General features: G+C 39.1%; 7 protein-coding genes, 1 long non-coding RNA gene and 2 pseudogenes across 17 annotated transcripts; 5 read left to right on the forward strand and 5 right to left on the reverse strand.

Annotated features, from left to right (window-relative positions):
* The first annotated feature begins 6,551 nt into the window (after positions 1-6,551).
* On the forward strand, positions 6,552-15,823 carry LOC103723435 (hydroxyproline-rich glycoprotein family protein). Its single transcript, XM_008814344.6, has 4 exons — positions 6,552-7,599; positions 7,684-7,827; positions 13,128-13,313; positions 15,398-15,823. The coding sequence occupies exons 1-4, from the start codon at positions 6,613-6,615 to the stop codon at positions 15,476-15,478; spliced, it is 1,398 nt and encodes a 465-aa protein (XP_008812566.3). The 5' UTR covers positions 6,552-6,612; the 3' UTR covers positions 15,479-15,823.
* A 2,257-nt stretch (positions 15,824-18,080) lies between these two features.
* Positions 18,081-32,350, forward strand: PTAC14 (plastid transcriptionally active 14). Its single transcript, XM_008814346.6, has 13 exons — positions 18,081-18,268; positions 18,370-18,525; positions 18,640-18,777; positions 21,151-21,276; positions 22,976-23,104; positions 27,152-27,241; positions 27,322-27,472; positions 27,677-27,786; positions 28,572-28,643; positions 31,275-31,380; positions 31,501-31,701; positions 31,845-31,887; positions 32,005-32,350. The coding sequence occupies exons 1-13, from the start codon at positions 18,086-18,088 to the stop codon at positions 32,081-32,083; spliced, it is 1,584 nt and encodes a 527-aa protein (XP_008812568.5). The 5' UTR covers positions 18,081-18,085; the 3' UTR covers positions 32,084-32,350.
* A 1,715-nt stretch (positions 32,351-34,065) lies between these two features.
* LOC103723437 (uncharacterized) lies at positions 34,066-41,033 on the reverse strand (annotated as a pseudogene). The gene is made up of 7 exons (XR_015974804.2): positions 41,029-41,033; positions 40,227-40,357; positions 39,335-39,414; positions 38,545-38,706; positions 34,847-34,958; positions 34,608-34,674; positions 34,066-34,512 (listed from the first exon to the last, which is right to left on the reverse strand). The product of XR_015974804.2 is annotated as an uncharacterized LOC103723437 (transcript).
* A 2,084-nt stretch (positions 41,034-43,117) lies between these two features.
* LOC103723440 (nucleotide/nucleic acid binding protein) lies at positions 43,118-67,734 on the forward strand. The gene is made up of 15 exons (XM_039124877.3): positions 43,118-43,359; positions 43,463-43,570; positions 44,272-44,386; positions 46,846-47,675; positions 47,812-47,943; positions 50,603-50,695; positions 50,812-50,929; positions 56,756-57,079; positions 59,189-59,253; positions 62,132-62,303; positions 62,954-63,058; positions 63,143-63,244; positions 63,349-63,522; positions 67,165-67,296; positions 67,372-67,734. Coding segments are annotated over exons 1-15 (2,637 nt in total). The 5' UTR covers positions 43,118-43,357; the 3' UTR covers positions 67,537-67,734.
* A 2,522-nt stretch (positions 67,735-70,256) lies between these two features.
* On the reverse strand, positions 70,257-78,850 carry LOC103716205 (vacuolar-sorting receptor 6-like). Of its 2 annotated transcripts, none has more exons than XM_008804116.6 (13): positions 78,249-78,850; positions 76,663-77,355; positions 76,486-76,574; positions 76,290-76,359; positions 75,680-75,763; positions 75,508-75,584; positions 75,288-75,369; positions 71,853-71,935; positions 71,686-71,749; positions 71,446-71,574; positions 70,891-70,994; positions 70,658-70,763; positions 70,257-70,547 (listed from the first exon to the last, which is right to left on the reverse strand). In XM_008804116.6, the coding sequence occupies exons 1-12, from the start codon at positions 78,541-78,543 to the stop codon at positions 70,662-70,664; spliced, it is 1,872 nt and encodes a 623-aa protein (XP_008802338.4). In that variant the 5' UTR covers positions 78,544-78,850; the 3' UTR covers positions 70,257-70,547; positions 70,658-70,661. The 2 variants fall into 2 exon arrangements, with proteins under 2 accessions (XP_008802338.4, XP_008802339.4); XM_008804117.6 differs by having other exon boundaries at positions 70,257-70,577; positions 78,249-78,818.
* A 3,179-nt stretch (positions 78,851-82,029) lies between these two features.
* Positions 82,030-87,177, reverse strand: LOC103716204 (AAA-type ATPase family protein). 6 transcript variants are annotated; one of them, XR_015975768.1, is made up of 2 exons: positions 82,593-82,722; positions 82,030-82,219 (listed from the first exon to the last, which is right to left on the reverse strand). XR_015975768.1 is itself a non-coding variant. In XM_026808150.4 (2 exons), the coding sequence occupies exons 1-2, from the start codon at positions 87,160-87,162 to the stop codon at positions 82,201-82,203; spliced, it is 1,626 nt and encodes a 541-aa protein (XP_026663951.3). In that variant the 5' UTR covers positions 87,163-87,177; the 3' UTR covers positions 82,030-82,200. The 6 variants fall into 6 exon arrangements, 5 of the variants coding, with proteins under 5 accessions (XP_026663951.3, XP_038980815.2, XP_088572900.1 ...); XM_026808150.4 differs by lacking the exon at positions 82,593-82,722 and adding an exon at positions 85,556-87,177; XM_039124887.3 differs by lacking the exon at positions 82,593-82,722 and adding an exon at positions 85,546-87,177.
* Positions 87,178-93,700: 6,523 nt separating this feature from the next.
* Positions 93,701-96,381, forward strand: LOC149768385 (pentatricopeptide repeat-containing protein At5g66520 pseudogene; annotated as a pseudogene). Its single transcript, XR_015975769.2, has one exon. The product of XR_015975769.2 is annotated as a pentatricopeptide repeat-containing protein At5g66520 pseudogene (transcript).
* An 859-nt stretch (positions 96,382-97,240) lies between these two features.
* On the forward strand, positions 97,241-103,279 carry LOC103716203 (uncharacterized). Of its 2 annotated transcripts, none has more exons than XR_015975771.2 (3): positions 97,241-98,050; positions 101,408-101,503; positions 101,950-103,279. It is a non-coding gene; the product is annotated as an uncharacterized LOC103716203 (long non-coding RNA). The 2 variants fall into 2 exon arrangements; XR_015975772.2 differs by having other exon boundaries at positions 101,413-101,503.
* LOC103716202 (protein ECERIFERUM 26-like) lies at positions 101,653-108,065 on the reverse strand. The gene is made up of 2 exons (XM_008804112.6): positions 107,415-108,065; positions 101,653-102,848 (listed from the first exon to the last, which is right to left on the reverse strand). Exons 1-2 carry the CDS (start codon positions 107,844-107,846, stop codon positions 101,979-101,981), a joined length of 1,302 nt encoding a protein of 433 aa, XP_008802334.3. The 5' UTR covers positions 107,847-108,065; the 3' UTR covers positions 101,653-101,978.
* Positions 108,066-118,984: 10,919 nt separating this feature from the next.
* Positions 118,985-123,394, reverse strand: LOC149768386 (uncharacterized). Its single transcript, XM_089928358.1, has 2 exons — positions 120,441-123,394; positions 118,985-119,669 (listed from the first exon to the last, which is right to left on the reverse strand). Exons 1-2 carry the CDS (start codon positions 123,392-123,394, stop codon positions 118,985-118,987), a joined length of 3,639 nt encoding a protein of 1,212 aa, XP_089784484.1.
* Between the last annotated feature and the right edge of the window lie 17,997 nt (positions 123,395-141,391).

Genomic DNA, 141,391 nt, shown 5'->3' on the forward strand with positions numbered 1-141,391 from the left:
CTCAATGGCTACACAATCCCCACGTCGCAGGCGCCATCCATAATCGGGACCCCAAGATATCTCAAGGTATTGCCTTGCTCGCCTACCCCCAGAGTGCCCATGATGACTCTCTTCAGTCGCTTCTTAATCTTCGGGTTGAAACAGACTGCAGATTTAGACAGGTTCACCTTCTACCTAGAGGCCTCACAATACTTTTCCAGTATACTCCATACTGCAAGGGCAAAGTGTCTCGTCGCTCGAGCAAGCAATAGGCAGTCATCTGCAAATAGTAAATAAGAGATTCAAACAGACCCGACCCCCATGCTATAGGCCTCCAAACCCTAGAACTCGGCAGCATGCCGAAACCATCTAGACAAAACATCTGCACATATGATAAACAGTAGCAGTGAAAGTGGACACCCAAGCCTCAAACCAACCACCGACTCAGAATGGAGAAGGTGAACCATTCACTAGTATGGAGAAGGAAGGAGTACAGACACACCTCAGTATCTACCTAATCCACTGCTGATGGAAACCAAAACTCTCCAAAGAGTGAGCTAGGAAGCTCCAATTCATTCTGTCATAGGCTCGTTCCATATCCAGTTTAACAACCATCAAGCTCCTTTTGCACGGTGCTTATCGGAGATCAGCCAAAAACTTCTGTGCTATTAGTAGATTATCAGAGATGTTGCACCCCCCAACAAAAGCCCCCTACTTAGGACTGATGATCCTAGGCAGAATGCTGCTTACCCTTCTTACCACAATCTTTGCAACCACCTTGTATAGGGTGGTACACAGATTGATGAGTCAGTAGGGACTTAGCTCCAAGGCATTCTATCTCTTCGGGATCAAGACGATGTAAGTCCTTTTCCACTTACGAGCCATGATTGCCGAAGTGAAGCTGAACCACCTCGAATACATCCTGCCTCACAATATGCTAATATCTCCTAAAGAACATCAGGAAAAAGCCATCTGATCCCGGAGCCTTATTCTTAATAAGTGACCACAGAGCCTTCTGAATCTCCAGCACTGATACCGGCCTAATTAGCTCTGCATTCTTCTCCTCAGATACCTTCGCCCTCGATTCTGGCTCACTATGTAGGCCCCTTCCACCTGACACCTTCATCCATCTAACTCTAAAGAACTGCTCCAATACACTCCTGATAATGTCAGGATCCTCCATAACCTGCCCGCTGCTCTCCCTGATATTACTGATCATGCTCCTCTGTCGGTTGATAATAGTCGACTGATGGAAAAAACTGGTGTTCCTATCTCCCTTCATAACCCACTGTATCCTCGATTTCTGCTGCCGAAGGAGTAAGTGATGCACCGCCAGGTGTGCCCTAAGCTCCCCCTACTTCGACCCAGTCAGGCCCCACCTCCGCTCCTCTCTCTCTTGAAGGTCAACAATCACCGCTTCACTTTCCTCAATCCTCCTAAATATATTCTCCACATTTTTGCTGTTCCACTTCCTCAATCGATGCTTGGTTAGATCCAACTCTATGGTCACTCTAGATATGGCGCCCCCCCCCCACACTGCAGACTGTTAGGCCTCCCTTACCACCTCCCATGACCGGGGGTAGAAAAGCCAAAACTTCTCAAAGCGGAAAGGACTAACATAAGAGTAGACAGACGAGATACTAACTAGGAGAAGGCATTGATCTGATGCAATCTGAGGTAGATGGCTCACTCAGTAGTCCGACCAGTGTTGGATCCATCCTGCTATGGCGAACATCCGATCGATCCATTCCCAAACTCTCGCTTAGCCTAGCCTGTTGTTACACCAAGTAAATCTAGTCCCGGTGAACCCTAGGTTGACCAGGTCGGTCATCGCGATGAACTTCTGAAACTCTCTAACTTTGACCTTTTTGGTGAAGGCCTTACCCCCTCTCTTCTTCTGAGGCCCATCAATGCAGTTGAAATCTCACATCATAACAGTTGGAAAACCCTACTGCACTATGCTGGTTATCTCACCCTGAAACATCCTCCTTTTTCGGTAGTCAGTACTCGCATACACTGCTTAGAGGACCCATGGGCGCCCATTGCCTTCTGATATCACCATAATGACCTGCTGGTTACATTGATGGAAAATATTCATATTCCAATTTTCTTGTTTCCAAGTTACAATGATGCCACCAGATAGCCCTTGGGACTCTATGGTATAAAATTCCTAAGATCTTGGCAGCCCCTGCCTAGCTTGATACAAAGTTCTCCTAGAAAGTCTTGTTTCAAAAGCACATAAATCTGTAGATCATGCAGGTGCACAAGTCTTCGAAATGCCGGGCGAAAGGAAGGCATCCCCACCCTATAGCAGTTCCATAATAAAATCTTCATTGGTCTCCTTGGGAGGGCTGGCCCCCCTCCTTGGGCTCCTCCACTACCATTCTCTCAGTCTTCGCCATCCCCTGAAGGGCCCCTTTGAATTTTAATACTACTTGCCTATGAGTTCCCTATTCCTGGCACGCCACTTGTGTATCAGCCCCCACTTGTTTACGGGACTTGTTCCCTATATTAAAACCGGGCTTCGATTCCTCCCCCTCCACTGATACTAAACCCCCTTCCTTGCGGCCTCGCTCTAGCCTCCCCCACCTTCCCCATCGCGGCTGCGCTTGTGCCAACCACCCTGTCCGCCTGCACCCCCTTCGATCCGCCCCTCCCTTGCTTCCCAACCTTCATCTCGAGCTCCTCATACCACCGGCCATCGGCCCTCGAGATAGATGCACCATTCCGAGACATAGGAGGGCTCTGGCAGCCGTTGGTGCCTCCAAAGCTTTCCACCTTGCCGGAACCTCGAGAGGTAAGCCTCAAACCCTCCCCTCCCTCGTCCTGTCTCTACTGTTTCACCTTAGACTTAGGGCGTCCTTTGGATTCCCCCGGTCCGTCCCCTGCTCCAGCGAGCCTCGCGCCCTCCTTTCCTTCCTCGCCGCTCCCGGTGCCGTCCTCCACTGCCTTGGGGGTTGATAGCGACCTGAGGTTCTGCCCGTGGTCGTTGGCACCTCCTTCCTGTAGCACTCCTCCATTTTCGAGGGAAACGGGTCGTCGGCCCACTCTAGGGGGTCCCAGGTCACCCACCTACGGGCCTCCACCCACACAGTCTTCGCATGGGCCCTTAGAGCTAGGCTCACTAGTTACCTCCCCACACACAACCGACTCGGTTGGCTAGCTCGGTATTGACTCCTCTAGCCGACCGACCTTTTGAGCTTTGGCTAGGCTTCGCACCCGCTTCAAAGAACCTGACTTACAACCTGCCTCCACCATGGGCTCATCTCGCTGGGCCTCCTCAACCTGCTGCACTAGTTCTATTGCCTGAGTCCAGCCCGCCCCACAGCCTGGCTCGCTTCCGACTCAGAGCCATGGCTGTCCCTACCTATCTTCTCCCCTGAGGTTGACGAGTCACCAGCCGGCGTGCCTTTCACCGGCGACCTCCTCCGTGCCACCTTCAAGGGTTTCTGCCATCCATCCGAGTCGGGTGAGCTCGGTTGGGCCCTTGGAGAGCTCAGCCCAGACTGACTCGACGACAACCCCAAGTTAGACTCGGCAGTCACCACACCCATCCTCCTCGGCCTCAACCCCACCTCGCCCGCCCTCGGCTGCTTGATGCGGGTGCTTGTTAGCCAAGGCCCGAAAATCGGTCACCAACCCTGACCATGCTCCCTTCCCCCCATCTCCTTAGGGGTCTCCACAAACATCAGCATGGGCAAGCTCTCGTGCCTCTCCCCCCTATCACCTCTGGCGAAGGCGGAAGGAACCTACACTCTCCCTTCTGGTGACCAAACCTTGCACATTTGTAGCAGAAAATTGACAAGTTTTCATAAACGAAAGCATGCCAAAAGTTTTCCTCCCCCCTCCGATGAGAATACCCGGTTTGAGTGGCAGCCCAACATCCACCGCCGCCTTCACTCTAGCGTACCCGATCCTTCAGAGGTGGTCTGTGAACCCATCTAGGACCATCGACTGCCCAACCATCTTAGCTATCTTTTAGATCGACTCCTTATCACAGTATTCAAGTGGGAGAGAAGGGAGCCGAAGCCACACAACGACCCTGTTCACCACTTTGGCGCCTGGGGAGAAATTCGGCCGCCAATGATCCATCGCCAGTAGTTGACCGGCCATCATCCACGGGCCATTCTCCAGAGCTGCATCTCTGTCCCCTTGTTTCTGAAGCAGAGAGTCAGGTGCTCCTCCGCCATTGGGAAGCCTGATAAGTGCTAAATAATGAATAAATTTATCTATTTTACATAGCACTTATTATTATGTTTATGTACATATTTTAAATGTAAACATAAAAAATGTGTTTCTCTTCATCATTGCATTTTAATGAATTACTAGGAGTAATTCGAGTTTGATTTAATTATTTATTGGTCGAATCTAATGTATGCAGGTCAAGTTAAACTCAAATGGATGATGCCTAACCCACACTGCACCATTTCACAAGACCACAGCCAATCAGAGTTGACTCCAATAATTTTTCTCGAAGACCAACTGCATCCCATCAAATTCTTTCCTTCTCCTTATGTGTTCACCCATAAAGACTATTTCCTTCCACATGTCCACACTTTCCTTGTTTTAGCTTTAAAACAAAACCATCTCCCAACTAATTGGAGTCGGCCCACGTCCTCCCGAGTCGACCCCAATCTCCTTTCTCAGGGCGTGGAATAAGTCCCAGGCATCCTTCACAGAATCCAAACCTCCACGTCCACGAACAGAGCCGTCCCAGCCGGACTCCCAAGTCTCCCATACCTGGACAAGCCCAGATTGTGCTCCACATCGCTATCCGCATCCCCTGCACCCGCAACAATCCCACGCTCATCCCGAATCCAACCTTCCTCCTCTTCTGAATCCTTCCCAGATTTCCCCTCGCGCCTGTGTTCATCTTCCACGGGTCCAAGCTCCTCCTTCATTTCATTTCCTTCCACATCATCTGCATCATCCGATCTTTCTCCGAATCTCTTAGCTTCTTCCGTTAGATCTCAGCCAAGATAGAGCCAAATCCAAGCTTCCCAGCATCCGGATAGACTTCATCTCCCTTTGATTCAACCATTCCGTGATTCCTCCCAAACCAATCCGGCATCTCCACGGATTGCGTCCCAGCTCCCCTGTTCCCAGCCGAAGGAAGTCAAACATTCAAACCCAGCAACCGTGACTTCCTCCCAGCAAATCTCAGCTTCACGCTCGTCCTGGCCGATCGCGTATTCAGCGATTCACCTTCATCCCGTTGTGATCCATCCTCATCCTAGCTCATCCCTTGCATCCATATCAACAAGAATCTTGGCAATTTGGCTTCCCACGTCTTTTGAAGCCCCTGCCAAATCTTCTCCGCGTTCTCGCGAGCATGAAGTCCTGCACTTTCCACGGATTGCAACTCGATCATCCTCCCGAGCTTCATGGATCACGGATCATCACCTTCTTCTGCATCCTCCACGCGTCCGGATCAACTCCATCCAGCAGCATCGGATTTCTCTGCTTCGAAACAGATTTCTAGCGACTATTTGTAATCCATCTTCATCTCGTGGCTGGCCAAATCCCAAGCCTCACAACCTCCTCCCGCGTCTAGCTGCTCACCCGCATGCATGCTGAGCTTCACGGATCGTTCTCCCATCCGGATCAGAGCCAGCAGCGTGCCTTCCGCGTCCTTATCATTCCACTCTCACGTGAAGCAAAACAGGGGAGGTGGGCAGCTTATATAAAGAGAAGATTTCTGATGAAGAAGGGCATTCTCTTCTCACCCATTCTTTCTCACCGATCTTGGCTCATCCGAGTCATTTCAATTAGTATGGGAGTTGCCACGGGAAAGGAGAAAATCCAGAAGGGAGAAGGAAGATATGGGAGCCCGCTGCTGTGCTGCTGCTGCCATGAGAGCTCGCTACATGGAAGCCTAATATCTTCACCAGGGCTGGATGCAACCCTAGCAAAAAGACAAGGATTTTTGTATTTTTTATTTCTATTCTTGAAGTTTATACAACTGTTTTTCATTATCACTAAGTTAATATAAGATCATCCATGCTTAGGAAAAATGCAGTGTCCTGCCATATTAGTTTAGGGTAGACATTTCATGCTAACTGAAGATGGATGTTCATAAATTACTTTTGTGAAATTTTATTTGAATGCTTATAGGGCTTGTAGCAAATTTGTATATTAATCCAAGAATGAATTAAAATATAAATAATCCTTATTCCTCTATTAGTGGTGAATTTTTTGCCCTAGGTTCTCTCAACTGATATCATTTTAATTGCATTTCCTATTAAGTTATTTAGTTCAATAGTCTTCACAAATTCTCTTTTTCAAATATTTTTAAGAAAACAATTGTACCCCAATCTCCGTGGATCGATATCCGTAATCACTATCCTACCAGATATGTGCTATTGCGTGGTCTTTAAAATTGACTATCAAAGCCCCCTATATTCATTGTATCTTCTCATCAAATGATCCATCGGCCACGTGGATTATGTTTCAAGAACGATCCTGGGTGGCAACCAGGCTCCATATTGCAGCCCACTCAAACAGCCAAACCGAAACTTGGACCAAAGCCTATTTGGGTTGGGTTGGTTCTAAGGCCTGTTTTCCGTCTCCTCTTCTTGCAATCTAGCCCTAAGCGGCAGGTACTGCGGTCTGTCTCTCGCAACACCCGACCGGATGAGAGGCTTAAACAGGCTAGCCGCCGCCCCCGGCCGCCCCACCGCCTCCGCCGTCTCCGCCGCGTACTCCACCTTCTCCGGCGGCGGTGGAGGTGGCGGCGCAGGAGGGGGAAGGGGCCGCGGCTCCAGCCTTCCACCGAGACCCCCGCTCCATCCCCGTGCCCCCGGCCAAGCCGAACCCGACGCTGACGAGGACCCCTTCGCCCCTACGGGCCTCGGCCATGGACGAGGTCGCCCGGTCCTCCCCTCCTCCCCCGTCCTGCCTGCGTTCTCCTCCTGGATGTCCTCATTCAAGCCCTCCTCCTCCCCCGCCGCCGGCCGCGGACGCGCCCCGCCCCCGGAATCCGCCGGCCGCGGCCGTGGCCTCCCCCAGCCTCCGCCCGCCTCCGCCGACGATTCCCAGACCAAAAGACCTATCTTTTTCAAAAGGGAGGATTTCCCCGTTCCCCCGGAAGAAACCCAATTCACCGATCCCGAGGAAGTGACCCCTCTCCCTCGGAGCCTCTCCCCCCTCCTCTCCGGATCCGGCCGGGGAAAGCCCACCCGGCCGGAGGAACCGGATTCCCGGGCGAGCGAGGAGAATCGGCATCTCCGGCGTCGAGCGCCCATCGGGGCCCCGAGGGGCGGGCGGGAGCCAGCGGAGCCGAGAGCGGGCCAGCCGAGACTGGACCGTGAGGAGGCGGTGAGGAAGGCGGTGGAGGTTCTGTCTCGAGGGGGCCCTGGCGGCGGGAGGGGGAGAGGAGGGAGAGGGGCTGCAATGCGTGGGAGAGGGAGGGGCGGGAGGTTTAGGGGCCGCCGGGCTGATGAAGCTGCGGAGGAGTATGGTCTTTATCTTGGGGACAATGCTGATGGAGAGAGATTGGAGAAGAAGCTTGGAGAAGAGAATATGAAGAAGTTGGGTGAAGGATTCGAAGAGATGAGCTGGAGTGCGCTGCCTTCTCCATTGGAAGATGCCTACTGGGATGCTGTCCATACTAACAATATGGTGTGATTAATTGAACTGGTTGATTCTGTTCTTTATATTGTTTCTTTGATATTTTTTTTGATTGTAATGATGTTATTTGTGTAGATCGAATTTGAGCCAGAATATCTGGTGGATTTTGACAATCCTGATATCGACGAGAAGCCTCCGATGTCCCTCCGTGATTCACTGGAGAAGGCAAAGCCTTTCTTGATGGCATATGAGGGGATAAAAAGCCAAGAGGAGTGGGAGGTACTTGCATTTGCTTAATCTGTATGAGCTCCTTAAAATTTAACTTAAGTTTTATCTATTTATGTGGAGGTTCCATATATATTAACTTTATTTAATCTTTTCCCCCCTTTCATCAATTATTTTGAGTCCTCAACTATAGCCAGGGGTGCTACTTCCTACCTGCCGATGAATATTTACTAAGAACTAAGCATTATTTGCCTTTAGTCGCTTTGTCTCCTTATCTGCCGCTTTGTCTCCTTATCTGCCCACCAGTGCCAGGCTAGATGTTGGCACAAGTGGCAGTAGGGTTGATGTCAGTCTTGCAATTGGTTGCACAAATCTGCTTAATCCTTAAATAGAGCTTATATGGCTTGGTTTTGTGCTCAATGCCCATCACTAGATATGGAAGGGCTGGTTCTTGCTTATTGAATTCTTTCTTACTAAAGATTCTTTTGTTAAATATATGTTGTCGCAATTTTCTACCCAATGTTAGCATCTAAATTGGGAGTGGATGTGAGAGCAATGGCTGAAGATATTTAGAGTAATGAAGCATCTAGGAAGTGGCTGTGAAGTTAGAATCTATAGAGATTCTGAAGCAGACATGGCATGTTGATTGAAGATGCTGATTGCTGAGATCTAATGGGAGCTTAACATCATACTGAATCTTCAATTTTCTGCCCTATGAAACATCCAAGTCTTTTCATGCCTGCTTACGTTTTGACATTTAAAGCTTCTCTCATATTTTTAAATATAGCTGTTAATATAATCTTTCACTGTATGCATTCATATAGGAGAGCATTGGTATGGGAGTGTGTAGGTTGGGGAGCTCTCTCTCTCTCTCTCCCCCCCTCCCTCCCTCTCTTCCCCCTCCGACCATGGTTTATCATTTAGCTTATGTTATGGTATAAAAGTTGCTCAAGATCTATCTTGATAATTTTTTTGGTTATTCTTCAAATTTTTGTTTGGCTATTTTATGCTTATGGTATGGAATAAGCATCTTAAAGATCCAATCTTGTTAGTGTAATTTTGAATTCACATACACTCTACTGCCTTTTTCTCTTGTGGGTTATTTCATACCAAGGAATACTGAACCGGTCCATACCGAACCGGTACTGGCTTTGACCAGTCCGGTTCGGTGTTAAAAACCGATATCAGTCCGTACCGGCTCCAAATTTTTTTGGACTTTGGATACGTGAACCAAGCTAAATCAGTGGTACCGGTCCGAACCGATACCGGCGCCTACCGATACGTCGATACGGTCGGTACGGAGGACCTTGTTTCATACTACCTTAAAATATAACTTGACGAGCATGCAAAAAGGATTTTATGTTCTAATGGAAGTAATGCATAGTAGGATCAGCCACTCCAAGCCCACATAATGGCATAAGGCTAATTCTGATGCTTATGGTGTAAGTATCTTTTACATTAATTTTTATATTGCTTTCCTTCTTTCTTGATTGCTTATATGAGGGACAATGACTTTGGAAAAAAACTTTTGCTAGACAAAACTAACTGCTACAACTTTGTATGGTTCAGCAGAGTTTGAATAATAAAAAAAAAGGTGATAACAAAAAATGTGGGTGTTGCAGAAACAAAAATTTTGAGATGGATGTGTGGTAAGAAAATGGAGTTAGAAATGGGCATATGAGAGAATGTGGAGTGGCAACAATATAGTACAAAGTGATCAAGACTAGCTGCGATGGTATGGACACATGCAATAAAGGTTTGTGGAAGTTTCAATTAGGAAAGTTGCTCCAACATGTGGTCTAGGGTCTATAAAGAGAAGGGAGCAGCCTAGGCTAACACGGATGGAGGTTGTGAAAAAAGATCAAGAAATTCTTTAATAAGTCATTGGTCACTCCTAATAGAAATGATTGGCATAATGGATTCATAAAGCCTACTACAAATATTTTGGACAAGTCTTGATAGTTATGGTTATGATTTACTTAATGACCCAGGCTAATTCTAAATGGATCAACTAATATTCATTTTAAGAGTATTATGTTATTCTATTGCCAATATTGATATATGTTAGCCCCATACAAGGCATCATATGGTGCTTTAGTCACTTTTGACATGTTCATTTCCTTCATTATATTCTTTATTAGAACATGCGGTAAAATAATGGCTACTAAATCAAGTGGATTTTCTTTTTATGATTAGGAAGAAACAAATGGATATTAACCTTTCAAAGTACCTTCTTGAGAAATTTTTTATAGCAAAAACTTAAGATAGGAAGTGCTTGAAGCAATTTGGAATCACATTCAATTCCAATCCTTCATATCCTCTAATATTCTATGATGCCTTTGCAAATTTATGCTTAGCATGAGCTGTACCAGCTTGATATTTTTTCATGGATGACTTTCATTTCCAATTTTTTCGGCAGCCTCCTCATTGAATTCTGAATTTCTGTAAAAACATTGGAAAATACATGTTTCAACTATTCTTGGACAAGAAAGTTGATTTCCTCTTATCAATGATACATTCTATATTTTTTTGTCAATTGCATTAGCTCAAGTCTTGTTTTCCTTCCTCTTCCCATGATTTAAGTATTATTCCAATGAAAAAGTCTCAACATTCTTCTGACCTTTTTGAGGGACAGCATCTGTTTCAGACATTGGATGTGAAGCTTAATCTAGAGCAAATATTCTTAAACTGGTTGAAACCTGTTATAGTGATCTCCTTTTCACTTTAGAATGAAGGTACCTAGCACACTTTTTCACTAGCATTCTTTTACCTCTATCTTCTCATATGTCTTGGTATATGGCTACTTACACAATTTACCCTCATTGGCTAAATGACATACTTTATGTTCCCCAAATTTACTATTAGTCTAGACTGATAGGTGATTGGTATCTTGATAATCTATTTACCATATATAGGAACTTCAAATTTTGCATGCTATATGAACCCACAAGGCTATAAGATATGATAACAATTTGCATGACTTATTAATTTGATTTAAGTTGTTTAACAGATCTCATGGTGGGGTTCATATGTTGGGAGTGAAGATTGGTTGCTCGTGGCCTGCTCTTAACTTCTAAGCTAGGCTTGGTCATTTACTTGTATGCTTTGGTGGCTTTGCTTTGATTAGATAATTAGGTGAATCAAATTTCTTTGCGAATTGAAGGTTATGGTTTTGGGACCTTTTGCATATACACTCTTTTAGATGTGGCCATTGCATATTTACCCTCCAAACCCCTTGAGACATCCTATTTTTACAACAATACCCGTCCAATTAGATTTTCGAGTGGCAGTGTTAATAACATTATCTGTGACCATGAATAATGATATAATTCAATAAATGTAAAAGTTGGATATATGGTAAAACTGGGATTGATAAATTCATATATGAGCATGGGAGCATGAAAGTTAATATAACAACAATTTTATATAAAGTGAAGCATAGTCAATTTGGATAGATGTGTAATGTAGGATAGAAATGATAGAGATGATGTCACGCCCCCACCTCCGCAGGGCACGTGCGGCACCCAGTGCCCACGTGGGGGCCACATGAGGGGGGAACATGTAGCTCCCCTGCCAGATATTGTCCGGTTTTGGAGCCCGCACGCGCGCCGCACGCACTACTCAGACTCCTCTTCGGTTTTGTTTTCCACCCAAAACGCGTCTGCAGGATTTGGAGACATTCACTTCATATGCTCAGGCTCTGGAACGAGTCTTTCTGATGCGGGACTATTGGGCCTCACACCCTTCCCACCATCAGACAAGCGCCGTCCTCGACTCTGATACCAAATGTCACGCCCCCGTCTTCGCGGGGCACGTGCGACACCCAGTGCCCATGTAGGGCCCACATGAGGGAGGAACACGAGGTTCTCCTGCCAGATATTGTCCAGTTCCGGGGCCCGCACGCACCGCTCAGACCTCTCCCCGGTTTTGTTTTCCACCCAAAACGCGTCTGCAGGATTTGGAGACATCCGCCTCATATGCCCAGGCTCTGGAACGAGTCTTTCTGATGTAGGACTATTGGGCCTCACAGATGAGGAGCTGGTCGTTCAAAAGTTCGGTTATAACAAAGGAAACTTGGATGGAAAAAATAGGGAAGGACTTACTTTATGCTTCATATCGTAAGTCTTGACTTGGGTTTAGAACCAGTGTCAGAGGAGGACCTGCAAAATCGACTCTAAATTGTGAGATTAAGTTTGCCTCTGTGTATGGTGTATCTTTCATGGATACTTGCCCATGGTGGTGTCTGATGGAATGCTTTTGTATTTGGTTAAGTGTCTTTAGTGCCTACTAATGATCCCTTTTGATGATCGAAACCCTTTGATGATTGTTTCAATGATAGAAATGGTAAATGTTAGCTCTTGCTACTCTTCTGGTCAAAGGCAAATATTTTCTATCCTTGACTTTTGTTTGCTGAAATATGTCAATTTTGTTTTAGACATGATATCCCGCTGTGGTTCTGACATTACAATGCCGACAGCCACCCTCCCCTCTCTCTGGTCCTTTTGTTGTGCTATTTTATTTGTGACTTTCTGCAATTTGTTTATTATGTTCAAAAACCAATCTTCTTACGGACTGCATGACGTTAACAAGGGTGCTCGTGCTTTGTCTGTTACCAGTCATGCGCGAATGCCATGCATGTTTAGAATTTCATTTTTTCTTTTATATAGTAATATTGATCACTTATAATCATATGCAATTAACTCCATATACAATGTAATTGATAAGAACAAATCGTCAAAGGATAGCATCCAAAAGCAAATGGACCCAAACAAAGATTAGATATTGTTAAAAATAGTATTAATGATCATAATTTTTTAATAATGGCTATAAATTATAAATTAACTCCAAGCATCAGCAATCCATAATAGTTTCATGAAAAAGATGATATGCATGACAAATGCTATCAAATATCATAAAAATAGAATTTATAAAATTCTGTTGGTCTAGAATATTTTAGTCATTCAATGGGTATGACCAGAACCAGATTACCACCTTAACTCCCACTATTTGTTTTTAGGAGTACTATAGATTTGTGTTTAATCACCATTCTGGCAAGAGTTCTGTCATCTTGCTTTGTCAGTACAGAAATTTCTCTGGCTTAGGCTATTTTCTTCCTGTATTCGTCTTACTCCAAGCCTCTTTATTATTTGCCATCTGATTATTACTGAGTTTTGGTTTAAATTAGTCTGAACTAAAGGTTGATTTTTTAAAATTTTTACTAAATCAAAGGGGCTATTGTTATATTTGATTTCTTGACTCCCCATATCCATGATGTGTGAACAGTTGCAGAAAATATTGTACAGCAAAATTTTGTTTATTTTTTAGATCATCTGATGGTGGATTCTATCTTCCAGGAAGCTGTTCAAGAGACAATGGAAAAGGTACCATATCTGAATGAGCTTATAGAAATGTACGCTGGGCCTGATACAGTTACCGCAAAGCAACAACAACAAGAGTTGGAAAGAGTGGCAAAAACACTTCCAGAGAATACACCTTCTTCTGTAAAGAGATTTGCCAATAGTGCTGTTCTTACTCTCCAGGTTTGCCTTCTTGTTCATTTTCATGGTCTATATCGATCAAATTATGGTTTAAGTCGGTCAATAGTAGGATAAGCTAGTTCTGCATGGAAAGAAGAGAAGAAAATGTCTTATATGTAGGGGAAAATTGTAGAGGAATGTTGAAATATTTCCTCATGTTTCCTTTGGAAACAAATCAGTGTGCTTGTTTGGAGGATACCTCATAAATGAGTTTCTCCACTACTACCACAACTACCCGTGCAAATGGTTACAAGCAGAAACTTGACCTTAACTTTCAAGCTACTTTAATGTGAAGCTATATTAATGGATCAAAGCATGATCCCCTAAAGTTTGAGAGTTTGTCATGATGGAAGCTAGAAATTTGAATATATTCATAAAATTTGTCGATTGTAGCATTTAACTCTACCTGTAAACTCTAACTGCCGGGCTGTTCTTTTTTTTTTTTTGTTAAAACCCTGATTTATCAGCTACATTTAAGCTATTAGGCATATAGCCACATTCTCAAGAGTAAAAAGACATCTAAGAAGTTATTTTTGTTGAACTAGTTCGCTGTGGTGATTGATTTAAGCAGATTGCAATCCTTGTTCACTTCTAGAAGCATTATGTGCAAACTTAAACAATTAAAACATCCTTCACTCTTGTTTATTTGTACTAGTCAGTATATAGTACATTTGGGTCCTAGTAAAGAGGGGCTTGGGTTTGTATGTAAAGGTCAAAGAAGAGTAGGCATAAATATAAGAAACTACGGATAGGATATGCCGAATTATTTGGAATAAGTTTCTATTTATGGAAGTCTTTGCAAAGAAATTCCTGAACTTATGATAAGCGTTGTTATTTACTAGTGGTGTTTATTTATTCAACAAAAATATGACCTGTCCCTCATGTTTATGTTTTGATACATGGAATTTTGATATTTCCCTTATATTCATCTCAAATTCTTAGGCAAGCTTCTAACTTAAATAGCATTTTGCTATTTAAATATAAGGCTGAAAATGGATCAGATATGAATCAGACATTGGCATATCCATATTTGTTCTATACAAATATAGATGCAAGTCAGATATTAATCATATTCATATTTTTCTAGCTGAATATGGATATAAATCGGATATTATGTAAATATCAATCATTTTGAGGATAATTCAATAATGAAAGCTAATGTAAATGACATGATCATAGAGAATAGGAGTAGAATGCATTACACGCAATGCATAAAATACTAGGTAGGTGCCTAAAATATAGGGATTAAACCTGCATAGAGACCCACCCCAACCAAGGGTTCGGGTCACTGATCTGACCAGGTTTGTGTTAAAAATATAAAAAATTAAAATTATTTAAAATGCAGTATAATATAAAAATAATAACGAATTTTCTATATTAAATACCACCATTACTCTATAATTGCAGTGTAAATAAAATTTATTCATGAATTATCAATTCTTTAGAAAGCTTGTAAGAAAAAAATTGTATAAATTTTGGATTACATAAAAGTTGTTGATATTATTAAATATTTTAAACAGCAGAGTTTTGAAAAAATCATAAAGAGTAAAATGAAGAATATTTATATTTCATTTTTTATTCTAGGGAAAAGGATTGAAAAAATAATTATTAAAATATAAAATATCACAATGTACATCAAATGACGTATTTAATAACGTGAATAAATTTTGAATAAGCATAACAGGCCATTATTATAAAACAACACCAGGTTCTATCCTAGTGGTTGAGCAGTACATATCCAAGTTAAAGGGGGTTTGATTGTGGATTTAATATCTATTTGGATCTATTTTTCTTTTTACTGGATATCTAAATCTGGATCTGAATTCAGCAAAATTAATAAATATGTGTCCAGATCTCTTTCTAGATCTCGGATACAAGAATATCTGTTCGAATCTGATCCGAACCGGTTACGAAGATGGATCTAGTTGGATATTACCCAACCCATTTTCATCCCTTTATAAATTCCGACCTAGCACTCTATCTATACCACCTTCTGCTGTATGTTTTAAAGAATTTAATTTAAAGTGATTTGTATGTTGATAAAATGTGCATCCATAATCCTGATGTTCAAAAGTCATACTCTGCAGAGCAATCCAGGCTGGGGTTGGGACAAGAAGTGCCAATTCATGGACAAGCTTGTGTGGGAGGTTTCCCAGCATTATCAATAGAGCAGTATCGCCATCTTGGGTCCGGTTCTGATGAAATCTTTACATATTGGCCATCAATAATGGGATTTTGGTGAAGCTAAGAGCTGATGCAATGTGTTTGTTATCCTACCGACTGTATCTTATGTTTAGTTGTTGATACATCTACATTACTAGAATGGAAGGAATAAATTTTTCTATTTAAATACTCTACAGTTATCCAGGCAACGTTACTAATTCACTGAATATTTACAATGCTCTGCAGCAGAAGTTATAGATATAGATGGAACTGCAGTGGCAATTTGTTTCAAATTTTACCTGTGCTGTAGATTGAATTCATTATTTTAGTGAAGATTTGTTGCACTCCAATTGCTTTTCCATCAGCTTCTCCATGGTCTATTGTTTTTCTTTAGCCTTCATCCCTTGGAACCCCACCAAACAGGGTGCCCTGCTTGCATCTGGGCATCTATTGCATTATAAATGAATCTCTAAAAGGGAGATTCCAAGGAGGTCTTCGGTCATCCATTACAAACTAAATCCATTGTTCCAGATATTGTTGAGGTGAGCAGCTTCCAAATAAATGTATTGGATTTCATAAATTACAAGTTTGAATCCCCATTGTCATCCCTGATCTTATAATATAAATTCTTTTATGGACAGCTTGCTCTCAATGTACTCGCTGCCTTGTGGTTTTCAATTGCTGAGATCTTGGCAATCTTGGCGAATGCATGGTATCAAGATGGACTTGGATCTCTCTCTATTTTTATGGGGGTTGTCAAAGTAGGAAGCTCAGAGGAAAAAAAAAAAAAGGAGATGCGATAGGGGAAACCTAGACCAAAAAGAAAAGAGTTTGAGGCCATGGAAACCTTGGCGGATTTAATGGATTATATTGGTTTATATTAATTTATATTGGCTGCTACAATGACTGATGTATGGCTCATGTCAAATTGATATTTGGGGCAAGATATTAGCTAAGATACAAACCTTGCTTTGTTTACAATCTATTTCTGTCTTTACTCTGCTTAGGGGTGTATAGTCTCCATCCTTAATAAATAGAAACCACATCTTGCTCTCTTAAGGGATTAAAACTAGTGAACAGAGTGAGAGTACATTCATTAAGCTAGATAAAAGAGATGAAGAATTGCAGCCATTTATGTTGCTCTCATGCCACGTAACACATGCCTAATGCTACCTTATGGATTACTCTCAATGTTGTGGGAGTCTGATAAGAAGATGGCAAAAGAGACATGATCATGAGATCAAGGTGGCTGAACGATCTTACAATCCCAAGTATTTTGAGGTTCTGAATACTTCTATCAGGAGAATCATATATCGAAACCTTGAGATTGGGTGGTGCCCATAGGCCCTGTTGACCATGCCATTGGGGACTATGTTTAGATCCAGACTACCAGTACATGGGCTACTGGACAAATGCTTCATTGAAGCATGAATTTTATGTTAAAAAGGATTATCTTATAAAGAGATTGGCAAATCTTGAATTCTGCAGCCCAATCATGGTCTTCCACTGTTATTTGCTAAAAGTACAAACATAAAAGGAAAACATCAGCTAAACACTGAACCTAATTAATTAAGATTCTATTCATGATTATTTTTTAAATATTTGACTACAGTCAAATAATAAAATAAAATAAAAATGGAAAAGCAGACATTTGGCATTCAATAGCTCATTTGTTTCTGTGCTACATTTAGCATGTACAGAAGTTATCTAGACATGGATGCACAAGAGTTGTAGCAAATTAATATTAGTATTGTTATTCCATAATCCTAGATCCACAATAACTTAAGACAAAATTGAAAAAGTGATAGTTAAAAATGTTTTGCTTTATTTTAATAATATAAATATGGGTGATATTGGAGGAAATTGATGCTTAGCAAATTTTGTTATAACAATTACCATCCTCGTTGTAATGGATTACTACGACTAGATCTTCTAATATCAAATGCATTAATATGCTGCAATGGCGATACATAGTGGAGTTGGTGGATTGGGAATTGTAATTTTGGAATAGTTATAATAATAATTTTAATTAGAAATAAGTTAACATGGTACAAAAATTTTTTAGTAGAGGATTTTGTCATAGTTCTATTAACAAGATGCGCTATTGAAAGAGGAGTTGCCTATAGTGTTTTAGAATTTATTATTTTTTGATTTTATTTGATATATTCATGCTAAAATTGTATGAATTATTTGTTTGAGAAAAAAAAACTTTTGTAACAATTGTTCCAAACCACATAATATATATTTTTTTATTTTTTTTGGGGAACCAAAGCATTTTTCTTTTTTTTTTTTCCGTTATGGGGACACGGCCTAACCACATCAGATGCTTTCCGGTTTGCACCGGTCCATGAGTTCTTCAAAAGGATGGTTTCTTTTTTTTTTTTTTTTGCTGAAAAAAAGAGAAGGGGGTGGGAGGGACAAGTCCACTTCCGTGTAGCAACCTCCACTGGGCTTCCGCTCCGCTAGGAGAGTGTTCGATGCAGATAAAAATGACCGTATGTTGGGCACTTCGACCGATTTTATTTATATATTTTCCATCCGTGAGTTTGGTACGGTTACTTTTTTGAGCTCCGGCTCAAATCTCACGTGTGAATGCGCCGATGTCGAAGCGGATGGCTTCTCCATTCTCCGACTTTATTTTGAAGTCTTTCGCACGCTCTCTCCTGCGGGATAACGTTTTCCTGCGAAACACTCCCCATCAACCGCTTTCATCTGTCCCTTCCCTCGCAATCCCAATGGCTTCTTCCTCTCTCTCCCTCCGTCTCCCCACACCTTCCATCTTCTCCAACCAAACTGTAAGCCCCCCCTACTCTCTTTTTGCCCTCTTCTTTCTTCATACCCAGATGATCTCATTTCCCCGAGTTCTCCTCTTCTTCCTCATCAAATCTCTCAACAGGTCAAGAATCGCGAGAATGCTTTCCTTCTATCAGCCACCAGCAGCAGCAGCAACCCTTCCCTCAAAAGGCAGAGGACTCCTCCGGTTAGAGCGTCGACATCTCTGCCTCCATTCAAACTGTTCGAGCTGCCAAAAGTTGAGGAGTCGCCTTCCGAGGTGGTGTCTCATCTACTCTTCCTTGCTATTCTCAAGACCAGTTTATTATTATTATTATTATTATCTGTTTTAAGGCTTGCTGATATGATGTAATTTGAGTGTCTTTTTGGGCAGTTGGAGCCTGCCGATCCTGATTTCTATAGGATTGGGTACGTGCGGAGTGTTCGGGCGTATGGGATCGACTTCATGGAAGGGCCTGATGGGTTTGGAGTGTACGCATCTCGAGACGTGGAGCCGTTGCGCAGAGCCAGAGTGAGTCATTTTTATGTTTCAAAGGATTTATTTTCTTGGCTGGGTGACAATCTGATCTGTGACTTTTTGTCTGTATGAAATTTGGAAGTCATCCGGTTTGATTTGGTGGTCTTCATTGTTCATTTGTTTAGGGTTTCTTTGTTTCATGTTTTGTTTTCAAAAACTCAAGAAGAAAAATGAACAACACTGAACGAACATGTATGATGAAACCCTTTTGTTTTCTTAAAATATCTAGAATTTTTGGTAGCAAAGATTTATTGCTATCAGAAAAGAGTGAAAATAAAAGCATGGAATATCAGAAGTTTTGTTAAGATGCTATCTTCAACATCAATCTCCATGTCACATTTCACTAATTTGTAGTGAAACCCAAAAAAAAAAAAAAAAAAAAAAAGGAGCGATGGGGACCGGGCCTTTAGCGTTTTTGGTTTCTGTACTTGTGTTGTTTCTGTGGCAATGGGACCTGAGCTAACAATTCCAAAGCCTTTCCTTATTTTTGCGTTTGAGATGATGAATTTAATGCAGAGAGGTATGGCAAATTCCTGGGAGGAGGTTGGGAGGAAAATAATGGACTTACATCAATCATATCTAAGAAAACAAAAGGAAAATGTCAAGCATAGAGTTTTCTTAAGAATGATTTCTGCTTAAAGATCGCCGAGCAATAGCCAAGTGATGTCATATTGGAAGCTGGGGAACAGACAACAGAAATGGCCAAAAGCAAAAGCTACTTCTCCATGACAATAATCACTTAAACCCATGCTTCCATGTAGGTTAAGGACAATCCAGTTCCTCATGTCAGCTGGCAAACTGTCCATGTTAAGGTGTCACAAGACACTTTGTAACGGTTAGTAGCCATAATTAGAGAGCAAGAAAGTCACTGAAGGTTAAAAAAAGAGTACAAAAGTGCAAGAGTACTTGACATAGCAGAAGGACATCTGCAGAAAGATGTTTAGAATACTTTGGGGTCCAGAAAAAGAGGATGATTTAGCACTTTGGAGTACAGAAAAAGTATAACTTAATTAAAAAAAAGTGATATATTTAAAAGAAGGTGCATGGAGGATTTCCGTCATATACTACAGCCATATGATCCATATGCAGTGAAAAGCACCACCACTCAGGCACCTGGAAGATTCAGCAAGTTGGGAAAAAGGAAGCAAAATGTCAGGCCAAAAGCTCAAACCTCCAAGCAGAAAAGGAACCATATGCAACGAAAAGCAAACGAATTTATACAAGGAGATTTACAATTCAGAGTAGTCCTCCTAAGTGGCAATCATTGCTCCATAGTTTTATATAAGAAATTGTATATTCAAGAGGATGTAACCATTGTTTAGTTTCCTATGTTTTTCCTCAAAATGGAGGTATCGACTCTGTCAGTCTCCTCTTCCGGGTTTCATATTCCGTGTGTGGCAAATCCCATCCTTATACCTCTGGGATGTTCAGCCCAATCCCCTCTGGTTTATCCAAATTTTATTGAGGTTGGTTATGGTTGGGTGACAATCATTGGCTGGATTTGATCAATGTTTTTGTGCACTTGCATATCCACGGTAAAAACTCAGTCATGTAGACCTTGATGAGATGGTCATGCCCAAAAGAGAAGATTTGCTAAGAGCAAGCTAATAAAGGTTTGAAGTTTATAGACGATCCTAGAAAGACAATCATCATGACATAATTGTATAGCTTGGAGCTTTTCTAGCATTACAGAATATGCTATTTTCATGCAACAAACAAAAGGAAAAAAGTGGATACACACAAATAAATCAGTATAAATATCAACTTGTCAGTAACTAACTTGTCCTGAAGCATAAGATGGGGAACCTCCCTTAGCTGTTTTCTAGATCCTTCTTTGGTTTCTTGTCTTATCACCGATATCTCAGGTTTGCTGGAAATTAAATCAAAAGGTCTTGCTAAATGCTTTTGTTGGTAAAAACCAGTCAGAAGGATACTAATGTTCCCTGTAAACTATATTATGAGTCAAAGGGGAAAATCCACAGATTTTTTTACGTTTTAAGCTCCCTGCTCTCTCTCCTTTTTTTTTCATGCATTAGGAGCCTTAATTAATAAAGTACTCTCTTATTTGGTTGTTGGTTGCTCAGTTATGCAATAACCTTTAAGGACCTTTACTCCAAATCATAGTGGGAAGGAGACCTTTCTGATTGTATCACACTTCCAGAGAGAACCAGCCCACCAACACATGTTTGCATTACTTATAAGCATTTGCTCTCGTTTTTCTTCATTGCGTTTTGTTTGTTGATGGAGACCTTTCTGCTCATTGTGTCTTGCTGCTTATTTTACAATTTCCTTGCTTAATTCTTGGTTATTGCAAATTGTTATTTGAATGATGATGCTAGATTTCTCCAAACTTTTTTTTTTTTGCAGATGATCATGGAAATTCCATTGGAGTTGATGCTGACTATAAGTCAAAAACATCCTTGGATGTTTTTCCCTGATATCATACCGATAGGTCATCCTATATTCGATATTATCAATTCAACAAATCCAGAGGTAATTGAACTCTATGTTTTCTATAACTTTGTTTGAAAGAACAGCTCCCCTGCTTTTGGTTGTCAGATTTGTAGTAGTGGGAATCTTCCATCTAGGGTGGTGCATGCGCTTCTGAATCTCCTCAGAAACTTATCCTTGCACCTGCTTCCTAAGTGTTTTCTTATTAAAATATTTTTAAGAGATCCACTTCCTTGTATCTGCACCCACCAACACCTAGTAACTAATGTCGGATCCCAGAGCATCTGATTTTACCTGATATATTGATGACCTCTACATTGATATAGTTATGTAGCACATCACCAACTGCTTGGACATGGGTAATTATGGCATGGGTGGGGTCTCCCTCCCTTTCTTTCTTTCATTCTAGTGACAACTGGGATGAATCTGAAGCTTCATTTTAAGCCAATCACGAGAAAATTATATCTGGTTCAACATTGACCATTATTAGATATAAATGCTTTCATCTTAGATATTATTGTTTTAGCAACAATTTTCTTGTGACCTAACTTATTCTAAGAATTCCTCCTTGCATTTTAATATTTTAATCAGTTAGTGAGAACATGGACTTGTAATGCTTGATGTCGAGGATGTATCCTTTTGGTGATTTCACATTTTAATTGTCAAAGGTTATTTAAGATTTAAAAAATCATGTTTAGAGTGTAAACTCATTGGTGTAATGAGGATTGAGGAACTGCTTACAGAAAAAAAGAGAAGTCCCTCTAGTTGCTGGTTTGCACCTGAATTAAATCTTTCGAGTAGCCAAATTTCAAATGTGGCATTTCAGGCCCATATTCATGTTGTAGAGGAGTGTTTGGTTTGAAACTAATGCCCATGTGTCATCTGGAGGACGAAATCACTAGTTCTGGGTCTTACAGAAGTGGAGCTAATAAAATAATATTATGGGTCACTTTGGGAAGTCACTAAAGAAGGTTTAGGGATCAAACAGCTTCTGCATTAATAGGATATGTACCATTTTTGCTATATCATACCAACTGACAGCATAACATAACATTTTATGTCTACAATGGCAGACCTTGATTTGACTGGCATGGTGAATGATTTTTCGGTCCTTGAACTATATATTGATGCAATGATTGAGAACAAATTGAAGGACATTATTTTCTTAGGATAGAGTCAATGACAAATTAGGATTCTTAAGTGGATTTCGAATTTGGCATTTATGTCCTCATACCTGAGTCATAGTATTGTCTGCATATGTTGACTTATCTTGAAAAAGTAACTTTTCCTTGGGACCCATAAATCTTTATCTGGTAATTACTGCCAAAGTATTGTAAGTTCAATTATTTTTTTAGAATTAGGATGGATGGAACCTGGCCGGAAATTGGAGGGAGAACACTATCGAACCTGGGTCTCTTGTGTCAGCACAAAAGACTTTGCCAACTAGGCCAGTTGTCACTCTCCATTAGTGTAGGTTTATTTTCTTTCTTCAGAATCTTTCTGGAATACTTTATTCCATATGGTAGTTATCCTTTTTTATTTTCTCTGTTTTTAACTTCTAAATCCAGCATCTAAATTCCAGTTTTATTATAACCATTTCATTTCTTCATGCTTAGTCCTTTTAGGCATTTGAAAGAAGTTTTTTTACTAATATATTACTCAGCACGTATTTAAATATTTTAAAAATGATGTTAGATTTCCAACAAATTTGCATCTCTATAATTTTGTTGCTTGTTTGCAGACAGATTGGGATTTGAGACTGGCCTGCCTTCTTTTATATGCATTTGATGTGGAAGGCAACTTTTGGCAGCTGTATGGTGATTTTTTACCAAGTGCAGAAGAATGCACTAGCTTTCTTCAGGCCCAGAAGGTTAGTGTGAAAGCAACCTATAACACATTTAGTATTAAAGAAATAGGAATACATATTCTCATGCTAGAAAAGTTCTTATTCTAGTTTTTAAATATTTTTCTGTAATTTTTTTTCTTCTTTCTAAAGTATTTTCCAAAGATATGTGCCCCATAGGTCATGAATCTGAAAATTATGTTTTTTTTTTTAAATAAAGATTTATTGGAAAATCATGCACATTGGCTAAATCATCTACTAAATCTCTGGGAAGTTGTATTTTTTTTATTATTATTACTTTGGGGAGAATGTAGTTTTTTGAATTGTTGATGTTGTAACTTGTTATAAGGAGGAAAAACAAGACTTAGCTTTTCTACAGGAATTATAAAGATTATAATAGCTTCTCCTTGTGTTTAAGACCATTATGTAAAGGTTGCGTGCATAATTAAACAACTCTTTCACCAACTTAAAATTTTAAATTGATCATTTGCCTCTATAGGAAGTGATCACATGTTCTCCTTATTCTTTTTAGAGTTTATCATGACGAGGGAGCAATAGTAGGCTTTAGGGTAGGCCGAACCAGACCGAACCGTCCGGTTAGGCCCGTATCGAGCCGATCCGGTGGAAAATCGGATTGGTTCGCCTATTGAAATCGGTTCTGGCTCCGAACCAGTCGGAACAAGTTCCGAACCAACCAAAAAAGGCCGAATCGGACCGAACCGGCCGATTTTGTTCAAACTCTGTGCGAACCCGGTGGGACGATTCGCACTGAGTCGACCTGGTTTGGAACCGGCCCCCTCCCTCGTTGGTTTTTTTTTTTAAAAAACAAGCGAAGGCCTTCCCAACAGTTTGTTTTGGAAGTTCATGTAGCCGTAAGACGGCTAAACGACTCTTCTTTCTCCCCAATTTGCGAAATCATATCGATTTAGCGCGATTGAAGGAAAATCCAAGCCTAAATAAGGTGTGCTTCCTCGTCTCTATCTCATTCTCTTTATTTTTTTTGGCTTGAAAAAATAGCTCGAAATTTGCAAAATAAGTAGAGATCATGCTAAAATTTTCGAGCTAGCCTTAATTTTATTATATGTTGTAGATCCATAGATGATCTACACGATGACATAAAATTTTTAATTTTCGGATGATCTATTGGTATGTACATTGTACTTTAAATATATGTAATTGATTATATTATTTTATTTTTTTTGTCTCACTACTTCATTTGAGGATATTTCATGTTGCATCTTGTAGCATGCAGTATCTCACTAATCATTTTATATTTTGTATTATTTTAAAACAATAAGATGCATCATTTAGGTTAAACCGGGATCATAGAAACATAAAAAAAGTCAAAAAATTATTAAATTAGACTTAAAATCATTGAAAAAGTTCAAAAAGATTGATTACAAATTAAATCAATTTGAATTTTTTTTTAAAAAAATTGACCGTGCTGGTACAGAACCGGCATGCGTACCGGCATGCCCATGCATACTGTGTCGGTTCGGTAAGCACGCCCAAGCGTACTGTGTGTCGGTTCGGTAAGCACGCCCAAGCATATCGTGTGCCGTACCGACCCATCGCCGACCGGTACGGGTCCCCGTACCGGTTCGGCGGACCTTGGTGGGCTTTGTTGTTATTATCAAGTAAAGAGGAAAACAAGGGCCTATTGTTAATAAAGATCAACTGATCCAATGTGATTTATGTTATCTACTCTATGGACATGAGTCATGGCTTAAATCATCGAGAAAAACTGCTATTTTATCTAAATTATATTTGGACAAGTATTCCGCTGGTAAGTTTGTGTTTTGTGGGTTTTTTGGATGAGTTCTGTAGAGCTTTAACGTTTCTGGTAGCCCTTCATCTTTAGAGGTCTTTCAGACTTCAAATAGGTTGTTCTTTGTTGATACACTTGCATGGTTTTCTTGGCATCATCATTCTACTTCTAAATTTAGCTTTGATGCGCTATTCTCTCACTGCAATTGCTTTCCTTCATGTTACATCACTTATTCTCGTTCAAAAGTTAATAGATTTTCATTGGTTTGAATTCCGCATTGGTTCCTAGTGCATTAGTATCTTCCTCACATTTAAACCATCATTTCTTAGTTCATAGCTCCCCATAGTAGCAGCTTCGACCTCAAAGTTGCTGTTTTTTTATAAAATGTTATTGATTAGCCACCTGGTCGCCATGTTTGCATGCTGCCTTTGTCTCCTCTCTATGTGTCTCTACCACAGGTAAACCAGCTCCTGTTGATCCTTGACAGGGTATTTAATATTTCATTGATCTTCAAATATTTCTGTATTTCTCACTGGTTTTCTTTATCAAATGTGTGGGTAGATATCGCTCTTTAGTTTTTATAGATTTTGCTTCTGATTGCCTGTAATTTTTGTGGGCCTGATTTATAAAAATCTCTTACTAAAAACAAGGTCATTTCTCCATCAGTTCAGCTGACACATCTGGAGGCCTGAGAATCACACCATAGTGGATATGTTAAGATGTGAAACCAGTTCACCACATCTATAATGAACCATAAACATGGATTCAACATCGAGCTATAGATCCAAGCATCATCAAACCCCCAGTGTGTATAGTGTGTAAATATGAATATTTTTATTCGCATTTACAATTTTCCCAGATCTATCCTCTTTAATTAACTTTAAAAAATGCTTTCAATCTTCTGATTTCCATTACTTTTTATAGTCATTCTAGTTTCATCCTGTGCAATGCAACTTTATAGATCAAGATGTAGGAGAAGAACAAGTTTTCAACTACATCACTATTTGACAGTATACCCTAAAAGCTATCAAACATTATGACTGGGGAGTATTTTATTGTCAATTGGTTTCTCTGTAATTCTATAGGAGTATTTCTCACATATTGGCTAAGTTTAGCACATGGCCAACTACCAGCCTGGGGCTGAACAAAGAATTTTCTCGTTCTCAAGCATGAAACATATTTATTACTTTGTGGGGGTCTTGATTAGTGCAGTTACATGGCTGCCATAATGTATGGGTGGTTTTCATTGAGAATAACCCTTTTAAACAACAATGACAGTAGTGGATTTAGCTTCTATTTGGCATTTCAAGCAGTCTTTAGACTTACAGATACTATTATTAGTTATTTTCAAGTCCTAGTCTCTATGTAGTCAACCACACTAGGTTGATATATTGAAATTTGTTGGGGGATAGGCTATTTACAGAAAGCCATCAGTGACATTTGTGCAGTTCGAGATGGTGTCTTTCTCAGGCATAAAATCGAGCACTGATGCATAGGAAGGTTTGACAAGCTTTGCTGAATATCCACGAAAGTTTCCTTGGCATTCTGATCATGTCACCAATCTTTATGGCCATTATATGCATTCTTAATGGTTGAACAATGCTTTTTCTGCATTTTTGTGGATTGACCATGAATAAGAATTGGTGCAAAGTTTGAATGGCAGGAAAAACTTGGGAAAGATGGGGCTTTCAGTGAAACTGAGGCCAAGTTTTCTTTGTCATATTTGTTGACTATTGTATATACTTTCTCACGAAAACATCATTTGCCATTATACCTTGCTGAAGAGAGACGAAATTCCTTTTACACTTTTGGTAACCACACATAAAAATGAAAATGCAGAATCTGGTTAATATGGGAAGTTCTAAATTGTTATTCAACTGGCTTCTTGCCAGGATTTCCCTCACTAGCTTAGTCAGACTGAAGCAAGCTCATTTATGGACTCAACCATCTGGGAGGAAACATTGGTCAGAACACTGCATTGTTAATTTTTTCTACTTGATCTTTCCTCGTAGAGAAGGCAATTGCAGTAGCCTGAAGTCTAAAAATGATCAGGAATGATCATCTTAACTTTGTTTTTCTTATCTAGCATCTCTTATAGCTATCTATTTTTTTCTTTTACTTTTAATTATATTTATTCTTTATAACTTGATCTAGTTGGACTACACTGGTTTTCTTATTGAATCAGGATTGAAAGAGTCTTCCTGATCCCTTCTATTCATTCCTTTGATTCCCATGATGTAATATTGCTTTGTCGTTATAGCTCTGATATTGGATTTTAACTTTGATCTGGAAACACCTTGTTTTAGGAAGACCTTTTGGAGCTGCAAGACCCACTTTTGGCTTCAAAGATGGAAGGACAGCAGCAACGGGCATTAGAATTTTGGGAAAAAAACTGGGTTAGCTGATTTGTGCTTTTGCTGACTTTCATTGCTCTTGATATTTAGTTTAACATGAATTTATGTTTAACCATAAACAGCATTCTGCCGCCCCTCTAAAAATAAGGCGCCTTGCCCATGATCCTGAAAGATTTCTTTGGGCATTAAGTATTGCTCAGTCACGTGCTCTTCTCATGAAAATAAGGGTTGGAGCACTTGTACAAGATGCAAACATGCTGGTTCCTTATGCTGGTACGGCCACTGAATCTCTAAGGGATGATTTGTTATACCCAAAATAATATTTTTGTCAAATTTAATTACAACCTATCGAAGCAAGGGTATGTGTGCTGCCTTGCCAGCATAAATCCATGAATTCATGGAGAGACAATAAATGGTTCTAACTTCTAGGTTTTAACTTAAGTAAATTGGCTGAATTTTCTTATCTTCCTTATGCAGATATGTTGAATCATTCCTTTCAGCCAAACTGTTTCCTCCATTGGCGTTTCAGGGATCGCATGCTTGAAGTGATGATAAATGCTGGACAACGTGTCAAGAAAGGAGATGAGGTAATGTGTAATAACATAAATTATTTGAATCATCTGACAATGAAATGCATAAATCTTGCTTGTGCAAATCTAGAATTCAAGACATGTTTAACAAATGCATCAAAAGTGGACTTGTAGGCTGCCCACTGAAATATCTCCATTTGGTCTTTAGCATCTATTGTATATTCAAAGAGTCATAAAAAATGAGTACTGCTTGTCTTAAATGGACTAAATTAAATGCTTTTGCTTATATGATTTCCATATTGGTGGTCCTAGATGCAGCGAGTGTTTTTATTGGATTTTTTGGCATGAAATTTGAGTTTGCAATCTTAGTAGAAACATTAATACAATGACTTTAAAACATATGTGCTCCCTCAAACTCCAAAGATGATTATATAATGAACCACACCAAATCAGAAGTTTTCCTGATTTTTGGTACATTCATGCATAGTTAATTACTTTTGGATTTCTTTTTTTTTTCTCCTCAATTTGTTGAACCAATGGAGCTTTCTTCTGAAGATATGCCTAAAATATATCTAGAAAGTTAACATGTGAGCATATCTTTTTCTTTCTTGGTAATACTTGTATGCATTTTTTGAATTAATAATTTTGAGTAGTTTGAATTTGCATGGATTTATGCTTAATCTACTGTTTAGTGTGGGACAATAGATGTTCTATTAATTATTTTTTCTTGTTGAGTCATTAAGAAGTCTGCAACTTTCAATGGATTACTATCACTCATCTTTTACTAATTCAGTTGCTCTATGTTATTCTATCCTAATTTTAAATTTCCTCAAGTATGGCAGATGACAATTAATTATATGAGCGGGCAGAAGAATGACGTGTTCATGGAAAGATATGGTTTTTCATCGCCAACGGTAATTCTTAATGATTGTTTCAAAAAAGAACTTCAATTGTCATAGTATACATGTCTAGACACACACACACACACACACACACACGTGTACATACATAAGTAAAACTATTTTCTTTCATTTATGTGAAAGGTTTTAAACAGGTAAAGCTACTAATTATTCTGTATTAAAGTATGTGTTTCCAGCTGGTACCTACTGGTTATTTCTCGCCTAGTTCAGTTAATTTCTCTTCTTTGTTTATTGTAAAGATTTAGTATCTCTTAAATTTCTTGCTAAAATTTTTGATGATCTGCATTGAAGTGTAACAAATAAGGGGTTTTCATCCCATCTATCAATGTTTGAAGACACTAAGCCTAGACAAACAAACATTAATAGATTTAGCCTTGCAAAATATGTTAAAAATACTTATGCATAACAGCTCCATGTCATTGAAAGGTCTTTATGGTGACAGATAATTTCTTGTTTCGATCCCTGTAACTGACTTTCTGAAACTTATTAAACAAAATAAAAATGTTGCTAAGTTGAATAATTTGATGAATTTTTTGTGTGGACTAAACCCTTAAATTCAGTTTGAGTGTGCAGCTCAAATACCTTTTATATATTGAGACTTCGGAGTTCCCCATCATTCATTATCCACATTTTGGTTAGTATCTGGTCTTTAGTTCTTCAAATTTTGAATTTTAGCGTGCATGAAACTTATTGAAACATTATCTATATTCAATTGATCCTTAAACTCAAATTCTAATTAAAGTTTCAAGAACCCGGATTTGTTTTTGGTTCTGGTTGGTTCTGTTAAGTTTCATTTTGATGGTTTTGGCAGTATTAATTTGGAGTTCCACAACAAGCAATTAAAAAATGATAAAAAAATCAAGAAATATGTTACAACGTAAAAGAAGCCAAGGGGCTAGCCATATCACCTAACTTAATGGTATACTGTATTGTTTTGAATATTTTTATGCATTGAAATTGTGGCTTAAGGCGGAAAATAAGTTTAGACTCTTTTGATGGCACAAGTTGGTGAAGTCAACCAGTGGCAACATAAATTTTTTGGCAAAGTTGCCTGGTGATAACAATAATTAGCATGGAACAGTGGTGCAAGGCTGCTAGGAGATGCTCAACAGTGCTAATGGGAGATGACAAATTCAAGCCCCAACAAAAAGGGTGGCTAGGTTTGCAGAAGGGCACTGCAAAAGGGAGATGAGTTGTGGACAAATGCTAAGAAGGATAAAGGATGCAATTGAGTCTCGAGCATCGTGAAACTCCGATGCACCGGTAGAGGCTTAACTAAAAGATGTGAAAATATTACAGTAGTAGAGATGAAGGTTGCAGATGCAAGACAAAGATGCAGTGCATAGTTGTGGATAAGGTGAACCCAAGAAACAACGACAAGCAGGAAGACTAATGGTAACAACTCCATGATGGAAACAAAGGCTAAGGCAGGTATGTCCAAGCCTAAAATGCAAAGCCAACGACAAGATGAAACAGTAATTGATAATAATATCTCAAATGAAGGCGGACCGAATTAAGGACAGTGAGAGTTGAAGGTGAATGAAACCTAAAAAAAGGTGGTTTATTAGGCATAATACAGACATGACATGCAAATGTTGGATGCATAATGAAACATCAGCAGGAGTGTGATGAAAATTAACGAGATACTGTAAAAACCTTACAGGCAATGCTTCAAGTCTAGTAGGATTTGGTCAAGTACCAAAGACCAGATACTGTAGAAACATCAACGGCAATGGTTCATGTCTAGAAGGACTTGGTCAGGGGAGTATCAAAGACCAATCAAGAACAAATTAGCTGGGTCACCATTGCAGACCAGAGGAGATGGAGAAGACATAAAAAGTAGCAAAATGTGGTTGGTCTTGCATAATGATTGGAGGGCTGACAAGAGCATACGAACCAACCTGGTCAAGAGAGGTAAATCATTAACAAGAAGAGCATTTATAATGTGTTATGGCAATGGGAGCCATTTTCAATCTACTGATGGGATGTGAAGGTACAAGTAAGTAAATATTGATAAATTGCCTAGTCTGTATGTGAGAGTAATTGACACAGCAGTGCTGTACATAACACTTCCTTTTAGTTATCTAAATGAAAAGATTTAATTGAGTTAGTACTCTTTTCATCATTTATGAAAAAAGCGGCTGCATTGCTGCTTTATACTACAGGTTTACAGTAAGGTTTCAGTCTTGATATTGGACCCTACATGGGTGGCTTATCAGTGCAGGTTGGACCAATACGGTATACCCCTGTACCAAGACATGGTATGCTAATGGAGGCATACCTGGTAGCAGATAGCATTTGATACTGAAAACTTTGGATTACAGTTATGTGAAGCTTTTTTTGTTTTGGTTCATTTCCCATGATTAATATCTTGTAGAGGTTGTGTTAACTGATCCCTAGGCAACCGTACACCAAGACTTTAAGGTTCTTCTCTACCTGATATGTAAATGTAATCACCTGGACTGTTTTACTAAGCAGACCACAAGTATTTGGATGAGATTTGTTGGTTATAATTCTACAAAATGCTACCCTGGTAAAGAGTTTTGGTTCTGTATGGATAGAGACTCTTATCTACTTAGGGTCTATGAATGCCCCTAAGGATTTTCTCAATTCTTATATTTTCAGAATCCTTGGGATGTGATAAATTTCTCAAGCAGTTCAAAGATTCACTTGGATTCCTTCTTATCAGTCTTCAACATCTCTGGCTTGCCAGAAGAATTCTATCACAATGGTGAGGATGCAGCAATTCTCTTGGATGGTTTGTGATATCATGAAGATTTCAGTTCGCCTCCTTTTCTCCAAAAAGGCTGTTATTTTCTGTTTAATGTCGTCTGTTGTTTCATAATCTCAGGCCTCTTGTCCAGTGGAGAAGACAATAACTTTGTCAACGGAGCAGTCATAGCAGCGGCACGTACACTGCCCACTTGGTCTGATGGAGATATGCCCCCTATCCCAAGCTTAGAAAGGAAAGCTGCACGGGAGTTGCGAGAAGAATGCCATCACATGCTTGCAGAATTTCCAACCACGTCTCAGGAGGATCAGCAAATCCTAGGTACTATCATCCAAAACATTGAATAAATGAACTGTTGCAATATTAGGCCACACCTAATCTTCTTTTAATTAGTGGAAGAACATGATTCAGAATTCCTTTTTTTTTCTTGTATTTATTGGTTTTTTCCTCTTTTGGATTTCCAGATTCAAACCCAGAAGCCAGTAGAACACGTGAAGCTGCCATTAAGTATGTAGACTCCCACCCATTCTCTTAATTCTATTATTTCCTTGCAGATCTTGTTCTTCTTTTAACTAGAGTACTTCTTTATTCCTGACATTCCTCAATCCACTTTTATCAATGCAGATATCGGTTGCATCGGAAGTTATTCCTAGAAAAGGTTATCCGGGCATTAGAACTTTATCAGGACAGTATATTGTTTTAACTGTGTATACTTAGCTATTTATATCATATTCTTTGGTAGCTGGTAGCAGTAACCTGTAAGAATTGCCGATCCTATTTGTGCATTGCTGCCAACCAAGGGTCTCTGCGCAAGCTTTAGAGAGTGCACTAATTTCTATCTGCTTCTCTCCTTCCTGTAGGTCACCTCCATTTCAGTTGAATGGATTATTTGAATCAATAGGTTTCAACTTTGCATGGATATTCTCTGCCATCAAAAATATCAATAAAAAAAATATCGAGTCATGATAAACACTGTTTGGAATTTCTCTGTGGTAATGAAGTTGAGATCCAGAAAGTACACCAGCACTAGAACAGCACTGAAATTACATGAGTCGCTAAGTTGGGATCAACATTGATATTACTTTTAGTAGATACGTAGACAATTTCTGGCTACGTAGTTGTTTGAGATAATTCTCTGTAAACATAAACCACTACAAACCTAATGGAAGTGGGATCTGTAAAGAGTTTCTCATAAATCCATAGAGATTTTGCCAAGAGGGTAGGGGGGATGGAGCAATTGAAGGTGTGTGGTAGAAAGTAAATATTATATAGATTTAGATCTACTTGGCTGAACATGAAAAAGGGTAAAGTGTTGTGGACTGATCAACCAAGCAGGAGCAAGGTACTAAATACCTATGCTCTACTTTCTAATACTTCAGATTTCTTTGACGGTAAGCGGCGTTAGTAACAAGAAAATAAGTGAATATGACGGCATCCTAGACTTGCAAACAAAAGCATGGTGAAAGCTTTGAAGGTTCTAACTTGTGGCTTCCTTTCTGTGGAATCTCATAACACCGTTCTGAGCTAATTACGGGAACCTAAATCCTGTATTTAGTTCAAATTGTCTAAATATGTTTGACCCGATTACGAGATCTTAGATCCCATATTTAGTTCAAACTATCACCCTCACTAGTGTTAGTAATTAATTATAAATAGATTGGGAGCTCTATTAAAAAAAAAAACCCGTCAAGGGACTCCTAGAAATTGAAAAACTCATCATTCTCAAAATGAAAGAATGGAAAAGAAAAGAAATTCCACGAGCCACTAAGTTGGGAACTTGAGATAAACTTTGATACTACATCAGGTATGTCTGTAGGCAATTGCTGTTAAAAGAGTTGCATCCAATGAGTAGTTCTATATACTGAGTCTTGGTGGAGAGTTGAATGTTGAGACAAAATATAGGTCTGGCGAATCAAAGATACCTCTTATGGAAATGAAGAACAAAGATATCCTTTATGCACTAGGTTGATAATATTTTACAGCCGCAGTAATCTTTTTCATTTTCCCAACAGAAATTGTTGTGACTGTTAAATATGATCAACGAAGTCCACAGAAGATAGAACCTTTTTCATTGCTTCAAAAGCTGTTGAGGGCTTCTTTCTAAGCAAAATCATGCAGAAACTTGGAACAGTTTAGCCAGTAGAAGTAACAATGTTTTGGATAGTCTTTTGTTTGCCTTACAAACACAAGACTGATGTTTCAATTTTTATTCACCTCTAACGTTACAGATCAGGAATAATCTTCTGCAAATGGTTGAGACTTAAACTGTAGGCTCCCTTTATTTCTACCTTTCTTTAATGGATGATTACAAGCTTATCGGAAATTACCCCAAAAAACTTATTCACAAACAACAAATATATAAGAGATGCTAATTTCCGACATTCCCTAGGTTTCCTAGTATGTGTAATCGGTACTAAACTGCTCCAGGGTTTTTAGTAAAAGTTAGAGATCAAACTTTAACAATATCTTTGCAAATATTTATAGATAAATTGTATAATTAATGGAGAAAACCAGCAAATGCCACAACAATGATCAAGTGAGTTAATGGCATTAAGAGAACAGTGCAACAACATTGTCTCCAACACATGATGAGACATATAGTTACAGTGGAAACAATAAATTCATGGCATCCACTATAAAGATATTGAAGCCAAAATGTCATATAGTTTGACTTCAATCTATTCTGAATTAAAGAACTGGTAATGCAGAAAATTTGGTATGATAAGCACCACTAGTTTTTCACTGAATTCAAGTTGCTTGTACAAAGGTTTGCTGTTAACCTTTCAAAACTTCCAGTGGTCCCACCCAAACAGGTAATGCCTGCTGCTTTTCACAAGCAAACTAAAAGAAGTCAACACCATGGGTTGCTCAAGCTGTCATGGCCTCCTTCCCTTTCCGGCCCCACCTTGGCGTGGTCTCGATAAGCTGATGAGGAACAAGCTGCCTCTCCCGCCTCGTCAACTTCTTGAAGTTGCTGACCCTCAGCTTAGCGATCTTTGCCTCCTCTTCAGGAGTGATCTCCCTCACCACCACTGTTAGCCGGCATTTGGGTCTTTACCATGATCCCACTCCTCCCCTTGGCATGGTATGACAGCCTCTTCAGATAAACCCCTTTTCCAACAAAGGCTTCATCTGCAGGAGGAAAAGGAAATGAAAAAGAAAATTTTAATTGAAAGGCACATAACAATCCATTTTTGCCCCTTCAAAGGAATTAAACATTCACTTACCAACAAGGAGACGTTCAGGGTCCAACCCATGGTTATGCGCTGCATTGGCACGGGCTGAGTGGATTACCTGCAGTGGTTTAGATGGATAATGGTAAGACAGAGACTAAACTCCCAGTATCAGCTAAGATGTCATATGCTTTCCCAGTTCCTTGGTGGGAGAAACAAAGTACCAGCATAATTATTAAAGATATCCGAGTCAAAATTTTCACTAAATAAACTACTCTGCAAGTTCATAGCACCTGATAGACTGTCTTTGCAGCTCTTTTTACAGTTACTTGCAGCTGCAAAAGTGCATCTTCAACTTGCATTCCACAAAACCAGTTTGGCCACCAGATTGACCTTCTTGGGACTCTGACACCGCCATGCATAAAAATCTATTTAGAGATGGATATATAATAGAAAATCAATATCTGAGAGCAGAACAGGATAGGCATGTAAGCATATTCTCATCCTATAGAACTGTGACTGTCTCAGTATTGTCTATCATCTATACGTCAACTTCACCTTTTAATATTCTGTTCACATGAACATGCATAAAGAAAGAATCTGAAAGTGACAAATTTGCTGTACATGCAGGTTCCGAACAATATTGAATATCAAGCCTTATTCTAGCTATATGGGGTTAACCTAGTGGATCAAGCCTTGATCTATCGAAGTTAGAGAATGCTTTATGGCTGCCTCTTGACTTGATGGCAGCACTCTATGGTCGATGTCAAATTCCTGACCATGGTAACTCTTAGGAAAAGGGGTACCTAATACGAGGCAATTGGCAAGTATGAACGCCTACCCTTTGATTCTATAATTTAAGATCATGCAACCATGAAAGTGACTTTCCAAGTTTCCCCTAAACAGGAAATTGTCTAGATTTTCTTTTCCCCAAATCAATGTTTTATGTAGGATGGCATCCATATTTGCAGTACAAATCACAAGCTGAAGAGCCAACCAAAACACAACTCCCGGTGAGCCATTCCAACAACAAAAAGGATACATGATGACAAAACAATTGATGGCATCAAAACTGCAGCCAGGGAATGGGACTTGATATGGTGCAGATTCCGTGCAAAACTATGGCATAAAGTAGGACGTGATAGAGCATGCATCAAAAGTAAAAATTAAAAGGGTGTTATATAATGACCATTCTAAACAACTGGCTTCAGAAAGTAGTTATCCTTTATGCACTGGGGTCTTCTGATTTCAATTAGCAATCTATAAATGACTGAGTTAAAATTTGAATGCTATATAATATAGAGCAAGGATTTAAATACCATGGCACAGGGCCTCCTGGTTTTTCTGTGGATGTCTGATCTTGTCCCTGTCTATTTCCCAACTTGTCCCGACACCACAATCAGGGTGGTGCCCTGTCATGCCCCGTCATCCCACTGATATTTAAAACCATGATATACAGTTTATTCTTCAAGACGATTAGGTGTTTTTTGCCCCTTACACCAGAAAAACAGAATAAAAGGTGAAGATAAAGCAGAAGAAAGTGAAGGAGAATCATTATTTGATCTTATGTTTTAAAAAAATTAGGAACACAGATCTTTACATTACCAAAAAAATTGTCTCTAACCTACAACACTGAAACCACCCAAACTCTAACTGTGAAGCATTATATCTGCAAATATGAAGAAGGCAGGGAAGGAAGAAGGTGAAGGATATGATGACAGAGAAGGAAGAAATGAATGAATAAAAGGAGACCATGACAACAGTAAAGAATACTATTGATTTTGAGTTGGCCTTGTTTTTGATGACTTATTTTAGAACTATTTTAGGTTATGCAAGCTTTGACGGAAATTCTACTGATTGAGAATGCTCTCTAAGTCATATGAATAGAAGCTTGTTTTGAGGTGACTGGTAATTTTAGAAGCTGGAATCTAAAGAGTCATTTTCTAGTCTTTCCCTTCAACTAAGAGCTGGTTTTGCTGTGCTTCCTCCCATAAGACACTGCCACAATCCCTTCCATCTTAAACCCTAGTCCCTTGATACAATGACCCTTTTAAGTTTTAACCATCCCAAAGCCCCAAAATCCCAAGAAATGTGTACTCTTCCTCTCAAATTACAGCAAATCAAGGACTATCTAACATGCACGGCTAGTGTGCGTGCCTGTGCGTGTATGCATGTGCTTGTGCTTGCGTGTGTTTGTGTCCCAGAGAGAGAGAGATGCAGCCTCGCCATTCCAAGAGCCTAAAAATAAAGATGCATCCCAGGGATTACAACAGAAACCATCAAGAATGGTTTAAAACACAACCCTTGCTATTCAAAGAAATAATTCAAACTTTGGTGATTCTTATGAACATGATCACAAGAGGATCTCTAAGGGTGCAAGCCCTCATTCACCATGTGTTGTACAAGAGCGAGATTTCTGTTTAAATATTTCTGATGCAGTCCATCAAGATATTCTAAACAATAAGCAGTCAAGATGATGTACACTAAATCTGGAATTGATCCTTAATACAATAGGAAAATTGTTCCATCATGCCAAGGAGAGGAATAAAACATGCCAAAAGGTTAAAGACGTAAAGCAATTTGTCAACAATTAATGGATGTGCAGGTATTGTATTCTTAATATGCACATACTCCTAGTGGATCCTTGTCAATCTCACAGGCATTTAACTTTATCTGTTACACTCAAAGAAGTGAAAACATATATCTCAGGTTGCATAGTTGAAAAATCAACAACTGTGTAAATCATAGGACAAAGCTTTTAATAGTTTTAGATGCCCAAGCTTTTGCAGCACAAGGACAAAGGTGGTGTTTACTGCACATAAGTGATGTATTAAATTGGATCTTGCCCAAGTTTGAATCTGAAGATTGACTTATTCCTTGAAATCAAGGAACAATTTTCACCTCAAACTTTACTTTTGGCCATGAAAAGAAATGATCAGAGCACCATTAAGGCCCTCAAGAATCTAAAGAAACTTTTGCTGCACTTGTTCTCGATCAAACTTGTGAAAACCTCCCAGCCCGTTTTATTAATAATTTACGATGCTTGACACGCAATTATAAAACAATCCATAATGCATCAACCAGTGGTATTAGTTCTTCAACTGAAAGATATTGCATCATCTAACATCGAAAGGTGATAAAAAAGCAAAACACTTCCAGTACAAACAATAATTAGGTTAACAGGCACAAGTCACAAATTTCAAATGTCTCGTTCTTTATTCCAAATCAAATGGATGTAAAGTTGTTATAATAGCAACTAATTTTCATTTCTCTAGGCCAAAAAATTCTATTAAATTTAAATTTCAAAACTCTTTATAGGTAAATGCTAAAAATCCCTAAAATTCCTCCTGGGTGGTAAGAAAGTTAAGGCCTATCCCCTCTTAAGGACTACTTTGGTTCACGGGAAAAGAAGGGGAAGTATGGTCAACGGAAAAACAAAAAGCAAGTCTCTTGTTTGGTTGGAGTTGTCAAAAGAGAGAGATGGAAAAGTAACATTTTCATGGGAATAAGATTTCCATGTTTTATGGGAAAGAAAAATTCATGGAGGACAAGTAAAAGCTACTTTCCCATTGGTTAGATATTGGAGTCCTTTTTTTTTCCAAAAGTACTCTTGATCCATGGGTAAGGCCTTTCTCTATATTAAGGATATAATAGGTATTTCATAAAACTTTTTCAGAAAAGTAAATACTCAACCAAACAAAAGCCACTTTGGAATGTGCCAATTTTCCATGATCAATCAAACATGCCAAAACCATTTTCTTAAGCATCATATTTCCAGGAATCATCTTTCCAGAAAAAATATTCCAGTGAGAAAAAATTCTTCCTGCGTACCAAACGAGTCCTAAAGGTAAACACAATGCCAAATGCCACATATAGATAAGCCTCTCAGCAAAACAAGTTAAAGCTGCATACTCAAATTCGGCGTTTTAATTAATAAATGGCTAAGGGAACATGTTAAAAGTGGATAAGACAGTTTTGCACTGATTGGCACCTGTCTGATATCCTTCTTAACAGCTTGAACCCTCAAGGGTTTAGAGACTGCACTCTTTTTCTCTGTTTTCCCACCATCTCCCATGATTGGAGTCAGAGGGGAGGAAATTGGCACCATGCTCGCATCTTCTTCTGCCAACAAGTTCTTTGAACTGAATATTCCCTGCAATACCACAATATGAGGCCAAACTTCAGGATTAATAATTATACGCCAGACAAAAATGATATGTAGAAATAAATGAGGACACAATTACCCAGAGTACCTGACTAGGCAAGCATGTGTAAAATGAAATAATATTTATGTGATATGCAATACTCTGTGATAGACATGACCATAAGCCGACAAAAAGGAAAAAGACCAACACTGCCATTCCATATTAGGAAACATAAGGTATTACGGTGATCTGCTAATGCACCCAAAGAGATGATATACAAACTGAATAAAACCTCACATGGATCTTGACTCTAAGTGGAAGGGCCATAATCCATAAGTCACACTTGAAATCAAGAAACATGTGGTATAATTTATAATGCCTCTAAGTAGATGATCTGCAGACTAAAGGAAACCTATGTAGAAGTAGGAAAGCATATCTGCATATTAATTAAATACCAAATTGTCCAATGCCTGCCAAGCAAGTTTTTGATGTTCACTGGAAGTGAAGCAGATAAAAAACAACCAGGTGTGCTGTTTGCTAATTCCAATGTATATGCATCAATTTGGAAAATGAACACGGCATGTGAATTATAACATGATATCATGCACAGAGTAATTAAGGATGTAAGACGATTACCGAGTGTTGCAGATACTGATAGAAAGGCATGGTTCTTCTGGTAGAAAGATCAGATATGCTCCACAGATGTTTACATTGGCCTGCAGTGATTTTGTATGTCACTTTTGGTAGAATTAATTCTTATCAGCATGGAATGCATCAAAAAGAATGTAGCTGCACTGAGAAACTAACTTTGAAGGCAGATAAAAAAATAAAATAAAATAGGAAACTGAACAGCAATATGAAAAGCCTAAAAATTACATCAGGGTAAGTTGAAGAAGTGTAGAACTACGCATCCAAGTATCAGTGCATGACAGAAAGATGTAGACAGACAGGAAAATGCATAAGTCCAAGACTAACAACTAGAAACAGTTACTTGAATATGGAAAGCAAATGGGACATATATAGATGCTACTGAAAAAAAAGAATGAAACTCTGTTTTACGTTAAAAAATTGCTGCCCTCAATGCTCCAGACTTCAGAACTGAGAGGCAAATTAAATTAGCTGTCACAAACTCGCAATCTATCAAAAGGTTTGTATAGGTATTACTTTGCTCCAGATTCTACTTATAGGGCCACCTTTAGGATGGGTGATGGAAAAAAAAATTACTGTGATAGCATCATTTGTTATAGCTGGAAGCTTCAAAGAACTCCTTTGTTACTAAAATTTCTTCAAAAGATCAAAATTACAAATCAAAATTGTTCAGTAACATGAATTTTAGGAGTACAGCGTGATTTATCAGTCAAGATCAGATGTTAGATGCATTTGTTAGATATATAGCATAAATGGCATGTTTACAAGTTAGTTCAAATTATTATAATCATAACCATCAAACGTTGTCCAGTACCTATCATTGAAATATTAGAACTTTTAAAGAGGAGTAGAAAAATGTGTGCAGAATATTGAACATTACCCAGTAATGGAAAAGGCTTTGTACAGGTGCTATATGGAACCGAACATGGTCCACGATTTTGCTCCACTATGGTGGCAGCCTGGCGAAGGACAGAGCGCAGACACCTTTGCCATCCCACCACGACTACAAAACTTGAGCAGGTTTATCCAATTAATTTTCCATAAGATTCACTCATCAATTGTATCGGTACACAAGATACAAGAAAAGAACAAATTGAAGCAGCCTATTTTACATATGTGACTACCAAATATGCATTTGAAAACAATCACATCAGCCCCCAAAGATATCATAAGATTTTGTGAGGTCATAATAGATGTTAATATTTGAAACAAGATCCCAAGATCCAATATGACCATTCAAGCACTTATATGGAGACTATGTGATGCTAGAATATGACACTTAACATATTGCTTTTACTGCATATTTACCCAAACCACCGACATTAGCCATTGTATTTCATTATCTTAGAATTCTTTCTAAACAACATTACTGACACTAAGAAACTCATAGAAGGAAGTTAATCATATGGCAAGGAAATATTATGATTTAGTTAAGATATTATGTTAAGTTGAAAGAAGGCTAGCATCTTTTCTTTTTCTGATGGGCAGATGTATAATTGACACATTGATGTATCTAGAAACTTCAAAATGAACAACATTTCTCACTTTCATCATTTTTTCCACTTCCATGGAAACTGCATCTTGTTTTCAACATCAACTTGCAAGGTCTTCAACAGCATATTTGTCACAAGCTCCTGATATCTTAAGTTGCGATATAGTGATTCATAAAGCACACAACTTGCCCCATGCTTCACAGTGGAACAGCATATGAGCCTAAAATTCTCAAAGAGTACTACTAAATTTTCTAACCAAAAGTCAACTGTAGGATTTTTTAAGAAAGATTGAACTGAATAATCAATAAAATTGCATTTATATTGTGTAAGTCCGAGCTACTTTCGTTGTTGATTACCGCAACAAGTACTATGAACAATCCACTTTCTTTGACAAAGCTGTCATCTTCGATGCCCTCTTTGTTCAAAGAAAGTCCCCAAAATGCAACTTGTTATATCAATAACAAAAAACCATGCAAACAAGATAGTTATTGGTAACGATGGCACTAAATACTTCAAGTAATTCACAACATAACATTATGCCTCGAAAACATATTACCTGAACACATGGATGTTACTGAAAATGCAATTCGATTTGTGCAAAACCAAAGATTCTTTCTTAGTGGTAACAACAGATATGACCAGATATATTCACAAAAGACAACATTTAAGGGGGAAAAAATCAAAAATTCATCCCCAAACATGAAAAGATCACTAAAAATGCATTTAAGTTTGAATAGATAGAGATGCTCTGCACGAATTTATTCACAAGAGAAATTACATAGAAACTGTCACAAACTTAAGCAAGTGCGTCGATAGTAGCAGTCCTAAACACTTCGATATTTCAGAATTCACATTCTTCTAAAACGAAATTGAAAAAAAATCAAGGTCGTTCCTCCCTCTACATCATTATAAGCGCAAGAAAAAACGTACAGTGATTACTTTTATCAATCCCATATAACGGAACAGACAGTACTCCGATCTAGAAATCCCAGACGATAAACAAGGAGAAGAGAAAAGCTAAGGAAACAAGTTCGTGGACGAGAGAAAACCTCTAGGTGGCGGGCGACGACGGGCGGAGGCGCTCCGCGAGACGGTCGGCGGCAGGTCAAGAGGAGGCGGAGTTCGCTTCTCGGGAGTCGGGACTTTAGACCTTGGAGAGCCACGTGGGTCGGTTCGGGTCCAGGAGGGCAGGGTGGAGGGAACCGATCCGTGGTCGAGGTTTCTGACATCCCGCAACTTAGGCCGGGTTAACCCGAACACAAAAGCCGCCCGACCCGTAATTTTACTTGAGCTGGGCCTGGGCCTATCTTTTTCTTTTCTTGGCTAAGCCCACCCACACATGGGACTTTTTTTTTTTTTTTTTTTTTTTTTTTTTTTTTGATGAAACAAATGGAGGTAGGGGGGAAGGGACAAGCCCTACCCGCGTAGCAACCCCGAACCCGGGCCCCGCCCCCGCCAGGAATATGTTCGATGCGGGCAGAATGGCTGTTTGGAATAGGCCCAGCGCACCGGAACCCCAACCATATATTACTCATGCCCTCCCCACCCGTGACCCCGGCTCGGTTACCCCTCTGGGCTCCGGCTCGGAACCACGTGTGAGTACGTCACACATGGGACTTTGGCTGTGCAGAATAACATGCCATAATTAATTAAAAAAAGTTGCATTTTTTTACATAAATATTTTTCTAAAAATTTAGATTTATATAAATATTTTTTAAAAAAATTATATTTATTTTTATTCTCATAAAATAATGTATTTTTATAAATTTGACTCTTTTAATGATTAATAAAAGCCATATTTATTTTAATTAATAGTAAAATAAAATTTTCAAATTATTTTTTATCCTCTATCTCGATTGTTTTGTAAATATTTTTTTTTGCACATCGGTATTTTAGTCGTTTTAATTTAAAAGCGTTAATTTTTTAATAGTATTAGATGACGTAGGTATATATATGCAAAAGTAAAGATAAAACAAAAAAATAACAAAATAAATATTACGAAAATATACATGCAAATATTAATTTTATAAAAATATTTATATAAAATTAGATATTTAAAAAAATATTCATTGAAAAAAAAATCCAAAAAAGTTCTTCTCTTTTCCTACAATTTTTTTTTTCTTATCTTTCTTTTCTTTAGTTTCTTCTTTTGGGCACTAGATCTTTTTTTTTTTTTGTATTTCTTTTTTATACTATTTCGTTCTTTTAATAGGTCTTCTTTACACTCTTAATTGATGAGTGAGAATTTAAATTGATTAGTGGGTAGGGTTACGGGTTTATGAGGTCCTTGACCTGAACTTGGTTTGGTCCTTGATCCGACCTCAGCGCTATAACCAGACCTAAGCTTTTGTAGTTTCTTTCTCCCTGCTTGGCCGCCTTTCCCTCTCACTTCGCCGCATAGCCGCCGCTGCGGCTCGCCGGATTTCGCCTTCCATTCCTTTTTCGAGGCTCTTCTTTCCCTGCTTTCTCATAAACTGATCCTTCCCCACTTCTGAATTCCTCCCAAAAAGTTCCAAGGATGTGAGTACTCCTCTCTCTCTTCTCCTCTCCTCTCATCGTGCTATCTTTTGCTTGCTTTTTTTTTTTCCTGATGTTATTGGCTTGTTTTGTTATTCGATCACAGGTCTCGGATCTGCGTGAAGAATTTGCCCAACTACGTCAAAGAGGACCGTCTCCGGGAGTTTTTCTCCCAGAAGGGGGAGGTCACCGATGCCAAGCTCATGCGCACCAAGTAAAAAACTTAAAAATTTTCATTCTTTTCTCTATGAAACAATGGATTCTCTCATTCTTGCATTCTTTTATTTTTTTTAGTGTTATTCTTTTGTTACTTAGGTTTTATTGATCCTCCATGGCTCTGATTGGATAAGTGAAGAGTACGCCGTTTTTAGCCTGTAGAAAAATCCCATCTTTTGCTCTAAGAGACCATGAATTCGTTCTTTCGTTCATCCCCTTTTTTTGTTTTTGTATGGGTGTTTTTTCTTGAGTTTAATCAATATTCCTTGTATCTGATTAGATAGCTGAAGAGCAGGCAGTTTGCATCTTTTAGATAAAAATTCCATCTTTTGCTATAAGAGATTTTGAATCCTCTCTTTCGTATATTTTGGAATCGATTATTTAGGCCTGTTTGGCACCGTTGCTGGTTTTTTTTGTTTTTGTTTCTCTACAAAGTAGTGGAATTTCATGTGGAGATTGATGTATAAAAAACAGTTCGCTCTTCTGCTGTTCGCTTATTTCTGAAAGCAATATATCTTTGCTTCCCAAAACCGTGAAGATCGTCAGAAAATGATTGGAAAAAAGAAAGCAAAATAGTTTCACCATATGGGGCCTGTTCGAGTCCCCTTTTCTTCCTGGAATTTTGAAAATGAAAACGGAAAACAGTAGCCATATCAAATGGGCCCTTATTTGTTTATTTTTGGCTTTGGTTCTGGTCAGAGATGGGAAGAGTAGGCAGTTTGCTTTCATTGGGTTCCGAACTGAGAAGGAAGCTGAAGAGGCCCTCAAGTACTTCAACAACACCTACATGGATACTCGCAAGATCATGTGCGAGGTATTTCTTTGATTTTCATGGTCATTACATTCCATCTTTTGGTTAAGAGTATCTCTGTGCTAGTGGTCCATGAAACTGAATGAATATCATGAGCTTTAGGATGAGCTGGATTACTGCAATGAATATAGTGATATTAATTGGTTTGATTACTCTGGTTGTCTCCATGCATCTTGCTGATGTTTGTATTTCCCCCAAGATATGAATGTAATTCTCTAAATTAAACCTTGCCTTCTCTGTTCAATGACTTATCTCCAAGTTGAGAGAACTATTGGATGTTGCTCTTAGGCTTGTGGATTGTGTGAGTTTAACTAAGCAACCAAGAAGGCAGGTTTCTTGATTGCCGATTGGCTTTAGGTTTCACCCAGGCCCCTTTTTTGTTGGATGAAGATGCCTACCTAGGGATTTGGCACTAGTTTATAGGGCCAACAATCAAGTGGAAAACTCTAAGTGTTCTTAAACTTCGATGGATCATAACTTGATATTTATGTTTATCAAAAACACAGATGTGATCATGCTTGTGGTTAAGGTGAAGGTTAGGTACTTAGTTTAGCAATTCGTTGTGAATGGCTATAATGCTCTGTGGGTTATCAAGTCATTTGTTGGATTCAATTCTCTTTTGGTGCCTATGCAGGTAAGAACGATTCACCATATATTTTAACTGAAATATGATAAAACATAAATTGTATTAAATTTAATCAATATAGTTTACTTGGTGTAGAGTGTAGGCACAATTTTGTTTAGGGGTCTTTTCTCTTTCGGCTAGTTATTAAAAAACTCTGGTTACTTACAAAAGGATCACCGCAGCAGAATGAGAATCTTATTAGTTAGACATTAGTGTTTCACTATATAAATGATAACATTGATAAGTTATGACTATTTTTGATGGGAATATTTGTACTGTTAGCTAAACCCTGGGGCTAGTGAACGAGTACTGAAAAAAACATTTTAAATCCTAAGCAATGCAAAATAAATAACGTAAAATCATGAACAAGTTTGGAATGAAATATCTCCCGGTGCTGACTAAGTTCATTGTAATAGATTTGGGTTTGTCAAAGATTTGCTTAGTCTTGGACCTTGATAATAGGAGCATCATGACATGATGGGCAGGCCTGTGTGATAGGACAAGATTGGCCAAAGTGTTGACAAACTAAGCAAAAACATTGACACATTATTTGGTTCATTACATACCATTCTGTTTCTAAAAGTCAACTTCCTTGTCTATGAATGAGAAATTTTTGGGAAGACTATGGTGAGCGAGTCATTTTTTCATTCCTCATTCTATTGCTTCTATTTTTTAAAGAAAACTGATATTTTAGTTGGCTCCTACAGGGTTTGACGTGATTCAGGTTGGTTCAAATTAACGTCGACCCAGAATTGGACAGATCTTAATATGCTCTCCGTTGTTACGATTGTAACCAAATCAATCACCATTGAAATTCAAAACAAGAGCAACCAAACCAATCTATGCTCTTCATCGTTACAACTGCAACCAAACCAATCACCATCGAAATTCAAAACAAGACCAACCAACCAAGATTGTGTTGGTTCAGTTTGTTTCTTGGGTTACCTGAAAATAGGACAAAAGAAATTCAGTAAATTGATCTATTGATTCTATTCACGAATAACAAGCTACAACAAGTAATGAACAACATAACCCGGAAAGCCTAGTCTATTTAACATTATCTTACAACATCAAACCTGAACGATAAAGCATAGATACTACCTAACATATTACAACAACAATGCAACCTAATATACTATTCTATTCTATGATTTGATAAACCATGAGGTGGTTTATACTATGTCACAAATAGTATATGTGATAATGATCAGATTAGCTGAGTTTAGATTGGTTACCTGATCCTTGACTTGGAAACTAATTGATCTAGTTGGGTTTTTTCAAAATGAGAACTGGAACCAAATGAAGTATGCTTAAACTTGAATTGATCCAACCCAACCAGGCCTGTTCGATTTGGTTCTCAGGATGATCTAGGACCATGTACATCCCTAGTTAGAAAATTGACTTAGACAATTGCAATTTTAAGTTTTAATTGTTTTTTGTTATTTTTGAAAGAATTTTGATCAATCTCTTGCTAAGTTCATTGGTTCAAGTTATTCATCCATTTGTAGAAACTGTTTCATGGTAATAATTACATGATTAGAAATGTTTCCTTGACAATATTCCGTACATGATGCCTTAGCTCTCTAGTCCTGTCACCAGTTGCTCAAGTTTATGAGATTTTCCTTATTTTTTTTTTGAAGTTTTAAACAATCATTGCAGTCATTTTCTGGAATGAAATTTAAATAAATACTATTAGGAAAATTATGCTTGACATTGAGGGCATTTTTACCACTTTTAACCATGTACTGATTTCAAAGTAATTGCAAATACAGTGATATGTTTCAGATTGTTTGTACAAAAAAAGTCAGTTTTTCATGTAATATTTATTTGTTAACAGATTGCTCATAAAGTTGGTGATCCAAATATACCGAGCCCATGGAGTCGTTATTCTGCAAAGAAAGGTAGTGAAGGCAACAAAGATAGCATTGCTGTTGAAGCTAAAAGTTCAGTCATCAAAAATTCGAAAGGCCTAGGATCCTCAACTGATGTGTCCAAAAACTCCAAGGAGGGAGAAAATAATGATCCCAAACTTCAAGAGTTTCTTCAGATCATGCAGCCACGTGTTAAATCAAAGCTGTGGGCAAATGATACATTGGGTGGTATCCAACTTATTGAAAAAGATGAAAGAGGTGCCGAAAAAGAAGCTCAGCCACCCAAGAGTAAAAGAAATGAATCAGCTAAACTGAAGGTTCAGGTCATTGATGGGAGTAATGGGGAAAATGGGGTAGCCCATGGGACTTCATCAGTTCACATACAGAAAGGGGCTTCTGAAACATCAACTGAACAATCAAATGAAATTGCACAATATGATGTCATGACAGACATGGATTATTTTAAGAGTAGAATTAAGAAAAATTGGTCAGATTCAGAAACTGATAATGAGGATTCAAGAAGCGAGGAAGATTCCAAATGTGAATCAGAGTCTGAATCTGATGATGTGAAATCATTCGAACCGCGAGAGGTTGATGCAAAAGGTCGAACCGTCCAAACAGATGGTAGCACCCCTGCTGGACACAACCAAGTTGAAGTAGAAAATGAGACTTCTTTAGAAGATTCTGAGGGGGAAACTGATGACAATGAGAACCCAACATCATCACTTAGTGATGAAAAAAAACAGGCATTGGACACTGGCCGCCTGTTTATCCGCAACCTTCCATACACAACAACGTAAACTGATTTCTCTACCCCCTATAATAGCTTTATATTTAGTAAATGTTAATTCTGTAAGATTTCTTTTTGGACAACAAGGTTCAGATTATTATTTTTTCTGATAAATCTTAATTTATTTGCTGATGGAACCCAGCGAAGATGAGTTGATGGAGCTCTTTGGTCAGTTTGGTGATATTTCACAGGTCCATCTTGTGGTTGACAAAGATACAAAACAATCCAAAGGCATTGCCTATGTACTGTACACACTACCAGAATCTGCCGTCAGGTACTTTCTTATTTTGGTATTTTATTCTTTTCGTGTCTAGATAAAATCTTAGTATATTTTGAGTCTTATTCATGATAATATCAGGCACCATTTATATATGCATATCCATGGGTATTACTTGTTGTCTTCTTCTTGTTTACAAGTTGACCTATAACTTGATTTTCTTTCTGGCGCTGTCTTAGTTATGCAAGGAGAAATGTAAACATTTCTCTCAACCATGCTTATTAATGAGTGGCATTTTTATGGGTTGATGCATGAAAAATAGAATTTTAGTATACAAAATTATTGGCCTAGAGGAAAAGATTAAAGTTTTAGCATGTTGCATCTCATCTTTGGCATACCATGAATGTTCCTTAGAAGAATATGTTCTTTAGACAAGGAGCTGTTTGGAGCAAAAGGGAAGAGGAGGAAAATAGTGGAATGTGCAGTTGGCTGAAAGGTCTGGGATGTAGATTTAAGTGCATGACAAAAAAGTATTGGCAAGAAGTTGATAAGATGCTGATTGTACATATTGCATGCTTGTATTGTATCAGCCTGCGCTGTAATATCAGCATGACACAGTACTTGATGCGTAATGACATTAGTAACCAACTAAAAGCCAACATGACTAAGAAAATACCCAATCCATTCTGTGATGGTGAACCAGACTGCCCAAACTCAGACCTGAGCCAAGATCAAAATTTTCAACTCAAACCTAATCTGAATTGGTTGGGTTAGATCAGGTTGGTTGATTCAACCCATGTTTGACCTAGGTTGGAGGATGCATAATTGTTGAAATATAGGGCTAATTTGGTTTTGCATAAGCTGGGATTGCTATGAAGAATATTGGGTTGGACTCTGGGTGGGTCAGGTTAGCTGGAAGCCTGGAGCATAGGCTGGGATTGCTGCGAAGAATATTGGGTTAGACTCCGGGTGGCTCGGGTTAGCAGGAGTAACAAACAATTTGGGTTGGTCAGGTCATCAAAGTTTTCACTTGCACCTGATTTAATTTGAAATTAGGTTGACATCAACTCAAGCCCAGCACAAGTTTATATTAGCGCAACTCAACCTAGCTTACAGGCTGGCTCAGTTTGGGTTTGGGCTAACTTGGTTGTGCCCTAGTTTTGTAATTGCCATGCTTTCTGTCGTCTGCAATTGTTATATTGTTAATTCACATAGACTACTCTTTCATACCATGTGTTTGTTTAAGTGCTTCTATGGTTTGTTACAGTTTTGCATTGTCTTTTGAACTTTTTTTACTTTTGAACATTATTAATTTTTGTCTGTGTTAAACTGTTTAAGATGATGTTTGACTAAAAATCAAAATGTGTTTAATATGATTAAGGATTCTATATCAGTTTATGTGGGTTAAAAAATCCTATATGATTTTTGAACATAGGTAGCTAGGAAGGGGTGGGGTGGGGTGGGGGGGAAAATATGCTGTCACCAGCGTAGGGCCAGGCCACATATCTAGGCCATTGAGGCCTATTCAGGCACCTAATGTGCTGATATGTTTTCCAGCTGCATATGGGCGGTCTGATTAATGTTGATCTGATTCCTCTTTTGCATTCTGCTTTTATATTCTTGCAAGGAACAGATCACTACTTTTGGTTTGAAATCTATATAACCTCATAATATTATACATCACAAGTAGTTTAATAATTTTGTGAAATATTTTCTTAATTTTTTTTGAAAATCAATGCCTTGTACTGGTGTATGATATTTATACTTCTACCAGTATAAAGTTACATAGAAATTATAGATAAAGAACACTCTCAGTGCAGTCAGATCGTGATTTATGAGAGTAAGAATAATAATTATTTGGTCAATGATGATGAAGTTAAGCGGACATGGAAGTATATAACTGTAAGTTGTTAAGCTAGACTTTACTAGAGAATTTTTTATGTAAAACCATTTATTTAGGAGGATCACATTCATAGCTCCACGATACAAGGTTTTCTGAAGACAGAGTTGATGAGAAATTGATGAAATTTCTGGGCTTATTGATAGAGCCATAATTGCATGTATTATTATATTTGTGATGAACACTGCTGGCTGATTATTGTCATGGAAACTTGATGAATTCCCTCTTACATAGAGGACTAAGGGTTTATGCAAGTGAACTAGGGCAAAGTTTAAGGGGATCAGCTTGGTTTTGATGTCATGGATGAGTACTTGGGACTAGAAGATGATCTGAGAAGGTTGACACCTTTGTGGAAAGACTTGTGAGGGTAGAGTACTTATTTCTGGTGAAGAATTTAGCACCAACTTTCGCACCAACTTTCGGAGAGTTGGTGGCAGCTTGAAGTTTAGTCGTACTATGTTCTTAAACCTTGAAGATTTTTTTTTGATCCATTAACGACCACAGTGGAATGAAGCATGTTGGTTTAAGGTTTGGTTGGGATGGTGGTTGTTAAAGCTTTCTTAGTTTTCTTACTGTAACTGCAATTAGGTTGCTGGAATCATAAACTGCTTAATCATGAATTCATTTTTATCCCTAATGTTGTTCATAGTTACCAAATTCAGCTTGTCAGAGCTATGCTTCTCTTGATATTTATCCCTTTTCCTCATAGGTAGTGACTTCTATGCATGTATCAAATGATTGTTACTCCTTGTGCTTCAATTCCTTTAGACTGCATTTATTTTGTAACGTGATTATTTCTTGGGACTCCTAATGCAGGGCATTAGAAGAATTAGATAACTCTATCTTCCAAGGCAGATTGTTACATGTTTTGCCTGCAAAACCACAAAATCCATCTACTCAGAAGCTTGAGTAAGGATATAGCTACTATCTCATTTGTCTTACCGCACATTCTTTTAACATACGATCTTCGAACTCTCGTTTTTGTTGTTACAATAATGTATGTCTTAATTTTGCAAAACTTCAAGGTCGGATCATGCAACTATCAAAAAGACTTTCAAGCAGCAACGGGAGGAACAAAGGAAGGCGTCTGAAGCTGGTGGTGATACACGAGCATGGAATAGTTTGTTCATGCGCCCAGACACAGTATGACCATGCTTCAAAAGCAAACCTAAACTGTGAAGATATTCTTTTGTTTAACTTGATGTTTGTTTTCAACAACATATTGTTTGACATGCCCACATACTACTGCTGAGTCTCCACACTTTTTGGCATCTGCTGCTTTTTCTGTCTACTTAACTGTTGCATATTTCCATCATGAATGAAATGCTGTTAGATGATTCATCACCATATTTCATCTTGTTCTTTTTTGATTTGTTGTTTTGTCCCTCCTTTCTAACTTGCCCAAATAATCGAGACAAGGCTTGATGATTATGATCAAGGTCGGAGGAACTGGTACCGGGCACCGTACCGGTTCTCCGGTTGCATGAGTCCGTACGGGCCGTGACGAGCCTGTACCGACAGATGAGAAGGCACAGTACCGTGAGAGAGAAAAAGAGAGAGAGAGAATGGGGAGAGAGTGAGGGAGGCCGACGGAGGGTGGCAGAAGCCGGCGGACACCAACGAAGGCCGGTGGAGGGCCAACGGAGGTTGCGGAAGGTTCAAAACAGAGGATCCAGCTGCGGCCTCTGCGGTCCCTCCGCCGACTTCCCGACTTCTCCCTCTCCCTCCTCTGCTTACTCTCTTTTCTTCTCCTTCTCTAGCTCCGGTAACGGGTCTCATTTTCGTTGTCGGAACCGTACTGGTGAGCCACTGGTATGGCTCGAAACGGCCGGAACCGTCCGGTTCGAGACGGTTCCGCCGGCCCTGGTTAAGGTTATGACGATATTTTCATCTTGCTTACAAGAGCAAATTATGAGTGTTGTCAAATGTAAAGAAGCCAGCTTGAAGTATGAAAAGCATTTGCTAGATAAATCTCAACAGCTTAAATAATTTTTTTAATTATATCAGTTTAGCTACTAAAAATACTGAGAGAACCATCCCCTCTAGAGCACCATAAAATAAATTCTATGGTTCATGTAATCAACCATCTATTGGCTCATGCCAGTAGAGGACATGCTTTGGAGTTTAGATAATAAAACCCTTCAAACTGCGAATTCATTCTTGTCTTCAAACAATTATCCAAGATTTGGTAAAACATGTGTTCCAAACTAGTAATCAAAGTTCACCGTACTTTTGTGTATCGTCCCATACCAGACATACTAAACTGAGACTCAGTATAGAGGATGTATTGTGTCTTGAAATATTGAATAGACCCTATATCGGGCGTACGACATTGACCAATGTGGTACCGATATAGGATCCAGTATCGAGACAGTGGATCTTGCTAGCAGCGTTTGCCGAACCGACCTGAACTAGGCGATTCGGTTTGTATTGAATTGTACTGACACGAAATTAAGACAGTTTGGCCGTTTGGTTCAGTTTGGCTTATAAAATCCCCCGCTCGCTCTTGTTTGCTACTCTCTTGCTCTTGTTCGGCCTCTTGCTCCTCTCTCTCCCTCTGCAAACCTAGGGACCTCCACTCTTCTCCTCTCCGAGCTTTGGCCCTCCCATCCATTGTCGTCCCTCATCGAGATCGCTCTTTGATGACGTGTTGTCATCCCTTCTCGAGATCGCTCCCATCCTCCACCCAGCAACATCAATGAGGTAAGCCCCCCCTCTTCCTCCCTCTCCCACTCTCCCTCTCTCGCCCCTCCTCTCTCCCCCCCTCTCCTTTCCTCCTCTCTCTCTTGCTCTCTTCCTCCCTCTCCTTCTCCCTTTTCCTCCCCTTGGTTTGGTATGCCTCAGATTGGTACGGTATGTATCGGTACCATACCAATTTGGTTGCCGACCAGTACGACCCCCAGTACCAGTATGGCAATCTTACTAGTCAGATTTGTCAAGTAATATTCTCCAATATGTAAGAGGCTAGATATTAGAGGATTTTATTTACTCTTAATTACACTTTTGTTATGGTTTTAGTGTTTGTCTAGTTTGGGTGATTGATTCTGAGCTAATTAACATTCTGATGCTCTATAAAGTAACCTCTCTTAAGGAGTTTGGATTGCTATATCTGGAAGATGTATTGGTGGAAGAAAAAAGAGCTAGTTGAATTCTAGAAATACAGGCACAATGAGCTACAATAATACTTTCTATTTTTTTACTAAAAAGATGCATTTAAAATTAAAAAATAATGATAATGTTATAGGAGAAAAGTTGATGAGGTAAAGATTGAGTGGGGAACGACGTATGGTCAAATCACTTCTCGCAGGGGCATGTCATTGGAGTTGGCGATATACTCATATACAGCAAATTAGATTTATTAGTTGTTAGTAAGCATTTCTTCTCATCTTGCTCGCTTATATATATATATATATATATATTACCCTACAAAGTGATCACACATGCTTCATTTGGGTAAATACACTTCTTCTTGGATTGTTAAGTGTGTTTAACTGCTTTAAAAACTGAGCATATCATTGTAGATAATAATATTTCCTTTTATGAACCCTTTTAGATTCTTTATGCTAGGAGACATCCAACCTTCTTCAGGAAGAAGTGCTGAGTGATGTTCTTGCTGATTAAATTTTTCTTTATCTCATATTTCCAAGCTTATTGAACTAGAATTGTATTCATAGCTGGACATGCTTTTTATGATTGATCATCAGCCTAATGTCAATCTTCTAACTTTCTTGACCTATGTTTGTCACCAGAATCAATTGCGATATATTTCCAAGATCATCCTTCATTTTACTCATGCTTTGTCTATTTGCTCTCTCTTTCTTGAATTTGCTTCTCCAGAATTCTCTTATATTTTCTTGTCAGTGTCCTTTGTAAGTTGCCTCAGCCCCCTCTCTCCGTCACCTCTTTTGCCATATATTCATTCTTTTTTACTTGCTTTGCCCTGATGCACCTTGTGAGTCCTCTATTCCTGTGCTTTTCCTAGTGCTCTTTGATCCTTATAATTGCCTTCTTTTCCTTATCTTGATGAACCTGCCGATGATCCATGTTGGGTTCTTGTGCACATACACATCTTGCCCTTGATCTTCTATTTTCTTGTGGACTGCAATTCGTCACAATTTTTTGTGTTTTCAATCCATATATTCTTAAATCTTAATAGAAGCTCTAATATTTTTGAGGGTTGTTCAACATCTGCGGTCACATACCACTATGTCCAACAAGCTCCTCTCTTGGTAACTTGTCCACTTCTAGACTTTCGTTCCTTTCTTGGGAGGATAGCTTGTTTAGAAGGAGATACGTTGTAAACTAAGATAATTAGTTGAAATAGGAGCAAATGGTCTGAAGGCACTTCACTAATGGCATTGCTAATATTCGTCGAATCGGTATTGGAGGTTGTATTGGCTGGCAACCAGTTCGATATGATTTGGGTTTGTATTATGCCGTTTTGGGGCATATTGAAAATAGGGAGAGGGGGAGAGAGATAGCAAGAGGAAGAGAGAGAGGGAGGGGGAGAGGGAGGTAGGAAGGGGAGGCTGGGGGGTAAACCCTAACCCTAACTCTAGTGGAGGGGGAGAGAGAGAGAGAGGGAGGAAGGGGGAGGGCTGAGGGTTGAACCCTAACCTTAGCTTTATCGGAGGGAGAGGGAGAGGGAGGGTGAGAAACTTACCAGTGGTGGCCGAGAGGGAGCAAGTAGCACCGGATGCCATCAAAACCCTCGAATGCTTGGGAGGATGCACTTGTACCATCGCGAGTGAGGGCCGGGAGGTGAGAATGCTCTCATACCATCACGAGCGAGGGCCGGGGGGCGTCGTGAGCATGGGGGGGCTCGAACCATTGCCAGTAGGCAAGGTGGAGACTTGAACCGTCACAAGTGGGCGGAGAAGGTTTAATAAGCAAACCAGGGGTGGGGTAGGGGTTTAATAACTGGACTGACCTGACCCTCTAAACTGTTCCGACTTAGCATCGGTTTGGATTGGTTTGGCAATCACTAGGCATAGCTGTAAAATTGAAGAGATGATTACAAAGAAAGGGATGCCTATAAATATCTGTATTTCCCGTTAGAGAGAGAGAGAGAGTCCAGGTGAGAAAGTATTGGAAGATATTACAAAATGAGTGAGTAGTAACAATTTGTTGCATACTGATTATCTTGGGTACTAGTTTGTCTTTGATTTTGTTCTAGTTTTCTTTTCCTTGTATACAAATGACTTGAGCACTGTTAATTTGGGTGCCAAGGTGGATAATGAGTCAATAAGACAGGAACCTGAGGAACTCAATATTGTTCTGATGTTAGAAAGTGAACCTTAAGTTAGTATCATTTGAGGAAAAAATATATAATGCTCCAATAATTCATGTGGGCACTCAATATCTTCCCATGTATCAGCCTACAAGAAAGGGCTCTCGCTACTTGCAAAATTGTCAACTCAGTATCTTTATCACTTTTAGTTTCACTTCATGATTCTGGCTTATGACTGAACCTACATCTAGTGAAAACAACCACTATGAATGGTGGTACCATTGTGGTTGGTCCCATTGTTGGTGTCTGTTTCTTGGTTTGTGTGTTCAACGGGCTTAGATTGTGGCTGTCACGTGAACTTCGCTTACGCTGTTGTCAATATTGTCTTCATGGAGAGATGGTATTAGAATGCTCTATTAGCTTGAATACGCTAAAATGGTGTCTTTGTCTGGAAATGATGCTTCCAACTCTGATAACTTAAGGTAGCACATCTCATGTCAGTTTGAAATGAACTTAAGAATGTTTTCTAGGTCCTTGACTTGTGTTCTTGTAAAGGGTAATTTTAGTTTGTTTCTCTGAACCTAAAGTATGAGGTCTCACAGGCTCACACTGTTAATTGGCGGCTGGTCTTCTCTATAAAACTCACGTTGCTACATATGGTTTTCGTGGTGAGCCTGCAGGTCTTCCACATTCCTTGAAACTTTTGAGGGACTTCTTAGAGTCATCATTGTTATTGATTGATTTGATAATTTGGCTGATACTCAACTGCCTGTTTTGTTTTATTTGGAGGACTGAGAAAGTGACGATCGGTCCTAGTTAGTATCTTTTGTACAGCTAAGTATAAAAAGTTTATGATTTCTTCGACCATAATACCACACAATTTGAGTACTGTTGGTGATCAACAATGAATTCAAATGGGAATATACTAGAGATATTGCTGGACTTATATTGTTTTCCACATCTTTCTCTTGATGTTCATGACTTGTTAACTAGATTTTTGAACTTTGTGACCATTTTGATCAATGCATTGCATTATTTTTTTCAAGCACTTGCTTCTCAAGTCGTATGCATTTCAATTTATTTTTTTGAATCGTTCAAGTTTCAAGTTATTTGTTCTATTAAGCTTTTTGTGATGTCTTTTCTGAAAATAGCAGGACAGCAAGAAGCAGAATATACTTTTCTGTTAGAATATTTAAGAAAAAAGCAGTCATAAGAACATATCACTACTTTTGCCATCTCCTCTCTGACAACTAATTATGATATCCAAACAAATCTCGTTCAAGTTTCAAGTTATTTGTTCTATTAAGCTTTTTGTGATGTCTTTTCTGAAAATAGCAGGACAGCAAGAGGCAGAATATACTTTTCTGTTAGAATATTTAAGAAAAAAGCAGTCATAAGAACATATCACTACTTTTGCCATCTCCTCTCTGACAACTAATTATGATATCCAAACAAATCTCATTATGATGCGTGACATCTGCCATCCGCTTTTTTTCTCACATCAATCACTGGCCACCTGTGTAAAAGTAACCTTCATGCACATTTGGTGGTGGTTGACATTATAAAATAGTAGACGGTGGATCCCTTGCTTCCACATACCACTTGATTGGATGTGGTGATTACAATCTGATAATTTTTTTTTTCATAATCTTAAACTGCAAATTTATTGCTTAATGTGCCAAGTACTTTCTTCCATGCATATTGTGAAATTCAGCTTATGGTCTTCTGCATATCAATAGGTTGTTGAAAACATAGCTAGAAAACATGGCATCAGTAAAAGTGATCTCCTCGATCGAGAAGCAGATGATCTTGCTGTACGTATTGCACTTGGAGAAACACATGTGATAGCACAGACCAAGAATGCTCTATCTAATGCTGGAGTTAATATCATTGCATTGGAAGAATATGCTTCTAAGAAGACTGACAGTATCAAAAGAAGCAACCATGTAATATTGGTTAAGAATTTACCTTACAGTTCTTGTGAAGGGGATCTTGTTAATTTGTTTGGGAAATTTGGAAGTCTGGACAAAGTAATTCTCCCACCGACCAGAGTATTGGCCTTGGTATGTTAACATTGTTTCATTAGTCTTAATTTGACATATGAAGTTTTGTATAAGTATCTCTTCAATTTTTTAATATGCTATTCTTTGATTATATTGGGCAATCTTTTGACTTAGATCAGTCTCATGGAATCTCTTGAATGCTACATGTTCGTAATATGTTTTCTGTTATGTAACCCTGAATCCCTTTGTTCATATGCTTGGTTTTTAAGCCATGTCCTCGCTTCTTGGCATAAACCCCTTATCAGTAGTAATTTAGGAGTAAAACCCTCATACTCAAGTCATGATGATATTCTTATTAAATATCATACTCCAAGTTTTAGATAGGATCCTCGATTTTAATATTGAAATCAGATTTAACAATAACTTTTGATCTATAATAAATTTCAAAATGCACCTTTCTTCCACTTCTCTCTTCTCTTGTTGTGATACCTTGAGGTCATGGTGAGCTCACCCTTCACCCCCCCCCCCCCCCCGCGGGGCACACACACAACAACAACAACATCAGTGGGATATGGTGTATTAAGTCTGTTTTCATATTATGGTTTCTTTGTGCTTATAACTTTTGTGAGATTCCTTCTTACTAGTGTCAAAAACCAGGTTGAAATATTTTGCAATCTTTGCAGTACTCATTTGTATTGTTAAAGCCAAATTTGCTACCCTTGTTGTAAACACCCACCCCAACCCCCCCCCCCCCCCCGCGCGCGCGCCGCCGCCGACACACACACACAACAACAACAACATCAGTGGGATATGGTGTATTAAGTCTGTTTTCATATTATGGTTTCTTTGTGCTTATAACTTTTGTGAGATTCCTTCTTACTAGTGTCAACAACCAGGTTGAAATATTTTGCAATCTTTGCAGTACTCATTTGTATTGTTAAAGCCAAATTTGCTACCCTTTATGTCATCGTCGTTGTATGAAGCAGATGTTTTCATAGATCAGTAAGGTACATTTTATGTGATTATGCCAACATATTTATCCATCTATATATTGATATTCAGTGGGTGAGAATTTTTCTTATTAACTTGAGGATTTGTATCCTTAGCTTAATGTGCATGGTATATTGCTATATGTGCACACTTCAATTCCTTAATTTTGGTAAATCTTGGATTTCCCCACACCAGGATAACCCCCCTTTATTTCACCTCAGTATGGTCTATTACATTCACTAACTTTAAATTCTAAAAATTACTTTGTGAACTTTGCTGATGCTGGCTGCTCCTTTTTGTTCCAAAATGTCTTGCAGTTTATGGACTTGCTGCTTTTCTTTTCCGTTATAAGATAAGAGTTACACTGTAAGTCATTGCAGCAACTGTTAAAAGATCAACATTTTCTTCTTTTCCGTCAGTCTTTTATTTATGTTGATGATCTTGTCATCACTGAAATGATATGACATTTGTCAACAGTTTCAAGTTTAAGGCAATGTTATCCTCTGAAATGAAGTAATCGTTTGACTTTATGTTGCTCCTCCCAGCTCAAATACACTTAACCTGTATGGTGATATCCAATTTAACCATCAGTGATTCCCCAATGTTGGCCTCATATTTGATGAAATAATGCTTTGGTGGTTGGAATTGTTTTAGTTGACATACTAGAACTGGACCTGCTGAACAAACTTTCTAGCTGCTTCATATGAATATCTATTCAAAAGTCCTCCCCAGCTTCTTAGTTATCTGGTTTCATACAATGTGTAGTGAAGTTAGTTGAGCATCTTGAGGGGAATGGGAAATGTTTATGGGGTTAAATTTTTTGTTGTGATTAAACTATTTTTTGATTGTTTTTGCTTAACAAATCCAATAAGGAATAAATGGGTTTACAGTGGCCAGTTCACTTTTTATTGATGCCATTTTGCAATAAAAATCAATTTTGTTGTTTAATATTTTTCTGTTTAAGTTGATATGTTTGGTCGTTCCTTCATGGGCCTAGTAAATACTATCACCAGAATCTATGAAGAATGTTGAGTTCGCTTTAGACTACTATGATGTATGCAAATTAAATAAAATGCTTGTTATATGAAACTGTTTATGAAGTCAACTACTACCGCATCGAGATTTGTGGTAATAGATATAAGCCTGTTTTATCTTAGGATTTCTGGTCACATGTTTCAGGTTATTTTTCTTGAAGCAGCTGAAGCTCGTGCCGCATTCAAGGGTTTAGCATACAAACGATACAAGTATGGCTCTTTGTGTACATTTGTTTCTTATATTTGGTGGTTAGAAGGAAAAATTGCATAGTGCTTCTCTTATTCTTTATGGTGCATCCTGTTCATGTTTGATCAAACACTTACAGTTATGAAATTCTTATTCAATTTTGGTTATGAAATTCAATCTGTATGGGTTTTTGTTTTGTAAAATCATAATGGTTAGAACTTAGGAGTAAATAACGTGTGGTGCTTCTCGTATTCTTTATGTTGCATTATTGTTTGTGTTTGATCAAACACTTAATTATGGTTATGAAATTCTCTCTCTCTCTCTCTCTCTCTCTCTCTCTCTCTCCACAACAGTTTTGGTTATAACACTCAATCCACATGGGCTTTTATTTTGTAGTAACATAAATGGTTGAGCTCAATTCCTTGATTCTGAATGCAATTCGACTTAAGGAAATAACATGTGATTATAAGGCAATAATATGAAGTATAGGTCCAAATGCGGTCAATCATGCCCTTATTCTTTTTCTTTCTTGATCAAATAAGAACCAAAAATGCTGATGTCCATACAAAGAATGATTAGGACTAGATTTAATAAAATGCTTACTCAAGTATGTGTTGACTTACATAATTTTCTCTCGTTTGATATTGCTCACAAGCAAAATATGTGCTTTTTTAAGCAATTAATATTTATGTATAGAACATGTAGATCCTTATGCAGTGACAAGGGTGGAAAAGTATGTTATGGCTTCTTAATCTTGCACCTAATCTTTCTTTTTTTCAAATGATTCCCGTGCCAGTCTGTATACTGACATATATTGTTTTCTATTTTTAATGAACCCTTTATAATATATCACATCTCATGATTCAGATCAGATCAAAATTAAAATTTGATTTGCTTTCTGCATGCTATTACTTTATTTTTAAGACCTGTATTAGTCTTCCACCTAAAATAAACCTGAGGGAACTCTTTTACCTTTGTTCCATTCCCTTCTGTTCCACCTAAATATCTAAAATAATGTGCATGATCACAGAAGTTGGTGCATAGAACCCAAAAAATTATATCATCAATCCCTAAACTGCTAGAAAGCCCAATAAAATCCCATCTCTTTGTTCCCTAACCACAGCATTAACTCCTACCAGACCAGGTCATTTGAAACCCTAGAAAGTCCTTTGCTCTTTATTTTCCCATAAATCAATTCGGCCCAGATCTGTCATGTTTACTGTTTTAGGACAGCAAGCTGCGAAAACCATTTTAAACTCTGGAAACCCTATTTTGACCTAAATTTTACTTATATGCTGCCCTTGCTCTCCTAGGATCTTGCATCAAATGCCCACCCAAGGAATTGTGTCTTATCATGTTACTAAGTTATCAAAATTCAAAACCCTCATACATTTATCCTAAAATTTAAACTAAATGCTTTGCATAGTTTTCTTTATTTATATAAATTAGAAGGAAAAAAAATCCAAAAAAGAAAGCCACTGGAACAGAAAGACATAGAAGCACGGTTATGGACTGTTGATCAGCTAATCTGAGATCTTGATTTAAAGACTGAAGAAACATCTGTTTATGTGATACTGGAACAGATGTAAGATAAACATGTCCTTTGGAAAGAGAAAAGTGTAACATTATATGTCTCCATGTCTCTTTGAGTAGACATGGTCAGACAATGTACACCACCGGTGAGCAAAGAATGTGATTCTATACTTCTCAAAATCACCTATACAGTTTACCATCATGGCTACTGCTAGAGCTTGGTTCCAATCAAGAATCTGATTATTTCTGAACCTCCACTGATGATTGATGGGCTTTGGCAAATCACTGTTTGTTAGCTGGAAACATCATGGGAACATGGAGAAAACAGCATAAATCGATCTAATGAAAAACAAACTATGCTTGGCAGTTGGCACCAATACCAATGCTAGGATTTTCAACTGATAAAACCCAAAATGATGAGGCAAGGCACATTGCAGTAGCACCAGCATGTTCTAGCAAAAGAAGTTTCGCTAGATATATAGGTAAAATCACTTCCCTTGTTACCGTAGGATGAAATATAAATTTTCTTATCCTAAGTGCCCTTACTTGATGCAGTGCATGTATATAAAACATCTTCAGCAGGTGAGCATCCATTTACAGAAACCCAGCGAATTGACAACAGAATTTCTCAATGGATTTTCAGATGGTTTTCCCATCTTTCTCTTAAAAAAAATAAGAGAGAGAGAGAGAGAGATAGATTCTGACCTCCACTATATACAAGGTCTATAAGGGTTTTCTTTCCATTGTCGATTCTTTTTATTGAAGAACAGCTGCACTTTGATTAAAACTTGTTTCTTTTTCTAAGGGAAAGTAAGCCTTTTATATTATGAATCAATTCAAATGACATGATATTTGGAAGCAGCTAAATTACACTCAAGTGCCTTTACTTAAGATGATATCTGTATTAATGCACCAAAGTCTAGTTTGAATAACTATAAAAAGTTGTTTGTTTCCCACTTCTCTAGTAGAGATATGTAATGGAAGAAGTGAGCGTTGCATTGCAAATGTTAGTCCTTTTTGCAAAAGAAAAGGTGAAAGGAAAATGTAATGGTGTTTGCTTGAGTGCTGTGAGTTTGCTGTTTGAAGTTTCTAATGGAGTATTCTCTTAAATAATGAAATGCCGAGATTAAAACCTATATGAGAGTTAAGAAGAACCACATGTGATACCATCATAGTTTATTGACATAATTTCGCATACACTTTCTGATTTCTTTACACCATGATCTTTGCCATTCTAAGGTGCGAAGCTCTCTCTTTTTTTTATACTTTAGTTTTGTTCTTTGTTGTTTCTTTTATCTTTTAGCATGCTTTCTTATTATCCTTAAGCAGACTTTTCTGAGTCTGATTTAATAATGTTGCAAACTGTAGAGATGCTCCACTATATTTGGAATGGGCCCCTGCCGATATTTTATCTCCTAACCCTACATCAGAGAGTGAGGAACAAAAAAATGTAGTTGGTGAACAAAATGTTAAGAAGGTTTTACTGGAGCAAAGTGTGGAAGGTTTACCAGAAGAAGATATAGATCCTGACAGAGTGGAGGTTTGACATTTTTCTCACTTTTGTTTTGGCTATTAACATTCTCTCTAGATTTTTTTATTGTCAATTTACATTATATTTTAGATGATTTCTTGGAGAAACTAACATTTTTAGCCCACTAAGCAGTGGAGAAGATACTCAAGCTGAGCAAAGTTTTCTCATGTTGTTGGATTAACTATTTACATGCATCAGTCAAAGTTTTTGCTCGTGCCAGTTGTTGTAGCCACTGTGCATATTTTTAGTAGTTTTATTGATTTTTAGTAGAATTCGTTTGTATATAGGGAGGTTTTTTTATTGATAAAAGATGCAAAGATTTTCCTATCATATTTGTGAATGATAGGAGCATCCCTCAACATTAACCTATAAATGTGTTCATTATATTATTTTTTTTGGAGGGGGATCAGTAATTAGAAGTATTAGCTTGCCTCAAGATTAACCAAACTTTATGCAAACTTTGCTTGATCGATGTGCTATTTGTCTAAATTCAAGTATCTGACCTTAACGTACTATTTTTTTTTTGTACTTTTTCCCATCAGGTCTAACCTTTGCTGCTGTTAAATTAATAATCTAATTCGTTTATTTTATCAATAATGGATTGCATATTGCATGCGATTCCTCTGATGACTTGTAATTTTCGTTATTGGTTTATGCAGTCGCGATCATTGTTTGTGAAGAACCTGAATTTCCAGACATCCGATGAATCTTTGAAAAAACATTTTAGTGATAATATGAAGAGTGGATCTATAAGAAGTGTAAAGGTAAATTTACATGTTCCTCGGCTAGCCTTTTACTGCTTTCTCTGCTTTTATTATATCTTAATATCAATTTTTATTCTCTCTTAGGTGAAAAAGCACATTAAAAATGGGAAGAATGTCTCCATGGGTTTTGGTTTCATTGAATTTGATTCTGTGGAGACGGCAACCAATGTATGCAAGGATTTACAGGTACTATATTAAGAGAAGCACTTTGCCTGTGGCACAGACTCAGATGTTCATTTTTCAAGTTCTTATGCAAAAGAGCATAGTGAGTTCTGATATTTTCTTTACAGGGAACTGTTCTGGATGGGCATGCTCTTATCTCGCAACTATGTCATGCCAAGAAAGATGGTCAAGTTCTAAAGAAGGATGAGAAAGACAGGAGTTCCACTAAACTGCTTGTGAGAAATGTGGCATTTGAGGCAACAGAAAAAGATTTAAGGCAGTTGTTTAGTCCATTTGGCCAGGTAAAACTTTGTTCCCTTAACCAGAAAAGTCTCCTAATATCCAATGCTAACTACCATGTTTGAGTCGCTGAATAGTCTGCAACCCCAAAAGTCTTCTTGCATTAGATGCCCCTTCATAGGCCCCTCAGGCTCATTTTCTTTAGTAGATACTACTTTGATAGAGGTATATCCAGCTTAAGTTATCTTTTCTTGAGAATTCCAAACTTACCTTTATGCCCAGCACTATTTCTTGCTAATACATAATAAGAACTCCCTGCTTGAAAAACATGACTGACCATCTGGTGTTTTTGTGGGTGTTCATCTATAACACATGATCTCAGTGAGTTGGAAAGCTTCATGTTTAAAGAGGGAAAGGAAAAACACAATAAAAGTGGAAAAGAAAAGGAAGTATTAGAAGAATGGAATGCTGAAACCGGATGAAATAAAGAAAATAATAAAAAATAAAAAATGTCCAAGATCAAGACTTCAATCTGGATGGATATACAAGGGGGGGAGCAACAAGGTCCAAACAAAGCAGCATAAAAAACTAGAAATAAAAATAAAGACTCATGAATAAATAACAAAATTAGAAAAATATAAATATGCCAAGTCTCCAATATGAGTGAGTTTTTTTTTCCAAAAAAAATAAAGGCAACAGCTTGTCCATGTAGAGTTTCTTAATGGATTTCAAGCTGGGAGTCACTTCATTTTCAAGAAGGGATAAATAAGCCTAGTAAATAAGATAAAATAATAAAATATTGTGCCATTCCAACAGCATATTCAGGGATGCTTTTCTTTTTCCTTTTTTTCCCCTTCCAGATGATTTGTCTTACTGAAATCTCTATATTTTTGAGATGGAATATATGTTTTTATATGTACGTGTGTGTGTGTGTGTGTGTGTGTGTGTGTGTGTGTGTGTGTGTGTGTGTGTGTGTGTGTGTGTGTGTACGTATACGTATACGTATATATATGGGATTTCCAGGTTATCTGGGATTTTAGAGACTAGTAGGAACTTGTCTTTATCCCTACTTATTTCACTGAATTATATTTTTTTTTGAGATCTTGATTTTTTAACTTCTCATAGCAGATCCTTCCTCTTGAGTTAGCCCCATGCATTGCATGTATGTAGATCTAGTCAAAGCTATTATATATGCCAGTTCTTTAGTGTGGATATCCAACTGTTCGAGTACAGTTTTGAAGAGAGAGCTCTAGGCCCTGAATACCCAGTTAGTTGATGCGGATCCTTACCACTGTCTCTCTCTCTCTCTCTATAAGCAGGATACACTATCCAGTCCTTGAATAAATACAACCATTTGAGTCGGTGTGCAAAATATTTAAGAGATGGGTTGCAAGCACCTTTGAGTTTTATCATCTAACAATCCTACTTTCTAGGTCAATTATGCCAATCCACTGTCACCTGTACCAGGGGCGGCCCAATACATTTGGGGGCCTAAGGCAAATCCAATGAATGAGGCCTCTTTTTTTTAATAATAATTTTTTTTAATAAATATAAAATATTTAAAAAAATGATATAGAAATAGATAGCTATCAAGTATACTATTTCAATAAAGATATATAAATTTAATAAAAATAGGTAAAAAATTTTTTTAATTTAATATAATTTTTAAATGAAAGTAAATAAAAGTAATTGCTCGAAAAGAAGGGCCATGAAACTGATTAATTAACTAAGATAATGCTTGACAATAGTGTTTACCATGTCAAGCAAAAGCCGAATAGGAAATGGTTATCTCATGCCACTTCATTGTCAAGGTAATAAAAAAATTGCACCTCTCTATAAGAGAAAGTAGGGGCATTATAGGAAATTCACTCCATCCAATAAATAAAAGTCCCATCCCACCGTCTCCCCTTCAAGTGAGTACCCAAGCAGCAACTGCAACATCACAGCACAGCAGCCATTCAACTCCCTCTAGCTCCTTTTCTCTCTCTACCACCCAAGAGGGGAGAAGAAACCGAGAGGAGAAAATTAAAAGAATCTCCACCCTCCAAGAAGTCCATCTCCGATCCCCCTATCTTTCTTCCCGATGGCCCAGCTGGATCAGGAGTAATGTGAGGGAAGGAAAACCAAGACCAAAACCAAAAAAGAGAAGGGATGAAAGATAAGAGTGGAAGACGAAGGGGGGAAGACGAGAATGGAAGGAATGAGTGTTTGTATAGCTGCAGCATCTTCCGGTGGGGGCCTTCCCTGGGCCGGGGGCCTTAGGCGACCGCCTCAGTCGCCTAAGGCTCGAGCCGGCACTGACCTGTACTTTTGTCCTTTATATGTTTAAGAATGTTCCTGCCTTGAAGTTCTATCCTTTCTAAACTTTTTATTGCATAAATGCTTCAAGGCTGACTTGAAAAAACATGCAACATGGGATAAGGTAGATATATGCCTCCCCACATCTTCAGAAAAAATCAATTTTTCCCACCTGGAAAAATTCCATGTAAGCTTTGCATGGTACTGTTCCCAAGCTAGTTTCTGAACCAGGAATGGTTGTAGCAACCACTTCTACTTCTGACACCCATTATAAGGAGTTGCTATCCACCTTTAATTCATTGGGTAAAACAAAAAAATAAACAAGCCTTTGCTGTATTATTTATACAAAGTAACAAAAAAATACTTATTCTCTTTCTTTTTGGGGGGGGGGATGACATCATTATTATCTGCTAAAAGTTGGATCTTAGAGGGTGGATATGCAACTGAAGTGGATGCATCCTGCAACAGAATCTTCTTATGGGCAGGCTAATGCTGCTGCATTCCGATGTGCACCAGTGTCTCCTTGTATCTTGTTATTGGTCATCTACAAGATTTCATGGTCCATTTAATCCAAATGTTAACTTATTGGTCTTTCTTTCTATTTAACTTCATCCAGTTGCAAAATTCCAGATTGGCGTTGAGTAAATTGTGATTAAAAAAAATGTTATATTCCAATCAAACTATGTAAGCCTATCTGCTATTAAAGTAGCTCATCTGAATGGTGTGAATTTACCAAATTTACCGCTTACACTGTTTATAACTGAACAAATAATGATCTAAGTAAAAACTTTTCTTGCCAATAATAATTTAGGTATTTAGTGAATATTTGTATTTACAGGACATAGGTAGGAATGTCTTTTCGGTACCAGGTGACGTTTATCAGTTGTCCTAAATAAGACCTGTAGATAGCCAGGATTACAAAAAGAATAATATTTTAGGAGTCTTGGGCTTAATGGTCCTGACTGAAGGGATTTGCAAACCTTAATGCAGACTAAATTTTTTTGCAGTAAAATGGATGTTATGGATTCATTAAAAGAAATTACCACTAAAAGAAACTCTTTGCTCTTATTGTCTTTGATGATAATTGTATCCTGCATCACTTTCCCCAGTTGGTGAATGTAATACAGCTCTGCACCAAGCAGTCATCTCATTTAGAAGAGTGTTGGCCCAATAATCTGTTACCACACGAAGCTGTTGAGACAAGAAGTTGTGAACATATAACAAAATTAACCTACCTACTTCAAGAATTTTTCTGTTCTATTTAAGAGTCAAACAGGTCGCTCTTTTTTATTCCTCTCTCTCTATCTCTCTCTCTTTTAAGGGAATGATTATGCAAGCCTAACACAGTTACATTGAGAACATGAAAGTAAACCGTGCAATTACATGTTGTGTATTCTAATTTTCAGATCAGAAGATTGAGGTTGCCAATGAAGTTTGGTAGTCACAGAGGTTTTGCATTTGTGGAGTATGTTACAAAGCAGGAGGCACAGAATGCTTTAAAAGCTCTTTCAAGCACACATCTCTACGGCCGTCATCTGGTAATTCTCAGAGTTATTGCCACACTACGTGCATCTTCTCCTTCCATGCGGCTGTACTAAATAGTTTTCTTTCAGGTCCTGGAGCGAGCAAAAGAGGGAGAGAGCTTGGAAGAATTAAGAGCAAGAACTGCTGCCCAATTTGTGGATGAAAATAATGGATTTCAAAAGCTGTCAAAAAAAAGAAAACACATGACCGTTGTTGACGAAGGCAATGTCAAATTTGCAAGGATAATAGACTAACAGTGTTTATCTAGTTGCATCACTCCGAGGTTAATCACCTTAAAATTTTGTTGTATATCTCTAGTTTCTTTTTTCTGTACAGGAGGCACAGCAATCATATAGCATGGTGCCCCATAGTAGTTACTCCGGCAAAGTTTCTTGCTGTTAAGTTTTGACAGAAATCATGGCCCAAACATTCAGGTGAAGCTTTTGGCTCCATTTTGTTTCTTTCATTAAAAGTGATTGCTGTGCAATTGAGATCCCATATCGGTCTACTGGAGGGAGTGCTACCCAGTTTGTCTAGCACATTGGTGCCCTATGGGCCTGTCTAAGAACCATTTGAACAGGAAAAATGCAAAGCTATAGAGATGTTAATGGATATTTGATTGTACATGGAGAGGAGAGGCGTTTGGGAATGGTATTTACATGTAACAAGTTGCTTTATGGCTATTCTAACAAGCAAGCAGTCAACAACCTTGAAGAGTTGCATCGTTCATGCTGAAGTTGCAATTTTGTACAATCCACAAGACAATAGTTTTGTCCATTTTACCAGCTTGTTACGAGGTCCTTTGCAACAGATTTGTTCGCAGCCATACTGGGCATCATAAAAGTAGCTTACTGGTATGGTATAGGTCGGTATGGTAAGTGAGATATCATGTGTCGGCAAAGTGCCGAAGTTGAGCTGATGTACTATGTCAGTATTTTAGTGATATGGTATGACATGCATAGTGTTGAACAGTATAGCAACCCTTGAGATTGGCTATAGAGGAACTCTTTTACTTTCAGGACCTCCATGGCTATTCAAACTGGTTGTGCATCCTGGTCTCTCTATTCCCATGAAGAGCTTAACCATTATGCCCTAGTCATTATGGAAACAATAACACAGGCTCTCTCTGTCGCCTTTGTTGTTATTCTTCTCCGTTGGATTCCTTTGCTACCATACGTCTGAATCGTTCTCCAAGCCTCACCAAGAAAAAAAAAATTTCTGCATGCAGATGCAGGCAAAAGTTCAGCGAGCAGTATTGATTGTTCCTCTTTAACTGCTGATATCTTTTCGTTCCTCGAGAATTCCCTGGATGAGCTTTGATAACTAATTTTCGTTTTTATTCTTTTTTCCCTCCTTTTCGTGTACATCTGACTGTTATGGTGAGCAAGTGATTTTATATTTCTTTAGTTGTAATGTTGAAGCTCTATTTGGAGATTTATTAAGAACAGGTTTAAATTTTTGCCGACCAACTCGTACTACATAGTAAATTGCAGGACAATTCCATGCCGGGGGCTCCAAATCTTTCCTCACAAACACGTATGGATTGGTCCACATGAGCAAATCTTCTGGTAAGGAATTTGGCACTTCACAATGCTTCTGGCATTTCAGAATGGCACTCATCTAGATTGAGTGCTGCCATAATATAGTTCTAGCTGAATTAACCAAATTAAATGGGCTGCTTCAAACATGAATATGTGCAAAGAATGGACTCTTGGCAAATCAAAATTGGAGAATGTGTTTCAACTTTTCTGAAGGTTTTGGCATCTCTGGTCAGGAGAGCTCATGATCATCGGCTTTCCATAGGGATTTCAACATCTAAAGTCTATTCTAATCAATAGTGGAACGTTAAAAGATAAACCTTTACAACATCGGATAAGCTATCGAAAGCTCTACTTCTGGCCCAAATCGTGTAGCATCTTTCAGATATATGGCTGTTGTTGCTCCTACTGTTGCTGTTAAATACCAAAATTATGAAATTTCTAGCCAATTATTTATGCGTTAGGTATAAGATGAAGGTATTTCCTGACAAAATTTGAGAGAGTTTATGGTTGAACGCCAACTTGATTTCAACCCCTTCGTTATTTGTTATTCAACATTGAATGGATAAACTGTCTCTTATTTTCATAATGTTAATACATTGATTCAAAATAAACACTAGGTCACCTACTTCCAAAACTGAATAGCACAGTTTACAGGTATGGTCCTTGACATATCCACTTTGAACTCAATTCAAGGAATGATCGATTTTCCTCTTCCAAACTAAATAGCTAACAGATTTTAAGATGATTTTGTTTGACATCTTCCAAAATTTTCTTTCTTAGCCTTTGTTAGGTTTTGCTTTACTGGCCTCGTTACTCGAAAAATCAGCATGTTGTTGTTGCTAATACTTTTTTGCTTGTAGGGCAGTAAATGGTTTTTTTCTTATCGGATCAACGATTAACCCTAACAAGGAAAATGTTGACGGCTTTTAAAGGTCTTTTTTTATTGATAGCTTAACCTGTTTGTTAGGGTTTTATGCGGGCAAAGGGTCTATATGTAGTAGAGGTTATGTGCCAAATTTCTTTCTTTTATAGATTCAACGAAATTTGAACTATATGATACCTAGGACAATTCTTCGATCACATATTTCTGTAGGGGGGAGAAGAGATGAGATACTGAGCTTTCCTTTTTCTCAGCTGTCCAGTCATTAGTTTAATAGGGGAAGAAAAAGTTTTAAAAAATAAATTAAGTGAGGGTGATGTAAAAGTAGAGCATGTTTATCTTTCACCTCTCATCCCTACGTATATTAGATGTCTGTGGAGTTCACTCAGACACAATGATTTGTCAATTTAGAAGCCCAAAATCTAAGCAGAATCCCTTTTCTATTAAATAACTTTCTTGCTGAGATTCCTGCTTTATACTTGATTTGATGTATCCAAAGAAACCAATGTGAAGGTATAAATATGCACACAACTTTTACATGAGACAAACAACAAGCTGTAACTCTTTGTTTCTTATTATTACTGATTTACATTAATCATGTGTTATATGTGTACCTAAATTTACATCATAATTATAATAATCTACTCACAAAGGGAAATAGTGATTACCGGTAGAACCTTGATTCTCTCGCGTCGAATGCAAATGTTCCAACCATATTACATTTTACAAGAAAAACCATTCGTGTATGATGAAAGGGATCTTGAATACTTTGATTCTTAAAAACTTGGGGCCACAATCTAACCACTCTCAAGAGAACTTCAATGATTCACCTTTGAATTTGCATCTGAATATTTTACCCACAAAACAAATTTTCCTGTCAAAACCTAATATTTTTAAAATGTAAAAAAAAAAAAGAACGGATGAAAATTTTCTACAAAGAATTGAAGAAATTACCTCATTATGCTGTTGAATCCGATCGTAGGGGTTGGTTCTCATTGTGCTGGTTGTCTAATGGCATATATTGGGACATGATAGCCATGATCTCAGAATCCATGTAAGACTGCAAAAGGCAATCATCAGTAAGTCAAAGAACCATAAACACTGGCTATGAACATGAGGCCTCCTACTTTTTCCTTATAGAAATTTTATGACCAGTTTAATTCTCTATTTGAGATCAATGAACATACCCTGAGCCTGTATTTGTAGAATATGTAACCTACTACTCCAGCACCAACCACACATGCTAGAACCAAAATCGTCAAAAACCAACCAAACCTTGACATATTCTTGGCTGCATTAGAATACAATTATAATCAAGCTCATAATTGGACAATAATATTCTGTGAGGCATCAAAACAGAATTATGTAAACATGGCATGACATAAAAATAAAATAATTTCCATTTATAATTTGGTTACTGAAAATATGGTGAAGCTAGAAAATTTGGTATATGCATGCACATCCTCATTATACATTTGCCTCTGTGTGCAGATTGTAATGCAAAGCACCAATTATGTACCAAAACACCAAGTAAAGAATCCATATATATAAAAAACAAAAAATAATGTACTAGTTAATTCCTAAAATAAAAGCTGAACTCAACCATGTAATAATTGTTGTTAAACTATATTTTTTGTTTTAAATTATATAGGTGATTCATGCAACCTAGACTAGGAATTTAATGATACATCTTTCAATCTGAATATTGTATCATTTTCTTATTATTGTTATAGCATCCTTACCAATGCACATGTCCTCTGCCTTTATGTACAAAAGATTTCCCTTGCACTTGCAGTCATATCCTCCCCATGTGTTCGTGCAGGAGCAATCAGGGCACTGGCATGCAAGCTTTTCCTTGCATTCATTAACATCTGAGACATTCGTATAAAATTTACGATCATTTTTCAAAATGTAACTATAAGAGTTAAATATAAATTCTAGAAAAGGTTTATCGATAATGAAATGTGATCAGAAAGTATTACCTTCACATTTCTTACCATCACCATGAAATCCAAATGGACAGCGACACCCACTCAACTCTAACTCCTTAATGCAACAAGAAACAATTTATAAGCACAAGATTATCTTCTAGAGTAATAGGTATGACAAGAATATACATTCAAAAACAGCAACAGTAACATGACTGAACTGAGCAGGCAGAAAATGTTTGCCCATTCCTTGTGCCTGACCAACAACCTCCATTGTCCATTGTACACCTTCCCGGTCCCACAGCTGTAAATAATAGAAAATGTAAGAACTAACAAGCCTTTAATTTTAAATATCTTGTTCTATAATCAGAAGCAACAGTGCTGAAATTTCATATTAAATGGTAATATTACATTGGCCAGTAAGCTTAAGATAATTTATATATAGGCAAGGTAAGATGCCTGAAAAGTCCATCTATTAAAGAAATTGAACATAGATTACACAATGAATCTGGAAAGATGAGTGGGGGTTCAGATAAACAAATTGAACATAGATTACACAATGAATCATGGAAAGATGAGTGGGGGTTCAAATCCAAGGCAAGCAACTACGAGTAAATCATGGAGTCCTTAGGCTACAGAGCTTAGAATTGGAGTATCATCATTTTGAGTATAATGAATCTATGGAGTTCATGATTAAGTCCAAGTTATCTATCACCATCGAGGACTATCATACTCCTTTTCTTCCCTTAATTCTTCTTCCTTTCCCTAAAAAAATTTATGCTCTCTCATTTTTTCATATCATTAGACCATCAATTTCCATTTAGCACCAGACTTAGGGGGTTATGTGACATCTTATTATATAATACTGAAAGATGTTAACTTATCAGAGGAGGATTTCTTTTAAGACATTAACATGTTTGTTACACTTCAAAATTAAGTAGATGCACTTGCCTAATGTACGAAAGTTAGTAAAACAAATGAATGCTGCATTCAAGATGGAGAGTCATAAGGCAGAGACATTCATATGTTATTCTTTGATAATGATGTATAGTAAAAAACAATGTAGCCAACGGGAAACATAAAAGGTGACAGGAAAAATAAGGAATACTATGCCATTGCTTGTAAATGAAGGCAGACCTGGATTGCATATCAGGAGAACGAAAACTAATAAGGATGGCAATTTTTAAGTTATCCCATATTTAATGCAAAACTATAGAGTAGAGTAATTAAAATTTATGTAGACAAGATATTTTTTAGTTATCTAGACCATTAAAGTTGTGTGATTATACTTGCCTGGATGATTTTTCTATGACAGCTTTACAACTATGTATAAATATGGCAAGTTATCTTGCTTTTAACGTTTGATTGTGGATAGTAGTAAAGAAATCAAAACTAGAATTTTTTTTAACCTTATTTTGACAGGATTAGTGGAACTATTCGATTTATCTATCTTTCAATCTGGCAACACCGGTGCAACCATTAGTCTATCCAAATTAATCTACCATATCTTTCACCACTAAACTAATCCCAGAGTTGATAAGCTACACCATATTTCCTCAAAAAAATGCATGTCATCAGTCTGAGCTGGGCTCCCCCCTCCTCCTCCTCCTCCTCCTCCTCCTCTCAGAAACACCCCCACCCCCACCCCTAAAAAGAAGGAACAGAATGTGGAAAAGTAAGTCACCTGAATAGTTTTCCTTAGTAGAACCTGCTTGTGATTACTAATTAGTCTATAAACATAATATTTTCCCCTACATGACTGTTATCTAGTTTTCATACTGCATCTTAAGCAAATTTATTCAAAAAATCTATTAAATAGATTAACATGAACCAGAAGTACTCTATGAACATCATCAAATATCTAATACCATTGTGAATTAGCTTACACTTGATCAACCTGGAAATGTAAAAATTATGGCAGGTGATAAAGCATTTTAAATGAAAATGACTGAGTCAAAGGAATTGTTAACTTTTAGTGAAAATCCAACTAAAACTTTTGATCGTCATCTCATGTTAAATTCGAAACTACATTGATTGTTTTAGTACATCTGGGAAGCTAACCAAATGTATAACCATAGCCTTGGCCATGAGCCCTTGTCCCCATCATTTAATGTCAGCTTTTTAAATCATTATTTGTGGACAATTCCTATTGAGGGTTGCCTCTCGGGTTAATAAGAGCTATTTCAAAATCCTTCGTACATCCTTCCTCTTTGTTGGCTTATCATCTTCATCATTCCTAATTCTTTAATGAGAATTTGAGCACCTCTGATTGCCGTGGCCTTCTCAGAACCATGTTGGACTTGTCTAAAACATAAAAAGGTTATGTTATTATCACTTTGTCCTCAACTGGGCCCTCTCCTACTACTGTAATAGACCTTACTAATTTTACCAGTTGTCTTTCTCAATATTGTTTGCTCCTTAATATTCACCTTGTTTGCTTGGCTTGATTTCCTGTCCAGCAATTTGAACCATGTAGTAACACAGGTTTTCTCGTTTTTGCACTTAGGTCTCTAGGGCATGTATTGGTGGTCACCATGTGACAAAGCAACTCTCATGTAACAAAATAATATATGTAATTAGCAACTGAAGTCTTAGAAACTATCAAGATATTCATTATTGATATAATCTTCTAAAATGGTTTACTGTTCATATCAGTTTTTCATTCTCCTCAAGCCTAACAAAGTAGAGAACCTACAGATTCAAAAGAAAAAGATAAGATATGATTCAAGTAATTAGTAAGTCATGCTATCCATTTGTAACATGTTTTGGTGTTTGATGATCAAGAATATTTTTTTGGACCTATTAGGCCTTCTTTATTTTTGTGTCTCAGCAAAGTCACAGTCAAAAAGTATTTATATTCTAGTAAAAAAACAAAAGCAGAGTGCTTAATTCCACCAGTTTTTTGGGCCAATAAACACAACATTCTATTTCTACATATGAAGAAATTGGGAAGGATGGTTACATAAAGTTTTCCCTTAAAGATAATGTTGGTTGCACTAATATTCACATTCAAATTTATATTCAATCTCATAAATTCAGTCTCATATTTATATTCATAAGGTTTAGTTTTTTTCTCAGTTCAAGAAAGTCAATGATATTTGCAGTAAAAAAAAAACAAATATTGTTCATATGTTGTATTTGGAGTTGGCCTTGTAATATATCCCTTTGTACTTGAGGCTGGGGTTGCAGTCATGAGTGAAGCCTTTCAATATATTTCTTCAACATATAGCTAATATTATGATTGATGCCTTTCCAGTGGATATGAAGTTTCAGAGGTTACGATAACAAGCATAACTGAACCATGGAAAGCTTGCTGAATATTCATCCTTTTCTTTTACCGAACATAGAAGTCATAGAAGCACATATATTTTCCAAGCCTACAAAAGGCTCATCAAGTTCACTTGAAAAGTAAAGAACAAAAAAATCTTATTTGATTCTTTCTAAAGACTTTTGCCTCAGTCACAAACCCACTGTGAGGTAATACTTATATATAGTCCCTAAAAATTACTGCAAATGTATTAGGATCACATAACCTTAAGAACTTCAGTCTACCTCTCAAAATCTGATGCTTTAAAGACTACAGAAAAATGATAATGGTCTGCTATAGCTAAACAGTAATAGCAACAGAATATTGCGGAGGAACACATAAGAAGTACCTTGACAGGAAGTATAACCATCACCCTCATACCGAACCCCGTTAACTGTAGGGCATTTACAGATTCTGCCCCTGAAAGTGTCCTATAAAGAGATAGTATTTACAATTACTCAAAAGCTTAACAAGTTTATCACAAACTGGCATTCATGTATCTGTGGACTAGTGAGAGGGTAATTCCTCATAGAGCATATGAGGCTGTACTAGCATGCAGGAGAAAATACCTTGCAGGCAGTTATGTTTAATCGTAAGTCCTGCCAACATCCGCCATTGGATTCAAGGCACTGATTTGTCTCAATGTCTGAGGGAAGAAGTAAAAGAGAAACAGTCCTTGTAAGTATAGCAGGGAAAAGGTTTACATAGATAATGTCCAGTAGTAGGAGAATAGATGTTAACCTCCACTCAAGCAAACAGGAGGCTCGGTCGACTCTTTAAATCCTGCACATATTGCCTTCAGAATAGCACTCCTCTCCAATATTCCTTCAGAAAAAAAAATTTTTACCATAACAAGATCATGAGATTTTCTAGTATGAACCAGAATGAGTTCATGAAATGCTCATAATGATAAAACTGCTGAAAGTAGCTAACAACTATGAAAGAAATCAAGTAGAAGAAACTGGAACAGAAGCAGAAACTTAGAGTACAATAAGGAGATAATTAATTGCGGCTTTTCCTTTTGCATTTTTACACATTTAATCCACGTAAATTTGCCATTGGATTATATAAGAAGGGAAAAGGGTGTCATTCATAGAATATCAATGATAAGTAATCCAACTTTGCAGGACTTATATATGCTGACATGTACAAAAAACAATCTCTAGTTAAAGAAAAAAAGCTCCACCCTATGCTTTCTTTGATTTAAGAATATCATTTTCATAAAAATTTTCTTTAATGTTCACTTTTGACATATTGAGAAGGAACATAAAATATTAAGTGGACAGTATAGCTACAATATTTAAAGTTTGACAAAGTCATAGTAGACCGAACAATGGATTTTGTAACAAACCTCGATACTGAACATTGTTTATAACCAGAGTAGGCAAGATGGTCACATCTCCACGAGAGCCATGGCCGACCTAGAACACAAATATTTTTTAGAACTGCAGCAATTCTTGCAGATGTATTAAACATATAATGATTTCTAAGTTCTGAAGACATCTTATTGGTTGATGCCTCTAAATAAAATTTTCAATTCGAAGTACCTGAACCTCTTGCTCTCTCTTTAGGACTTCGTTCTCAACATCGGCTTCAGGATCACCCATGCATTTTGAAATCTTGTCCAGAGGCAAACCTGATGCATCGTATTACATTCAAACAATATAGAACAATAAACAAAACTAATTATAAAAGGATCTATGTCCATAATGTTCATTGCTTACCAAGAGATTTAACTACTTTGTCAGCACAGTCCCTGCTATATTTCTTCTCCTTCATTGAGCATCTGATATGATAATCTGTCACAAAATCCCACCAGACCCATGGCCGACCACTCTCATTCGCTACTCTATGAACACAAAGCTGCCTCAAGTTCTCGATGACAACATCCTTCCCATCATACCCCTCACCAAAGTCTTGCTCTGGGTCGGGAGCACAATATCTTCCTTTGTTTATGCACTGAGACTTGCATTGCCTGCTAAGTACGAAGGGTTCTGGGCAATACCAGGTTATGTAATGAGGTGTAAACTGAGTGAAGCCTCCCCTCTCAAGAAGTTGAGCGTGACCCTTGAAGTTTTTAACAAAGTTCATTTGTTCTTGACAGCGAGGGCCACACTCATCATTGCTGTTAGTCCAAAACTCGTATTCAACCCTGTTGTCAGGGTGAGGCATGGACTCTCTCCAGTCCAGCCTAACCACAACCTCCTCATTCCCCTTCGCCAAGGCCTTCTTAAGTGCCTCGCCAAAGGCTCGGTTGATGAGGGCGGAGGGAATGGTGATCTTTTCCACATACTCAGAGTTCCGGCTCGCTTCTGGAGTGTCCATGGTTAGCAAGGGCTCATCAATGTTGTCAGCAACTAGGACAGCAGCGGCACCAGCATTCTGCCCATGCCATGCCTTCAAAGCAAAGTAGCAATCTAGAGAAGGTGAAAAGAGGGTCAAGGCCCACTTCTCAGAAGGTATATATTAATCTTTGCTTAGAATAGAAGGAAGTTTGACTTGTTAACCAAACTATGAGTTCCATCAAGGAAAAAGAAAGAAGAACTACCTCACCTAATCCAGTAGGACACCAAAACATCGCACAATACTAAATAGATATGCCCCCCCCCCCCCCCCCCCCCCCCCCCCCCAGATCTAACAGAAGAAAAATTTCTGCAAAGTTGAATTGAACGATGAAACATGTTGCTGTTATTTGTATTTTATTACTTTTATTATGAGGTTGGGTGTGGGGGGGAGGGGGGAGGTCGGGTCTGCCAATTTTTGTTCTGAAATCAATCCAATATCAAGAACTGATAATTTAGTGAGAAATATTCCAAATTTCACAGATGTAAACACTATGCAGGACTTCTTCCTGTTCGATTGGCATGAAAACGTCGAGAAATTTAAAAAGTCAAAGCAGCAGCAATACCCAGATTAACTATCAATTACTAAATCCTTCATAAGTGAGAAGGAAATCAATCCGAAATCTCTAAGATCAAGTTAAAATTAAAATCCAAACTGGCTCTTTAATCACCCTTCCTAAACTAACACAAATTAAATGGAAGCAGAAAACAAATAAGAGGCTAAAGAAAGACTTGACTCTCAGAAAGTCAACGCTAACAATGAATACCAGATGTAAACTACCCAATATGACATCTTCTTCTTTGCAACCGAGCTATTACAATTCCCAGTGAGAGAAAAACAGAGCAAAACGAAGACACCAAAGCACAACAGAGAGAAATAATTTAAATCATACCAAGCAACAACCGTTATAACCAAGACTGTCGGAGGAGGAGAATATAAAAGGAAGGAGGAAGAATAGTTCGATTACCTCCGCGGTCGAGGAGGAGAATCACTGGCCGTTTACTCTTGGACTTAAAAGCTCCGTTGGGGAAGGAAGCGCAGCCGATAGTCCCCTTTTCGGGGTACATGACGACGCCGGTCATCGTCCCGCCGTAGTTCGGCACGCCGAAGTTGGCGATGGCCGCGTCGTGGTGACCCCGGATATGCTCCGGCGACAGCACTCTGACAAAGCTCTTCTCGACTATGAATCGGCCGGCCACCGAGCTCATCGCTGCTGCTGAGAGGACTAAGAAGGTGGCGAGCCATCCTTGGAGGCTCGCCATGTTTGCCGTTAGTTTTTTTTTTTCTCTTCTTCTTCTTTGGATATGGGAGAAGGTGAGAGTGGGGGAGGAGACTTGGAGAAGAAGATGGGAGAAGACGAGGGTGGAGAAGACGACCAAACGGGGGTTGGGTTGCTAAAAGAACCTCCCTAACGGTAGCACATATGGAATTTTAGAGAGAGAGAGAGAGATTGCTTGGTTCCTACAATTTGCCGTGATGTGTTCATCGCTTACTTTCCAAATGATGATGTTATATATGTTGATTTTGTCTAACGTGTAAGAGAAGGTGACAAGGAGAGATGGGGAATTCAATCTGACGGGAAGAAAGAGGTTGGAGGATGAAAGAGACTACTGTTAAAAAATCTACTGATAGACTAATTTGGCCTTCTTCTTTTTACTAATATCCTTTATATTTATTGGATGCAATCTTATGAATATTATATATATATATATGATGAGCTATATAAGCTCCCATTTGTTGCTCATGCACTCTTTTTATTTCTCTCTGCTAAGTAAGGATTGAATTTATTAAATACATTTTTACTTAAAAAAAGATATTTATAAGACATCTATATAGACAAGTGGCAGTGTTTTAGTATCTATGACAGCTTAACATTTCCTCAAAGCTCCGTGTAATTTGGATTAAGAAAGCAAAGATGTTGGACTTCAGATTTATTAATTCAAAAATACCAAAAAAAAATCACTTAAATTCTCAAATATTTACCAAGTCATCCTACTACATCACCTATATCAAATGGATGCTTACTTTAATATGCCAATAGATCTTGCACTTTAATCCCAATGCTCTTTCCGTTGAAATAGAAAGTCCATGTGGTTTGACAATTTTATTCTTAAAGAAAAGAGTCCAGCAAAACCTAACACACTTTTGTTTAGGTTTAGCAATTGCCATTATTATACATAAAAACCATCATCCAAACCATGACAAACTTTTATAAAAATCTAATGAAACATCATTAACATAAAATTGTTTTAAAAACATTTCAGAATTATGTGTAAATCTATAGTAGTTGTCTTACTAGCTATAATGATATATTTCATCGATACATTTTTCACATATTTTTATTCTATATCTAATAAAACATAAAAGCTTTATCTATAAACATAAGCCTTGAAATAATGAACATGCCAAGCAATGTAACTTATAGTTTGTAGTGTTGTTATAGTTTTAATGCACAATGAATTTGTATTATATATGGGTTGGCTGCATGATGATTATTATATTATATTATAACTAATGTTAATGATTATGTATATTCTATTAGAGCTTACACTGATATAGATAAAGCATGTCGACAATCTTGGTGCACGAAGTGATAAAGACAGCATATATAGACTAATTAGCATTAGCATTTGTTAGATGCTCATTGAAAAATCATAACTAAAAGATATAGCTAACGTGCGTAGGAAATTCATATGAAATATATATGTATAAATATTAGAGCTTCCAACAAAAGTTTATAGTCTTAGAAGTGAGGATTAGAACTAGAAAATTTGGTCTTACCAATCTGATTTTTTCAAAAAAGTTTAATCAAGTTTCAAGATCATTGACCATGGAGAATTTGAAAAAGTCCATCAAGAAGCTCGTGAATAATAAGTCTTTCTAGGTGCAAGAATATGTTGTCACTTTTTCACTGATATGGATATTTTGGTCATTTAGAGTCTCGCCCCAGAGTAGAAGGCAAGCAACAAGACCTCTTCGTTCCAAACCGTTGACGGTAAGATAATCCGAGGAGCATTGTAAGGTCATGACAACGATCTGCACCCTACCCCCATCGACAAGCACGACGAACAATCTCAACCGTCCAATGGTTATCCAATCTTATCAGATACATCAAAAAGCGTGATCACTTTCTATGATGTACAAACTTTTGTTCCATTCCCATCAACCGTCCAAATTTCAATGAAGGGTATCAGGTGATTCTAATAGACCTGATGACTTTTATTAATGTGCCAACGTGAGGCAGGAGGAGGACATGGAATATATAATTGGTAGACGCGAAGTCGTCGCTTAAATGTCATTGATGTGAACTGGAAAGAACACCTAAAGACTTTGACTGGTTCCGCCACGACCCACGACTCCACAAACTTTTCTTTCTATATTGGATGAGGTTTAGATCCTCCAAGGCCTTATTGGGTATTACCATAAATTTTAAGATAAAATTAAAATAAAAATATAAAATTTATATTAAGATATAAAATTAGGATAAAAATATATTACTAAACTATTTTTATTTCTAAAATTTAATTTATTTTAAAATAAAATTTATTCAAAATATAAATTTTAACTTAAAAAAATAGAATCTATGCCATGCAGCTACCACTACCATCATCTCTTATCGCCACGGCCTCTAATAAATTTTATATTCATATTTCAAAAAATTGATTACATCAACATGTTTATATTTTCAATATTTAAAACATAAAAAAGATTTCATGTTTCATATTTAGAAACAATAAAAAACTCGATGTTGGTAAATGCGGTTTAAGTTATCATTTCTAGCCTATAAAATCATTGCATGATTTCAAGCTAGTTTTGAGTCTCAGAGTTTACATTTTCAACATTGGAGATGACCTAAACTGTATCTTTCTACATTGTCATGCACACTCTGATCTTGACTATGGATTTAATTTACATTGCCATAATAATATAAAGATTTTTTTATCTAAAATAATAAATAATATAATGGTCATGAAACATGCAGTGGTCCCCATTATTTATACAATATAATGGGCATTTAGATGATGGTCATAATTTAGCTAGCTGACAGATTATTACCATTGTTATGTAGCAGAACCATTGACCATTATCTGTTCCTTTTGCAGTTCACAAGACTAAAGTACTGTTTTTGTATTTATTATTTTATAGATATATAGAGACAGTAATCCAAAAATTTTGGTCCTGGCGCTTACAAACGGTCGTACTAAATATTTTGATCGATTTTTACATGATTGTGAGGAAGATAAATGGGTTGAGAGAGGATAATCTCTGGGTGGAAATATAATACTCTAGTAGGTAATAAATCACTATTTTAGCTATTTTTTTAATTAACCCAAACCCTTGATCAAACAAAAAACTAATTATTTCTTAAGCGCCATCCCAGCCCACACGGATGTCATCCCAATTATAAATATATAATAATTGCCAACCCTGTCTAAAGGACTGTTTCATAGTTCATAGATGCAGGAGCCATCAAAGTTTGTATACCTAAAGAAGAACAATGCAGCAGACTTGCATATAGTTTATGGAGTTAGTGTATATCTATCACTTTTTAAGCAATACTCCACCGGATCTCACAGGTTGTAAAATGGTAAATTAAAATCAGGAGAATCAATGCTTGGGTAGATGCAGGAGTGGTTAGAGTTATAGATCCAATTCATTATTTTATTGATTAGATTATGATGCATTTGGTTTTCCACTGAAGATACCTATGGCTCTTTGATGTCATAGCTGATTATTCTAACCATTACTAATCTAGAACACGGTTGCAGCATCATTATTCCATGGAAAAGTCCCCCAAAATGGTGTGCATGACAAAAATACTGAGAGGGTTAAAGAACAAAAGGGAAAAGAAGACATGCTAAGATTACCATGGCGTGCATAAAACTTGTGAAGAGAGTGGAAGCAGTCTCCTGCAAGGGTCAAGAAGAAGCAATCCACCTGTAAAAGAGTCCAGAAGGTCACAATATTCGAACGTTAGATCTATAGAAGAACCAGTTCTTCCTGAATGCAATCCAGGTATGGTGAAAGAAGGACGAATTTATAGCAGCCTGTGCAAGCTCAGATGAGCATGCGATCACATTCTATTACTTCTGGGAATCACTCAGCCCAAGTGGCAGCAAAAGGGCATAACACAGTAACACTGATTCATCCTTTGGAGGACTGGAGGCTTTCAAAGCAGCAGAAAAGCCGCTTATGAGAAAATTGGGCTTCAAGAATATTAATATATATATATATATATATATATATATATATATATGATATGATATGATATGATATGATATGATATGATATCAAGGGAATACACATTCACCATGTAATGAAGAAGGCATGGAAAACAGCTTGCTGATTGCGAATATATGCCATCCCACGGTGATGATTATATTGAGGAACAAAACCCTTCCCCAGCTCACAGCATTCATTATTTTGTATACTTCATCATTCTGAAGCCCAAGAAACATGGAACTCCCAATAAGCAAAACTATATTAAGAAACATGAAAATTGCCAAACATGAGCAACCATTGGTAAGAACTCTTGTTTTCAACTTAAATATTAAGTCCGCTTTGGATGAAAAGGGGGGCAATTGATGATCTAAAAACTTGCTTGAATGCATATTATCGTATCATCCTGCTATTTAGTGAAATAACTATGCTGAAAATTCCAGAAATATTTAGCTCAAACCACTTGGCCCTAGCTAGCATGGCCCAAGATATGAGTTGGTAACTATGAGAGCTTTACTGTTCGATAAACTCCCATTTTCCAGTAGTTGGGGCCGCAACGAGTCTCTCCTCCATGGAGGGTCAAGAGACAGACACAAAAGAGGAATACTGGTACAACCAATTTTCATGCTTTTGAATATAACTGAGCTAAAACCATTTCCAACACATCTGCACTTTGTGCAATAAATAAGTTCACGAACATGTTGATAACAAATTAGAAACATTCCCTCAGTTTCTAAATTGAATGGTATACAATAATCTGAAACTGATAAATTTTGAGTGCAGATAAAGCAGTTATGATGGTAAAATATCTACTTAAAATATTACAGACATAACAGGTGCTCTAACAACAAGAATACATATTGGTGTTATCAACGATGCATAAAAAATTTGAAGCAAATTTGGAATATAAACTTCCATACTGATTGTCCTTGTATAGTTGATATCAGTGGTCTTTCCATGCCTATTCAACACATTTGGAGTCACATAAGCAGCACAACAATGTTAGCTAAACCAAATCCCAACTCCCATAACATCCTCATTTAACTTTCTTTTTCTTCTTAGAGCACATGTTTTTCTCTATATTGCACCAGAACCAGTAGATAGACTAGACCATAAAAAACAGGTGACACTCGCATTTTTAGCTTGGTCATCAGCAAGATCTAATTGGATGCATCTAAAAACAATTTGTTGTTGAATGAAGAGTGGGTTTAAAGCTATGGCACACCACTTCTATGAACATAACTTACCCTTGCCTAGTTAATTCAATCAGACAAGCTACGCTTGACTACAATGCAAACTAATGGACACATCCCTTACTTTTTGAGTATTTAGCAGACAAGGCAGGAAAAACAACCTACTCACCTATCGCCGCTTACAACCTCCTGAATATTAGCAAATAATGAGGCAGTTGAAAGTTTAAGCAAAGCAAATAAATACTCAACCTTCATACAGCTGGCAGAAATCTATAGCCTGGTCCTAATGAAATTTGCAGAACATTCATTGATATTGTCAGCAAAGATGAATTGAGAAGCATGAATCTGAAAATTAAATTCTGCCTGTTGTAGAATTCTATCCTTCATGGTTACTTGGATCTGAACCTTAACAGTGCAGTAGCATCAGCTTGACTCTTGGGCGGCCTCTGGTTCATTTTCCTCACTGCTGTTGAAGCTAAAATGCCGGGAACTCAACGTAACCAGAGGAGCAGGTTGTTGCAAAGCTGCAATATACCAACAACCCCCTAACGCCTCATCCCCAACCCAACCCACGCGAGCGAGCGAGTGAGCGAGAGAGAGAGAGAGAGAGAGAGAGAGAGAGAGAGAGAGAGAGAGAGCAGACCTGAATGCTGTGATATAGTAGTCCCCTTTAACAAAATGTTCATCAGCACTCAGATTATTGCACCGCATGAAACAGGGAGCATCATAGTCAAACAACCAACTCTTACATAATGCCAGAGTTAGAGATCCGATGTTTGATCTAGAAGATAACAACAGGAAACCACCATCTTGCAAGGGGAAAAAGGAAAGAACTTCTATTTTAGATTTAGATTTGAATAAGTACAAGAAGTAGTTATTTTGCTCAAAGCTACCTTGGCTACCCAAATCAATATCCTTTTCTGATAAGAAATCCAATATATTTTAATATACTTCAAAACAAATCTAATTGCAAACATAGTAATGCCAATGCAGGACTCTACATTTAACGATGGAATGATGTAAATGGTGGGCCTAAAAGGATAGATGGAAAAAGATAATGGGTGACATTTTTCTTAGATGAACTTTAGAATTTGAACTTGGGGCCTGTCAAGCAATCTGAAACTTCTCTAATACTTCCTGAAAATAGCTGTAAAAATGCAAACTGCAGAAAGAACTATCCCAACTTGAATATTTTAGTTACATCAACTCAAAGGGACGCGTCTTCCCTTTATCAGTAGTTAATAATGGCCTTCATACATAAAATTGGCATCATTATTGCCTCCTTCCACTAGATGGATGCCTTTTTAAGATTGCCAATAAAATAGAACCTTCTTCAAGAAATCATCGATCTTCCCCCTCAGAGCATGCAAATTTGGCATCATGTCCTTTTAACCAGCGTTCATAAAGGCATTTTCAAGGCGCAAGTCATAGCATAATGAGCCCAAAACACCCCAAGTCAGCAAAGGAACTAAAACTCTATATGGGTCACTAGCTCAACACATACTCAATATGCACAAAAATAATTTAGTCAGAAGTTCATTTTTGTGACAAGTGCCCTCTAGTAGAGAAGGCAACCATATGATCTATTTAGTAGCTAAGGTTTGCAAAAAAAAGGTTGTATAATTAAATATTACACTTCATCACACCAATGGTAAAAGCATCATCACCAACAACACAAGTATAGGGGGCTCAAAGCTTGCATACTGCAAATTACCCCACCGGGATCCTGCGAGAGATAATTTAATAGGTTCCGAAATGCAAACAAGCCAATAAAAGCAAGCTGATCATAGATTATGTAAGAAACTGCCATGAAGAGCAGACAAAAAGCAGAAAAGCCAGTTTTGAGCATACCCGAACTCACCGATGCTTTTCATCGATAGGTGGCCAGTCAAGAAACCTGCAACCCTGAAGGGATGGTGGCAGATATGTCTGCGACGAACAATCAGGATGATCAGGAGGATACATGTAACCTTCCCCGTATCCCATTTCCTTCATCAGCTTTGTGGGTGCATTCCTCAAATGCAATGGCACGCCCTCGTTCCCCCCGCCCGACTCCCTCACCACCCTCCGCGCCTCATTCAGTGCTCGGTACACGGCCACCGACTTGGGCGCCCGGGCCAAGTAGGCCACGCACTGTGCAAGACACACATCGCACTCCGGCATACCGATGAAGTGGCACGCCTGGTAGCATGCAACAGCATGACCAAGTGCAGCAGGGTCTGCGAGCCCCACATCCTCGCTTGCAAACCGGACTAGCCGGCGCGCAATGTACAGCGGCTGCTCCCCTCCCTCCAGCATCCTCGCAAGCCAGTAGATTGCAGCGTCAGGGTCGCTCCCGCGCAGTGATTTGTGTAGGGCACTGATCAAATTGTAGTGCTCGTCACCTGCTCGATCATATGCCAAGTGCTTGCACTGCATCGCCTCCTTCGCATGGTCGACGGTCACCGTCATATTCCCGTTGTCGTCTTGGGTCGATCGCCGGTCGACGGCCAATGTGGCTGCAATCTCCAGTGCGTTGAGGGCAACACGAGCATCGCCGTCGCAGTGGAGAGAGAGGAATTCGAGGGCTTCTTGATCGACCGAGATGGGCACTCCAGTGGTGACCTGGAGACCTTTCTCAGGGTCTGAGACGGCTCGGCGGAGAAGGGACTCGACGTGGTGGGGCTTGAGGGGGTGCAGGGCGAGGACTCGGCAGCGGGAGAGGAGCGGCGTGGTGAGGTGGAAGGAGGGGTTCTCGGTGGTGGCTCCGACGAGGACGATGGAGCCGTCCTCGATGGCGGGGAGGAAGGAGTCCTGCTGGGACTTGGAGAAGCGGTGGATCTCGTCGACGAAGAGGACGGTGCGGCGACCGAGGTGGCGGGCGCGGCGGGCGGCGTCGACGGCGTCGCGGAGGTCGCGGACGCCGGCGGTGACGGCGGAGAGGGGGACGAAGCGGTGGGACGGCTGGGGGAGGGCGGCGGCGAGGGCGCGGGCGAGGGAGGTCTTGCCAGAGCCCGGCGGGCCCCAGAGGATGAAGGAAGGGAGGGCGGCGGCGGTAGCGGGGGGGCGGAGGGCGGACCGAAGGAGGGAGGCCGGGCCGAGGAGGTGGTCCTGGCCGAGGACAGCGTCGAGGGTGGCGGGGCGCATGCGGTCGGAGAGAGGGGCAGTGGTGGGGGCGGCAGTAGCGGAGGGGGAGGCAGTGGGAGGGGCAGCTGGGGCGGTGATGGAGGGGGAGGCGGTGGCAGGGGTGGCTGGGGCGGTGGTGGAAGGGTGGGGACGTTTGGAGTGGGGTGTGTTGTTGTGGGAGAGGAGGAAGCGGTCGAGGCTGGGTTGGAAGGTGGGGGAATGAGATGAGGGTTTGGAGGAAGGGGAGGAGGAGGGTTGGGAGAGAATCCACTCGGTGGCTTCGAGAGAGGAGCGGCCGCCGGTGGCGGCGAGGGCTTGGGAGGCCAGCTCCTGGGAGAAGCCCATGCTGAGGAGTTCCTCCATAGTTGTTCTTTTTGTTTTTATTTCATTTATAAACTTCTACCGCTTCCTAAGAATGGATAGTTACAGAGCGGTTCGCAATTTTTTGTTTTTTTTACTCGGATACATCCTCTAGTACGACAATATCTCAAAAAAAGTTGGAAAAAAAAATCGCAGCTATCGAAAAACTAGCTATTAGAGTATTGTGCAATATATGAAGTGACCCAATCAGCTATACTATTTATCTCTCGATAAGCATGAGTAACCTGAGAGGCCACACAATCCCTAAAAAAGTTGTGGATGTCCTGCAACAGCAGATGCTTATTGCCTACCCCGACGTGGCCTTGGATCCACCCAATCATAATCGTCGAGTCTCCTTCTAGATGAATACGCTCTATCGCCAAAAAATGACCCATGCGGGAGTGATCCCTTCCCAAGCAGCTTTGAGTTCAATTCTAGGAAAAAGAAGTATCATAGAGGCGAGCTGCAAGCAGTCTGGAATCAACGTCTCTGATCACAAAATCAGCACTTTCTCGACCTCCATCCTCATGCACACTACCATCAAAGTTTACCTTAAGAAATCTCGAGAATGGAGGCTCCCAAGAGACAAATATCATACGAGTTGCTTCTAGAGCTAAGTAGGAGCCCTAAATGTCTCTAGCAATCCCAGATCCTCCGACAGCCTGAGCCTGAACGAACTCATCTACATGAAGAAGCGTCCTATCAGCCATAGCCCTCAGACTCTGCCTCTATCCCTCAAAAATTCTGCCATTCCTGTCCAGCCTAATACGATAAGCAACATAGGCTGCGCTAACTCTCCTAGAACAAGTGACAGGTCTGCTAACGAATGTGAGGAAAGTTGCAACTAGGGTCAGAGATTGCAGGAAACCCTAGTTGCCTCTAGCCAACTGCCACACCTGGATTGCTCTCGGGCAGCGAAATAGCACATGCTTGTTGGACCCTTCTACATCCCTGCACCCATCACAACTAGGGTGGAGCCTTACACTCCATCTGCTCAAAAACCCCTGGTCGGGAGGCAACTCCATGCCACCTTCTAAAAAAATAAAGTGACCCAAGGGTGAACACAGAGCCTCCAAAGCCAGCCACCATCTATCGTCTGAGGTGCCTCAACTCTATACAACTCCCCAAGGGCACTTGCTCTCACCTTGGATATGTTCGTTGGACTCTAGGTCCTTTTATCAGGTCCTCCCCCTAGGTCCACCAATTGATCCCCAAAGTGTTAGATATATGCCCCAGAAGCCAATCTGGCTGACACATTATTAATTCTGGAACATAGTTTTGTACTTGACTTTATTATTATTGAATAATAAATGGGCATCTTTCTTATTCATATTGTTTATGTGTCTATGAATCGTCCAAGGAATTAATAAGATGATGATACATATTCTTAAGAGTTGAGAATTTGAGCCATGTATCATTGGTGATTAATTTCTAAATGCTCATGATCAATAGATTATCACGAGGACGGCGATCGATCCGATGAGATCAGTGTACAGATTGCTTTTCTTATAGATGGACGAGACTTGAGTCCACAGTGTAGAGACACTGAGGTGATAGTGTAGGTGCTTGTTAGAGAACAAGGGTACTGAGCGTGACCAAGATAAGAAGTCACTTGGATGTTTATTCACTCGTTAGTAACTTGCTTGATGTTGCAGTAGTATGACTGGTTCTTTGAACTGCGGTGCTTCGGCTACTCACAGTGAGGTTATTGTAGTTTGACTGCACATATACATGGTCTCTAGTCATATGGGTCCTTGTAGTGTAGATTGGCTGCAGTAGGTTTACTGTAGGAGTAGGGTATGCACTTACATAGAATCTATCGACCTTGATAGATGAGGAGTGATCCTATGTAATTTGTAAGACTGAGTTCTAAGACCTTGGCCAGGGCAGTATATACAGTGGAGAAAGAGTTTTCCACTCTCAAACTCAAGTCAAGTAAATCTAGACATATGACAGACGACGGGGTTTGACGAGTTATCTATGACCTCCGGTCTGTAGGGATCCATGATAGGACTGTATCATACGATAATTGCACCTAGAGGTTCATCATTCCATTCTGTTGGGTGGCCACTACATGCTGCTAGGTGTTACTGGTGGATGGTGAGACTCACAGGGACCATCTTGATGGTCAATGATCCCTAGTAAGTTGAGTTGGAATTGTTTCAACCCATTGAAAGAAGTTTTCAATGATATTGTGATAGAGATCGCAATATATCTCACTATCAGACAGAATAGAACCTATGGAGTCACACACATTAGAGGTATTGACCGATCCGATGGTTGAATGTGATTAGGAATCACAAATAATCAATTTGATTGATAATTTGTTGACTCGCTAAAGGTTAGTGAGTTAAAGAAGGAATAATTGCAATCGGATTGTAATTTAATTTAATTAATTGGACTTAATCACGAGTCCTACTTGGAGTAGGATTCTAAGAGTCCTAATTGGATTAGGATTCCAAATTAAATTAGAGTCCTATTTGGAATAGAATTTCTAAGGTCCTAATTGGTTTAGGGCTGAAATTTAAAAAGTCCTAAATTAGATTAGAAGTTCTTAAGTCCTAATTAATTTTAATCTAATTAATTCAATGACTCCTAATTGGATTAGGATTGAAGAGTTCAATAGAGTCATGGTTCAATTGAATCCTAATTAGATTAGGATTTGGAGGAAATGGAAAAAGGGTGCACTCAATTCTATTTTGAATAGGATTGGAGCCATGTATTGGACCCAACCCTTCCTATTTAATTTGATTAAGTGGGGGCTGAGCTACGAGGGAATAAGAGGGAGGGGCGTACGGTACGCCCCTCCCTTGGCACTTTACGTGAAGAAAAGGAGGAGGGGCGTGCGCCCCTCCTCTTGGCTAATAGATAAGGATGGAGCTCCTAAATTTTAGGAGCTCCAACCCTTATCTCAAAAAGGCTTAAGGGGCTGCCGTACAAGGTGAGTTTTATTCTTCCTTTGAGCCGTGAGGCAGCCCCCTTCCTCCTCTGGTTTTCAGCCACAAGCCATAAAAGAACAAGTGGTGGTGTTGTGGCCCCCTTCCTCCTCTATTCCTTCTTCCACTGCATGAACAAAAGAAAAGGCTGCAAAGGGTGTTGTAATCTTCTTCCTTTTCTTCTTTGTTCTTTCTCTCAAATCAATCAAGAGTTGATTGAAAAGGGGATAGCTTCAGCCATCAAAATAAATCTCTGTAAGGGAGCTAGCACCCCGGGTAGATTCATACATTTGATCGGTCCTCTGCTTCGTGTGGATACCCGTAGAGGCCGGACACGTGTGCAGCTTCAAGCGGACCTTCAATAAATCCACGATTATCAGATTTGCGGTGATCATCTATCCACACAAGGTGAAGATCTGATCTTCATAATGATTTAAAAATGGTTTAAAAGAATTAATCCTAATCTATCTACAAACGAATTTTTAAAAATACGTTCATACGATGAACGGGATCTCGCGCATGCCTTCCGCTGCGATCTGAAATTTTTTTAATTTTTCTGCGACATGCATGGGATCCTAACACAAAGAAGGGCTGGACCTTCATTGCATCCCATCTCCTCTCTCCTAGCCTGAAGAGATCGCACACTCTAGGGTCTACGCTCTCCACATCAACCATGGTGGGCCACAACTGAAAAAGGAAGATCAAACACCCATGTATCATTTAACACATTTATTGACTGGCCATTACCAACTATCCACTGGATTTGGGTCGTCACCTCCGAAGCACGAGAGCACATTTCTCGCCAAATAAAGGAACATTGATCAACTTGGAAGTCTGGTGCCATGGCCTGTCATCATACTTGGCCCTCATCAAAGAGCTCCAAAGGCCATCCAGCTCAAGCAAGAACCAAGCAACATGTCTGGCCGCCATAGCATCCCTCCTGCAAAGGCACTTTGCTCTGACTTTATGAGTCCGAGAAGAATTCCCTCAAGTCTGGCAACCATAACCCTCACAATGACCTTATATAGAGTGGAGTAAAGGGTAATGGGCCTGTAATGGCCCAGTTCAGTAGCATCTTGCCTCCTAAGAATCAGAGTGACAAAGATCCTCTTCCATTCTCTAGGCATGAAAGGCATATGGAAGAATTGCTAGATAGAAGCCACCACCTCACACTGGATGATGGGCCAGTACCTCCTGAAGAAGACGGGAGGAAAACCATCTGGCCCAGGAGCTTTGTTTCTCCGCTAGTGACCAAACAACCTCAAGAATGTCTTTGGTCGTGATCGGCCTGATGAGATCATTGTTCTTGGACTTTGAGACTCTCACCTCGGGCATAGGTCCAAATGTAGGACTACCACTCTCCAGCTAGCCCACCCTTGACCTAAAAAACTGCAGAAGCTCCTGGCTGATCCTCCCTGCATCCTTCGTTATCTGGGCACCACTGTCCTTAATGCTCCAAATCTCATTTCATTGTCTTCTGATGACCGCCGACTGATGAAAAAATTGGATGTTTTGGTCACCCTCCAAGATCCATTGCATCCTAGTCTTCTATCGCCAGAGAGTCTCCTGCTAGCGCAGAAGCATGTGATAAAAGGCTAGTTGTGCTCGCAACTCAGTCAGGCCCCGAGCGAAAGGCCTCCATCCCTCTCCTCCTTAACGTGGATGGAGGCGATGAAGCCTTCAGTCTCATCCAATCTCCTAGTGATGTCCCTACCTTCTCCCTGTTCACCTTCGGAGGCGGCGTTTGAGTAACTCGAGCTTGGGAGTCACTCTATACATTAAATCCCCCCTAACTGTCGTACGCCAAACCTCCCTAACGATGTCCCAGGAATGTGGGTATGACAGCCAGATTTTCTCAAAGCAGAAGGGGTTGTGATAAGGGATGAAGGCATCATTATTGATGAGGATCGGGTTGTGGTCTGAACTAATGCATGTCAGATGACGAACAAGGTTGTCCGGGAAGCACTGAATCTACCCTGTTGTGGCGAAGGCTCTATCAATTCTTCTCCAAACTCTCATTCGTCCATGTCGATTATTGCACCAAGTGAACCTCAGACTACTGAACCCCAAATCCATGAGCCCATTAGCCGTGATAAAGTTCTGGAACTCTCTGACCTCGGGCTTGTCTGAGAACATCATACCCCTCGCCCCCCTCCTCGCTTCTCATGTGGCTCATCAATACAGTTGAAGTCACCAGCCACCAAAGAGGGAATGCCCTGCTGCACCATGTAAGACACCTCACTCCACAGCTCTCGATGCACCCTGTAATTTATACTGGCAGACACAACAAATAAATACCAAGGGTCACCATTACTTTCAGTAATCACTATAATGGCTTTTTGGTTATATCTATGAGAAGATGTTGAAGGTGGCAAATCCCAACCTTCACACTGCCGCAATACCCCTAGATAAACCTTGAGATTCAATTGTAAAGAAACCAATTCGAGGATAGGAAGTACTAGAGAATCTGGGTTATCCTGGCCGGACTTGACCAGCCCGTATTATCAAGAAAAAAATTATTTAGATATTCCTCAATTTGAAACCAATTTCACTTAATACCAGCAAATTTTAAAATTTTAAAATAATCCCAATTTTTTTTATTAAGAGATTCATTTAGAGTCGATTTTATTTAACATTTTTAAATTTAAAAAATTTAAAATGATCCCGAAGTTAATTAAGTGATCGGCCTTTACCTCCTCATATATTAATGAGAAGAGGGAGATGAAGCTTGAGTAAGAAGTTCCTTTAACTCTTCCTAATGAAAAGAACTTGTCAGGCTACTCAAGTCTCAAGCAATTGATACAATTTTCTGACTGAAAATTAAATCGCCTTAGCTCTCCAATTAAGTCATACACCAAATTAGCACCAGCATTATCTCTTATGTTACATGGTTTTTTTATATTCAACAAGTTCTTTTTTGTGTCCTTGGTTTTATGTTATGTTCTGGTGCCGGAATCCCTACATGTTGGTTGATATGCTGTTTTACCTCTCAATGGGATGTTCCGTCGAAGTACTTTACCATGGTTTGGTTTTAGTCTTATGTACTATTTATTACTTTTGCTGTGATAGAAATATGTATAGCTGCATGTATCATGAAGTTTTTTTTCTTAATTGTAACACTTATTTATTTATAATTCAGCTATCAGCTCCTTTTTTTACCCAAAAAAAAAACTAGCACCATCATTTGGTTTTTTGATTATCATTTGTGTCTAATACAAATTTCGAGAAACTATTCTGTCGAGCTCTTGATTTTTTTCATTTTTTTTTGTTAAACGATGGAGGAACTCTAATCTTATACATAATTTGTCTCCAACCATAAATAAAAGAATAAGTGAGGACATGGCGTGAAGAGCTTCCCTACCATCATTTTAGTGAAGCAAAAAAAAAGGATTGATTCATGATCTTAATAAGTCCTCATGGTTTCTTTATCATCATTTTTCATAAATAGGACAGAATGATCCTGGAAAATAGGGGTGAGCCGAGCATGAGAAACAAAGGTTCTGATAATAACTTCTAAAAGCTTTACAAACTGTACTAGCCAGTACTATTTTTTTTTTTTTTTTGGTACATTGGGTGCTTAAACTAATCTCGCGCAAGCACTGTCATTAGAGTCAAGAGAAAGAATGCAACCTAGAGGTGGAGAAACAATTACAAGATGGATCAAGAAAATCTTTAGAATGGCTGGCAGCAAAGGAGGTGATCCAATCTGTAGTTCTGTTCGTCTTCTAGTAAACATGTACAGCTCGAAAGACGCCACACTCTCTTAGTAATCTTCTGATGTTCTCTAGAAATGGGTGGTTTGCCTCTCATGGCCTCTCTTGTAGAATTTGTTTGGAGTGCTCGCCTTGCATAAGAGATTTCCTCCACCACTGCCATCATCATTCTTTATCACCGCTTTCATACACGAAGGAAGTGAAGAAGAAAAGCAGCAAACTCCCTGATCTCGAATTAGGGGGCGAGAGTAGTAGCACCGCAGACCAGAGGAAGTGGCAGGGTGGACGAGAGAATGTAGACTTTATAGCCGCTGGACGCATGAAACTCAGAAAAATTAAAGCACCGTCCCCGGCAAGTCAAAACAAAATCTATGCCACTTCATGGCGCCAGACATCTCCCGCGCCTCCTACGACAAGTCTACGCCCATCTCCATCTCCTCTCCTCCTTTCCAATCCCTACCCTTCCAAACCCAAGCTCCAAGACCTCCCCACCCTCCTCAGATCCCTCCGCCAATCCCCACCCCACCTCTACATCCCACTCTTCCAGCTCCTCACCCGCACGCCGGGCTCCCTCCGCCTCGGCCGCCAGCTCCACGCCCACGTCACCCTCCGAGGCCTCCAATCCGATGCCGTCCTCGCCGCGAGGATCGCCGCCATGTACTCCAGCTCCGGCGATCTCCGTGCTGCCTCCCTCCTCCTCCGCCACACTCCCCGCCCCTCCTCCCTCCTCTTCAACGCCCTCATCCGCGGCCACTCCCTCTACGGCACCCCGGAGGACACCCTCAGGCTCTTCGACGAAATGCTCTCCCTTGGCCTGTTGCCCGACCACTTCACCTTCCCCTTTGTACTCAAATGCTGCGCCGATCTCAGCTCCGTGCCCTTTGGACAGTCTGTCCACTCCCAATGCTTGAGGCGGGGCCTCGAGCAGGACCTCTATGCGGGGAGCTCCTTGATCAATATGTATGCCAAATGTGGCGAGATCGATGACGCCCGTCACCTGTTTGATTTAATGAGCATCAGAGACACCTCATCGTGGAATGGTCTTATTGCGGGGTACATGAAAGCTGGGGACTTTAAGGCTGCCGAGGATCTCTTTGCGGCATTGCCCAATCGAAATATCGTTTCTTGGACTGCAATGATATCAGGGTACTCTCAGAATGGCCTGGCGGACCGTGCGCTGGCTTTATTCGAGGAGATGCGGCAGGGCGGTAATGATGTGAAGCCGAATTGGGTGACAATTGCAAGCGTGCTCCCAGCTTGCGCGCACTCTGCTGCGCTCGACCAAGGCGAGCAGATTCATAGCTATGCGAGTGCCATGGGCTCTGACTCGCATCCAGTTGTGAAGATTGCTCTAGTTGCAATGTATGCCAAGTGTGGGAGCCTCGTCAAAGCGCGCCGCTGTTTTGATACGATTGACAAAAAGGACAGGGATGTTGTTGCCTGGAACGCCTTGATCGCAGCCTACGCATCGCATGGGCACGGAGCTGAAGCCGTGTCGGCATTTGAGGAAATGGCAAGATCAGGTGTTCGACCCAATGAAATCACATTCACTGCGTTGCTCTCTGGGTGCAGTCACTCAGGGTTGGTTGATCAAGGGTTAAGGTATTTCGATTGTATGAGGACGGTTCATTCGGTGGAACCGCGCTCAGAGCATTATGCTTGCGTTGTTGATCTTCTCGGTCGAGCAGGTCGGTTGGGCGAGGCAATGGAGATGATCGATCGGATGGAGATCGATGCCGGGCCTAGCGTTTGGGGTGCTCTACTCTCAGCTTGCCGGATTCACCGTAACTTGGAGATCGGAGAGGTCGCAGCGAAGAAACTGTTCGTACTGGAGCCCGAGAACAGCGGAAACTACGTCTTGCTTTCTAACATGTATGCAGAATTTGGAAGGTGGGAGGAGGTGAAGAAGGTGAGAGGTCTTTCGAAAGACAGAGGAATCAGGAAAAGTCTCAGTTGTAGCTGGATTGAGATCAATGGGAAAGTCAATGCATTCCTCTGCGGCGACAGGTCTCATCCGCAAGCGACAAGGATCTACATGTTGTTGGAAGATTTGCCAAAGAAGATCAAGAATGCTGGATATGTGCCCGACACGAGCTTCGTTCTGCATGATGTGAGCGAGGAGGAGAAGGAATGTAATCTGACAACCCACAGCGAGAAGCTGGCGGTTGCCTTCGGGCTTCTGAACGCAGGCCCTGGTACAGTCCTGAGAGTGACTAAAAACCTACGTATCTGCGGAGACTGCCACATGGCCATTAAATTTATTTCAAAGATCTATGACAGAGAAATTATTGTGAGGGATGTGAACCGATTCCATCGTTTCCAAGGTGGGCTGTGTTCTTGTGGAGATTATTGGTGAAAGTTGAGAATTGAACTCAGGCTATATAATTTTCTTGAAACACTGTTGGATTCTTTTCTGTCTGAAAGCTCAGCAAGTGGAGAACATCCTAAGCGGTTGGATATTTGAATAGCAAGTTGAACATGTATTGTGAATTAGGAACAATTAAGTAGTGTTCTTGATTACAAAATGAATAATTGTGGAATATGATGCTCAAGATTATGGGCTTATTATGGTTCGCAGATATGTGATTTTTGCGTAGGCTGCTTGTGGTTATCACCGTGATCATCTTGATTATGGTCATCCATGTGGGAACGGTTCGAAATCTAGGCTATGGTGTGGTGGGATGGATTTGCACGCGAAGCATGTGTATAGAGAGATCAACAGTGCAGAAGATTGGGTGGCCTTATATGTGGTCAACCACTCCAGAAATACTCTTTGGATGGAAAAGAGAAAGCTCGCTTCGGAATTTATTATTTTTCGATTTTTTTTTGACTATATTCATCCTCGTGTATTCATCCTTGTAATGTGTGATATATCCATTTTAGCACAAAAAATAAAAGTATCAAGTCTAGTTGAATTACGTAATCTAATTGACCTTCTAAGAATTATAAAGGGTAAATCTCAGCTCAGCTTTGATCAGATCAACCGAAAATAAAGAAAAAAAAAAAGGCTTTGGTCCAAAATTTTACATCTAGCAAGTCAAGCATTAATTCAAGTCAGAGCTAATTGGAAGATAGTTTTCATACAACTTGCCATAAGAATTGGTTGTATCAGAGGAACCTCCTCCTTCTCAGCTTTTCGGCTTGGCTCATCCGACAACAAAATTCCATGGGAATAGATGAAATCAGAATAAATCTGTACCATCTAATCACTGCACCTCTGTAGGAAATCCTCTCAAATTTGCGCACCCGTATACCATATCCAAATTTCCCGTCCAATTCGCTAGAGAAGATCTCGTCCGTACGTTACAGCGCCAGAGCATCCGCACCATATTTTGTACATCACGGCACCATATATTAACGGATACTGATCGGCGTCAAGTCTACGCGTCAATACCTTACAAAAGGGCGCCCCCCCCCCCCCCCCCCCCCCGGTAAAAAAAATAGCATGATTAATAACCCTTGAGAGTTTTCATCTTCTTGGTCTCTATTCGATCTCATCTTCTATTTGCGTGGAATTAGATGTTGGTTTCGCGGTTTCATCTTTCTTAAAGTCATTAGAGAATGCCTTAGAAGTCACTGAGTTTCTTTTGCAATTTTTTATAAAAAGTTTCTCGTAAAGAAAACCATACAGTTGTCGTCTTTTCCCCCATTGTTGGGTTAAGTGTCGTATGCCATGTAGAATTCCTGATTTATTGATACATTTGATGATACTAAAGTCATATACAAAGTATTTTGCCACAACTTTCATCAAATTTGCTTCTTGATCATTGATTTGTATATAAGTCTAGCTAATCTCTGTTTTTAATTTACAAAAATAATTCCATCTTTGTTAGTTTTCTTTCTTTTCTATAGCGTGATTAAGAACCCTAGAGTGTTTTCATCTTCTTTCACTCTATCTGTTCTCATCTTCTATTTGCATGAAATTGGACGTAGGCTTCATGGTTCCTTCTTTCTTAAGACGTTAGAGAATAGATTAGAAGTCACTGGGTTTCTTTTTTTGTAAAGAAAGCCATAAATTTGTCATCTTCCCCTGTCTGGCGTAGTACACAGAATGGAATTTCTGAGTTTTGAAATTTACAGTTGTTTAGCTGCAATTCTGTTCCTCAAGATTGATCCCCCATTGTGCTGTATGGAATAGTGGCACGGAAGAAGCCAACCGGATTGAAGGTGCGGATCTTTATGTCAAGTCAGCTCTTGGACTGTGTTTCGTGCTTCTTGGGGCGTTTTAGGGCTTTAACAGTGGCACGCTCGTTTCTATTGCCATCCTTGTGTTACATCCCAATGCCTGGTGCATACTCTAATTTGTCAGTTATAAGTTTCTGCAAAATGCTTTGGTTTTCTCAATCACATCTGATTGTTACCCATTATAATCTAACTTAACCTGCTAGAAGGATTTCTTGATGCCATGCTTGTTGGGTTCCTTTTTTATGTTCATGTTTATCGTTTACTATGGAATAATATGCTGATATTTTTTGATAATACATGTATTTTATGGTTCGAACAAGACACTGAAGATTGATAGGGTGTTTTCATTTTCTAGTACTATAGATGAATATGTTTTTTCTTCCCCTTGATCAACAGTTTCTATATTAAGCATAGAAGGGATTTGGTGATGCATCACAGCAATTGGTGCATTAAAGAGGGAGTTATTGTGGTTAGACTCTTGTAAAACGAAGAACACATGCGTTACTCCTCCTTTTTTTTTGTATATGTAAAGATTTTATGAGTTAACAAGGTGTCAAATTGGTCAGGCTTCCACCTCGTATGCTACACTTGGGCCTTTTCCAGTGGATTGGGGAATGGAGATTTTTTAAGGACATCTGCAGAATGGGATCGGTAGCTCTAGGGGGACACACCAATTGTGAAAGTTGGTGTGCTATGTGAAATTGATATAGGAGTTGATTGTCGGTCTTGACAATACGAAACTAAAATTCATATTTGGTTTTAAAGGGATTTAATGAATGGATACTCAGATGTCATACTCAGATGGACACCACCCTTCGTTCCTTTCCCCTTGGCCGGAGACTACCCGCCACCTCTAGCCACGGTCGCCCGTGACGGTGAGCCACACTTGCCGCCATCGGCCCACTCGACGCGGGTGTTCTGCCCTCAACCCGCGAGGTCCCAGCGGCTCCATCTACAGCTGTTGCACCACCCTTCGCCGATCGGTTGGGGGCTCTCGCTGGCGGCAGGGAGGCGCTCCGGAAGTGCCTCCTTCCTTTCTCTTGCCGGTGTGGGTGCAGACCTTCGAAGGAGGACGATGACGCCGATCTAGGCAGCTGATCCAGCTCATTCATTCTCGCCCCCGAAGCTCTGGTTGACTTGGCCGGGCTCCTAGCCCGCTTCATCGGGCTTGGGCCCTGTCCACAGGCCAGCCTGGTATTAGCGGCCTGGACCGATCCCACCTAGCCCGGCCTATCATGGAGCAACAGGCTTGAGCTTGGGCCCGGATCCAGCCCGACCGACACGGCCCGCCCTGGCTCGGCTTGTCCCAGCTTGCCCAATAGAATGGTCTGGCCCATCCTCCTGGCGAACTCTGAGTCCAACTCGGACCCCGCATCGAGTTGGGTCATCTCGGTGTCTTTCATCGCCGATCCGCCCACCACTTCCTTCTCCGCGACCTCCTAGCCAACTTAGTTGGCTTTTGCCACCCGTCAGTATCCATGAGCGACTCGGGGAGGATCGGTACAGCATGGGGGGAACTCGGCCCCGATTAAGAGGGCTTCTGCACCTGCGTTCGGTCGGCCTTCGATGCGGTCGGCTTCTTCACCGGCTTGTTCGACTTCAGCTGCCGTATCTTGGTAGTTGTCAACCATGGACCGAAGGGAAGCCGGCTCACCAACTCGTCCCCCTCCTTCAACTCAGGTGTCGGCTCCTGTGGAAACTCCTCTGTCCCAATCTGCTGGGTACGATGATCTTCCGGTTCTCCGAACGTCGCTGAAGTCGTGGGAGGAAAGGGGCAAGGCCCCTCTTCGTACCCAAGTCGGGCGCACTTGTAGCAAAAAATAGGAAGGTTTTCATAGCGAAATGCCTGCCAGTGTAGGTCGGAACCAACCTGGATGAAGGTCCCAGACCGGATCGGCACATGCGCATCCAACTCAATTTTGACATGGGTGAAGCCTAGTTGGTCGGTGACTTTGTCCAGTGCCAAGGGTCGGCCAGCCTTCGCCGCTATGTCCCAAATCATCTCCTTCGCCCAGTACTCCATCGACAGACTTGGCAACCTAAGCCAAACAACAACCCGGCACAGCTGACCGGCCCCCGGAACGAAGTTTGGCTGCCAGCACTTTATGGCAAGGAGCTGACTGGCCACCAGCCAAGGTCTGGCCTCCATAGTTGCCTCCCGATCCCTCTCACTCCGAAATCGGAAGGCAAAAGTCTCGTCCACTATCAGGAACTCCTCGACATCGTAGTCGAGCTTTTCGGCCACCCGCAGCTCCCGGCTAATCCACTCCACTGGCACTCGGCGACCCAAGCTGCGCATGATCACCGCGGTATCTCGCCACGCCACCCTAGCCATCTCCATCTTCTCCGATGATATCTCCACCACATCCGTAAACCGTCGTTTCAGGGCTTCCAACTCCGCAGCCGAGATCTGATGATTGGTCCAGGTTGGCAGCTTCGATAGTCCCTGCGCCACATCCGACCCTTCTCAACCGCCTTCAAATGAGGCTGCGCCAGCTTATCGCCCAAGCCCACTGCCTCCGTCTTTCCCGGTTCAACTGGATCCCGCGTGGCCATCCTCCACAGCAACCAAGTATTCGATGAAATGCTCCCAATACTAGATGTTTTTTTAGGTTTTTTAAATTTAAGGCATGCATCTTTATATCTTGTATTTCTAGTTGTTCATTTGATAATCGGTACATATGCTTTTTTTATTAGCATACCTAAAATTAAACTCAGTTTATTAAGAATGTTGTTTTTTTTAAGGTTAACATATTATGCTATAATAATACAGGTCCGAAAGTGGGAGATAATGTATATGAATTTTTATTATTTTTTTCTTAGTTATTTATTTTTTTTATATATTTTAAACATTTTATTATTTATTTATTTGAAATACCAATTGTATATGTCCTTGCATAGTGATATGCTGTATGCGATACTTCGCCTACATGCATATCACAGCGGCTTTGGAAGGATAAAATTGCTTTACTGTGACTCAGGAGTCATGGGTTAAAAATGTAGATATTGCTCTCTTCACACAGGGTTAGGGCTGGTGTAAGAGGAGTTCCAGAAAATTTTAAGCATGGGAATAAAAGTATGGAGAAAATTTTAAGCATGAGAATAAAAATATGGAGTGATTGTCACATATTGAAAAGACCAATGCTGCATGCAGCCAAAGCCCATAACTTGTTTCAGTTTCGTTTTCTTTTAACCAATAGAAATGCTCATATTGTGACTCCTTTTTCTCATGTTGAACATATGAAGGGCTCAGAAACCTTACTTGGATTTATTGATTCATTTGTACTCTCATGTGCTGCCTTGGAAATATACATAGTGCTCTTTATTTCATTATCTGAGAGAGAATGTGGGTTTCAACTTTTTAAAACTGATATTGTGAGTGCCCTTCGTATGGCATGTCTCATGATATACAAGTATAGCAAATATTCTGAATTGTTTCTGGAGGCGCTGCTGCTACCACTGAAAGAAGACAAGAAAATTGGAAGCTTTAAAGCAAGAAAATGAAAGCAGGTATCACTCATAAGCTTCTAAATGTTTGGTTTAATGCCTTTCAATTTATTTACATAGGTACATAAGCATTACTTATATCATGATACATAAGTTCAAAGGTTAAATAATTGAATATGCAAAGCATGATTTTCTGATTATACTCTCCAAACTTTCTGAAACACGATACCATTGTCACAGTTTTTTTATTATAATATAGTTACATAAACTACTTCTAATTTATATCTAACATAATACAGTACATTGACAATGGCCAGGATTCCTTTATTGTAGCTTTGCAACCTGACAAAATCCGACATATAACTTGAAAACCTGTTATGCCAGCAAAACTAAACCCTACTGATTCATACAACATGCCTAGATAATAAAAAAACTGTGGCACCCTATCATGTCTTTCACTTCCTCATAGTATGTCTTCATTTAGAGCATTTTACACATATTCTTGACAGATGTCCCCAGAGAAAATTCTCATGTCTGCTCAAGCAACACCCCATGCACTCTGAAGCTCCTCCTGAAGTGGAGGAATCTGATCTTCTGGTAGGATGAGCATTACCATTTTGCCTCCGTCGCCACCACTGCCATAAGTTTGTTGGGGACACTGAAGCACCAGCACTGCTCCTTCATCACCTACGCCATCGATACTGTACTCTACATGAATGGGCTTTTGCCCCTTCAGCTCCAACTCATACAATGGAACCCCTTCCATGTCAATAAAAGTCAGATTTGCACCATAAACAATAAAATCTGGTGTTCCACTCTGGCTGTCCACCAAATCTTCAATCATCTTTGTTTCAGCCACTTCCTGTTTAGCAATCATGGATGCTAGCTCCGAGATGGCAACCTTGGAAGGGACGAAGTCTGACACAACCGTGCTTATCTTTTGCTCATTGCTAAGAAGCCCACTTCTTTTTGCTGAAGTGTCATTCCTGCAAATTGTCACCGACTTGGGCCCTTTGTCTTTTCTAATCTTTGACAAGCATTGCCAGATCAGAGCTGAAATGATTTCAAAGGATGAAATTTGACCTGATTCCTTGGCTTGTAGCTGCTTAATCTTCTCTTCGGTAATTTGGAAGGAGTGTGTTGCCATTTTACTGTCGTTAAGAGATAGCCAGGAATCTCCAACATGCTCAACCTGCTTGACTGGAAGCAGTTCCATGGAAGCAGGTAACTTTATAGGAGTCTTCTCTGTTTTGGTTTCAGGACTGAGGAGGTGCTGCTGGCATTTAGGAGGACTATTGCTGAGCAACTGCGCCCACAGGTTGATAAAATTTGTAGCCGTTATTGCATCTCCAAGGATATGAGACCAGCTGAATCCAATTGCCATTCCTCCACACTTGAACCGAGTAAACTGGAAAAAAAATGGCAGAAGGATAAAAGTGAACAGTTGATAAAATTATCCAACTATACTCTGGCGGTTAGAGTACTTTTAGCCCGATAGAAAGTGATAATAAGACAATGAACAGTGTGCTTATTCAAGGGGTTGACCGAGGCGAACAGTTTCACCACCAAACAACGAACCAATCGATATGTGCCGATAAGGATTAACAGTCTCAGCCATCAGCCGTCGCGACATATATGTATATGATGCATGGCTGCTGCCTGGCATCTAGAACGTATTATGCTCGCCTAAGCAGTCCGAAGGACCTGAGGTAGCACAATCACATGCAAGAATACGCACATGATATTATTCACGGAGCACCACATTTTGCTGAATTTTTTTTTTTCATACTCTTGCCTCTCTCTATTTTGATTTATGCATCGGAGGTTTTTTGCCGGAAACTAATTTCTTGTATTTCTTTGTTATGTGGATCCCTACAACTAAGCATATTCTCAAGCCGGACGCTATCAACCTACAGTGCGAGAAGGTAATACAGATTTAAAACGGAGTATGAAATCCCTTAATAATTGAATCAGTTGCAATTATGGATGTAAATGAAGCTGGATACACCTATCAGTTTCCAACATTATATATGGATCCATATTTGTTGCGATGTGCTCGACACTTACATATTTAAATTGGATTCGATGGTTATCAAAACCCAGATATAAAATATAATTTGAATAAATATCAATCAAGTATCCATATACCATAGACCTGTCTCAATAACTAGAGTACTCACACTTTGAGTAGCCTGGGCCAATTATTTGATGGAAGTTATTTAGCTGAGTCCTGAGTCGTAAGCTTAAATAGCGCGCTGTTTGGACTTCGACCCATTGGGATTTTTTTTTCTCGTTATTTTTCGTAAGTAGGTCTCTTTTTTTTTTTTTTTTTTGGTGAAAAAATAGGAGGGGAGGGGGAGGGACCAGCCCACCCGCGTAGCAGCTCTCATTCCACCAGGGAATGTTCGATACAGGTCGTAGGTTTCGCGTGCCTTCCCCGATCCGTGGGCTCACCCCACTGGGCTCACCGCAACACGTGTGGGTATGTCATCCCAGCGCCACCTTGATACAAGTGGAAGGAAAGCATAATCGCCAGCAAGACATCCGGGCGTGGGGCATCCGGTTCCCTAATTTAATCGACGCCCGTGCGTTTCAAATCCGGACAACTTGGGCGGAATTATCGTCCTCTTACCAGGCAAATAGGTCTCTTGTTCGCTCTCCCATTTAAATATAGGAGGAAAGTGAAACTGACTTAGGGGCTTGGTGGGGAAGCAAATTTTTTAGTCCATATAGAAATTTCTATAGGTGCTGCTACAAAATCTGCAGCGTTAAACAAGATTTCCCTCGCACGAGAAAATTAAAAAAAAACCAGCTATAGGATGATCTTATTCAAACAAGCCGATACAGGGTAACGGTTCTAAAAAAATAAAAAAAATAAAGACATTAAAAATAATAGAAGGTACTATCTCTCGGCCTTGCTGCGAGAGGCTAGGATCTGAAGTGGTTGCTGTGACTAAGGTTTGTTGAACCAATAATAAGGACTGTATTGGTCGGCGACCAGCACGAATCAGTACTGTCCCCTCTTGGGTCCCCGTCCATAAAGAATCACTCCCATGGCCAATGCCACCTGTTTCTGGTGATGCTTTACTTCCGACTGATGGATAGCGCGCGGCGCCACAAATGCTGTGAGGACTGAGGCCCGATGACGATGGCGTATGAGTTATGACCCCGCATCGCCATCCAGATAAGTGACACTTAGCTAGCCTACCCTAGTTATTACATTATTTTTATACTAGATACCTATCAATTTTACAGCCTCTAAATTTTTCCGTTAGGGATCATTGTGGTTCGCGGAAAGCATTTTTTTTCTAAAAATATGATTCTTAAAAAGCAGATTTCTAAGAAGATGATGCATGGAAAAGTATTTTTGGCATGTTTGGTTGATAATGAATAGATGACAGATTTTCAGAGTGCTTATGTTTGATTGATTATCCATTTTTCTGAAAAAGTTGTGTAATTCCTATTATACTCTTAATAAAAATTAGGTTTTTAATGCCTATTTAATGCTGAAGGGCTTTTTTGGAAAAAATAAAAATCGAGTGATTCCTGGCTCATGGGAAAGATATTCCCAAGAAACGTGGGAATCATATTTTCATGGGAATACAACTTTTTCATCTCTCTCCTTTTAAAAATCTAACCAAACAAGAGGCATCTCATTACTTTTCTATTGACCACATTTTTTCCCTTCTTTTTTCCGCGAACCAAACGAGCCTTTAGGTTCAAATTAACCGCCTCTCTAACCCTAGGGAATCCCATTGGTTCTACTTTGAAGATCGCTATAGTCGATATTTCTTCTGAATTGTCGGTTATTTTATTTTTAAATTTTTACCAATAGATTTATTCTAAGACTAATTTAATAAATCCGATTCAAATTAAAAAATAAAGAAAAAAAAACACTTCTCTAACTTAGACCAATGGCTATATTCACATTATGACCTTATTTATTTCACAAATTGGGCCAATTTTTACGCCCATATCGGGTCCAAACCCTAGTCACACTCTAGAATATATCATGCGTAAAAAATGATGAGGTTCAAGTTAGCAATCTAGCATCATTACTAGAATATGGAGTTCAGGGCGAACAGCAGCACAAGTGCATCAACAAAATAAATTTTGAGATGGAATCTGGTGAATAAATGTCGTGACGATAGCTGGAAATCGGCCGCATGTATTCTTAGGGGTTTGAGGGAGTAGGTTCCTTATAATTATTATAAATTTAGCCAGATAAGCTAATGAGGGGCATTATAGTTTCCAACCCAAGGCCAGCTTCCCCACCTCCATGTACGTGATATTTATGGTTGTGGCTTTCCTAAAGAATTAACTAGGTTTTTCTTTTTTGAGAAAAAAAATAGAATTAACTAGCTAGTTAATCCCCTTTTTTTTGAAGCCGTGGTCCTAGTTGTTGGTTTTAGAGAAACTAAGACCCTGTTTGGAGGAGCTGTTGAAAGTAGATCTATTAGAAGTAGAGCTTTTATAAAAAATTATTTGCTATTTGGTAACTACATTTCTAAAGTGTTGTAGCACTTTAACATTTGTTTGGTAAACAACTACTTTTGTATGACAAAATGACCGTAATACAACAGAGCATAATAAATATAATATATATTAACACATAAATATATGATATAGTATAATATTATTATAATATAATATAATATTATTATAATATAGTAATAATATTACATTGGGTTTCTAAATAAGGGTATTTTTGTCAAAAAAAAGCTTTCTGACAAAGTTAAAAACAGCTTTTGGGGAGAAGCTCCAATTTTTGGCCCTCCAAAAATTCTTCCAAACAGAGCCTAACTTAATGGCAATAAAGCAAACTTTATTGCCATTAAGTTATTTTTTTTATTTTTACGAAAGTCGAGAAAGTGAAAGCAGAAGAGTGCATGAGGGTATGCGTTGCCTATCCCGTGACTTTGCATTAACAAACACCAACCGAAGGCCTCTCCACATCATCCAACTGTTGACATCTAATCTGAGGTCCTGGTACAAGATTCCCATGACTTGGAGTTCACCTTGCCGCTTCCAATCTTAAAAAGAAGTTTCTTTCCGCAGTGTTTTTGGATGCCCAATAATTCTAGGAAGGGCGTCTGATAAAAAGAAGCATCCAAGTTTGCATGCATTAAAACTATAGTATGGTACTAAGCACCCATATGGCCACGCACCATATGTTGACCAGCCTACGAGCCGATCGACGAAACAAGCGTACGATGAATGAAGCCCATAAGAAAGAAATGAGACGATCGGCATGGTGCATGACTACATGATGTAAGATATAATCTCCTGCAAGCCGGAGGCCACTTGTGGCTCATTTGTTGGCCAACATGGAGTGCCTACATAGCAGAAATTACATCGCGCATCACTTGGCGATGCACCACATCATTATGAGCTTGTCTCAGATTGCCGCCTCGCACATTTTATCTCTATTTGTTCCTGTGGTGCACGGTTGCAAACATGGTGCAGGTTATAATTTCTCCCTACATATATAGGAGCAACATGGCCTACATGTACCCCAAAGGAATTGCACTCCTTGATAATTAAGATGGAGATCTAAATTTTCTCCTCGATCAAGGTGTCTTAATTTGCTTTGCTGTTTATTTTTACCTAAAAAAAATCAATAAGAGCAGAGATCTAGCATGATTTTATAAACAAGTATTCTGCAGCACAAATTGACTTTCTCAGATGAGGCTTGATGATGATGGTTATGGTCCTAGTCTTACGAACAGAAGTCGACCATGGCCTTCAGACGGAATAGGACGGGCACAAAGGTCTCTTTCCAAGTAGTTTACTGTTTACCATAAATCTGGACCTTGACGTTCATGGCCCACTGTATATACTAACATCTATTTCCAATTAGTTGATCAAAGCCTTTCAGGTTTATTATTCTTCATGACTATCGTACGGATGTGATAGTCATCTGATGATGAAATTTATAGAAGTAATAAATAAGATAAGGAGATTAGAGGACCACCTGAATAAAGACGAATGGAGAGAAGTGCAAGTCAGGACCAAGCACCTTCTCCGGCACAAGTTGTCTCCAACGAGACGAGTCCTTGATCTCCAGCCACTCCTCAAGGGTCTGGCCGCACTTCGTCTCCACAATCCTGACTCCACAGTCGTTGCACTTGACAAATGGCCGGCCGGCCTCCGTTCGCCGGATTCGACCGGCCACCGGGTAGTAGACATCCAGCCACGGGAACATGGGCTCCTTCAAGGCCTTAATAGTGAGGCTGTCGATGATTTCGTCCGCCTTGAAGTAATACACAGTCCTTAAGTAGTGCAGCTTCATGACTAGATCGATGTTCGCAAGCTCGTAGACGGCAGCCTCGCCGGTGACGCTGCCGGGGACGACCGTCGACAGCTTGCGGCCATGGATGGCGGGCAATTCAGCTTCAGCAGCCATGGTTTTGGATTGCTATGAGGCCAAAGATGGGAAGGAAAGAAAGAAGAGTAGTATCACTTGGAAGCCATGCATTTGGTGCGCTTGACTTGAGAGGGCATACATATATAGCGGAGAGAAGGAGCTGCTATCGAGACGGGTGGGAGTTTTAATTGGAGGCAGCGTCCTTAAATTATTATGGAGGGCGAGTTTGGGCGGTTGGCGTAGCACCTAAATCTGGTTAAGCTGAGGGGGCGGGGAAGAAAGCACTTTAATTTGCCACTATTGACGTGGTGAAAAGTGGGGGCCAACCCTGTGTTAAAAGCTCTGGTCACAATGGGGTCGACAAAAGGTGTATGTAGAAGTCCCGCCTCAACTACATCCACCATGCTTGATTTTTGGAACTACCATTGGGAGATGTGGCTATGCTATTATCATCCTATATATATATATATATATATATATATGGTCCGTAGAGAATTTTTTCGAACAAGCTGATGCATGAAAATATGATATCTGTGAAGGTAGTTTTTGCATGTTTGGTCGACTATGAGAAAATGGCATATTTCAGAATAAAAGTTAAGTAAAATACATATTATACTTTTCATAGAGGAAAAGACTTTATTCCATTCTTTCTAAAAGTTTAAGTGCATCTTTGGAAACAAAATTACTCTAATTTCCAGCTGCCGGTGGGAATTGGTTTTTTTTCATATCCTACATGGATATTTCTTTTCTATGAAATGCTGAAATGTTATTTCCATGGGAAGGCAAGTTTTATCTCTTCTTTTGAAAACTTAAACCAGATGTGAGGCATGCATTTCTCTATTTTTATGTCGGCCATACTTTTTTTTCTCCTCTCTCTACTAACCAAACCAATGAAGCATGGAACGTATACAGATATACTTATTAAAGGTGGGAGAAGAGCCGAGATTATAGAGTCTTCATTTATTATAAGTACTTATAACTAGTTTTCAGAACGCATGATGCAGACGATAGAAGCATTAATGAGGACTCTATATATATTTCTATTTTACTGAAGATTGTTATCAAGGTAACGTGCTTGTTAGCATCTCATGTTTCACTCTGCCGGAGATTGGAATGGTGGACTGAAGTTAGGAGTGGAGAAATGAAGTTCACAATGAGGTCCACCAAGACAGGCAATGGGATCCCCCCCTTGGGGTTTGCATTATAATTGCAAAGATAGTGATGCCCGATCTATCGTGTTAGTGACCAATCTTTTGGTTGGATTTGGTAGTCATGATGAAATCTTAGTGTGCTAAGTAGTTATTAAAGAGGAAGGATAGAAAGGTGTGTCTTTCCCTGTTAGTAAAAGATTGGTATACATGGGAGTGGCAATTTAATGTGTAGCTTCACGATGGGCTCTTCCATTAGATTTTTATAAGGTCTTCTATTTCTAATGGAGACATGATTCGTTAAAGATACTTCTTGGAGGTGAATAACTATGTAATTTCTTCTAAACATTTGGCATTGGAGGTCTTCGCTCCTGCAAGGAATCCGAAAATTGATCTAAAACCCTACAAGAAAATCAGTTCTTAAATAATAATCCCTAGCAACTTCTTAGGAGCTTTATGGGCTTATTTGGTTCGCGGAAAAAGAAGGAGGGAAAATGTGGTCAACGGAAAAGTAATGAGATGCCTCTTATTTGGTTGGAGTTTTCAAAGGAAAGAGACGAGAAAGTTGTACTCTCATGGGATTATGATTCCCACATTTCATGAAAAAGTCTTTTCTATGAAAAACGTGAGAAAGTTACTTTTTCATGAGCAGAAAATCACTCCATTTTTATTTTTTCCTAAAAAAGCCCTTCAGCATTAAAGAGGCATTAAAAACCTAATTTTTTTAAGGGTATAATCGGAATTACACATAACTTTTCTAGGAAAGTGGATGGTCAACCAAACATAAGCACTCTGAAAATCTGTCACTTCTTCATTATCAACCAAACATGTCAAAAGTATATTTTCAGACATTCTCTTTTTAGAAATCTGCTTCCGATAAATCATATTTCTGGAAGTAAATATATTTTCTGCGAACTAAACAAGCCCTATATATATATATATATATATATATATATATATATATATATATATATATATATATATATATATATATATGCACTCTCCATTTTGCCCCCTATTTTAATTAAGTGTGATGAATGCCTGTTATGATGCGCTCAATATAGGTGATAAGGTATGTATTCATTGAACCTAGATGCTAATTCCAGTATCATCTATCCTATCACACCGGACAATCAACCAAACTGCTGATTTCAACTGCCATGCTGACCAAAGCAGACCGACTGACTAACAATAATAAGCCACGTATTTTTAGTCGACATCTTTTACCTATAATTAGTTGTTGAAATAATATCTTATTTATGGCTCCTTGCTGTCTAAATAATTTTCTTTCAGTCATGTACATGTCATCAATTTATTAGTAATTTGCCAAATCTTCAATGTCTTCGTTAGCATCTATCAACTCCAAAATCAGCTGTTGAAATAATATGTCATTTATGGCTCATTGGTGTCTAAATATTTTTTTCTTGCGTGTAGTTGTCATCAATTTATGGTAATTTATGGTAGATGCAAGTACATGGACACGCACCAATGGCTCGAGGGAGGAAGTTGAAGGCCTTCATAAGTGGCATCATCCTATCCGCGGTACATGCGCAATGAATACAAAGTTAGGGTTAGTTCTACATCACACCATAATTAATGAAGAAAACTATCTCCTATGATGTAGCCCAATTTTCTATGAACTTAATTTTTAAAATATATATTTCAATATTAAAGGACAACTTGGGTAAAATTCAAACCCCTCTGGAAATTGCCCGCAATAAATTTGGAATTTCCTGACTAATTTGTCTGAATTATTATAGTATATATCAGCCCTCATAAAAGCCTTAGGAGCCTAATTAGCATGAGTGGTCATTTTTAGAGCTTTAATATGGCCACCATTCCTAATTAGCATAACCACTCAAAGAGCTTCTCGCTTTATACGGTAGCTATCATATATTTTTGTACTCTTGTCTTTATCTTTAACCGGATTTTTCCACGAGAATAGATTGAATATAAATAATCAAGACAGCATAGCAAAGCCAGAATAAAGCTATAAATAAAGCATAGCATAGCATAGCATAGCTGTTATTATACAGAGATTGTCATATAGCAAGTGTTGCTGGAAATTGGACCCGGAGGCGTCCGTCGGCTGAGGAGGAGGAGCTCCGGCGCGAGAATGGTGGGTAGCGGTCCGTCGGCGGGCGGCGTCCTCCGGGAGACCTGCAAAATGCCGATGGCCGGGGTTTCCGGCGCCGGTCCTCCGATGCTTAAGTCAGAGGAGGGCTTAATTTTGGAAAAGGAGATCGACTGTAAGTAAAAGTCCCAAACCCTCCATTGAGAGGAAGAAAACCCCTCTTTAGAGGGAGAAGCTCTCCTTTTATAGGAAGAGTGCCAGGGTTACCCATGATGTGACTGGGCGAATTAATGGGTTACCGTTACGATTCGACGTGGGCGTGGAAGTAATGAGTTGCCGTGGATGGCCCGTTCCCATCATGGGAGGAGATGGCGTGCAGCCAAAGCTTGCTTGTGGCGCAGTGCAGTCCATTCTTGGGAATGGTGAGGCGTTGACAGTCGTAGCAGGGTATGGTCCTTGGTTGATATGTCGTGGCGTGGCCGGCAAGTAAAGCATGGTACGGGGAGGCTGCTGCAGGGCATGGCCGCAGCATGTGGACGACGAGGTCGGCCTTCTGAGGTCAGCTCGGCCTGGATGAGCTCGACAGCTTTCTGAGCTTGGCAGCCTTCTGGTCTCGGCCTTTTGGTCCCGGCCTTCTGTGCTCGGCCTTCTGAGCTCGGCAGATTTCTAAGCTCGGCAGCCTGCATGAGCTCGGCAGCTTTCTGAGCTTGGCAACCTTTTGGTCTCGGCCTTCTGAGCTCGGCAGCCTGCATGAGCTCGGCCTGAATGAGCTCGACAGCCTTCGGAGCTCGGCAGCCTTCTGGTCTCGGCCTTCGGAGCTCGGCCTTCTGAGCTCGGCTCGGCCTGCATGAGCTCGGCCTGGATGAGACTGCTGCAGATCGTGGCTGCAGCATGTGGATGATGAGCTCGGCCTTCTGAGCTCGGCTCGGCCTGCATGATGTGCTCAGGCTTGCTGTCAGATTTGGGTGCTTTAATTGTACTTGTGGGGTGGTCCATTTTTCCCCCAACAGCACGAATGGTAGCCATTATTTGGTTTTCACATTATTTATTAAAATGGTTTGTTTTCTGAAATTATTTGAATAAATATATTAAGGTACAATTTTAAAGAATAATATTGTCATTTGGAAGTAATGAATTTATCTTTAGGAGGGCCTTATAGTAAGTTAGTAACCATTTTACCAGCCATTATTCTATTTCAAAAGATACTGAGGATGGAAGCTGCATTAGTTAGTTTGGGCAACTCCATGGAGCTGTTTTACGGAAATAATGGTGCTGTTATTGAATGGTGAGAGCTCAGTATGGGTTCTTATATATATAAAGAGGCAGCGGCTACTTGAGAAACCGGTTCACTTTAGGTACTCTTAGTTTCAGTGGGTGCTGAGTACGTAGGACCATTCTATTTTGATCTAATTTAAGCTTCTTGATCTATGGAACAGGGATTTGGAAGTCTACTTCAGGGTGTTAAGGAAGGACACCAAGAATTTGGGTCCTCCCATCACGACATTAATGGACCCGAAGAGTTTGGCAAGATCACAGGGTCAAAAGACAATGGCTAGCAATTCGGATGATGATTCAATCACAGTGATTCCTACTTTATTTGCTTCCTGTAATCTTGCAATTTATTCCCCAATTATGTGCATAAATAGGACCATGTACAGGACGACAACACGCACAGAAATTTATTCTCAATACGGTCTCTCCTTCACTTTCTCTTTATGCTTCCGTTTGTTATCTAACTCTAATTTTATCATGGTATCAGAGCGTAGAAACAATTCTAGATGCCCATTTTTTTTCTTTTCCGCCGATCTTCTGTTTAAGCTCTTGAAAAACAGAGCTTATCGTGTGGTTTAGATTTGGCGAAAACGAGTTTTCTTTTTTCGGTTAGGCCATGTGGTTCACCGGTTTTGGTTGCTACTGATGGTTGTGCTTTTGTAGGCGTGTTTTTGGTATTTGTCTACAGTTGAGATATTTTGTCAAACACCTGGAGGCCTACTTTTTTGGTCCACCCACAACCTGAGAGTCAGGCTCAGGCCTGCCGCACGAGTCAGGCCCAAGCTCTCGTCTCTCTGCTGCGCTTGCGCCGCACTCGATCCGTGCCTTTGACTCTCAACTCATCGACGCGTAGAACCGCGCCACGTCGCTGATCCGTGCTCTTCATTCGCCTCCTGCCGCACCATATCATCGCCTCTACCGCACTAGATTTTTTTCAGCATCAAAGAAAAGGGTAGGAGGGAGGAAGAGATAAGCCCACCCCTGTGTAGCAGTCCCTATTGGAGCCCCCACCCCTGATAGGAGAATGTTCGATGCGGCCAGACAAGTTTTACTCATACCCTCCCCACCAAAGGGTGAGTACGTCACACCTGGCACCACCAAAGCTACCAGCGGACCAATAAGTGCTCCTAGACCTCATATCCAAGTAGTGTCACCACATTTTAATCGACAAGGCGATTCGAACTTGGAACCATGCGGTTAGAAGGCAACGCCCAGTTCCACTGAGCTACCACCTTGATGTCAGATACATCTAATTGTACTACCAAGAATCGGTATGCGTTACTATTTTCTGCATATCATATGAAAGCTGCATCGAAAGTCTTAGGAGACAATTTAGTCATCTTGCTAGAGTTAATTTTAACTTTTGCAAGTCAACGTCAAACTTTGAAATAATTTAGACTAGGTTTTCTACCCCACCATAACTCATATGGTGTTTTCGAGTTATCTTTATTTGGTATACGGTTAAGTATTTTACGTGCTGAAAGTAGAACTTCACCCCGCAAATTATTGAAAAGCCCAGAACTAGCAAGCATGGAGTTAATCATGTCAATAAAAGTTCTATTGTTCCTTTCAGCAACTTTATTTGACTGAGGAGAATAAGGGGCAGTAGTCTCATGTATAATCCCATGTTTCTCATAGAATTTCTCAAATTCTGTTGAACTATATTCTCCTTCTCTGTCTGACCTGAGTCTTTTTATTATTTTGTGGGTTTTATTTTCAAACTATGATTTATAAATTTTAATTTTTTCTAAGGTTTCATCCTTAGTTTTTATTAAGTATACATAGCAGTATTTTGACATATCATCTATAAAGATAATAAAGTAACTTTTTTCTCCTCTCTTCAAAATACCGCTCATCTCGCAAATATCACTACATATTAAATCAAGACCTTCTACTTGTTGATTTAAATGGTTTTCTAGGTTGTTTAGCTTGAACACAAATTTTGCATTTGTTGTTTTTCTCTAAAATATATTTAGAAATTAAATTTAAACTCATCATTCTTTTAAGAGTATTGTTATTCACATGTCCAAGTCTACTATACCACATCTCTAAAGAGTCGATATGCATAACAAGTGGAGAAAAAGTGTTTTCATTCACACTAATGTATGGTAATACACTCAATTTAAATAACCCATCAGCAACATAACCCCTCCCTACAAATGTCCCACTTTTGGTAATTACAATCTTGTTTGATTCAAACACTAATTACATCCTAACTAACTCAAAAGGAAACCACTAATAAGATTCTTGTGAACATCTGGCACATGTTGCGCGTTATGGAGAATAAGAAATTTTTCAGATGTGAACTTCAATTTTATTTCTTCTCCCATCACTTGTGCAACATTGTAGAATATCAGAACAAATATGGATAGTAGCTCCTGTGTCAATCCACCATTCGATTAGATTGTATGTCAGGTTTAACTAAATTTCGACATTACTAACCTATCCTCGGTTCCAGCAAAGCCAAAACCAGTTATCATGTTTGCCTAACTAGTCACTTTGTCATCTTTTTCCTTGACCTTTGTCCTTTCTATATCTACATTGTTTGGCATAGTGTCCTGGATTTCCACAGACATAACATGTTCTCTTGCTCTGCACCTTTTGAATCTTCGGTTTTGGCTTCTCAAAGTGTTTTTTGGATTTGTTCCTTGAAAAGTTAGTTTTCTTCGTTTTCACTAAGTTTGTCTTTGCACTAACTTCTGAGTCATTACCCAAGTCTTGTTTATGATAATTCCTATGTTTTTCTTCTATTTAAAGGGACACTAGTACTTGATCCAAAGAAATGATATGTCTCTTATATTTCAAAAAGACTTTGAAATTCGTCTAAAAAGGTGGGAGCTTTTCTATGAGGGCTGCCGCCTAAATCTCTCATCAATGGGGATACCCATTGCGATGATCTTCACCACTATATTTTGGACTTCGTGTGCTTGATCAATTACTGATTTGTCATCTACCATTTTGTAAGAAAAATATTCTCTTATGATGAACTTTTCTTGTGATTCGGTTTCTTTACCATATTTTGACTCAAGTTTATTCCACAAAAATGTCTTACTTGTACCTTCAGCTTCAGAGTAGATGTCATATAAGTTATCATTTAGCATACTAAGTATTAGACTTTTGCACAGACGATCATCTCTTTCATATTTATATTTAGCAGCTGATCTGCCAGATTCATGATCCATTAGGTCCTTAGCTGAAGGATCGTTTGAAAGCATATAATACAAAATTTAATATGTCTAACCAAGACTCCATCTTTGTTTACCATCTAACAAAATTCTTTCTATCGAATAGCTCGGGTTTCAGAATATCGTTTAATGAGTTCTTAAATTTGTCCATCTTTGTGTTTCGGAAAGGAATCTCTTTCAAAAATATTGGAATAATCACGTCAAAAGAACTCAAATAATTCACAAATAATTTAATTTCACTGAAACAACCAGTTCCGATGCGTACCTCTTCGATGTCGTTTTCTTTCGATCCATAATAAAATAAATAAGTTAAATAGTACATGTAAGTCGGTCTGAGGTGTATAGTTATTGTCTTTGAAAGAGATTCGCCTACTTACATACACCGGATTCTGGCGATCCATTCTCAAGATACAACGGACCGTTGAATTTTGCAGATATGCACAGTACTACAAATTCTTTTGAACTCGACAGGATCTTTTTTGTATGCTCACGATAGTCTGGTGGGCGATGAAGAGTGGATAGAGAAAAGGAAGAAAGCATGGCTTCAAAGGCTCTCTGCGCGTAAAACTATGAAGAAACAAAGCTGAGAGATGAGAAATGAGAGAATCTCTCCCTCTCTCCCTCTCGATGAGGCCTTTTATAGGCTTCACCTAGAGAAATGTTGGAGACCAACGTTTTCCTGTTCAAGATGGTTTTGACCGTTGAGTTTTTCAATAGGCAAATTATTCAAGGATCAGTTTCAAAACGGAAGAAATGAGAGACATTTTCATAACCGTTCTTCTCAAATTTCAAAAACCTCTTACAACATCAACTTCCATTCTCTGCATGATGTGAGTCGCGCGGATCCCTCTACAGATAGTGAATGGAACAGAGATTAATACAATGGTGTGCCGTACCATTAAAATTCAAAACATCATTTTTTCAGAGCCATCACCTCATAAAATGCAACCGTCTACTTTATTATGAATAACTAAATGTCTCCTCTCTCCCATCACAACTGCTTTAGGATGTATGGTTAAATGTCTTTCCTTTACAAAATTATAGTGTTGGATCGGATTCTTTCTTCCTCACAGTAGCGTAGGATCTATCAATTATCACGCCCCCACCTGCGGAGCACATGAGGCAGCTAGTGCCCAAGAGGGAAACACGGAGCTCTCCTGCCAGATATTGTCCGGTTCCGGAGCTTCACGCAAGCGTCCTTCACCCCTCTCCGGTTTTGTTTTCCTCCCAAAATACGTCTGCAGGATTTGGAGACACCCGCCTCATATGTCCAGGCTCTGTAACGAGTCTTTCCGATGTGAGACTATTGGGCCTCACATCAATATTTTTTTTTTCTTTAATGCTTGCAGGAGCAGGATGAGGATGATAGTGTTATTTTGATGATTAACAAGCAATTATCTAGAGTATGTTATAAGTTAAATAGATACTTCATTTATAAGTCTATTACTCTCAGTATATTTGTATAAATTGATATAGATACATTTCATTGTTTATTTGAATGAATCTAACCTTGAGATGCAGCAAAGTGTGGATTGAGTCGACCCAAAGGATGATTGGGTCGACCCCGGCACATCAAGAAAGCATTTGGCACACTTCTGCAAAAATGGCACAGATGAACAGTGAGTTGGGTCGACCCAAGAAAAGCATGAGTCGACCCAAACATCAAGATCCTCAAACAACTCAGAAAATGGTTCTCTGGATTTACTGAGAGGGTCGACCCAAGATATAGTTGAGTCGATCCAAGCTTGAGTCGACCCAAACCCTGTGTGGGTCGACCCAAAGGCAAGACAGAACAGAAGACAGAAAAGGTTCTCTGGAAACTCTGTTAGGGTCGACCCAAGAAGAAATTGAGTCGACCCAACTGAACCTTGAGTCGACCCAAAGAAAGGTTGGGTCGACACAAGTTGATGTGGAACAGGATCAATGCATGCAATCTAAAATTTCTTTTTTTTTATAATTAGATTTCAGCAACCCATTTCATAAACTATTAGCCAACTCAAATCTAACAGCTATCAGATGATTATATTAAAATTGAATTTACTGTAAGAAACTACCGACAATTGATCAGTTCCTTTAATAAATTTAAAAGAAGGATCGTTGTTGATTAGGAAATCAACACATAATTAGGGCACGTTGATCTACTTTTAATTTCCTGTTATTAAGCATAAAAATTTGGGAACTTAAACTGAACCCAATAACGACTTACTTAGAATTTTAGTGGAAGGATCACACGGACACGATGCTTGAGAAAAGTCCTGGAAGAGGGAGGCAAGTCCAGGGTCCTGGTTCGCTGACGGGTCGTCCTTCGTTGAGACGGATGGAGGAAACCGACAAGATCTGAAACAGAAGTCCTGGGTTAATTGAGGTAGTAGGATGTATGGGAAAACAAAAAAAGATAATCTATTCAAAGGATAAATAATCCGGACGACGAATCATCGGATCGGGAAGGAGTCCGGAAGAGGAAACGGGGAGCCGGATGATGAGCGCCACCTGCGCTAGAGGAAATCGCGGAAGTCAGGGAATGCCGCGTTCACTTAGAAGAGAAAGATTTTAGAGAAGGAAGGAAGGTAGGTTCTTGGGATTGGACACCAAACTCTTTCAAGCAATTTGTCAAACAGCTTCTCCTCTATTCATTGATTTCATTCCCCTCCTTACATAACGAGATAAACCCCTCTTTATAGGCAGGGCAACCAATTACATGATAAGAAAGAAATAAATAAACCCATGGACTCATAAACCGGTTGAGGCATTGATGGCATCGATGGGCAATAAACACTTCCAAGGAATCGTAGAAGCTGGGAAGATTCGTGATGGAGAACAAGGCGTTGGAATGGACCGGGATGGCTTCTTCTCGGTTGGGAAACGGCAGCATTTAAGATCCCATGGCAAGTGGAGAACCGGCTGAGATCTCCTTGAAACAAGGCGGTGGAAGACTCCAGCGTTGGATCTGTTGGACTTCTTCATTTGCAACGGTAGGAACCGGTCTTGATGGATGAATCTGGCTGGTGTTTTGGGATGAAGAACGGGATGCCTCTTGGGATTCTTCAAGGAACGGCTGGAGGGCTTGGAACCGGATGGGTTTTCTTCGGTTTGGGAGCTCCCGCGGAAAGGGAAGAACCTGGGAGAAGAACCGGCTGGGTTCTTGCTTCGGGAAAGGAGGAAAATGCTGAACTTCCTCTTCATCTTCTTCGGCTGGAACTGGGAGAAGAACCGGCTGTGCATGGGAAGCTGAATACGGTGCTTTGGAACAAAACAGGGAAGCTGATAGTTGTTTTGTGAAGGAACCGGCTGATGCTTTGGGATGGTTCATTTTGAATGTAGAGATTATTATGATTAAATGACAAGGACTCAATACTACTTAGACTGGACCGACATTGACTTGACTCAACATTACTTGAACTGGACTTGAATTGGATTGGACCTGACACGAACTTGACTTAAATAAATAACTAGAGAAAAAATAAATAAATAAAAACTGGACGACTCAAGAAATGTGGACTAGCAGTCAAGCCAAAGTGATGCTGGCTCATTGGTGTCCCCACCAATTCTCCCGGACTGGAGAAAATTCAACTCCGTTGAAGGAAGTTGTGTCTGGCTCTGATAGTGCTCAAGAATGTCTGGATCAATCTGCTGCAGTTCCTCTCGGGTTATCCATGTGTCATCAGACTCTGGCCGACCGTGCCAACGAACTAGGTATCTCTGGTAGCCTTTCCTCCTAGTAGAAATAATCTGCTCGTCCAGGATCCTCTCAATGCGATCGTGTTTCTTGGAAAACTTTGGCCGTGGACACTCAGGTAAGGGTTCACTCTCAAAGGAGGGATTAGGCTCAAATGGCTCACTGGGTATCGTTATTGGCTTTTTATACTTAACCAAATTAGAGATATTAAAGGTAGAGCTAATGCCAAAATCTGGTGGTAAATCTACCACAAATGCATTTGATCCAATCTTCTTTAAAATTTTAAAAGGACCTGCTCCTCGTGCATGCAATTTCTTAACAGTTCCAGAAGGAAATCGTTCTGGTCTAATTCGTATCATAACATAATCACCTTCAGCTAAATCAGATGTCCGGCGATGTGAATCTGCTAATTGTTTATAAATTTGATTGCTGACATTTAGTTTTTTTATAATATCTTTATGCAGATCCCTAATATGTTGTTCAAATGACTCAGCTGACTCAGATGTCCTGGAATGCATGGGTAATGGAATGAGATCAACAGGTTTTCTAGGGTGCTGACCGTAAACAACCTCAAATGGACTCATGCCAATGGTTCTATTGACGGAACTATTATATGCAAATTCGGCTTTTGGTAGTAAAAGATCCCAAGTTTTCATATTTTCACCCACTAAACACCGAAGTAAATTACCCAGACTTCTATTTACGACTTCGGTTTGACCGTCAGTTTGAGAATGATATGCAGATGAAAATTTTAATTTTGTCCCCATTAGATGCCATAAAGTTTTCCAAAAATAGCTGACAAACTTGACATCTCCGTCTGATACAATGGATTCGGGTAACCCATGTAGACGAACGATTTCGTTAAAATATAACCGGGCAACTTGAGAGGCATCGAAGGTTTTAGAACAGGGCAGGAAATGAGCCATTTTTGAAAATCTATCTACAACCACAAAGATGGAATCATGTCCCTTGGCAGTCCGTGGTAATCCTAGAACAAAATCCATACTGACATCTTTCCATGGATATTCAGGTATTGGTAGTGGAGTGTATAATCCCGTATTCTGTCTTTGCTGTTTGGCAACAGCACAGATTCGACACTGAGCCACAATTTTGGCAACGTCGCGCTTCAAACTGGGCCAGTAGAATTGATGTTCTACGGCTTCAATAGTTTTGGTCTTCCCAAAATGACCAGACAATCCCCCAGCGTGTAATTCCCAAATTAAAAAATCTCGAACAGACGTATGCGGGACACATAATTTATTATTCAAGAAAAGGTACCCCTCTTGAAGGGAATACTTATCTATCTCTTTCGAAGTTCCTTGTTGGAGTGCAGACATGATTTTTCCAAAATCAGGACAGTTATCATATTCTTCTTTTAATTTCTCAAATCCAGTGACTTGAATACTGACTACTGACAACAGGTTTGTCTTTCGAGATAACGCGTCAGCAGCTCGATTATCTACACCGGAACGATGTTTTAATACAAAAGTGTATGATTGTAAAAATTCAACCCATTTGCCATGTCTAGGATTTAATTTCTTTTGTGAACTAAGGAATCTAAGGGCTTCATGATCTGAATATAAAATGAATTCTTGTGGTAGTAAGTAGTGCCTCCAGAATTTAAGAGTTTGGATTATGGCATAAAATTCCTTATCGTAGGTGGAGTATTTGCGCCTGGTTTCATTTAGTTTTTCACTAAAATAGGCCACAGGGTGTTTGTCTTGACTTAGGACTCCACCAATTCCTACACCTGATGCGTCACATGCGACTTCAAAGACTTTAGAAAAATCAGGAAGTCGTAACACAGGTGCACTGGTCAATAAAGTCTTTATCTCCTCAAAAGCGCGATTACTAGCCTTAGTCCACTCAAAGGCTCCCTCACGAATACAGTCTGTAATTGGTGCCATGATTGTGCTGAATCCCTTAATAAATCTACGATAAAAGGTGGCTAACCCATGAAAACTTCTTACTTCATGCACATTCTGGGGTGCGGACCAATTCTTGATTGCGCTCACCTTTTCAGGATCTACAGATAGTCCATCTGGAGTCACAACAAATCCTAAGAATGTAACACGTGTAGTCATAAACTCACATTTCTTAAGGTTGATAAATAGGCTTTCGGATCTAAGCGTCTGGAAAACTTGCCGGAGGTGGTCTAGATGTTCCTCCTTTGTTTTGCTGAAAATGAGGATGTCGTCAAAGTAGACAACAACAAATGTTCCCATGAAAGGTCGTAGTACTTGAGTCATTAGTCTCATGAAAGTGCTGGGAGCATTTGACAGACCGAATGGCATTACTAACCACTCATATAGTCCATCCTTTGTTTTAAATGCGGTCTTCCACTCGTCTCCTGGTCTGATTCTAACATGATGGTAGACACTTTTAAGATCAATTTTAGAAAATATATTCGATCCAGAGATCATATCTAGCATGTCGTCTAGTCGGGGAATCGGAAATCGATATCGTATTGTGATCTTGTTAATTGCCCGACTATCAATGCACATTCTCCAAGTTCCATCTTTTTTTGGAGTTAAAAGGGCAGGTACAGCACATGGGCTTAAACTTTCTGTAATGAATCCTTTTCTCAGGAGTTCTTCAACTTGACGTTTCAACTCGGCATGTTCAGTGGGATTGAGCCGATAGTGAGGGGAATTTGGTAGGGTCGCTCCTGGGACTAGGTCTATTGCGTGTTGTATGTTCCTCATAGGTGGTAGTTGATCAGGAAGATCCTCTGGGGTGATATCCTCAAATTCTTTAAGAAGACTAGTCATTTCTTCTGGAATTGGGCTTGTTTCTTTCAGACTAACTTCTTTAACAGCTAAAACCCACACAGAAGGGCTTTCTTTGATGTCTCTTTCTAATTCTTTTGCGTTGATCAGGTGTAATCCTTTGGGTTGCTTTTCCTCTTTTGGTTTTATTGGGTTATTATCCTTTGGTTTTTTTGGTGGTGAAGGGTATAGTGTGATTTTCCTGCCTTTGTGCATGAATGAGCAAGTATTTGTCCGACCAAAAAGTGTGGCATCTTGATCGAATAACCAAGGTCGTCCTAAAATAATACTTCCGACATCCATGGGAAGAACGTCGCACCAAATTTCTTCCTGGTAAGATTGAAACTTAATGGGTACCTTGCAGCGGTATCTAACAGGTATGTATGAAGTGTCTAACCAGGCGACCTTGTAGGGACTGGGGTGGTCGATGGATGTTAGTCCAAGCTTGGAAATCGTATCAGTGGAAACTGCGTTGATGCAACTTCCACTATCAATGATAATTTTACAGACCTTGTTCCCATTGCTTATGTAGGTATGAAAAATTGTAGTTCTTCGCCAATCTTCATGTTCCTTTGGTTGTGTCAAGGTACATCTTAGTACGTTTATCCTGACTTCAGGTTCAGTTTCTTCAGTGAAATTTGGTTCATCGAATTCCTCAGCTAATTCAGGATCAGCTATGTGAATTTCTTCGTCTTCTACAGTTTCCTTAGGGTGTTCCTCTTCGATCTCTCCAATATGTAGGGAACGGGAGGGGCACTGGTTTGCAAAATGTCCAATTCCATGACAGTTGAAACATCTACCCCTTGAGCTACCCTCCCTACGTCCTTCATTTAGGGTGCCTTTGCCTCGGTCTTCTTTTCTGGGTGGAGGAGCAACTAATGGAGGTCTAGTGGTTGAGGTAGGATTTGGATTAGTTCTGGGGACTTGGTGTGGCTCGGGTCTAGGACCTAGTATACTCGAGTTTCTAGGTTCACTTGGTCGAGTGATTGGCATTCTTTGGAATCTCTCATAATCCTGAGCTAATTGATTTGCCTGCTCTAGACTATAGACCTCTCGCATGAAAAGCTCTCGTTGGATGTCACTTCTTAACCCGGCGCGAAATCGGGAAAGAGTGACAGAGGAATCTTCATTGACATGACACCGCATGAGGAATTCATCAAATTTAGCAATGTAATCAATGACTGACTTGTTTTCCTGAGTCAGGGTTTGCCATTGGTCAAGGAGTCGTTGTTGATAAGAGGTAGGAGGGTATTTTTCCCTGAGTTTATCTTTCATTTCATCCCATGTTCGGATGGGTTCTTGTCTTCTATTTAGGATCAGACGTTCGATATTCTGCCAATAATATTTGGCTTGACCGAGAAGCCTCATTTTTGCAAATCGAATTTTTCGCTCTTCAGACATATCGTACCATTCGAAATAATGATTCATATCTGACTCCCAGTCAAGATACTCATGAGGATCCATGCGGCCTACGAAGCTGGGTGCCTCAACTCTGACACTTCGAAGTATACGGTCATTGATGTCACGGTGATCATTAAGAGGTTGATTTATAGGATGGCGACCTCTTTCATTGTGATGGGGTCTTTCTCTGAGATAGTCATCTAGTGGACGATTGTGATTTCTGTCAAAGTTTTGCCTATTCCTGGGATAGTCATTGACATGTTGGTGGTTCCGATCAAAGGGTGGGTGGTCATTTCTTTCTCTTGGGTTATTGGCTAGGGAAGGACTACCCCTATCTTGGTATTCTTCTAAGGCATCGACTCGGGTACATAACCTTCCTAGCTTCTCATTAATTTCTCTAAGGATTGAGCTGATGTCAGGGTCCATCCCACGACTGGACTCAGGCTCGTCTGGTTGATAACTAGTTCCGGATCTGGTAGTCATGGAGTTTGAGTAGCTTTTCTCTGATTTTTTTTTTTTTTTTTTTTTTGCAATTCCTAGGGATGGGAAATTTAATTTGAACAGTGGTATGTATACTGGAATTCAGGAACAGGGTGACGTGTAGGGTGATTCTGAGATTTTTTTCAGGGACTAAACAGTCTCCGATTTTAATGAAATTTAGACCCACACTTTCTAACTAAGTCGGTAAGCTATCCCTAGGTTTTCAGAATTTTTCAAGCCTTGTGGACGCAGGAATGGATGAAACACCGAAGGGGTGTTTACACAGGCTGTTGCAGAACAGGGCTGGACGTGCAGACCTGTTTCAGGAATTTTTTTCGGGGATCAAACGATCTCTGACGGTACTGAAATTTTGTATCGTATGTCCCACGGAGGTCTAGAAACGAGTCCTATTTTTTTAGAATTTTTTTTTGACACTACTATGTACGGGAATTAATGAAACTAGGAGGATGATGTAGAGCTAATTTTAGCAGGCCGAATGCTTGATGAATTGCCGAAATGTGACTAAGATGCAGGCCTATACTTAATGTACTGCGGAATGTAAAATGCTAAGGTATGATGATGCCCAAATAAACTATATTTAGAAAAGGATGCGGAAAGATTAAAACTGGTGCCTAGTAATTCTAAGTTCTGCAATGATGCATGAAAATGGTGCCCTAATAATCCTATGCTCTGATACCAAACTTGATGTGGAACAGGATCAATGCATGCAATCTAAAATTTCTTTCTTTTTATAATTAGATTTCAGCAACCCATTTCATAAACTATTAGCCAACTCAAATCTAACAGCTATCAGATGATTATATTAAAATCGAATTTACTGTAAGAAACTACCGACAATTGATCAGTTCCTTTAATAAATTTAAAAGAAGGATCGTTGTTGATTAGGAAATCAACACATAATTAGGGCACGTTGATCTACTTTTAATTTCCTGTTGTTAAGCATAAAAATTTGGGAACTTAAACTGAACCCAATAACGACTTACTCAGAATTTTAGTGGAAGGATCACACGGACACGATGCTTGAGAAAAGTCCTGGAAGAGGGAGGCAAGTCCAGGGTCCTGGTTCGCTGACGGGTCGTCCTTCGTTGAGACGGATGGAGGAAACCGACAAGATCTGAAACAGAAGTCCTGGGTTAATTGAGGTAGTAGGATGTATGGGAAAACAAAAAAAGATAATCTATTCAAAGGATAAATAATCCGGACGACGAATCGTCGGATCGGGAAGGAGTCCGGAAGAGGGAACGGGGAGCCGGATGATGAGCGCCACCTGCGCTAGAGGAAATCGCGGAAGTCAGGGAATGCCGCGTTCACTTAGAAGAGAAAGATTTTAGAGAAGGAAGGAAGGTAGGTTCTTGGGATTGGACACCAAACTCTTTCAAGCAATTTGTCAAACAGCTTCTCCTCTATTCATTGATTTCATTCCCCTCCTTACATAACGAGATAAACCCCTCTTTATAGGCAGGGCAACCAATTACATGATAAGAAAGAAATAAATAAACCCATGGACTCATAAACCGGTTGAGGCATTGATGGCATCGATGGGCAATAAACACTTCCAAGGAATCGTAGAAGCTGGGAAGATTCGTGATGGAGAACAAGGCGTTGGAATGGACCGGGATGGCTTCTTCTCGGTTGGGAAACGGCAGCATTTAAGATCCCATGGCAAGTGGAGAACCGGCTGAGATCTCCTTGAAACAAGGCGGTGGAAGACTCCAGCGTTGGATCTGTTGGACTTCTTCATTTGCAACGGTAGGAACCGGTCTTGATGGATGAATCTGGCTGGTGTTTTGGGATGAAGAACGGGATGCCTCTTGGGATTCTTCAAGGAACGGCTGGAGGGCTTGGAACCGGATGGGTTTTCTTCGGTTTGGGAGCTCCCGCGGAAAGGGAAGAACCTGGGAGAAGAACCGGCTAGGTTCTTGCTTCGGGAAAGGAGGAAAATGCTGAACTTCCTCTTCATCTTCTTCGGCTGGAACTGGGAGAAGAACCGGCTGTGTATGGGAAGCTGAATACGGTGCTTTGGAACAAAACAGGGAAGCTGATAGTTGTTTTGTGAAGGAACCAGCTGATGCTTTGGGATGGTTCATTTTGAATGTAGAGATTATTATGATTAAATGACAAGGACTCAATACTACTTAGACTGGACCGACATTGACTTGACTCAACATTACTTGAACTGGACTTGAATTGGATTGGACCTGACACGAACTTGACTTAAATAAATAACTAGAGAAAAAATAAATAAATAAAAACTGGACGACTCAAGAAATGTGGACTAGCAGTCAAGCCAAAGTGATGCTGGCTCATTGGTGTCCCCACCACAAGTGAAGGAAGGCTGAATTGCAAGTTTCTGTGTTTCTGAGAGGGTCGACCCAAGGAATGTTTGAGTCGACCCAAGTGAAAGTTGGGTCGACCCAAGGACAGGTTGAGCCGACCCAAACACGGACAGAAGCATAACGGCTAGTTCTGCAGATGTACTTTTTGTCCTTCCAACAGTGAGTAACTGCTAGTTTTTGAATTCTAACCATTGGGGCTTGTCCAATGGATGTAGGAAACTATTTAAAGTGGCACTATTCATCAGATAGAACATCTTTTCCAAAAGAATATAAAAGAGTACACAAGAAAGAGAAAGTGCCCTAATCTTCTTCATCCAAGTGCTTCATTCAAGAATCAAAGAAATGGGTTGAGCAGATTCAAAGAGTCATCAAGAGCTCCATCCTCCCTTGAAGAGTGAAGCATCCTTGACAAAGAAGAGAGAAGTCACTACAAGCGATAAATACTTTCTAAACTCTTCTTTGTAGATTATATTGTTTTATTTGCTCATCTAGGAGTTTAAATCTTCTTTCTTTATTTGTTAAACTACTTGTAAAGGTTGGTTGGTTAGCCCGCAAAACCAACGGAATAGGTTGATTGGTGAATCCGGAAAACCAATTGTAAAGGTTCGTTGGTGAGCCCGTAAAACCAACAAAGGTTCGTTGGTGAGCCCGTAAAACCAACATAGGTTTTTGGTGAACCCGAAAAACCAAAGTGTAAAGGTTTTTGGATTGTGAGCCCGGAAAACAATCCAACTGTAATCCGCGGGATTATAGTGAATTCCCAAGGGGTCGCTTGGGGAGTGGACGTAGGTGCTAAGGAGAGCACCGAACCACTATACTTCTTGTTGTTTGTATTGTGATTTGTTTAATTCCACTAACTCATCATTTAACATAAGTAAGATAGTTAAAATTAAGAGAAACCAATTCACCCCCCCTCTTGGCTTGTCACCTTGGGCAACAAGTGGTATCAGAGCAAGGTGCTCCAATAGTAATTATTGATCTCACAATCAAGAGTTAAAGATCATGACAACCCAAGTGGGATGTTCTATGAGTGAGGGACAATTAATTGATAGACCTCCACTATTTAATGGTATAAACTACACACATTGGAAAGCACGCATGCGCATTTTCATTCAAGCACATGACTACGATTTATGGAGTATCATAGTCAATGGGCTACATACAAATGCTAATCATGATAAGAAAATGGCTCAGCAAAATGCAAAAGCCATGAATATTCTATATTGTGCATTGGATGATAGTGAACTTAATAACATATCTTTTTGCATGACTGCTAAGGAAATATGGAGTATGCTTGAAGTTAAATATGAATGCACTAACATTTCTAGTAAATTTGAAATTAGCTCCGAAGAAGAAGAGCAGCAAACTGAAATTAAAAATCTATGCTTTGTGGCACATGAAGATGAGGTATGTACTCGAATACAAAGGGATTTCTCATTCAAAAATCAAGTACATACTGAAGCTCAATCTGATTTTACATTTGATGAACTTCATGATGCATTTTCTGATTTATACTTAGAATACAAGAAGCTTAATTTAAAGAATAAGAAGCTTAGTTTAAAGAATAAAAAGCTACATCTGAAAATGTCAGAGGAAAGAAATTCTACTGCTGAAATGAAAGACAAATTAAATTCTGAGAATGAACGCTTAAGATTAAATTCAGAAGAATTGATTCAGAAAAATCAGAATTTGATTAAAGAAAATCAAAACTTAAGTGAAGAAGTTAACCAATTGAAATATTTTATTAACAAATTCACTGTAAGTTCAGAAAGATTAAAAACGATGTTTGAAAGTCAACATGCTGTTTTTGATAAATCAAGACTTGGCTGGATTTTTTTGCTCAACAATAAACCCCTAAAGAAAAAGGTTATCAATTCGCCAAGCAAACTATTAAATAAGACAACTTATTTCAAACATAAAAAGATTGGGCATAAAAACTTTACCTATTGTTCTAATACGAATAAATCAAATGGTAAAGTTATTACGATTAAACAGATTTGGGTTCCAAAAGGAACCATATGCACTAACCCTCAAGAACCCAAGCAAGCTTGGGTACCCAAAATGAAAATATGAGGGTATAGATATAAGTGTGCCAAGCTACCCATGGAACAAATGAAACTTTCATACAAATGGGTGCGTTGACACATAATTAAAGATAAGTCTCAATTTATTCATTAAATCTAGTATAAGGTTTAACATTCTACATCATGTATCAAAATTATCTTTTTATGAAATTACGATACTCTCTGCATCAAAGTTCTTAAATGCTTCATATGTTGAATTTTTATCTCAACGATCTTAGCATAAAATTTTTCTAGTGCTTGCATGATAATAAGAAAACAATGAATGAATATGTATAACCTTCTCCTTTAAGTTTTTCAAAATCTAAATTTCTTCTCTAATATAAATGGTTGATGCTGATTTCATGCTAAAACTTTATTGAGCATAATACTTATGAAATCTTAGGTTATCCTTCGTGAAGGTATGAATGTAATTCATCATGTTATTATACCATTTATTCCTTATATGATTATCTGAAATATATTATGATTTATAAGTCTCATATATGCATCATAGGTTAAATCATAATTATTTCAAATTGGTTCAATCATAAATGATTAATGTGTTATGATCATAATAAGAAACTTACTTAAAAGTTTCTATAATAACAAATCGTCTTCCCTCTTACAAGTAATGCTCAAGACTATTCTAAAATTCAAAATCAATAAATCTGATCATTAAAATATTTCATTGAGCATAATCATTGTATCCATGATTAATATCTTTTCCTAAAATGATCTCAAATTCCACTGATTAATTTTAACTCATCATGTTTAATCTGAGCATAAAAATCTGTTAAAGTATGAATATTAATTTTCTTGAGCTATCTCTCATAAGTCAAAAATATTTCTTATTTTTTCTAAAAGAAGATTACTTGTCTTCCTGAAACAAGAGTATCTGTGTTGAAAGCTAAATCATAATCAGAATTTTGATAGAAACAACTACTTAAGATAATCTGATTAAAATTCAACTTGTATATTTTATTGATAATTATCTTATGCAAATAGAATCTAAGTTAAATTGATTCTGAAAACAAAAAAAATTGATTTAACTTTGATGAATCTTTCTATTGCCTCACATGCTTGTCCTTGAACCATCTTGGTTAATGAAACTATCTTTTTAGTTCAAGTGATATGTGCTTGCTTATATTTAGGCAATCTCTTGAGTAAAGTGACTCAACATTCAACTATTGTCATATCTTATATTGAGTCATCTAGTTAAAAATATGTTGGATGAATGTTCTGTATCTTGAAGAAACTAATGACTTTCTTTCAAGAAAGAAAAGGAGTTTGTTAATAATGCAGGATCCTTGAGCAAGAAAATGAGAGATTTTAACTTGAAGGACACCTCCACATAAGATACAATAAACATTCACATGCAAACAAGAGAGAGGACCTTCTTCAGCCAAATGTTCACACATAAGAAATCTAGTTTGACTTGAAGAATATAGAATGAATCGGTAATTTTAGATACCTCTCTCATAAATTAGCTGAGCAAAGTCAATAACTTAAATCTTATTGTGGCATGGTTAAAATCTTTAATTATTAATTTCTTGATATCATGTCTATATATGTATTAATTGACTTATGCTTTTAGAAATTGATTCATGGTTTGCTCAAACTAAAATGTTCCTTTGCCTATATCATAACCATGAAATACACAAGTATATGCTTAAAATGCTGATTTGAATTGACTTGTGAGAAGCTATGAATTCTTGAGCATAATGAAAATGTTGTTTGCATGATATACATCTATATGATACATAAGATTATTTCTTTATTCTGCTCTTTCATGTAAATTATTTGAGAATAACAAAAAGAAAGAGAGATAAAGAAAAAAAAATGAACAATTATTCAAGGGAAGTAAAATCTAAGTAAAGGCAAATACTCCAATCTTTAGGAAAAGCAAAACAAGCATAATATATTTGGCACATTTGTGAGACTAATATGAACATTCCTTTTGGAAGAGATAAAATCCGTAATTAATTACAGAAAAAGTTTGAAGTGAACATTTTAACCCTTCTATATTGCTCACATAGGGATGGTGCCAATGGGAAGGCTAGTGGTAGTACCCGGCACTATTTGACCCAACTATTCGGTGTAGGGCATATTAGGGACGGCACAAGAGGGAGGCTATTGGTAGTACCTCGTGCCCCTTCCAACTCCACCGGATAGGGAGCAAATAGAGTATAGAGCATAGAAAAGTAAAACCAAAAGAAATGAAGATTAGAATATTCACTGAGTGGTTAAAGGAAGAAATTCAAAAATGAGGAAATGAATGACAAGATAAATGAAAGTATATAAAAAGCTTGTGAAAAGCCAAATGAAGTTTCGATCACTTGAAAACACACCTTAAGGATAAAAGCTTAAACTTAATTTAAAAATGCTTCTATCGTTGCATTTTTGTAACTTTCATTATATACTTCAATGATTGCATCATTTTGAGGAATAACTCAATATGATTTCTAGATGAAAACTACGGTTTAAGAAAAATAGAATTACTTTGGATACCTTGGTTGTTTGCTCCGATACGCATCTGAAACATATCATTTTTTATCTTATAAGTGTACTGAAATTGGTCTAAATGATGTGTTTTTCAATGATCTTGATTGCAAATAAATGGTTCTAAACATATGATATTATTTTGATATTAAAAAGACTTATGGTGCTTCATATATACGTTGCTGAAAAACTATGACTAAGAAATTAATATTTTGAATATACACTCCTACATAATTAAATGCTTCTATCACTAAAAAGAAAAGCTATTTTTAAGAAGAGAGTTAATGATCCTAAAGCTTAGAATATTTCAACTCACTTCAATAATTCTTATAGGAAAGAAAATGTAATTACTTTTGAAAGAAATTTGAGCTTCAAAAGAATTATTTTCTGATTAATATTTCCATACATATTCAAAAAAAAAATAATAAGAGGAAATATAATTTATTCTTGAAAGATTAAAAAGAGTGATTGCTATAAATTTTGAAAAATTCTAGATCACTCTACATTCTTGATATTATAGAAGAACAAAAAAAAAAAGGTTTGAAAGAAAATGTATCTTTTGAGGGGGAGCTTTAAATACTCAATCTCTTTATTGAAAAATTATTTCAAACTCTAAACTCTCAAATGGAATGATTAATTAAGGGGGAGAAAGAAAATTTCAGAGTGAGAGATCATATAGAACTTAATCGTATAAATTCGCATCTAAAGATGAGACAAAGAATACTAAATGTAAAGTAGTATTAAACTTTGTGCTTCATTGAATATCTTTTGAAAGTTGGATTTCCATCTGTATTCATCGGTAAATCATTTATTTCTGAAAATTTAATTGAAAAGGATTCCATCTGTCTTAGTTTCGAAAATTTGTCTTGGAATCTACTTATGAGTTCTTATTGGCTTGCACTTTAGTGTTTCAATCCTGAGCCAATTCATTTTAATTGATTTTGATGCTATGATCTTTAAAGGAGTAAAAGAAAGTCTTTAAGAGAGCTCTAAAAGAACTTTCAAAGCCTTGAATTTTATGTATCCTACACTGCATAAATTCATGTTTTGGTATCTATGCCCTAATACTTTTATATCATGAAAGAACTTTGAAGTCATTAAGAATTAAGGATTCAACATAATCTTATGTTTTTTTTCAAGTATATAAGGTTTGATCTTTATTTGCTCTTATATTATACTCTGAAAATTAATTAGATTGCTCTCATCTTGCTATATACTTAATATATATATATATAAAAAGGTGTTGAACTTTCATTCGTGCCTTCTTTGAATATTATTCTTGATACTTCTTGAAATAACTTGAAAAAGATTCCATCTACACTTGATTTGAAAAATATCTTTGGAATCTACAGTTAGAGATCTCTTTTGGCTCACATCTTAAATGTCTCATTTCTAAAGCCAAACACATAGAAATAAGATATCATTTTATTAGGGATCATGTGCAAAATGGAAACATATGTATTGAGCATATATGTACTGAAAAATAATTAGCTGACATATTCACAAAATTCTTGAGTGAAGATAGATTCTGCACACTAAGGAGGGAATTAGGCATATGTGATTTTTTTTTATTGAAGAGATATAAAAGGGAGCAAGCAGTCTCATGATACATTCCTCCCATTTCTAAAAACCCATGAAACATGAGTCAAACTTGTAATCTACAGATTCCTTACTCATGTATCATTGTCCCAGAAAGAATTTGTAAGGATTGGAAGCAAAGAAAATTTTTAGAAGCGAAAAGGAAGAGAAAGGAAAAATTTCTGAATTTGGGTCGACCCAACCCAGAATAGGGTCGACCCAACGTTGAGTCGACCCAAGAAAATTCTTGAGTCGACCCAACGTCGGGACCCCACTGTTAAAAGGGGGACCCGTGAGCTTCTAGGGCACTGTTTACCCTTTGTCCTCTTCCGAAAACCTTATTCCCCACTCTCCAATCTCCTCCAATCATCTTCAAACACTAGATTACTTCAAGATCTTGGAGAAATGGGACCCAAGAGAGCCGTAGCCAAGCGATCCGGGAGAGTCTCACGGATCCAACGTGCGGAAAGAGAAGCTACAGAGCCGACCTCTCCTCGCCACGTACACTAGGAGGATGAGGACTAGATCCCAGCCATTAGATACTCCCTAGGCTGATATTAGCATTTCTGTTTAGAGCCTAGGCTAGATATCTAGTTCTCATATGTATTTTGTGTTTATCATGTATCTTTAAACTTTGATTAAGGAACATTGTAATTGCTTTTGTTTTTGGCATGAATGTACTAAAATGTTCCTATTTTGATCAATGAAGTTTGAATGTTTGTTATTTATTGTGTCTTTTCCCATGCACCTATTTGATGATAACAAAAAGGGGAAGAAGTAAAGAAAGAGTAATAAGAAGTTGAAGTAAAGAAAGAGAAATAACAAGGAGAAATAAGAAATTGTGTAAGAAAAGAGAAATTACTTATAAAACAAATTGAAAATCATATAGGAAAGCATATACATTTAAGGGGGAGCAATTTGCAACAATGAAAATGATCAAGTCAAAAATTTCTATCAAATTTCAGAATTTGGCACATAGAATTTCAGAATTTGGCACGCACCTTTCACACCTCGATACATAACCTGAAACTCATGTTTTATCTCAAATTTTTGGAGTTTCATCTTTAATGAATTATAAATGAAAGGGGGAGCAATTCAAAAAGTCAAATTGGCAATATTTGAATGATATAGGGGGAGACTTCACTCTTATATATGAAAAGCTGAAATTCAGCAAGTTAAGCCCTTTCAAAAACTGATTTTAATATAAGTATCAATAGGCTCATACTCTTTATTTTGTAATCACCAAAAAGGGGGAGATTGAGGATGATAGTGTTATTTTGATGATTAACAAGCAATTATCTAGAGTATGTTATAAGTTAAATCGATACTTCATTTATAAGTCTATTACTCTCAGTATATTTGTATAAATTGATATAGATACATTTCATTGTTTATTTGAATGAATCTAACCTTGAGATGCAGCAAAGTGTGGATTGAGTCGACCCAAAGGATGATTGGGTCGACCCCGGCACATCAAGAAAGCATTTGGCACACTTCTGCAAAAATGGCACAGATGAACAGTGAGTTGGGTCGACCCAAGGAAAGCATGAGTCGACCCAAACATCAAGATCCTCAAACAACTCAGAAAATGGTTCTCTGGATTTACTGAGAGGGTCGACCCAAGATATAGTTGAGTCGACCCAAGCTTGAGTCGACCCAAACCCTGTGTGGGTCGACCCAAAGGCAAGACAGAACAGAAGACAGAAAAGGTTCTCTGAAAACCCTGTTAGGGTCGACCCAAGAAGAAGTTGAGTCGACCCAACTGAACCTTGAGTCGACCCAAAGAAAGGTTGGGTCGACCCAAGTGAAGGAAGGCTGAATTGCAAGTTTCTGTGTTTCTGAGAGGGTCGACCCAAGGAATGTTTGAGTCGACCCAAGTGAAAGTTGGGTCGACCCAAGGACAGGTTGAGCCGACCCAAACACGGGCAGAAGCATAACGGCTAGCTCTGCAGATGTACTTTTTGTCCTTCCAACAGTGAGTAACGGCTAGTTTTTGAATTCTAACCATTAAGGCTTGTCCAATGGATGTAGGAAACTATTTAAAGTGGCACTATTCATCAGATAGAACATCCTTTCCAAAAGAATATAAAAGAGTACACAAGAAAGAGAAAGTGCCCTAATCTTCTTCATCCAAGTGTTTCATTCAAGAATCAAAGAAAGGGGTTGAGCAGATTCAAAGAGTCATCAAGAGCTCCATCCTCCCTTGAAGAGTGAAGCATCCTTGACAAAGAAGAGAGAAGTCACTACAAGCGATAAATACTTTCTAAACTCTTCTTTGTAGATTATATTGTTTTATTTGCTCATCTAGGAGTTTAAATCTTCTTTCTTTATTTGTTAAACTACTTGTAAAGGTTGGTTGGTTAGCCCGCAAAACCAACGGAATAGGTTGATTGGTGAACCCGAAAAACTAATTGTAAAGGTTCGTTGGTGAGCCCGTAAAACCAACAAAGGTTCGTTGGTGAGCCCGTAAAACCAACATAGGTTTTTGGTGAACCCGGAAAACCAAAGTGTAAAGGTTTTTGGATTGTGAGCCCGGAAAACAATCCAACTGTAATCCGCGGGATTATAGTGAATTCCCAAGGGGTCGCTTGGGGAGTGGACGTAGGTGCTAAGGAGAGCACCGAACCACTATACTTCTTGTTGTTTGTATTGTGATTTGTTTAATTCCACTAACTCATCATTTAACATAAGTAAGATAGTTAAAATTAAGAGAAACCAATTCACCCCCCCCCCCCCCCCCCCCCTCTTGGCTTGTCACCTTGGGCAACACAGGAGATACACGCAAGAGGTCATAATCTTATTTAATTTCACGTATTATCAAAATTCAGTAAAGACATGACTAATGCATGTATGTACTAAGGTCCTTGTGATGCATGTGGAATATTAAAGGATATAGCACTTGAGATGCTAGACATTTGTTATGCTCACTAATTATATCAGTTCACAGTGGTAATTAAATAGTAATAATACATCAGACGAAAGGAGAATTAGCTCATATTACTCTTTTAATGATGGATGTTTGTAAGTATTATGTGGAAGAGAAGACCCTCTCTGGATGTCGGCAGTGGTTATCAGTGTTAGGTTGAAGGGAAAGGTGAAGGTTGATGAAGAGTCTCTTTTGCACTCTATATTCCTTACTCTAAGAATAACATTTAAATCACCTTCCGAAAAACAATGTAGATAACTGAATCGAAACGAACTAGAATCTGAATTAGTGATAAGTGGATATAATTTAGTAGCTAACTGATAAATTGGAGGAATCTGAACTCATGACCACTAGTAAGCCCTAACTGAGCTCTGTGCCATGCTAACATGAGTTGATAATGAAAGAATCAACAATGTAGAGAGAAATAGATGGATAGAATATCTAAACACGAAAAAAAAAAGAAACTCATTGAGTCATGGTAGTGCTGGGGTTCACCATGGATTTCTCATATGCACATAAAAAGATAGGGGACTATTAAATTTCTCATGCAAATTTCAATCTTCTGATCATGAAATCCAAGCAACTAGTCATGATCAGTTGTGTGCGCTAAGAGGTATACACGTTCGTTTCATCGTCACTAAAGTTTGCACGCTCTCTCCTTTTCCCACACATCACGATAATTTTGATGGAGATAAATAGAAGAGATATAGATAATAAAATGATAAGGAATTAAAGATTCAGTTCCATAGTCACAGAATTGAGTGTCTAGATAAGCTGCCTTTTTTTCAACTAAAAATAGTAGAGATCTGCTGATACAAACTTCAATCTGCATTATTTATTTGAGAAGGCATGACTCTTTTCCAATCACAACTCAGAACCTCACCCAGAAAAGTTTGCCGGAAGATACTTATACAGGGCCAAGAAAATCAAATAACACCTTCAGAGTAGTCTTTTTGAATGAGGTCATGAGTTTTGACATCTCCAGTAGATAGCATTTGATTCTTTTGGTTCCTAAATAAATTGGCTAATTAGTCTTCTAAGAAAGCAAAAGAACTTTTAATGGAGAGCTTGAATGCTCTCAAAGTTTTTTGATGAAGGTAGGTGACCAGTTGGATGGCGGGTGGACATCAGGAAGCTAATTGTCTGTAGTGATAACTTGCTAGTTAATGATGATAGCAACTGATCTACTAACTTGATATTTAGACTGGCAAGTCTTTAATGTGATTCACAAGTTTAACAATGATGGCTTTGATGTGATTCTGTTAAAATCACCATTTGTCCCAAAAGCTTAAGCTGATAAGATGAGGTAGATTTATTTATATATTTTATATTTTCTTATACTCTTCCTCACATGTGGGCCGAACTTTCCTTTAATGGACGAGCTCAACATGTAAAATTTTTAATAATAGAGTTAAAGAGTGCGAAGACAGGGTTCGAACTCAGGACCTCTACTCTGATACCATGTTAAAATCACCATTTGTTCCAAAAGCTTAAGTTGATAAGATGAGGTAGATTTATTTATATATTTTATATTTTTTTATAGATTCACCTACCAGGCTACCACTTTCTGGATGGAGGATGCCAATATCCTTGGTTTGGGTCTGGCTTCATGGTCCAGTGGGTCAGGCTGAGCTTTATGTTAACCCAAAGCTTTGTTAAGGTAAGATACACACAGCACATTCTGTATGTAGACATCTTTACTATTTTAATGTTGAAGTATTTCCCCAAGGGGTGAAAAAATAATATAACAAAAAATATTAGAGACAGATATGTAGGAACAAATTTTATCCATTGGAATATGCTGCAGTGAAGATACGAAGGTGGATTGAACAAGATATATTAATCCAAAAATACTCCAGGTTGCACTTTATATCCACACGAAAAATTTATTAGACCTGCAAATGCTGATTTAGCAGTTTCATAATCAAGCAACCCGGCCCTTGTATAGTGACAAATCCCTCGAGTTGCACCAATCCTCTTATGCCATGTGGCGTGCGAACTGTTCGAGTATACCAAATTGGAGCCTCATGACATTGCTTCTTGAATCCTTCATCATTCTGGTCTAGAATCCAAGCTCTTGGGGAGAAATTCTCTAACAAATCAAAGATCTAATTCTCATGTTCGTCCCTATGCAACATTTGGAAACATCATAGTTACCAGTCCAACTTGATGGTGAAAGCTTCAAATTTCAGAAAATTGTACATAATTTAGCAGAAGATCAGAGAAGAATCAGATGATTTACATTATGATTTTTTTATAAAGAAAAAATAATGAATGTGAATTTTAATGCCTTCACATATTTGTTCATGTAAGTAACCAAGGAAAGCAGTGCATGGTAAACAACAGTGGCAATAAGAACAACACTTCCTCCCCAAAAGCTGATTTGAAAACAGTAGATATCATCATCAGTCTATGCCTGTCAAAATTGTAGATATTGAAAATAATCTGAGAATAGTTCAGGAAATCTTTCGGACAGTGAAAGCAGTGCAGCACTTTGAGAATTTTCCGATAGTTCAAAAATTGTTCCCATGGTTGAGAGGCTCAGAGATAAGCTTGTGATTTAGTAAGGATACAGGAGTAGCAGCAACCCTTGTGGAGAAAAGAAGACGAAGGGTAGTTTCAACATCTCAGATATCCTTGCACTAATAAGAAGAAAAGATAGAAGAAAAATTATGTTTGGAGTTCGGATGGAGGATAGGATTGTAGGTAACGGCTTATGGACAAGACTTCCAACCAAGATGGTTGCAGAGTTTATGGAACTTGACATAATGGATCGACATACCTGTATACATACAGGAAATGAGCTCAAATAAAGGGGGTAGGTGCTTACAAGATTTAGACCCTCTTTTACTGGGCTTTAGTTCAATAAATCTGGTATTTGATTTACTAAGTATATGCTTCGAGCTGCTTCATGTAGACACAGAGCAGGTTTATCTGGGCCTTTTATGTTCTTTTTTTCAGAATTATGTGGATCTGATTTACACTCAACAAAAAGTGACACCTTGTTATGAAAGGAGATTAGTCATTCTTATAAACTTGTATGCCTGCATCAAGAAATGAGATTGAGACTTGTCCTGATTCTAGGAACAATAAATCAGGACATATGGCTACAAACACAATCCTAAATAAATCAGGACAGAAGTTTATAGCATTCATGTATGTGCATTTCTGCAATGTACCCTTAAAATATATTGCATGCGTTAACTTATGCATTTATGTATTCTACATGCATGCACAGCGATCTTGTAATATGACATATTACTATGATGAACTTCATCAATTTTTTCAGCTTTTATGTAAAGAACTAAAATTGGAAGCATTTAGATTGGAAAATTTCAGAGATCAATGATGATAATTTGCCAGGCTATAGATCCAAAATTTCTCCTGGCATGAAATCCAAATGAGAAGTTTGCCCAAATTAAACGCTCTATAATCTAGTTTTTCGCATTTGAATCGGATTTCTTTCGAGTTTGGATGTCGCGCCCCAAACCCACTATTGAGGTTGACATATGACACAACTATATATTTTATAGAGTATAGCCCTAGGGAATATGTAAGGCCTATTAGACAACTTTTACAACATATATTATCATTTCTAGGATAAAACAAATTTACCCAACAGTAACTACAATCCAAGTACAAATATATGATTATTCAATGATATCAAGTACATTTATTCATCTCTCACTAGCAGACCTAACTTCAATCAAGAGCTCAAAGTCTTAGTGATCTGAAAAAGAAAACAAGAATTATGGTAGAGTAAAGCCTTAGGGAATATGGAAGGGCCTGTTGGACAATTTTTACAACATATATTATCATTTCTAGGATAAAACAAATTTACCCAACAGTAACTACAATCCAAGTACGAATATATGATTATTCAGCGATATCAGGTACATTTATTCATCTCTTACTAGCAGACCTAACTTCAATCAAGAGCTCAAAGTCTTAGCGATCTTAAAAAAAAAGTCCAATAGATAAAAAAAAAGCTAATGAAATAATATAAAGTATATCAATCATAACATGTATATGCCAAATAACCAATCTAAGCACTCGCCGATAAGAAAACTCAATATGCATCAATCATATGCCAACAAATCAATTTGTTTCACTAATGTTTTTAGGTAACTATTTTGTCCACATATTAACCAATCGGACTTAGTGACAATCCGAGAGGTTTTAGAACAAGGACTTCCAATTATCTTTTCAGTATTAGTCTACCCACGACCACACTCCACACCAATGTTTGCGACAAACAAATCAAAGTACCATATTTCCATCCATGGGTAGTCTTTCCTTTAGGGCTCGTTTGGTTCGCGGAAAAAGAAGGGAGGAAAGTATGGTCAACGGAAAGATACCTCTTGTTTGGTTGAAGTTTTCAAAAAAAAGAGATGAAAACTTTGTATTTCCATGGAAATATGATTCTCACATTTCATGAAAAAATCTTTTCCATGAAAAAATCTTTTCAATGAAAAACATGAAAAAGTTACTTTCCCATGAGCCGAGAATCATTTATTTTTATTTTTTTTCCAAAAGGCCCTTTAGCATTAAAGAGGTATTAAAGACCTAATTTTTATTAAGGGTATAATAGAAATTACACATAACTTTTTTAGAAAAGTGGATGGTCAACCAAACATAAGCACTCTGAAAATCTGTCACTTTTCCATGGTCAACCAAATATGTCAAAAATACTTTCTCAAGCATCCTCTTCCAAGGAATCTACTTACCAGTAATCATATTCCTAGGAGAGAAAATGCTTTCCGTGAACCAAACAGCCCTTAAGGCTCGTTTAGTTCGTGAAAAAAGAAGAGGAAAGAGTGTGGTCAACGAGAAAATAATGAGGTGTCTTTTGTTAAAGTATAATATAAATTATACATAACTTTTTTTAGAAAAGTGGATGGTCAACCAAATATAAGTCTTTCAAAAATCTGTCATTTTTTTATTATCAACCAAACATTCAAAAGTACTTTTTCAGATATTTTTTTTTTAGAAATCTGCTTTTCAAAAATTATATTCAAAGAAGAAGAAGAAGAAGAAGAAGAAGAAGAAGAAGAAGAAGAAGAAGAAAGCTTTTCACAAACCAAACGGGCCCTTAATGACTTGTCTTGGTGCCCAGCCCTTAGCTGAGGATCCCAGTGAAGAGAAGCGTCAGTGGGCATAAAGCAAGAAAGGTATAGAAAAAAAAAATAAAGAAAAGAAGATGGTGTTCAGGGCCCACTGTTCAATAAATTATTATTAAGTAGATTTATCCTACCACATCAGTCGTAGACTGGTCCAATGAAAATTGAACTAGACGATCAATTTATGCTGCTGCTGCCTCAAGGATTAACCATGTTTAACTATGGTTAGAATAAAATAATTCCTGGAAGCCCTATTCGTTTCCCTATTCTGGTATTCGTAGAGAGTAGGAGATTTTGGGAATTATCTTGGGATTTAGAGGACTCGGTGTCGAGGCCAAGAGGTCTGCGACCGGTTCCGAGGCCCTAAATTCCAGCCAGAGCTCCATGAGCAGCGGGAGCTACGACCGCTGAAGCAACTTCTCTTACCTCTCCTGCGACGCCGCCCCTGGTCGCCCTCCGGGCTGGCCGCGAAGCCCCACGCTTTTTGTTGGACCCCGCGTGGGTGGCGATCCGATCGCGGCTCCTGCCCGACTCGGGCCTCGGGACTTCAAGCCGGTCCGCCGGATCGGGAGAGGCGACATCGGAACCGCCCATGTCTGCTGGCTCCAGGGGGGTGCGGCGGTGCTCGGAGGCGGCGCTGGCGAGCGAGTACGCGATGAAGGTGGTGGACAAACTGGCGTTGACGACGAAATAGGCTTCTTTTTTTTTTTGAAAATTAATGGCCGGTCTATTCTTGGATCGGACTGTAACTTTTAGTTCCTGTTAACTGGTTTATAACAACCGGTCCGGCAACATTTCGATATTCTATCATGAGACTAAAATACCCCTCACCCTTTCCCTCTTCCTCCCTTCGTCACACTCCTCGGCGGCTTCCTCCTCCTGCTGCTATAGAGAGAGACTAACTGGGGAAGGGCCGAGGGAAGAAGAGAAGAAGAAGAAGGGAGGCCGAGTCGCGGCCGCCGGCACTGCCGGCCTCCCTTGAGTCGCGGGTGAAGGCCGGCGGCGCCGGAAGGGGGCCGAGCCGGGGCCGGCGGCGG

This window comes from Phoenix dactylifera, chromosome 2, assembly GCF_051530095.1.
Source record: "Phoenix dactylifera cultivar Ajwa chromosome 2, Ajwa_hap1_PhDact_Kaust_v1.1, whole genome shotgun sequence".
Lineage (NCBI taxonomy): Eukaryota > Viridiplantae > Streptophyta > Magnoliopsida > Arecales > Arecaceae > Phoenix > Phoenix dactylifera.

Bases quoted from the DNA above. Each gene is read 5' to 3' on its own strand.
- LOC103716202 (XM_008804112.6), bottom strand. From the start codon at position 107,846: ATGGCTGCTGAAGCTGAATTGCCCGCCATCCATGGCCGCAAGCTGTCG. The intron at 102,849-107,414 runs GTGGTCCTCTAA...TTTTTTTTCCAG, and splicing joins CTCCATTCGTCTTTATTCAG to TTTACTCGGTTCAAGTGTGG.
- LOC103723435 (XM_008814344.6), top strand. From the start codon at position 6,613: ATGAGAGGCTTAAACAGGCTAGCCGCCGCCCCCGGCCGCCCCACCGCC. The intron at 7,828-13,127 runs GTACTTGCATTT...TCTATCTTCCAG, and splicing joins AAAGCCAAGAGGAGTGGGAG to GAAGCTGTTCAAGAGACAAT. The intron at 13,314-15,397 runs GTTTGCCTTCTT...CATACTCTGCAG, and splicing joins GTGCTGTTCTTACTCTCCAG to AGCAATCCAGGCTGGGGTTG.
- LOC103716205 (XM_008804116.6), bottom strand. From the start codon at position 78,543: ATGGCGAGCCTCCAAGGATGGCTCGCCACCTTCTTAGTCCTCTCAGCA. The intron at 75,585-75,679 runs GTTAACATCTAT...TTCTTCCCTCAG, and splicing joins TCCTGTTTGCTTGAGTGGAG to ACATTGAGACAAATCAGTGC. The intron at 71,750-71,852 runs GTTCAGTCATGT...TGTTGCATTAAG, and splicing joins AAACATTTTCTGCCTGCTCA to GAGTTAGAGTTGAGTGGGTG.
- LOC103723440 (XM_039124877.3), top strand. The intron at 50,930-56,755 runs GTATGACCATGC...GCATATCAATAG, and splicing joins TGTTCATGCGCCCAGACACA to GTTGTTGAAAACATAGCTAG. The intron at 63,245-63,348 runs GTACTATATTAA...TTTTCTTTACAG, and splicing joins ATGTATGCAAGGATTTACAG to GGAACTGTTCTGGATGGGCA.
- PTAC14 (XM_008814346.6), top strand. From the start codon at position 18,086: ATGGCTTCTCCATTCTCCGACTTTATTTTGAAGTCTTTCGCACGCTCT. The intron at 21,277-22,975 runs GTAATTGAACTC...GCTTGTTTGCAG, and splicing joins TCAATTCAACAAATCCAGAG to ACAGATTGGGATTTGAGACT. The intron at 28,644-31,274 runs GTAATTCTTAAT...TTATATTTTCAG, and splicing joins ATGGTTTTTCATCGCCAACG to AATCCTTGGGATGTGATAAA.
- LOC103716204 (XM_026808150.4), bottom strand. From the start codon at position 87,162: ATGGAGGAACTCCTCAGCATGGGCTTCTCCCAGGAGCTGGCCTCCCAA.
- LOC149768386 (XM_089928358.1), bottom strand. From the start codon at position 123,394: ATGGATCCTCATGAGTATCTTGACTGGGAGTCAGATATGAATCATTAT. The intron at 119,670-120,440 runs GTACCTTTTCTT...CATGCATTCCAG, and splicing joins AAGTATTCCCTTCAAGAGGG to GACATCTGAGTCAGCTGAGT.